At 42.4% G+C, this 144,179-nt stretch overlaps 3 protein-coding genes and 2 long non-coding RNA genes across 5 annotated transcripts; all 5 read left to right on the forward strand.

Annotated features, from left to right (window-relative positions):
• Positions 1-8,383: 8,383 nt before the first annotated feature.
• On the forward strand, positions 8,384-12,871 carry LOC121577397 (zinc finger protein 135-like). Its single transcript, XM_045215608.1, has 4 exons — positions 8,384-8,390; positions 11,646-11,746; positions 11,831-12,162; positions 12,250-12,871. Exons 1-4 carry the CDS (start codon positions 8,384-8,386, stop codon positions 12,869-12,871), a joined length of 1,062 nt encoding a protein of 353 aa, XP_045071543.1.
• A 23,297-nt stretch (positions 12,872-36,168) lies between these two features.
• Positions 36,169-39,487, forward strand: LOC123484874. The gene is made up of 3 exons (XR_006658755.1): positions 36,169-36,410; positions 36,881-37,038; positions 39,380-39,487. It is a non-coding gene; the product is annotated as an uncharacterized LOC123484874 (long non-coding RNA).
• A 338-nt stretch (positions 39,488-39,825) lies between these two features.
• Positions 39,826-42,571, forward strand: LOC123484879 (zinc finger protein 271-like). The gene is made up of 2 exons (XM_045215609.1): positions 39,826-39,841; positions 39,989-42,571. The coding sequence occupies exons 1-2, from the start codon at positions 39,826-39,828 to the stop codon at positions 41,377-41,379; spliced, it is 1,407 nt and encodes a 468-aa protein (XP_045071544.1). The 3' UTR covers positions 41,380-42,571.
• A 1,647-nt stretch (positions 42,572-44,218) lies between these two features.
• Positions 44,219-65,642, forward strand: LOC121577398. The gene is made up of 6 exons (XM_045215610.1): positions 44,219-44,228; positions 44,476-44,805; positions 56,961-57,297; positions 57,414-57,477; positions 57,597-57,869; positions 65,580-65,642. The coding sequence occupies exons 1-6, from the start codon at positions 44,219-44,221 to the stop codon at positions 65,640-65,642; spliced, it is 1,077 nt and encodes a 358-aa protein (XP_045071545.1).
• A 51,767-nt stretch (positions 65,643-117,409) lies between these two features.
• LOC123484880 lies at positions 117,410-123,163 on the forward strand. The gene is made up of 3 exons (XR_006658762.1): positions 117,410-117,540; positions 118,217-118,358; positions 122,821-123,163. It is a non-coding gene; the product is annotated as an uncharacterized LOC123484880 (long non-coding RNA).
• The last annotated feature ends 21,016 nt before the right edge of the window (positions 123,164-144,179 follow it).

The following is a 144,179-nucleotide window of genomic DNA, read 5'->3' on the forward strand; positions in this document are numbered from 1 at the left end:
CAGATTTCTCTCAATTTACACAGACCCACAAAGAATTTGAAAACAAATCAAATTTTGATAAACTCCCATATCTATTTGGGGGAAAACAACAGTGTGCAATCACAGCAGCAAGATTTGTGACCTGTTGCCACAAGAAAAGGGCAACCAGTGAAGAACAAACACCATTGTAAATACAACCCATATTTATGTTTATTTATTTTCCCTTTTTTACTTTAACCATTTGCTCATCGTTACAACTCTGTATATAGACATAATATGACATTTGGAAATGTCTTTGTTCTTTTGGAACTTTTGTGAGTGTAATGTTTACTGTTAATTTTTCACTGTTTATTTCATTTTTGTTTATTATCTATTTCACTTGCTTTGACAAAGTAAACATATGTTTCCCATGCCAAAAAAAAGACCCATGAATTGAATTGGTAATACATTACGTAAATTCCAAAATGGTGACAAATACTGACATTTAATCAATTACAAATTACATTACCCTCCCCTGGAATAAATAAATAAAATACAAAACTCTCCCACTTACTGAAATTGAAAAAGCATGACCTCCCCCTGGAAATACAGTAATTGCATACATTTCTGCTTGTCCCTAAAGTATAATGGATTGATACTATAGTCCAGTTGGTGGCGGTATGCAAGATATTGGATGCCAACCACCATTAACGCCCACTGAAGAAGAAGAATTTCGTCATTACAATCTAAACGCAATTGTTCGACAGTCTGCTGGGTGAGGTGTTATACGTTCCTCCATTCATTGCCGAAATGGGATTCCTAGATCCTCCTTTCTCTAATATCTCTGCCATGAGCTCTTAATCGAGATAGCTGTGTATTTTCCTACTGCATGGCCAGTGTGAGTCAGAATGCTAACTAGTCAGCTACATTTCAGTCAGTAGTTGTACTTCCAAATGCGGTGGTCACTGGATAAACTAGCTATGAGTTGAACATGTCATAAAACGAACTAGTAGCCAGTTGTTGCCGCCCATGGTGGAATCATATCTAACCCACTAGCTCTTGAAGCATATGTTATGTTCCTACACGAGCTCTCATCTAGCTAATGTCGCGATTGAGCATTTCGCTACGTAGCTAAGCTGTTTTATAACAAAACGATGATATGAATCAAACACTAGCTAATTTTCCCCCAACATCGGACACTCTCTAGCGGTTGGGGGACTAAATCACCTCGAGCTCAACATTTAAATGGACTGGAAAATAACGGTAAGTTTTGCGACTAGAGACACCCATCTAGCTAGCTGGCCACCGATTTTCAGTGCAATTTATGTAAGTTAAGTTAGGTTTTAGAGTTTTCAAAAAAGTTATATATGTACACATTTTGTGGGACACGCTGCATATTGTAAAATTCGACTGCGGGACAGACCACACCATTTCATATCCAACTTTTTACCTCTGAAATATAGCTAACGGATTTTCTAATGTTGCTAGCTTAGTTGCTAAATGTTGATAGAACTGCTAAGACAGCAAAAAGGAAAGAAATTGTAAGCGTTAGATAATACATATCACGAAAACAGCTGAATGTTGTCAAGCTTTACTGTATCAAAATTGGAGTCCTCTGACGGAGGAGTTTTGCACAATCTGCAAAAATGTATTTGGAACTTTGAACCATGAACTTTTTGACACATATCACTGTTGGCTATGTTTCATCTTACAACAGCTACATAGAGGCAGTATTTAGTCAAATGTTACAATGTATGCATCAATATTCCCTATTCCCCCCTCAGGAGACTGAAAAGATTTGGCATGGGTCCTCAGATCCTCAAAAAAATTCTACAGCTGCACCGTCGAGAGCATCCTGACTGGTTGCATCACCGCCTGGTATGGCAACTGCTTGGCCTCCAACCGCAAGGCACTACAGAGGGTAGTGTGTACGGCCCAATACATCACTGGGGCCAAGCTTCCTGCCATCCAGGACCTCTATACCAGGCGGTGTCAGAGGAAGGCCCTCAAAATTGTCAAAGACTTTTATAAAGCGACACAGTCACGTGCATACATTTTTGTGTATGGGTGGTCCCGGGATCGAACCCACTACCTTGGCGACAAGCGCCGTGTACCAGCTGAGCTACATAGACTGTCATAGACTGTTCTCTCTGCTACCACACGGCAAGCGGTACCGGAGTGCCAAGTCTAGGTCCAAAAGACTTCTCAACAGCTTATACCTCCAAGCCATAAGACTCCTGAACAGCTAATCATGGCTACCCGGACTATTTGCACTGCCCCCCACCCCATCTTTTTACGCTGCTGCTACTCTGTTAATTATTTATGCATAGTCACTTTAACTCTACCCACATGTACATATTACTTCAACTACCTCAACTACCCGGTGCCCCCGCACATTGACTCTGCACCGGTACCCCCCTGTATATATAGCCTCCCTACTGTTATTTTATTTTACTTCTGCTCTTTTTTTCTCTCAACACTTTTTTGTTGTTTTATTTTACTTTTTTATTAAAAAGTTAAGGGCTGTAAGTTAGCATTTCACTGTAATGTCTGCACCTGTTGTATTCGGCGCATGTGGCCAATAAAATTTGATTTGATTTGATTGAGTATTAAACTAATTGGGACACTAATTTTCATTACAGATAACATCAAACAAAAAACGTGGGTACACTTCCAGTTATTGTGAAAACTTTCATCACCTTTCAATACCTTAGCTTTGAAATGTAAATGTTTATACATATTCAGATTGAGTTATCTTTCAAAAATGTGTATAGTATGTCACCACCACAGCATGGAGAAAGTCAAGAGGAAGCAGTGGAGTGAGGTGGACATGTTCCATGCCATGGAGGACTGCGGGGCAGGGATGGCTATCCGCCAGGCTGCCAAGGTTAGGCATCTTTTGTTTTTAGGAGATTACCATGTGTATGTGAATTTTATCTGCTAGTAACAGTTTTATTTTCTTATCTACCAAGGTGCATGGTGTACCTCGGCAGACCCTGGCGGACAGGCTGAGCGGCCGGGTGACCCATGGTTGTCGCAGTGAACCACCCTCATTGCTTGCACCAGAGGATGAAAATGCTCTGCTGCAGTACTGTATCTACTGCGCCAGCCATGGGTTCCCCCTTCACCAGACAGAAGCTGATGAAATACGCCGACAAAATACGCAGGTATTTGGTGTTCTATGTGTTTATGTATGTAGATTGGTGGACTGACTGTTCTCAATGTGTGTGATGTAAATGTGGATGTGTATGGTGATGCCAAAACAAACATTTTCATCCTGGATGGACAATTATATATTCTATTCTATTGTAGGTTTCGCACCCAGGGGGAAACAATCCCATCACTGGGGAAGAGGTGGTGGGAAATGTTCAGGAGGAGGCACAAGAACCTGAGCATGAGGAGGCCGGACACCCTGGACAGGGGGGAGAGCTGAGTGTGCCACACGTCCGACGATGGACACCTTCACTTCTTATGAGAAGCACTTGGAGGAGAGTGGGTTGAGGGAGAAACCCAGACAAATCTATAACTGCGATGAGTCTGGGTTTCGTAGCGACTCAGAGCAGGCACAAAGTGCTGGCTCCCCAGAGAGCAAAACACGTGTACCAGCAGGCTCCTGGGACCAAGGAGCACATCACAGTGCTGGCCTGCTTCAACGCAGCTGGTGAGGATGTCCCTCCGTTTATCATCTACCCCCAAGTGTTTCCCGGTGGCCACTACACACTGGGAGGCCCCCCAAGCCTTGTATGGACGGTCAAGCAGTGGCTACATTGACGGGGACCTGTTCAGGAAGTGGTTTCAGCACTTCATTAAGCATGCAGTGAAAGAGCGCCCTCTCCTTCTCCTCTTCGATGGGCACAAGAGCCACATGGACCCGGAGGTGGTCGCGGCGGCAATAAGGGAAGGGGTTATACTTCTTTGTCTTCCACCACACTGCACCCATGTCCTGCAGCCGCTGGATGTGGCATACTTTGGCCCTTTAAAGGCTGAGTTCTCCAAGGTAGCTGGAGACCTTAGCCATTTTGACCACTCCTACATGGTAAACAAATCAGAATTTGCCAGAGTATTCCGCCTCCCGTACCAGCGATGCAAGGACATGCGCTATGTGGTGGAAGAGTTTTAAGAACTGTGGCCTCTTCCCTTTTGACCCTTCAGCCATTGAAGGGTCCCGTTTAATGCCGTCTCAGTCCCTACCAGGTCCCACCACCTACTCTCCTGGAACCAGCAGCACTGTGCCGTCCATCAGCACCTCCTCCCCAGCGACCACAGGAGGACCCTCAGCCCCTGCTCCAGTCCCAGCCCCTGCTCTCCAGCCCAAGCTCTAGAAGAGCACCCCCTAATAGAGGGGAGGCTGATAGCGAAGGACCTGGGGCACATCCTTACTGTCCTGAAGTATCGGCTGGACTGATACAGAAGACTCCCTGTGGTCGCCACATGCCTCACCAGGGAGGAATACACGCGCCAGTGGCAGGAGAGGGGTGAGAAGGAGAGGGCCGAGGCAGAGGAGAAAGAGCGTCGGGCAGCCCTCAGAACACAGAGGGCACAGGAGAGCGCTGCCATGGATGAGACCATTGACGCCATCGCTTCTGCTGGACCCCCTGCTGGAACCACTCCTGACAGCTGCATCACCACTGCCAGTGCCTCCCAGTGTGCAACACCTGTGGGAGCCGCCGGAGTCCCCAGCTGCAGAAGAAGGCCACGTGCCTACTCTCCCGGCCACACCATTGTCGGCACCTCAACCCCACCATTCCAAACACCAGCTCCTCCAAGCCATCGTCGGCGGTTTTGTCCACCACCACCACGATGCACACCACCCCCCCTGTCTGACACCACCAACACGGCCTCCTCTGGACCAACTGCCTCCTCAGTCTCCCCTGGTCACACCACCATAGCAGCCTCGTCTGGTGTTCCTGCCCCCTGCAATTTGAATAGCGCCTCCTCCACAGGTAAACACATGTTAAATTACGAACAAATTACTGTTTGTTATCTGTTTTATAAAACAGCAATGTACAAAAATAATAATCTCTCTTTACATATCTACAGTACATAGCACCAGCCCTCAAGTCATCTCCACCTCCTCCAAAACCTCTGCAGCTTCCTCCAGAGGTATTAATGTAAAAAAAGTTGAAAAGGGTTTTCATGAAACATGCTCTGTCTATCACTACTTTTTCTCAAACTGCAGCACAGAAAAGGAAGAGAAAAGCTCCACCGGTCACATCTGTCACGCCACCCATGACACCACTCTCAGGTACTTCATCATCTGTTTTTCTCTCTCTCTCAGTTGTATCAATTACTATTGTTGTTGAAGAACTTATACATTTTGCAAAACCATATTAATCAATTTGTATTATTATTTTATTTTTTATAAAAGACACCACCTGCTGTGCTCGCGGAAGGGAGCATGATCCACCTGCAAGCTCCCCTCAGGAGTGTAGATCCGAGGTGCCATGGGAGTGCTGTGACTTCTGCCAGCACTGGTTCCTCTGCAGGTGTGTGCAGTGGGATCCAGAGGTAGCGTGGAGCTGTATCTTTATTGTGATATTTGTGACAATATAGAGATGGAGGTCGAGATTTAATTTTTTGTTTTGTTTGTGTTCATATGAAATTATTTATTTGTACAAAAAAATGTCTAAAATATAATATATATATTTATTGAACCCATCTTGTGTATTTCTTCCTTTACTTTCCAAGTGCACCTCTGCAACACAAACTCCAACAGTGTTTTCATTGTTTGTCAATGCACATAACTGAAATAAAAGTTTTATTTGATGTAAATTATTAATACTCATATTTTAGTATTCAACTGTTATCTACTTTCTCAAAACATAAGACGAATCTGTAAAACAAATTATGAGACATTATTTGGTTACAACACTGAATATGTTGGTGAACAATTTTTTAAGAGTCCACAGGAGGGCGCACCGGGCTACGCAATGAAAAGTTGACAGGCAAGTCATTATTTTTTACCGGAAGGCTAGCCAACTATCTAGTAAACAATTCGGGTACGTGGTTGGTGTCTCTTAACAAAATTAAACGGATATATCTTGTAATTGAACAAAATAGTAAGGTGGCCAATACCTGGGGATAATACGGGACGTATTTTTTTGCTAAACCGCTTATCAAAAAGCTGATAATAGAAGTATTTCCACTGAAATGTCAAACATGCTAATTGCTAACCCGTTAGCTAATATTTTTACGACACCAATAGTCACATAACATTGATGGCTTTCACAAGGTAACACTGTTGAAGGGAATATTTCTTAAACGCTGTTGAATATGCCGATAATTCGGTTCCACGCTAGCTAGCTAGCAAGCCATCCTCGGCGACAATGTTATTGTGGCGCAGGAATGTCAGATTCATGTTTTAATTGTGTTAACTGTCATTGAAGTTGATGGTTACTACTGGTTTCAGATCCGAAGTAAGATACTTTTATCAGTACACTCGTAACAACCTAATCATTACGAAACATATATTCGATCAAATAAGCCTCTTCCTCTGTTTTGAAAGGAAATGACTTGTATAATAAATATGGTGGAAACTCTTGACTAGCCCATGCCTCCACCAACCCAATGCTATTAGATTTGTGTGAAGTAGTGAATGATTGAACATTTTAGGAAAAATTAGATATTCGAGGGATGCACCCAAATCAATCAGAGGTGTAGACTAAATTAATCAAATGTTTGGTTTAATTATAAACTGTTTAATATTTATTGTGGCCAACAGGACAAAGCTAGCCCGTTCCCCTCCACCCTCCCAGAGTCCCCAGGTCAAACGCCTCCCGGTACCGCTTTACTGCTGGGTCTGGTCGACTGCAGGAAAACACCGGGGCAGAGTGGAGCTGAGAGAGGAGGAGGAGAAGAGAAGGAAGATGGAGATTTGATTTCATTAAGTAAGAACCATGGTGTGTAGATTACACTACAGTCTGCTTCTGTAACAATAGTGGAGGTGCATAAAGATGGCGGCCCGCATGTACTTACCACAAATTCCTTGTTTTGCTAAATTCACTGTATTGTACATTGCTCTCCTTTACAGTTTTTTGGTATGGTCATTAGCAAGTAAACCTGATCCCAATTTTAGCTTCAAGACACTGGCAATTAGAAAAAACGACAAAGTTGATTTATTGGAACATTGAACAATGTCGCGCACCTTCCTTTCAAAAATTCAGTGGATCGTGCTAAAACAATGACGTGATACCAGAATTCTGCCATCTTTATTCACTTTGGTCATTTATTGATTAATTATAAATTGATGAAAATATATGGGTCATTCCACCCATTTTTAAAAAGTTTAACTTGGTCCCAAAAAAATTTTCACGTAATTTTTACATTCTGGTCATCTTCATAAAAAACATGTTTTCCCATCTCAAGACATTTAATAAAAATATTACTACACTAAGTGCCTATGTGCCAAATTAAGTAACAGTGTTGACTGTAAACAACAAAACCACCAGATTACATGGGTAAAATAGTCCTTTAAATCAGCCATAAAACCCCTCGTGACAGGAGTAATGGAAGGTTGTTTTGTGAAACAGGGAGTGGCAATTGAATGCAATCTAAACAAAAAAATGTAATTGTAAAATCTTTCTAGCATGTCTATGTATGGGTAAAAGGGTTGACTTGCTCAGTTTTCCACCACAAAACAGCAGTAAATTAACAAAAAGAGTAGAACAAACTCACCTGCTTTTACTGTAGGATTTGAGTATTAGATGTTAAATATTTCTTTTGAAAACATATTTTTAAAGGAATAGTTTCACCATATTAAAATGAGTTCAGTTCATGTAACAGGATTTACCTTAAAATGAGGGACAGATGTAAATAAATTACTAATCATTCATAATAATCTTCAGAAATGACTGTCAAAGCAAACAAATAACTAGTGCTTTACAATGAGTATGTTTACATGTGTTAGGTTCTGAACAAACAGAGTAAAAACTAGAAAAAGCTAAAACCAAGTTTATTCACCCAATGGGTCATACAGCTGCAAAGACAAAGACATGCACATATATTTATACCCTCCTACTAGGCGGCGTCAACTCCTTGCACATCTAGACAGCCAATACATCTCTGTTGCTAGGCAGGAACTGAATTGGTTCCTCTCACTGGTGTAGTCATGCCCCTGCCTGATGCTAGAACCTTCGTGGGCGTGGAAGTATATGTGTTTGAAATAGGACTGTTTCTTCTCACTTCATCTGACATGACCTTGGACCGAATTCCCTCACTCCTCCCTAATTCACGGCTGTCCTACCTTATCAGTGACTGAAACCAGACAGTTGCCCTTTGCCTCCCTCCTTAGGAGCCATGATATGAACAATAACATGTTTTGACAGAATGTAAACTTTCTGCACTCCCCCTTGTCTCACTCAGTAACTCTCCATACACTTAGTTCCTATCCACCCTCCATTGACCCCAACATATACATTCCTTATACATGGAAAGTAATCAATAAGTTATAGTGTGGTAACATGAATAGGTATATTTCAAACTAGAATCCAACACATGCACACTCATAATTTGAAATTAAACTAGTTATGGCAGTAGGCCGAGAATGGCATTAGTCATGTAAACACCTTATTCTGCATATCTTAATTGGCTTAAGGTGGCAATCAAGTAACGCTGTTAAAAACGTGGTTTTCTGAGCAATCTTTTGGATGATTAGTACACGTAAATGCCTTAATTAGATTCATAGAGGTATATTTAATCTGCACATGTCCTAGCATGAGCAGCGCAAGCTTCCTTTTTTTGCATGAGTTCGTGAAAAACGTAACGTCTGCATCTTGGAAATAACTTTCATATACAAACTGTAAAGTCCATGGAGAATAAGAGCACTTCCTCCCAGCTGCCCACTGCACTGAGGCTAGGAAACACTATCACCACCGATAAATCTACAATAATCGAGAATTTCAACAAGCATTTTGCTACAGCTGGCCATGCTTTCCATCTGGCTACCACTAACCTGGCCACCAACCCTGCACCCTCTGCTGCAACTTGCCCATGCCCCCCCCGCTTCTCCTTCACACAAATTTAGACAGCTGATGTTTTGAAAGCGCTGCAAAATCTGGACCCCCTACAAATCAGCTGGGCTAGACAATCTGGACCCTTTCTTTCTAAAACTAGCGCCGAAATTGTCGCAACCCCTATTACTAGTCTGTTCAACCTCTCTTTCATAACGCCTGAGATCCCCAGAGATTGGAAAGCTGCCACGTCATCCCCCTCTTCAAAGAGGGTGACACTCTAGATCCAAACTGCTACAGACCTATATCCATCCTGCCCTGCCTTTCGAAAGTATTCGAAAGCCAAGTTAATAAACAGATCATCGACCATTTCGAATACCACCGTACCTTCTCCGCTATGCAATCCGGTTTCCGAGCTGGTCACGGGTGCACTTCAGCCACGCTCAAGGTCCTAAACGATATTATAACCGCGATTGATAATAGACAGTACTGTGCAGCCGTCTTCATCGACCTGGCCAAGGCTTTCGACTCTGTCAACCACCGCATTCTTATTGGCAGACTAAATAGCCTTGGTTTCTCAAATGACTGCCTCGCCTGGTTCACCAACTACTTCTCAGATAGAGTTCAGTGTGTCAAATCGGAGGGCCTGTTGTCTGGACCTATGGCAGTCTCTATGGGGGTGCCACAGGGTTCAATTCTTGGGCCGACACTTTTCTCTGTGTATATCAATGATGTCGCTCTTGCTGCTGGTGACTCTCAGATCCACCTCTACGCAGACGACACCATTTTGTATACATCTGGCCCTTCATTGGACACTGTGTTAACAAACCTCCAAACGAGCTTCAATGCCATACAACAATCCTTCAGTAGCCTTCAACTGCTCTTAAACACTAGTAAAACTAAATGCATGCTTTTCAATCGAACGCTGCTAGCACCGCCCACCCGACTAGAATCACCACTCTCGACAGGTCTGACCTAGAGTATGTGGACAACTACAAATATCTAGGTGTCTGGTTAGACTGTAAACTCAACTTCCAGACTCACATAAAGAATCTCCAATCCAAAGTTAAATCTAGAATCGGCTTCCTATTTCGCAACAAAGCCTCCTTCACACATGCTGCCAAACATGCCCTCGTAAAACTGACTATCCTACCGATCCTTGACTTCGGTGATGTCATTTACAAAATAGCCTCCAACACTCTACTCAGCAAATTGGATGTAGTCTATCACAGTGCCATCCGTTTTGTCTCCAAAGCCCCATACACTACCCACCACTGTGACCTGTACGCTCTTGTTGGCTGGTCCTCACTACATGTTCGCTCGTCAAACCCACTGGCTCCAGGCCATCTATAAATCACTGCTAGGCAAATCCCCGCCTTATCTTAGCTCATTGGTCACCATAGCAGCACCCACCCGTAGTCTGCGCTCCAGCAGGTATATCTCACTGGTCATTCCCAAAGCCAACACCTCCTTTTGTCGCCATTCCTTCCAGTTCTCTGCTGCCAATGACTGGAACGAATTGCAAAATCTCTGAAGCTGGAGACTCTTATCTCCCTCAATAACTTTAAGCATCAGTTGTCAGAGCACCTTACCGATCACTGCACCTGTACACAGCCCATCTGAAATTAGCCCACCCAACTACCTCATCCCTATATTGTTATTTATTTTCCTCTTTTTGCACCCCAGTATCTCTATTTTGCACATAATCTCTTGCACATCTAGCATTCCAGTGTTAATACTATTGTAATTATTCTGCACTATAGCCTATTTATTGCCTTACCTCCATAACTTGCTACATTTGCACACACTGTATATATATTTTCTGTTGTATTTCTGACTTTATGTTTTTTTTTTACCCCATATGTAACTCTGTGTTGTTTTTATTGCACTACTTTGTTTTATCTTGGCCAGGTCGCAGTTGTAAATGAGAACCTGTTCTCAACTGGCTTACCTGGTTAAATAAAGGTGAAATAAATAAAAAAATATATGTCTGAAATTGGAATCAAATATGCTTATCAAAAATAACATGGTCTCTGTGGTATTACGCTTATTTTGATTGCCAATTTTATCAAAGTCCCATCAGGTAGCCTGATTTCAGATGTCCATGCTATTCAATATCTTTGTTTCACAGGAGACGGCACTAACCGTTTCTCTCAGTGGGAGGGGCTTATCATCTGGGGAGCCTCAACAACATCATGATGCTGACAAGACAGAGAAGAGTCTCTCCAGATCAGAACACCTCAAGAAACACCAGCAGAAATGTATAGGGAAGAAACCTCACCACTGCTGCTTTGACTGTGGGAAGAGTTTTGCTAAACAGAGGGAATTGATCATTTACCAGCGGATTCACAATAGAGAGAAACCGTACAGCTGCTCTCGGTGTGGGGAAGAGTTTCGCCACATCTAAAACCTTAAAATCTCATTGATTTCATACAGGGGAGAGGCCTGACCTCTGCTTTGATTGTGGGAAGATCTTCAGTCAATCAGGAGCCCTGACTGCACACCAACGCATACACACAGGAGAGAAGCCTTATAGCTGTAATCAGTGTGGGAAGAGCTTTAACCATTCAGGATTAATGACTAGACACCATCGCATTCACACAGGAGAGAAGCATTATAGCTGTGATCAGTGTGGGAAGATCTTCAATCAATCAGGATGCCTGACTAGACACCAGCGCATACACACAGGAGTGAAGCCTTATAGCTGTGATCTGTGTGGGAAGAGCTTCAATCATTCAGGACACCTGACTAGACACCAGCGCATACACACAGGAGAGAAGCCTTATAGCTGTGATCAGTGTGGGAAGAGCTTTGCTCAAGATTTCACCCTGACTGAACACCAACGCATACACACAGGAGAGAAGCCTTATAGCTGTGATCAGTGTGGGAAGAGCTTTGCTTCGAGATTCCCCCTGACTGCACACCAACGCATACACACAGGAGAGAAGCCTTATAGCTGTGATCAGTGTGGGAAGAGCTTCAATAATTCAGGACAACTGACTTCACACCAACGAATACACACAGGAGAGAAGCCTTTTAGCTGTGATCAGTGTGAGAAGAGCTTCAGTCATTCAGGATCCCTGACTAGACACCAGCACATACACACAGGAGAGAAACCTTTTAGCTGTGATCAGTGTGGGAAGAGCTTCAATAATTCAGGACACCTGACTAGACACCAGCGCATACACACAGGAGAGAAGCCTTATAGCTGTGATCAGTGTGGGAAGAGCTTTACTCAAGATTCCACCCTGACTGAACACCAACGCATACACACACAGGAGAGAAGCCTTATAGCTGTGATCAGTGTGGGAAGAGCTTTGCTCGAGATTTTACTCCTGACTGCACACCAACGCATACACACAGGAGAGAAGCCTTATAGCTGTGATCTTTGTGGGAAGAGCTTTAATCTAGATTCCACCCTGACTAGACACCAACGCATACACACAGGAGAGAAGTCTTATAGCTGTGATCAGTGTGGGAAGAGCTTCAATCAGTCAGGACACCTGACTACACACCAACGCATACACACAGGAGAGAAGCCTTATAGCTGTGATCAGTGTGGGAAGAGCTTCAATCGTTCAGGACACCTGACTACACACCAACGCATACACACAGGAGAAAAGCCTTATAGCTGTGATCAGTGTGGGAAGAGCTTCAATCATTCAGGATCCCTGATTACACACCAACGTATACACACAGGAGAGAAGCCTTATAGCTGTGATCAGTGTGGGAAGAGCTTCAATCATTCAGGATCCCTGATTACACACCAACGCATACACACAGGAGAGAAGCCTTATAGCTGTGATCAGTGTGGGAAGAGCTTCAATCATTCAGGATCCCTGATTACACACCAGCGCATACACAGAGGAGAGAAACCGTATAGATGTGATCTGTGTGGGAAGAGCTTCAATCAATCAGGAGCCCTGATTAAACACCAGCTCACACACACTGTAGAGAAACCTTAAAGCTTTGCTCAAACCTGTATTATTTTATCTCCCTCCTCTCCGGCACCGGGTCCATATCCCTAAATAAAGTTTAAATACATTACTCTTTACAATATTTTTTAAATCTCCCATTCTCAAACTGTTTACTAGGTCTGATTACCATGGTACCTTGTTTAGCATAATATGCAGCTCTGGCTCCAAATGTATCAACTGTGTTGGAGTAGGAGTGCTGATCTAGGACCAGGTCCATTGTCCAGTTTTTGTCATGCATTTTGATCTAAATGGCTAAAAGTCATCATAGAAAATGTCGTAGTGAACCATTTGTGTGTAGAGGGGGATGTTGAGGTGGGTGGGGGTGTTCAGGGCTGTATCATAGTTAATTAACTCCTATTATCCATTAAATAATTGTATAATGTAGGATATTGTTTCAACAATACTAGGTATGTATTGTGGGGTGGAAATCAGAATTAGCTAAGTAATATTGACATAATTAAGGTTGTCTCATTTGCAGAATATGCTTACATGTTGGTGTTGGTGGCTGCACTTCCTCCCTCATATGGGCCTGTGGTTAGGCGGGGGTGAAAGCATCTGCTTTCACATTCTCCTCAGACGCCACTCACAGTCTATTTGACCTCAGTCACCTGGGGCCCAGAGAGGGGGAGAAGTCTGGCTTGTCTATCACATGTCCCTGTTGCTATGGAGAATATCAGAAAGACAATAGGCCAAAGGTCAGAAGGAGACATTGTTTCCATATGTGAATATGTGTCTTTACCTATTGCAAACCATGTGAAGGGATGGTGTGAGTAATGGGAATCAATCACTTGTCTCCACAATGTCTGTGCGTCAGTCACTCCCCTCCTTGGGCCTTGGGGGGAGATTGTTCTTTCCCCTGGTTCCCTTTTTAGCAAGGTGGAGACTAAGTAACAACAAATGTCCTTTTAAGTTCTCAGTACTGAACAAAATAACAAGTTCTTTGTATTTGGGGCCAAGGTCTGGCACAGGATGTGTGGGGTTAGTGTTTGGTCCATTGTACGTCATCTCTGAGGTTGCACCTATCCTGAGCTATTATATAACCCAGAGGCTCACTCCACTCAGTGGGCTCTCACTCTATTCACTTTGTGTGTGTATTGTGACTTGCTCCTTTATTGATACGTTTTTAATAAAGTAATAATCCTGATTGGTGATTGACCTTGTCTCTCCTCATTATTGATTAAAATATCCACCACAGTATTCAATTATCAATACATTTGCTCAACAACATCTGCTTATCACATTGTTTTTTAAAATCTTTAATAATAATCTATTTTTTTATAAGGATCATAGGCCTCTTGTATAATTAGTTTGGTCCTAAAAGATGTTCACATATTTATTGTAAATCCCTTCACCAGGTTTTAGTGCAACTCTGGCCATCAGTACTTATAGGTCATGTCAACCACAGACCTCACACTCTTCTGTTTTCTCACAGCCAGTAAGTTCTCCTACCAAACTTTTTCTTTTATTTAACTAGGCAAGTCAGTTAAGAACAAATTCTTATTTACAATGACAGCCTACAAAGGCCAAACCCGGACGACGCTGGGCCAATTGTGCACCGCCCTATGGGACTCCCGTAAGCAGTATATAAGAGAACTAACGGGACTGCCCCGAAAGAGCTCCCGACCGATGTGTACTGTGGTGCATTAAGTTTGTTGGAACCTCTCCAGCTTGCTGATAATAAATAATTATTCATTTAAGTTTGACTTCAATATATCAATAAATTAAATCCGATATCTTATGTGAAGGAAATGTCGCACTGCATGAGGCAAATGGTGGTCACACCAGATACTGACTACCTTTAAAAAAAAAGTTACAGTGGGGAAAAAAAGTATTTAGTCAGCCACCAATTGTGCAAGTTCTCCCACTTAAAAAGATGTGAGAGGCCTGTAATTTTCTTCATAGGTACACATCAACTATGACAGACAAATAAATAAAAAAATATCCAGAAAATCACATTGTAGGATTTTTAATGAATTTATTTGCAAATTATGGTGGAAAATAAGTATTTGGTCACCTACAAACAAGCAAGATTTCTGGCTCTCACAGACCTGTAACTTCTTCTTTAAGAGGCTCCTTTGTCCTCCACTCGTTACCTGTATTAATGGCACCTGTTTGAACTTGTTATCAGTATAAAAGACACCTGTCCACAACCTCAAACAGTCACACTCCAAACTCCACTATGGCCAAGACTAAAGAGCTGTCAAAGGACACCAGAAACAAAATTGTAGACCTGCACCAGGCTGGGAATACTGAATCTGCAATAGGTAAGCAGCTTGGTTTGAAGAAATCAACTGTGGGAGCAATTATTAGGAAATGGAAGACATACAAGACCACTGATAATCTCCCTCGATCTGGGGCTCACGCAAGATCTCACCCCGTGGGGTCAAAATGATCACAAGAACAGTGAGCAAAAATCCCAGAACCACACGGGGGACCTAGTGAATGACCTGCAGAGAGCTGGGACCAAAGTAACAAAGCCTACCATCAGTAACACACTACGCCGCCAGGGACTCAAATCCTGCAGCCAGACGTGTCCCCCTGCTTAAACCAGTACATATCCAGGCCCGTCTGAAGTTTGCTAGAGTGCATTTGGATGATCCAGAAAAGGATTGGGAGAATGTCATATGGTCAGATGAAACCAAAATATAACTTTTTGGTAAAAACTCAACTCAGTCGTGTTTGGAGGACAAAGAATGCTGAGTTGCATCCAAAGAACACCATACCTACTGTGAAACATGGGCGTGGAAACATCATGCTTTGGCGGTGTTTTTCTGCAAAGGGACCAGGACGACTTATCCGTGTAAAGGAAAGAATGAATGGGGCCATGTATCGTGAGATTTTGAGTGAAAACCTCCTTCCATCAGCAAGGGCATTGAAGATGAAATGTGGCTGGGTCTTTCAGCATGACAATGATCCCAAACACACCGCCGAGCAACGAATGAGTGGCTTCGTAAGAAGCATTTCAAGGTCCTGGAGTGGCCTAGCCAGTCTCCAGAACTCAACCCATAGAAAATCTTTGGAGGGAGTTGAAAGTCCGTGTTGCCCAGCAACAGCCCCAAAACATCACTGCTCTAGAGGAGATCTGCATGGAGGAATGGGCCAAATACCAGCAACTGTGTGTGAAAACCTTGTGAAGACTTACAGAAAACGTTTGACCTGTGTCATTGCCAACAAAGGGTATATAACAAAGTATTGAGAAACTTTTGTTATTGACCAAATACTTATTTTCCACCATAATTTGCAAATAAATTCATAAAAAAACCTACAATGTGATTTTCTGGATTTTCTTTTCTCATTTTGTCTGTCATAGTTGACGTGTACCTTTGATGAAAATTACAGGCCTCTCTCATCTTTTTAAGTGGGAGAACTTGCACAATTGGTGGCTGACTAAATACTTATTTTCCCCACTGTATCTGTGACCAACAGATGCATATCTGTATTCCCAGTCATGTCAAATCCATAGATTAGGGCCTAATTCATTTATTTCTATTGACTGATTTCTTTATTTGAACTGTAACTCAGCAAAATCTTAGAAATTGTTGCATGTTGCGTTTATATTTTTGTTGAGTGCAATAATAACTGAAGAAACTAATTGAATAAATGAATGGGCCTACTAATGTTTTAGGTGTTCTGAGTCAGAACTGTTTCAACGTGACTTACACCCATCAGAGTATCTGTGCTATGAAGGGCTCAACAGTGGATCTGCCCTGCACATATCAACATCCAAGTCTCAGAACCAAACTGGTATATCCAAGAGAAATGTAATGTAAAATCCTGAGCTCAGTGCCAGAGTATGCAGGTCGTGCTGAGTACCCTGGGACTAAAGAGAAAGACTGCACCCTGACAATCACAGACCTGAGAGAGAGCGATTCAGCTGAGTACAAGTTCAGATTTAAAACATAGTATTCAGAATGGTGTTACAGCTTCCTGGAACAACTCTGACTGTCACAGGTAATATATAATATATAATATATAATTATAATACTTCATTAGAATCATTCAGACCTGCAGGTGAAGGTGTCTTCAGCCACAGAGGAAAATAAGAGAACACTGACCTGTAGCACCACCTGTCTTCTGACCGACAACCCCAACCCCACCTACATCTGGTACAAGAACGGACAACATCTCCATGACCGTACTTCCCAACAATACTCCTGTAATACTCTAGTGGTCTGACGTTACTCTGCAGACAGTTTCTCCTGTACTGTAAAAGACCATGAGGATTTTCTCGCTCCTACAGTGTAGTCTGGACTCACCTATAATAATCATCTTAAGTATCAACCATTAAGGCCTGTGGACCAATAGTAGAACATGTGGGGAAAAACAGACAAATATGTGAACTCTTGGATAGTAACACTAGTAGAAATTATACAGTATAATATAAAAGGTAGAAAATGGCTGATGGTATGTTATCTTGTTATTACATTTAAAAAAAACATTTTTTAAAATCAATTTTAGAATAAGGCTGTAACATAACAAAATTTGGAAAAAGTCAAGGGTTCTGAATACTTTCCGAATGCACTGTATGTGTCCTATATATTTAATTTAATTTTAAATAGCCCAGTCCAATACATCTAAAACACTTGAAAATAGTCTCATTATCGTTTGAGGATTTGATCAGATACATTTTGTTTCAGGTGTTCATGGTCAGAGCTGTTTGAATGTGACTTACACCAAGAGGAGTATCTGTGCCTTGAAGGGGTCAACAGTGGACGTTACCTGCACTTATAGACATCCCAGCTGGCATAACGTCACAGAAGTATCCTGGTTCAACAAATGGGAGTCTGGAGTACTGCAGATCTAAGCCAGGACCCAAAGTATGTAGGTCGTTTGAAGTACCATCCAACTACAGACAAAGACTCCACCCTGAGAATCACAGACCTGAGAGAGAGAGTGACTCTGCTAAATACAAGTTTAGATTTACAACAACTGAGGTAAAATGGGGATACAGCTTCCTGGAATAACTCTGAATGTCACAGGTAATACTGCCCTTACAGTATTATATAATCTAGTCCGACTATTCCCAAACTGGGGCACGCGTACGCCCAGGGGTACAAGCAATAAAAATGTGATGCACATTTTCAAACAGTCCATTTACATTTTCCAACAGGGTTATACATTTGGGTATTGTTTTTTTCTCGCCTGAGTAGCCTCGTTTCACTGCCAAAAATAAAATTAAACAATCTAATGTTCAGCGAAATAATAACACAATGTCAAATACAGGTAGCCTAGTCAAATAATTAACATCCAATCACATTAACCGTTACTCTCTAGTGGGAATTCCACTAACGGTCCATATGTAGCCAAACGTAGCTGCTGCTCATTCCGTTTGCTCGAAAATGGATAAATAGTTTTTTAAACAGTACGGCCCACGTCCATAGAGACATATACTGGCTCTACTGGTAGTACTGCTACTACCAGCAGTACTACACCTGCACCTGTCGACGACACAAGTGGTTCTGCTTCCCACGAGCACATCCAATGCTAGCATCAGTAATTTACATTTGTTGCTAGCACAGCTAGCATGGACACTGACAGTTGTGAATCGGATGCAGCCGAAGAGCTACTGCCCCCTTACCTGGGAAAGCACCGAACAACAGACAGGGACATTGGACCATCGAAGAGGCACAAATATGATTGATTTGGGGTTCACTTATATTGGGAGTAGTGCCTCAGCCACAGTGTGTTATATGTGCAAAGTACTATCTCACAACTCGATGAAACCTTCACTCTTTCGCATATATTTAGAAACGAAACATGCCAATTTGAAAAATAAGCCAAAGGAGTTTTTTGAGCGAGAATTAAGACGACTTTCGAGTAGTAAGACATGTATAAAAGCAACAGATACCATTAATAAGAAGGGGCTAGAAGCGTCTTATATGGTGAGCTACCGAGTGGCTAGGACAGGCAAGCTCCATACTATTGTGGAGGACTTAATTCTTCCTGCTGCCGCGGATATGGCTGGGACAATGCTGGGGGAAAAGGCAAAAAAATACGATACAGACAATGCCTTCATCAAACAACACTGTTTCACGACGCATCAGTGACGTGGCATAAGATGTTTTGAAACAATTACTGCTTTGCATACAAGCCAGTGAATTCTATGCTTAGAGCTGGATGAGTCAACAGACGTGGCGGGCCTGGCACAGCTCCTGGTAATGTCCGTTACGTTTATGGGGGATCAATTAAGGAAGACATCCTCTTCTGCAAATCACTGGAAACCAGGACAACAGGAGAGGATATGTTTTAAAGTACTGGAGAGCTTTGTGACATCAAATGAACTTTGGTGGTCTAGATGTGTTGGTATCTGTACTGATGGCGCAATAAACATGACAGGGAGACATAGTGGAGTGGTAACGCGTGCAAAGTAGTTGCTCCCGACGCCACTTGGGTACACTGCAGCATCCACAGAGAGGCTCTTGCTGCCAAGGGAATGCCTGACAGCTTGAAAGACGTTTTGGACACTACAGTGACATGGTTAACTTTGTTAAAGCAAGGCCCCTGAACTCTTGTGAATTTTCTGCATTATGCAATGATATGGGCAGCGACCATGTAACGCTTTTACAACATACAGAAGTGCGCTGGTGATCAACGGGCATAGTATTGATACGTTTTTTTAAATTGAGAGAATAGCTTAAAGTTTTCTTTACTGACCATAATTTTCACTTGTCTGACCACTTGCATGATAACGAGTTTCTCACACGACTGGCTGTCACGCCCTGGCTCTGGGGACACTGTTATGTTGAGCCAGGGTGTGTAGATCTATGTGTTGTGTTTCTATGTCGGGGTTCTAGGTATTGTATTTCTGTGTTTGCCAGAGTGGTTCCCAATCAGAGGCAACGAGTGTCAGCTGTGGCTGGTTGTCTCTGATTGGGAGCCATACTTATAGAGGCTGTTTTCCCACATTAGTTGTGAGATCTTGTTTCTAGTTGGTTTGTGTTAGACCGTGAACTGTCACGTTATCGTTTTGTTTATTTTGTCGTTACATCGCTAATAAAGAGTATGTTCGTCTGCAACGCTGCGCCTTGGTCCTCATGTGTTCCCAACGATCGTGACACTGGCCTATCTGGGTGATGTTTTTTCCCGCCTGAATTATCTGAATCTAGGATTACAGGGACTCTCCGCAACTATATTCAATGTGCGGGACAAAATTGAGGCTATGATTAAAAAGTTGGCGCTCTTCTCTGTCTGCATTAACAAGGACAACACACAGGTATTTCCATCATTGTATGATTTTTTGTGTGCAAATTAACTCAAGCTTACAGACAATGTCAAATGTGATATAGCCGAAGCACCTGAGTGAGCTGGGTGCGCAATTACGCAAAGTACTTTCCTGAAACGGACGACACAAACAACTGGATTCGTTATCCCTTTCATGCCCTGCCTCCAGTCCACTTACCGATATCTGAACAAGAGAGCCTTATCGAAATTGCAGAAGCGGTTCTGTGAAAATTGAATTTAATCAGAAGCCACTGCCAGATTTCTGGATAGGGCTGCCCTCAGGGTATCCTGCCTTGACTGATGCCCCTTTGTAATCACGTACCGATGTGAGAGTGGATTCTCGGCCCTCAGTTACATGAAAACTAAATACAGGCACAGACTGTGTGTGGAAAATGATTTAAGACTGAGACTCTCCAATACAACCCACCATTGCAGAGTTATGTGCATCCTTTCAAGCACACCCTTCTCATGATTGTGCTCTTTTGTCTTCATTTACCCCTTTTCAGACTTGCAGGTGAAGGAGACTCCTGCCACAGAGGAAGGGAAGGTGACACTGACCTGTAGCACCACCTGTACGCTAACTGACAACTCCAACCCCTCCTACATCTGGTACAAGAACATACAACGTCTCACCAACACAAACACCCAAGATAACTACCTCTCCCTAGACCAAATCAACAGTGAGGATACAGGCAGATACTCCTGTACTGTAGAAGGCTACAAGAATCTCCACTCTCCTGTATTGTCTGTGGGGGAACAATCGTCTTTGAAGGAAGCAGCTGTAGGAATCATAATGGTTGTTCTGATTCTCATCCTCTGTCTCTCTGGCTTCATGTGGTTCAGGTGAGTGAGAGGAATTTACCCTTTTTCACATTCTGTTTTATAATCAATCAAAATATGTATATTCCTTGATTGATTGATGATTGATTTATTACTTCATTTATTCATTAACAAAACAGGAAGAAGGCCTCAAAATCCACGTTTGACACACAAGACAGGAGAGACACAGTAGAGAATGGACAGGTGAGTCTGTTGGAATCAGCTGACTGAGAACTACAGTGATCTGTGTATAGATGGACTCAATGACTGTGGTAATATTTAATGTTTCACCCCTCATGTTGTCTGTCCTTTCTCCCCATCAGAGAGACTCTAATCCAGTGTATGACAACATCTCAGGCATGGCCATGGCCCCTACTGGAGCACAGAGATAGATAACAGACGAGCAGGATGATGTTTCCTACGCCAGCATCCAAAACAGAAACCAGGAAGTGCCTCTGTACTCCACCGTCCCACCCCCAGAAACAGGACCAGGATTTCCAATACGCTACTGTGAAATTCAACAGCCCCAGTGCTGCTCAATACACATTGGGTTGGATTTAATCCAATTATGGGTTATAGGCATTGCAGCTTTTAATGTAATGTAATTAAAAAAAATGTTTTTTTATGCTTTTTGAAAATGCTATAGAATTACTCAATTAGAATTACATAGATTTTGGCTTGAACTTTCCCTTTAAATACAATTATTTTTTACAGGAACATCTTTAATTGTTGTAATATCCCAAACGGACAGTTTCAGCATTAAGGATTCCAGCTTTAAATAACACAATATAACCAACTTTATTCATGAGGTCTAACAGTAAATGTACATTACACAGTGATTTAAACATCCCATCCATACACCACACTAAACCTACACATAGTCTGTGTCTGAAATGACATCCTACTCCCTATATACTGCCAGGTGACATTTTGGACACAGATATCCTCTTTAACTGTTAAGGGCCAAACAAATGATGCCTGTGTAACAGATTGAAGGTTGTAGCTGCTACACCACCTTGTTTAATGAGGTGAGGTCCTTGAATAAATGACTAAATACAACTAAACATTAACAAAACACAGGTTCTTTACATCAGATGTGGAGCATGGAAATGACAGAGTGATATGTTGCAATAGAAAGCTTCTGTTTATGTTCTGTATCTAGGCAACAATACATAGCAGCTTAAATCAATCATCAATGGAACGCTCCACACAAACATAACATAATCTTTGGCGCTGTCGCTCCATACAACAAGCTGTCCAATTATACAATTAAATGTAAGTGTTCCAATAAATGGTAATAATTACAGAAGTGCATAGTTGAGGAAGGTGTGCTCAGGAAGACAGAGAGGATCTGGAGATGGGAACACTTACAAAGTTCCACTGAATTTAGATTAGGCCACACGGTCCCCGCTCTCATCCTTCCAGAGCAAGCCAACCTGTCCATGGATAAAAGGGATCTTTGGACACAAAGAGACAATGGACATTAAAACACAAAACCCGCCCCACACACAGGCAGCACCTGGAACTAATCAAAATTCATTGATGCATGTCACACCAGGAACTCCAAATGTCATTTAAAAAATGTTGTGGATTGCCGCTGCGATGTCATCACACATAAACCGTCATCGCCACAGTGATGAGCCATGATTTAATTTCCTTTGACAGTTAAATTGTTATTGTGTTGTGTCTTGGGCGTGGCCACACTACCCTGCAGCGGTAACAGGTGTAACCGGGGACCTATAATTAGTGACCTCATCATAGATAACCTCATCATCGCCTCCTCCATGGCGACTAGGCGGTCGTTCCTGGAAACGGCTCACAGTTCTGAGCACGGTTGCTAAGTGACGGTCAAGGATGGAGAGGAGAGAGGCCATGGAGAAGCAAGGATCATGGGAAAGAGAGTCCCTCATGACATCAATAAGGCGGTACTGAGAGGAGCCAGAGAGAGGAGACACAGACGCAGGAGGGTGGAGCGACGGATCATAGAGAGAGAGAGAGAGAGAGAGAGAGAGAGAGAGAGAGAGAGAGAGAGAGAGAGAGAGAGTAAAAGGAGGATCATTGTTTTACCTGCAGCACTGATCCAGAGGTGTCAGGATAGAGGGCTCTCTATAGAGTGGTGTCCAATCCTGTACTCAGCACAGACACAGTACACAAGGTTCAAGATAACAAAGAATAAGCCAACGCAATAATTCAATGCAATAATTAAAATGATCTACAGCCACGTTATTACTAGATTTCAAAACCGCTGGTCACATTTTCAATGCTAATCCTGTAGAATCAGAAACAACACTGGTCCAATTAATGTTTTTATTTTCAAACACTCAGCATATAATTATTATGTTTTCTTAACCTGTATTTTTAATCCTAACTCAACCCCAGAAACAGGAAGAGGATTTCCAGTACGCTGCTGTGGAATTCAACCTCCCCAGTGCTGCTCCATAGACTGTGTTTGAGTCAAATTAATGGCTGCTGTTGTTGTTAAGATGCCTGTAGAGAGCGCTGTAGTACAGTACACTGGAAATACCTGGTTTTAGTGTAGCTGGTGGGACATACAGAACTACAGAGATACCATAAGTCTATTAGTATGGTCACATTATGTTGTTGCATTTGTTTTAAAGGATTTTAATATGGATCTTTACCAACTTTCCTTCTAGTATAATACTTGTGCTCCAAAAGTTCACACATTTATTGTGAAGCCCTTTGGTTGTTAGAAGAGGCATCATGAGGACAGGAAGCCAGCTCTGCATTACCCTTCAGTCCCTCAGTACATCTAGTTAGTGTCAACCACAGACCTCACACTCTTCTGTTTCACACAGCCAGTAAGGTCCCCTACCAAACCTCTCTCTCTTCACCAGGTAAGTACACTTGATAAGACATTATACCTCACCATTCTAGTTTTTATTGGGAATTTCTTCTGCAGAACACATGCTTGTATGTGAATGGCATTGTAAAATGTACTGGAGTGTGGTTTCATATATTTTGTTTTGTTTAGCATTGTTTTTTTAAACACTTTATTTTTTGTAATATTTAGTTTTATTATGTAGAAGAGACCAGGATATGTTGTTGCCCTGTGTCCCAACACTCAATGTTATAGTCATGGTCCTGAGAATAAAACCGGTTTAATACCATCAATAGAGAAACACGTGTCTTACAGTGCTAAAGGTCTGTTTTAATATGTGATTTTTCCTGCTTAATTGGAGTATAAGGTTTAGTTATTCACCAGTTATAAAGTATATTTTAGTTGTTTACCTTCATGTTTCTAAGACTGCAGGGAGGGACATGCAACAATGGGCTTGAGAACAGCAGGAATGGATACATAGGCCTGTGGTTTACACACATCTCTCAGCAACTGTGTAACAAACTGCATCAGAGTTAGCCTAACCATTTCCGGTACGCTACCCTATAATAACCACAATATAGTTAGCCTATCCATTCCCAATACGCTAGCCTATAATAACCACGATACAGGCCCCATACACCGGTACAGGACTAATGATGATACTAGTCTATAATAACCACGTTACAGGCCCTATACACCGGTACAGGACTAATGATGATACTAGTCTATAATAACCACGATACAGGCCCTATACACTGGTACAGGACTAATGATGATACTAGTCTATAATAACCACGATACAGGCCCTATACACCGGTACAGGACTAATGATGATACTAGTCTATAATAACCACGATACAGGCCCTATACACCGGTACAGGACTAATGATGATACTAGTCTATAATAACCACGATACAGGCCCTATACACCGGTACAGGACTAATGATGATACTAGTCTATAATAACCACGATACAGGCCCTATACACGGTACAGGACTAATGATGATACTAGTCTATAATAACCACGATACAGGCTCTATACACCGGTACAGGACTAACGATGATACTAGTCTATAATAACCACGATACAGGCCCTATAGACAGGTAGAAATATAAAAAGGCTGTATAAAAGCAATCTCAGAGGTCAGCTTCAGGTGCTCCTCTAACGAATTGGATGGTCTCACTTCCCTTCGGCAGGGCCTCATCCCTCTTTTGCACAGCCTCAGGATCGGCACTTGGCAGTTGCAAGTTGGTCGCGAGTGGGATGACAGGGATTGAAGCCCTCAACGTCACCAGCCACTCCATTGTCAGCCGTCTCCTAACTGCATCTAAAGCCTGTTTCCTCTGTGCTCTGTTGAGCTCTATGTGTGAGTCCATGTGCCGGTCCAGCCTGCTGAAATGGGTGGAGCATCCCGTCCCTGCACACAGCTCCTGCCTGATATTGACATGTCCCAACTGCCAATGACAAAGGAGCACCCTCTCCTCTGTGTTCCTCACATTGTGGCCAGACATGTATCCATGAATCCATTGTGGTTGGAGTCCTGGGTCTCTTCAAGGGTTGCCTGGGTCTCCTCAATGGAGGCCCGAGTCCTCTGGAGGGTGGCCCCATGTGGGCAAAATGAACCATACGCTACAGGTTAGCTATACTCACACCCCTGAGAACGTGTGCCAAATTCCATCACTCAGAGTCAAACGGATCAAGAGATATAAATATGTGCTTGTTGTAGCGCCACCGTGTGGTCGATCTGAATGTGCTTAGATATGTTGAGTCTTGACAGTATTTGGAACATGTGTATCAATATCCATGTCTGATTTATAAGCGTATATCTGCCACACCACGCCCAAATGAATGCTGATTGGTCAGTAGCGGCCATTTTGTTATATCCACAATAATGGCATTATTTAGTGCATGTAGCTGTACTCAGTCTCTCCTTTACTTTTAGCCAAGAGAGACTGGCATGCATAGTATTGATATTAGCTCTCTGATTACGGTAAAGAGAAAGACAATAACTGCTTAAGCATCCTGTTTTGAATTCATGATGAAATAACTGAAATTTTATTAATCACATGCACCAAATACAACTGGTGTAGACGTTACCGTGAAATGCTTGCTTATGAGCCCAGAGTTAAAAAACGTAATAGTAACACAAAAGGAATAAAATACACAAGATGGAGCTATATACAGGTTGGTTGCCAACCACCATATAAAATCCACAGAAGATAAAGAGTGAGAGACAGAGACAGAAACAGACACAGAGTGAGAGAGAATACACTCACCAACCGAGAAGAGACTCTGCATGCTGAATTCTGCAAAATTATCCTCTGTGTACAACGTAAAACACCAAATTATGCAGGCAGAGCAGAATTAGGACAGAATTAGGACAATACCCACTAATGATCAAAATCCAGAAAAGAGCCGTTAAATTCTACAACCACCTAAAAGGAAGCAATTCCCAAACCTTCCATAACAAAGCCATCACCTACAGAGAGATTAACCTGGAGAAGAGTCCCCTAAGCAAGCTGGTCCTGGGGCTCTGTTCACTATCACAAACAGACCCCACAGAGACCCAGGACAGCAACACAATTAGACCCAACCAAATCATGAGAAAACAAAAAGATAATTACTTGACACATTGGAAAGAATTTACAAAAAAACTGAGCAATTTAGAATGCTAATTGGCCCTAAACAGAGAGTACACAGTGGCAGAATACCTGACCACTGTGACTGACCCAAACTTAAGGAAAGCTTTGATTATGTACAGACTCAGTGAGCATAGCCTTGCTATTGAGAAAGGTCACCATAAGCAGACCTGGCTCTCAAGAGAAGACAGGCTATGTGCACACTGCCCACAAATTAAGGTGGAAACTGAGCTGCATTTCCTAACCTCCCTGCCAATTGTATGACCATATTAGAGACACAGATTTCTCTCAATTTACACAGACCCACAAAGAATTTGAAAACAAATCAAATTTTGATAAACTCCCATATCTATTTGGGGGAAAGCAACAGTGTGCAATCAGCAGCAATATTTGTGACCTGTTGCCACAAGAAAAGGGCAACCAGTGAAGAACAAACACCATTGTAAATACAACCCATATTTATGTTTATTTATTTTCCCTTTTTTACTTTAACCATTTGCTCATCGTTACAACTCTGTATATGTCACGATTGTCGGGAACAGAGGACCAAGGCTAGTTGGTGATTACACGAACAAAACAACGATAACGTGACGTCCACGGTCTAACACAAACCACACTGGAACAAGATCCCACAACCACTGTGGGAAAACAGCCTGTCTAAATGTGGTTCCCAATCAGAGACAACCAGCAACAGCTGACACTCGTTGCCTCTGATTAAGAACCACTCTGGCCAACATAGAAATACTTAAACTAGAATGTAAAACACATGAAAACTCACACCCTGGCTCAACAAACTAGAGTCCCCAGAGCCAGGGCATGACAGTACCCCCCCCCCAAAGGCGCGGACTCCGACCGCGCCAACCAAACACCACAGGGGAGGGACCGGGTGGGCACTCCGCCTTGGCGGCGGATCGGCTTCGGGCATGATCCCCACTCCCTCTCTAACCCCACAAAGTACCCCTGGTCCGGTCTGGCCCTGCTGACCGGAGCTGGACTGAACACTGGTGGAGCGGATTGCTCTAGCTCCGGCGTGGAGCAGCTGACCGGTACCGGACCAGGCACCGGTGGAACAGGCACGGGCTGTGCCGGACTGACGACGCACACCACTGGCTTGGTGTGGGGAGCAGGAACAGGCCGAGCCGGGCTGGCGACGTACACCATAGGCTTGGTGCGGGGAGCAGGAGCAGGCCGGACCGGGCTGACGAAGCGCACCACAGACTTGGTGCAGAGAGCAGGAATGGACCGGGCCGGGCTGGCAACGCGCACCACTGACTTGGTGCGGGGAGCAGGAACAGGCCGGGACGGGTTGGCGACGCGCACCATAGGCTTGGTGCGGAGGGCAGGAACAGGCCGGACCGGGCTGACGAAGCGCACCATAGGCTTGGTGCGGGGAGCAGGAACAGGCCGGACCGGGCTGACGAGCGCACCATAGGCTTGGTGCGGGAGCAGGAACGGGCCGGACCGGGCTGACGGGCGCACCACTGACTTGGTGCGGGGAGCAGGAACGGGCCGGGCCGGCTGACGGCGCACCACTGACTTGGTGCGGGGAGCAGGAGCGGGCCGGGCCGGGCTGGCGACGCGCACCATAGGCTTGGTGCGGGGAGCAGGAACAGGCCGGGCCGCGCTTGGCGACGCGGCACCATAGGCTTGGTGCGGGAGCAGGAACAGGCCGGGCCGGGCTGACGACACGCACCACAGGCTCGATGCGAGGAACAGGCCGGACCGTACTGGGGACACACACCACTGGCCCTACGCAGGGATCAGGAATGGGCCTATGGTGCGGGCCGGACCGGACTGGTAACACACCCCAGTACCTCTCGCCGTGCCTCTACACTTTCCCTCTCCTCTGTGATCAGTGGCCCCCTTAACCTGGCGGCCTCCTCTGCAAACCCGCTGGACCGCTCCATCGCGGCCTCCTGCTGCCCGTCGTCCACGGCGTGAGCCCCCCCCCCTAAAACATTTCTGGGTGTCTCTCCTCCCCGTGGACCAAGCCTCCCTATCTCTCGCCAGACTCTTCCTCCACTGCTCCAAAGTCCAACCACTCTGCTCTTCATTTGGCTTGACCCAGTCGAGACTCTTCCTCCACTGCTCCCAAGTCCACCCTCTCTGCTCTTCACTAGGCTTGACCCAGTCGAGGTTGCCACGAAGATCCGCTAGCGATTCCCCTGGCGATGGCTCCTGAACACGCTGCTTGGTCCAGTTTTGGTGGGATCTTCTGTCACGATCGTCGGGAACAGAGGACCAAGGCGCAGCGTTGAATGCGAACATACTTTTTACTTGGTGATTACACGAACAAAACAACAAACGATAACGTGACGTCCACGGTCTAACACAAACCACACTGGAACAAGATCCCACAACCACTGTGGGAAAACAGCCTGTCTAAATGTGGTTCCCAATCAGAGACAACCAGCAACAGCTGACACTCGTTGCCTCTGATTAAGAACCACTCTGGCCAACATAGAAATACTTAAACTAGAATGTAAAACACATGAAAACTCACACCCTGGCTCAACATACTAGAGTCCCCAGAGCCAGGGCGTGACAGTATATAGACATAATATGACATTTGAAATGTCTTTGTTCTTTTGGAACTTTTGTGAGTGTAATGTTTACTGTTAATTTTTCACTGTTTATTTCATTTTTGTTTATTATCCATTTCACTTGCTTTGACAAAGTAAACATATGTTTCCCATGCCAAAAAAAGACCCATGAATTGAATTGGTAATACATTACGTAAATTCCAAAATGGTGACAAATACTGACATTTAATCAATTACAAATTACATTACCCTCCCTGGAATAAATAAATAAAATACTAAACTCTCCCACTTACTGAAATTGAAAAAGCATGACACTCGCCCGGGAAATACAGTAATTGCATACATTTCTGCTTGTCCCTAAAGTATAATGGATTTATACTATAGTCCAGTTGGTGGCGGTAATGCAAGATATTGGATGCCAACCACCATTAACGCCCACTGAAGAAGAAGAAGAATTTCGTCATTACAATGTAAACGCGACTGTTCGACAGTCTGCTGGGTGAGGCGTTATACGTTCCTCCATTCATTGCCAAATGGGATTCCTAGATCCTCCTTTCTCTAATATCTCTGCCATGAGCTCTTAAATCGAGATAGCTGTGTATTTTCCTACTGCATGGCCAGTGTGAGTCAGAATGCTAACTAGTCAGCTACATTTCAGTCAGTAGTTGTACTTCCAAATGCAGTGGTCACTGGATAAACTAGCTATGAGTTGAACATGTCATAAAACGAACTAGTAGCCAGTTGTTGCCGCCCATGGTGGAATCATATCTAACCCACTAGCTCTTGAAGCATATGTTATGTTCCTACACGAGCTCTCATCTAGCTAATGTCGCGATTGAGCATTTCGCTACGTAGCTAAGCTGTTTTATAACAAAACGATGATATGAATCAAACACAAGCTAATTTCCCCCCAACATCGGATACTCTCTAGCGGTTGGGGGACTAAATCACCTCGAGCTCAACATTTAAATGGACTGGAAAATAACGGTAAGTTTTGCGACTAGAGACACCCTTCTAGCTAGCTGACCACCGATTTTCAGTGCAATTTATGTGTTAAGTTAGGTTTTAGAGTTTTCAAAAAAGTTATATATGTACACATTTTGTGGGACACGCTGCACATGGTAAAAATTCGACTTCGCGACAGACCACACCATTTCATATCCAACTTTTACCTCTGGAAATATAGCTAACGGATTTTCTAATGTTGCTAGTTTAGTTGCTAAATGTTGATAGAACTGCTAAGACAGCAAAAAGGAAAGAAATTGTAAGCGTTAGATAATACATATCACAAAAACAGCTGAATGTTGTCAAGCTTTACCGTATCAAAATTGGAGTCCTCTGACGGAGGCGTTTTGCACAATCTGCAAAAATGTATTTGGAACTTTGAACCATGAACTTTTTGACACCTATCACTGTTGGCTATGTTTCATCTTACAACAGCTACATAGAGGCAGTATTTAGTCAAATGTTACAATGTATGCATCAATATTCCTATTCCCCCTCAGGAGACTGAAAAAGATTTGGCATGGGTCCTCAGATCCTCAAAAAAATTCTACAGCTGCACCGTCGAGAGCATCCTGACTGGTTGCATCACCGCCTGGTATGGCAACTGCTTGGCCTCCAACCGCAAGGCACTACAGAGGGTAGTGTGTACGGCCCAGTACATCACTGTGGCCAAGCTTCCTGCCATCCAGGACCTCTATACCAGGCGGTGTCAGAGGAAGGCCCTCAAAATTGTCAAAGACTCCAGCCACCCTAGTCATAGACTGTTCTCTCTGCTACCGACGGCAAGCGGTACCGGAGTGCCAAGTCTAGGTCCAAAAGACTTCTCAACAGCTTCTACCCCCAAGCCATAAGACTCCTGAACAGCTAATCATGGCTACCCGGACTATTTGCACGGCCCCCCCACCCCATCTTTTACGCTGCTGCTACTCTGTTAATTATTTATGCATAGTCACTTTAACTCTACCCACATGTACAGTGGGGAAAAAAAAGTATTTAGTCAGCCACCAATTGTGCAAGTTCTCCCACTTAAAAAGATGAGAGAGGCCTGTAATTTTCATCATAGGTACACGTCAACTATGACAGACAAATTGAGAAAAAAAATCCAGAAAATCACATTGTAGGATTTTTTATTTAATTTATTTGCAAATTATGGATGAAAATAAGTATTTGGTCACCTACAAACAAGCAAGATTTCTGGCTCTCACAGACCTGTAACTTCTTCTTTAAGAGGCTCCTCTGTCCTCCACTCGTTACCTGTATTAATGGCACCTGTTTGAACTTGTTATCAGTATGAAAGACACCTGTCCACAACCTCAAACAGTCACACTCCAAACTCCACTATGGCCAAGACCAAAGAGCTATCAAAGGACACCAGAAACAAAATTGTAGACCTGCACCAGGCTGGGAAGACTGAATCTGCAATAGGTAAGCAGCTTGGTTTGAAGAAATCAACTGTGGGAGCAATTATTAGGAAATGGAAGACATACAAGACCACTGATAATCTCCCTCGATCTGGGGCTCCACGCAAGATCACACCCCGTGGGGTCAAAATGATCACAAGAACGGTGAGCAAAAATCCCAGAACCACACAGGGGGACCTAGTGAATGACCTGCAGAGAGCTGGGACCAAAGTAACAAAGCCTACCATCAGTAACACACTACGCTGCCAGGGACTCAAATCCTGCAGTGCTAGACGTGTCCCCCTGCTTAAGCCAGTACATGTCCAGGCCCGTCTGAAGTTTGCTAGAGTGCATTTGGATAGATCCAGAAGAGGATTGGGAGAATGTCATATGGTCAGATGAAACCAAAATATAACTTTTTGGTAAAAACTCAACCTCGTCGTGTTTGGAGGACAAAAGAATGCTGAGTTGCATCCAAAGAACAGCATACCTACTGTGAAGCATGGGGGTGGAAACATCATGCTTTGGGGCTGTTTTTCTGCAAAGGGACCAGGACGACTGATCCGTGTAAAGGAAAGAATGAATGGGGCCATGTATCATGAGATTTTGAGTGAAAACCTCCTTCCATCAGCAAGGGCATTGAAGATGAAACGTGGCTGGGTCTTTCAGCATGACAATGATCCCAAACACACCGCCGGGCAACGAAGGAGTGGCTTTGTAAGAAGCATTTCAAGGTCCTGGAGTGGCCTAGCCAGTCTCCAGATCTCAACCCCATAGAAAATCTTTGGAGGGAGTTGAAACTCCGTGTTGCCCAGCGACAGCCCCAAAACATCACTGCTCTAGAGGAGATCTGCATGGAGGAATGGGCCAAAATACCAGCAACAGTGTGTGAAAACCTTGTGAAGACTTACAGAAAACGTTTGACCTGTGTCATTGCCAACAAAGGGTATATAACAAAGTATTGAGAAACTTTTGTTATTGACCAAATACTTATTTTCCACCATAATTTGCAAATAAATTCATTAAAAATCCTACAATGTGATTTTCTGGAAATGTTTTTCTCATTTTGTCTGTCATAGTTGACGTGTACCTATGATGAAAATTACAGGCCTCTCTCATCTTTTTAAGTGGGAGAACTTGCACAATTGGTGGCTGACTAAATACTTTTTTTCCCCACTGTACATATTACTTCAACTACCTCAACTACCCGGTGCCCCCGCACATTGACTCTGCACCGGTACCCCCCTGTATATATAGCCTCCCTACTGTTATTTTATTTTACTTCTGCTCTTTTTTTCTCAACACTTTTTTGTTGTTTTATTTTACTTTTTTATTAAAAAGTTAAGGGCTGTAAGTAAGCATTTCACTGTAATGTCTGCACCTGTTGTATTCGGCGCATGTGGCCAATAAAATTTGATTTGATTTGATTGAGTATTAAACTAATTGGGACACTAATTTTCATTACAGATAACATCAAACAAAAAACGGGGTACACTTCCAGTTATTGTGAAAACTTTCATCACCTTTCAATGCCTTAGCTTTGAAATGTAAATGTTTATACATATTCAGATTGAGTTATCTTTCAAAAATGTGTATAGTATGCCACCACCACAGCATGGAGAAAGTCAAGAGGAAGCAGTGGAGTGAGGTGGACATGTTCCATGCCATGGAGGACTGCGGGGCAGGGATGGCTATCCGCCAGGCTGCCAAGGTTAGGCATCTTTTGTTTTTAGGAGATTACCATGTGTATGTGAATTTTATCTGCTAGTAACAGTTTTATTTTCTTATCTACCAAGGTGCATGGTGTACCTCGGCAGACCCTGGCGGACAGGCTGAGCGGCCGGGTGACCCATGGTTGTCGCAGTGGACCACCCACATTGCTTGCACCAGAGGATGAAAATTCTCTGCTGCAGTACTGTATCTACTGCGCGAGCCATGGGTTCCCCTTCACCAGACAGAGGCTGATGAAATACGCCGACAAAATACACAGGTATTTGGTGTTCTATGTGTTTATGTATGTAGATTGGTGGACTGACTGTTCTCAATGTGTGTGATGTAAATGTGGATGTGTATGGTGATGCCAAAACAAACATTTTCATCCTGGATGGACAATTATATATTATATTCTATTGTAGGTTTCGGCACCCAGGGGAAACAATCCCACCACTGGGGAAGAGGTGGTGGGAAATGTTCAGGAGGAGGCACAAGAACCTGAGCATGAGGAGGCCGGACACCCTGGACAGGGGGAGAGCTGAGTGTGCCACACGTCCGACGATGGACACCTTCACTTCTTATGAGAAGCACTTGGAGGAGAGTGGGTTGAGGGAGAAACCCAGACAAATCTATAACTGCGATGAGTCTGGGTTTCGTAGCGACCAGAGCAGGCACAAAGTGCTGGCTCCCCAGGGCGCAAAACACGTGTACCAGCAGGCTCCTGGGACCAAGGAGCACATCACAGTGCTGGCCTGCTTCAACGCAGCTGGTGAGGATGTCCCTCCGTTTATCATCTACCCCAAGTGTTTCCCCAGTGGCCACTACACACTGGGAGGCCCCCCCCCAAGCCTTGTATGGATGGTCAAGCAGTGGCTACATTGACGGGGACCTGTTCAGGAAGTTGTTTCAGCACGTTATTAAGCATGCAGTGAAAGAGTGCCCTCTCCTTCTCCTCTTCGATGGGCACAAGAGCCACATGGACCCGGAGGTGCTCGCGGCGGCAATAAGGGAAGGGGTTATACTTCTTTGTCTTCCACCACACTGCACCCATGTCCTGCAGCTGCTGGATGTGGCATACTTTGGCCCTTTAAAGGCTGAGTTCTCCAAGGTAGCTGGAGACCTTAGCCATTTTGACCACTCCTACATGGTAAACAAATCAGAATTTGCCAGAGTATTCCGCCTCCCGTACCAGCGATGCAAGGACATGCGCTATGTGGTGGAAGGGTTTAAGAACTGTGGCCTCTTCCCTTTTGACCCTTCAGCCATTGAAGGGTCCCGTTTAATGCTGTCTCAGTCCCTACCGGGTCCCACCACCACCTCTCCTGGAACCAGCAGCACTGTGCCGTCCTTCAGCACCTCCTCCCCAGCGACCACAGGAGGACCCTCAGCCCCTGCTCCAGTCCCAGCCCCTGCTCCAGCCCAAGCTCTAGAAGAGCACCCCCTAATAGAGGGGAGGCTGATAGCGAAGGACCTGGGGCACATCCTTACTGTCCTGAAGTATCTGCTGGACTGATACAGAAGACTCCCTGTGGTCGCCACATGCCTCACCAGGGAGGAATACACGCGCCAGTGGCAGGAGAGGGGTGAGAAGGAGAGGGCCGAGGCAGAGGAGAAAGAGCGTCGGGCAGCCCTCAGAACACAGAGGGCACAGGAGAGCGCTGCCATGGATGAGACCATTGACGCCATCGCTTCTGCTGGACCCCCTGCTGGAACCACTCCTGACAGCTGCATCACCACTGCCAGTGCCTCCCAGTGTGCAACACCTGTGGGAGCTGCCGGAGTCCCCAGCTGCAGAAGAAGGCCACGTGCCTACTCTCCCGGCCACACCATTGTCGGCACCTCAACCCCACCATTCCAAACACCAGCTCCTCCAAGCCATCGTCGGCGGTTTTGTCCACCACCACCACGATGCACACCACCCCCCTGTCTGACACCACCAACACGGCCTCCTCTGGACCAACTGCCTCCTCCGTCTCCCCTGGTCACACCACCATAGCAGCCTCGTCTGGTGTTCCTGCCCCCTGCAATTTGAATAGCGCCTCCTCCACAGGTAAACACATGTTAAATTACTAACAAATTACTGTTTGTTATCTGTTTTATAAAACAGCAATGTACAAAAATAATAATCTCTCTTTAAATATCTACAGTCCATAGCATCAGCCCTCAAGTCATCTCCACCTCCTCCAAAACCTCTGCAGCTTCCTCCAGAGGTATTAATGTAAAAAAAAGTTGAAAAGGGTTTTCATGAAACATGCTCTGTCTATCACTACTTTTTCTCCAACTGCAGCACAGAAAAGGAAGAGAAAAGCTCCACCGGTCACGCCACCCATGACACCACTCTCAGGTACTTCATCATCTGTTTTTCTCTCTCTCTCAGTTGTATCAATTACTATTGTTGTTGAAGAACTTATACATTTTGCAAAACCATATTAATCAATTTGTATTATTATTTTATTTTTTATAAAAGACCACCTGCTGTGCTCGCGGAAGGGAGCATGATCCGCCTGCAAGCTCCCCTCAGGAGTGTAGATCCGAGGTGCCATGGGAGTGCTGTGACTTCTGCCAGCACTGGTTCCACTGCAGGTGTGTGCAGTGGGATCCAGAGGTAGCGTGGAGCTGTATTTTTATTGTGATATTTGTGACAATATAGAGATGGAGGTCGAGATTTAATTTTTTGTTTTGTTTGTGTTCATATGAAATTATTTATTTGTACAAAAAATAAATGTCTAAAATATAATATATATATTTATTGAACCCATCTTGTGTATTTCTTCCTTTACTTTCCAAGTGCACCTCTGCAACACAAACTCCAACAGTGTTTTCATTGTTTGTCAATGCACATAACTGAAATTAAAGTTTTATTTGATGTAAATTATTAATACTCATATTTTAGTATTCAACTGTTGTCTACTTTCTCAAAACATAAGACGAATCTGTAAAACAAATTATGAGACATTATTTGGTTACAACACTGAATATGTTGGTGAACAATTTTTTAAGAGTCCACAGGAGGGCGCACCGGGCTACGCAATGAAAGTTGACAGGCAAGTCATTATTTTTTACCGGAAGGCTAGCCAACTATCTAGTAAACAATTCGGGTACGTGGTTGGTGTCTCTTAACAAAATTAAACGGATATATCTTGTAATTGAACAAAATAGTAAGGTGGCCAATACCTGGGGATAATACGGGACGTATTTTTTTGCTAAACCGCTTATCAAAAAGCTGATAATAGAAGTATTTCCACTGAAATGTCAAACATGCTAATTGCTAACCCGTTAGCTAACATTTTTACGACACCAATAGTCACATAACATTGATGGCTTTCACAAGGTAACAGTGTTGAAGGTAATATTTCTTAAACGCTGTTGAATATGCCGATAATTCGGTTCCACGCTAGCTAGCTAGCAAGCCATCCTCGGCGACAATGTTATTGTGGCGCAGGAATGTCAGATTCATGTTGTGTTAACTGTCATTGAAGTTGATGGTTACTACTGGTTTCAGATCCGAAGTAAGATACTTTTATCAGTACACTCGTAACAACCTAATCATTACGAAACATATATTCGATCAAATAAGCCTCTTCCTCTGTTTTGAAAGGAAATGACTTGTTTAATAAATATGGTGGAAACTCTTGACCAGCCCATGCCTCCACCAACCCAATGCTATTAGATTTGTGTGAAGTAGTGAACGATTGAACATTTTAGGAAAAATTAGATATTCGAGGGATGCACCCAAATCAATCAGAGGTGTAGACTAAATTAATCAAATGTTTGGTTTAATGATAAACTGTGTTTAATATTTATTGTGGCCAACAGGACAAAGCTAGCCCATTCCCCTCCACCCTCCCAGAGTCCCCAGGTCAAAAGTCTCCCGGTACCGCTTTACTGCAGGTTCTGGTCGACTGCAGGAAAACACCGGGGCAGAGTGGAACTGAGAGAGGAAGAGAAGGAAGATGGAGATTTGATTTCATTAAGTAAGAACCATGGTGTGTAGATTAGACTACAGTTTGCCTCTGTAACAAAAGCGGAGGTGCATAAAGATGGCGGCCCGCATGTACTTACCACAAATTCCTCGTTTTGCTAAGTTCACTGTATTGTACATTGCTCTCCTTTACTGTTTTTTGGTATGGTCATTAGCAAGTAAACCTGATCCCAATTTTAGCTTCAAGACACTGGCAATTAGAAAAAACGAAAAAGTTGATTTATTGGAACATTGAACAATGTCGCGCACCTTCCTTTCAAAAATTCAGTGGATCGTGCTAAAACAATGACGTGATACCAGAATTCTGCCATCTTTATGCACTTTGGTCATTTATTGATTAATTATATATTGATGAAAATATATGGGTAATTCCACCCATTTTTAAAAAGTTTAACTTGGTCCAAAAATATTTCACGAATTTTTACATTCTGGTCATCTTCATAAAAAACATGTTTTCCCATCTCAAGACATTTAATAAAAATATTACTACACTAAGTGCCTATGTGCCAAATAAAGTAACAGTGTTGACTGTAAACAACAAAACCACCAGATTACATGGGTAAAATAGTCCTTTAAATCAGCCATAAAACCCCCTGTGACAGGAGTAATGGAAGGTTGTTTTGTGAAACAGGGAGTGGCAATTGAATGCAATCTAAACAAAAAAAATGTATTGTTAAAACCTTCATGTTTCTAAGACTGCAGGGAGGGAGATGCAACAATGGGCTTGAGAACAGCAGGAATGGATACCTAGGCCTGTGGTTTACACACATCTCTCAGCAACTGTGTATAATAACCGCAATATAGTTAGCCTAACCATTCCCAGTACGCTAGCCTATAATAACCAAAATAGTCCTTTAAATCAGCCATAAAACCCCTTGTGACAGGAGTAATGGAAGGTTGTTTTGTGAAACAGGGAGTGGCAATTGAATGCAACCTAAACAAAAAAATGTAATTGTAAAATCTTTCTAGCATGTCTATGTATGGGTAAAAGGGTTGACTTGCTCAGTTTTCCACCACAAAACAGCAGTAAATTAACAAAAAGAGTAGAACAAACTCACCTGCTTTTACTGTAGGATTTGAGTATTAGATGTTAAATGTTTCTTTTGAAAATATATTTTTAAAGGAATAGTTTCACCATATTAAAATGAGTTCAGTTCATGTAACAGGATTTACCTTAAAATGAGGGACAGATGTAAATACATTACTAATCACATTCATAATAATCTTCAGAAATGACTGTCAAAGCAAACAAATAACTAGTGCTTTACAATGAGTATGTTTACATGTGTTAGGTTCTGAACAAACAGAGTAAAAACTAGAAAAAGCTAAAACCAAGTTTATTCACCCAATGGGTCATACAGCTGCAAAGACAAAGACATGCACATATATTTATACCCTCCTACTAGGCGGAGTCAACTCCTTGCACATCTAGACAGCCAATACATCTCTGTTGCTAGGCAGGAACTGAATTGGTTCCTCTCACTGGTGTAGTCATGCCCCTGCCTGATGCTAGAACCTTCGTGGGCGTGGAAGTATATGTGTGTGAAATAGGACTGTTTCTTCTCACTTCATCTGACATGACCTTGGACCGAATTCCTCACTCCTCCCTAATTCACGGCTGTCCTACCTTATCAGTGACTGAAACCAGACAGTTGCCCTTTGCCTCCCTCCTTAGGAGCCATGATATGAACAATAACATGTTTTGACAGAATGTAAACTTTCTGCACTCCCCCTTGTCTCACTCAGTAACTTTCCATACACTTAGTTCCTATCCACCCTCCATTGACCCCAACAGATACATTCCTTATACATGGAAAGTAATCAATACGTTCTAGTTCGGTAACATGAATAGGTATATTTCAAACTAGAATCCAACACATGCACACTCATAATTTGAAATTAAACTAGTTATGGCAGTAGGCCGAGAATGGCATTAGTCATGTAAACACCTTACTCTGCATATCTTAATTGGCTTAAGGTGGCAATCAAGTAACGCTGTTAAAAACATGTGGTTTTCTGAGCAATCTTTTGAATGATTAGTACACGTACACGCCTTAATTAGATTCATAGAGGTATATTTAATCTGCACATGTGCTAGCATGAGCAGCGCAAGCTTCCTTTTTTTGCATGAGTTCGTGAAAAACGTAACGTCTGCATCTTGGAAATAACTTTCACATACAAACTTTATATGTCCGAAATCGGAATCAAATATGCTTATCAAAAATAACATGGTCTCTGTGGTATTACGTTTATTTTGATTGCCAATTTTATCAAAGTCCCATCAGGTAGCCTGATTTCAGATGTCCATGCTATTCAATATCTTTGTTTCACAGGAGACGGCACTAACCGTTGCTCTCTCAGTGGGAGGGGCTTATCATCTGGGGAGCCTCAACAACATCATGATGCTGACAAGACAGAGAAGAGTCTCTCCAGATCAGAACACCTCAAGAAACACCAGCAGAAATGTATAGGGAAGAAACCTCACCACTGCTGCTTTGACTGTGGGAAGAGTTTTGCTAAACAGAGGGAATTGATCATTTACCAGCGGATTCACAATAGAGAGAAACCGTACAGCTGCTCTCAGTGTGGGAAGAGTTTCGCCACATCTAAAACCTTAAAATCTCATTGATTTCATACAGGGGAGAGGCCTGACCTCTGCTTTGATTGTGGGAAGATCTTCAGTCAATCAGGAGCCCTGACTGCACACCAACGCATACACACAGGAGAGAAGCCTTATAGCTGTGATCAGTGTGGGAAGAGCTTCAATCATTCAGGATTAATGACTAGACACCATCGCATACACACAGGAGAGAAGCATTATAGCTGTGATCAGTGTGGGAAGAGCTTCAATCAATCAGGATGCCTGACTAGACACCAGCGCATACACACAGGAGTGAAGCCTTATAGCTGTGATCAGTGTGGGAAGAGCTTCAATCATTCAGGACACCTGACTAGACACCAGCGCATACATACAGGAGAGAAGCCTTATAGCTGTGATCAGTGTGGGAAGAGCTTTGCTCAAGATTTCACCCTGACTGAACACCAACGCATACACACAGGAGAGAAGCCTTATAGCTGTGATCAGTGTGGGAAGAGCTTTGCTCGAGATTCCACCCTGACTGCACACCAACGCATACACACAGGAGAGAAGCCTTATAGCTGTGATCAGTGTGGGAAGAGCTTCAATAATTCAGGACAACTGACTGCACACCAACGAATACACACAGGAGAGAAGCCTTTTAGCTGTGATCAGTGTGAGAAGAGCTTCAGTCATTCAGGATCCCTGACTAGACACCAGCACATACACACAGGAGAGAAACCTTTTAGCTGTGATCAGTGTGGGAAGAGCTTCAATAATTCAGGACACCTGACTAGACACCAGCGCATACACACAGGAGAGAAGCCTTATAGCTGTGATCAGTGTGGGAAGAGCTTTACTCAAGATTCCACCCTGACTGAACACCAACGCATACACACAGGAGAGAAGCCTTATAGCTGTGATCAGTGTGGGAAGAGCTTTGCTCGAGATTTTACCCTGACTGCACACCAACGCATACACACAGGAGAGAAGCCTTATAGCTGTGATCTTTGTGGGAAGAGCTTTGCTCTAGATTCCACCCTGACTAGACACCAACGCATACACACAGGAGAGAAGTCTTATAGCTGTGATCAGTGTGGGAAGAGCTTCAATCAGTCAGGACACCTGACTACACACCAACGCATACACACAGGAGAGAAGCCTTATAGCTGTGATCAGTGTGGGAAGAGCTTCAATCGTTCAGGACACCTGACTACACACCAACGCATACACACAGGAGAGAAGCCTTATAGCTGTGATCAGTGTGGGAAGAGCTTCAATCATTCAGGATCCCTGATTACACACCAACGTATACACACAGGAGAGAAGCCTTATAGCTGTGATCAGTGTGGGAAGAGCTTCAATCATTCAGGATCCCTGATTACACACCAGCGCATACACACAGGAGAGAAGCCTTATAGCTGTGATCAGTGTGGGAAGAGCTTCAATCATTCAGGATCCCTGATTACACACCAGCGCATACACACAGGAGAGAAGCCTTATAGCTGTGATCAGTGTGGGAAGAGCTTCAATCAATCAGGAGCCCTGATTACACACCAGCGCATACACACAGGAGAGAAGCCTTATAGCTGTGATCAGTGTGGGAAGAGCTTCAATCATTCAGGATCCCTGATTACACACCAGCGCATACACACAGGAGAGAAACCGTATAGATGTGATCTGTGTGGGAAGAGCTTCAATCAATCAGGAGCCCTGATTAAACACCAGCTCACACACACTGTAGAGAAACCTTAGAGCTTTGCTCATTCAGGGTCTCTGAAAAAACACCAGAAAGCTCAAACCTGTATTATTTTTTCTCCCTCCTCTCCGGCACCGAGTCCATATCCCTAAATAAAGTTGAAATACATTACTCTTTACAATATTTTTTTTATCTCCCATTCTCAAACTGTTTACTAGGTCTGATTACCATGGTACCCTGTTTAGCATAATATGCAGTTCTGGATCCATATGTATCAACTGTGTTGGAGTAGGAGTGCTGATCTAGGACCAGGTCCATTGTCCAGTTTTTGTCATGCATTTTGATCTAAATGGCTAAAAGTCATCATAGAAAATGTCATAGTGAACCATTTGTGTGTAGAGGGAGATGTTGAGGTGGGTGGGGGTGTTCAGGGCTGTATCTTATTTAATTAACTCCTATTATCCATTAAATAATTGTATAATGTAGGATAATGTTTCAACAATACTAGGTATGTATTGTGGGGTGGAAATCAGAATTAGCTAAGTAATATTGACATAATTAAGGTTGTCTCCTTTGCAGAATATGCTTACATGTTGGTGTTGGTGGCTGCTCTTCCTCCCTCATATGGGCCTGTGGTTAGGCGGGGGTGAAAGTATCTGCTTTCACATCCTCCTCAGACGCCACTCACAGTCTATTTGACCTCAGTCAACTGGGGCCCAGAGAGGGGAGAAGTCTGGCTTGTCTATCACATGTCCCTGTTGCTATGCAGAATATCAGAAAGACAATAGGCCAAAGGTCAGAAGGAGACATTGTTTCCATATGTGAATATGTGTCTTTACCTATTGCAAACCATGTAAAGGGATGGTGTGAGTAATGGGAATCAATCACTTGTCTCCACAATGTCTGTGCGTCAGTCACTCCCTCCTTGGGCCTTGGGGAGATTGTTCTTTCCCCTGGTTCCCTTTTAGCAAGGTGGAGACTAAGTAACAACAAATGTCCTTTTAAGTTCTCAGTACTGAACAAAATAACAAGTTCTTTGTATTTGGGGCCAAGGTCTGGCACAGGATGTGTGGGGTTAGTGTTTGGAACCATTGTACGTCATCTCTGAGGTTGCACCTATCCTGAGCTAGTATATAACCCAGAGGCTCACTCCACTCAGTGGGCTCTCACTCTGTTCACTTTGTGTGTGTATTGTGACTTGCTCCTTTATTGATACGTTTTTAATAAAGTAATAATCCTGACTGGTGATTGACCTTGTCTCTCCTCATTATTGATTAAAATATCCACCACAGTATTCAATTATCAATACATTTGCTCAACAACATCTGCTTATCACATTGTTTTTTAAAATCTTTAATAATAATATATTTTTTTATAAGGTTCATAGGCCTCTTGTATAATTAGTTTGGTCCTAAAAGATGTTCACATATTTATTGTAAATCCCTTCACCAGGTTTTAGTGCAACTCTGGCCATCAGTACTTATAGGTCATGTCAACCACAGACCTCACACTCTTCTGTTTTCTCACAGCCAGTCAGTTCTCCTACCAAACTTTTTCTTTTATTTAACTAGGCAAGTCAGTTAAGAACAAATTCTTATTTACAATGACAGCCTACACCGGCCAAAACCCGGACGACGCTGGACCAATTGTGCACCGCCCTATGGGACTCCCGTAAGCAGTATATAAGAGAACTAACGGGACTGCCCCGAAAGAGCTCCCGACCGATGTGTACTGTGGTGCATTAAGTTTGTTGGAACCTCTCCAGCTTGCTGATAATAAATAATTATTCATTTAAGTTTGACTTCAATACATCAATAAATTAAATCCGATATCTTATGTGAAGGAAATGTCGCACTGCATGAGGCAAATGGTGGTCACACCAGATACTGACTACCTTTAAAAAAAAAGTTATCTGTGACCAACAGATGCATATCTGTATTCCCAGCCATGTCAAATCCACAGATTAGGGCCTAATTCATTTATGTCTATTGACTGATTTCTTTATTTGAACTGTAACTCAGTAAAATCTTAGAAATTGTTGCATGTTGCGTTTATATTTTTGTTGAGTGCAATAATAACTGAAGAAACTAATTGAATAAATGAATGGGCCTACTAATGTTTTAGGTGTTCTGAGTCAGAACTGTTTCAACGTGACTTACACCCATCAGAGTATCTGTGCTATGAAGGGCTCAACAGTGGATCTGCCCTGCACATATCAACATCCAAGTCTCAGAACCAAACTGGTATATATCCAAGAGAAATGTAATGAGGTGCCTAAAATCCTGGGCTCAGTGCCAGAGTATGCAGGTCGTGCTGAGTACCCTGGGACTAAAGAGAAAGACTGCACCCTGAGAATCACAGACCTGAGAGAGAGCGATTCAGCTGACTACAAGTTCAGATTTAAAACACAGTATTCAGAATGGTGTTACAGCTTCCTGGAACAACTCTGACTGTCACAGGTAATATATAATATCTAATTCTAATAATTCATTAGAATCATTTAGACCTGCAGGTGAAGGTGTCTTCAGCCACGGAGGAAAATAAGAGAACACTGACCTGTAGCACCACCTGTCTTCTGACCGACAACCCCAACCCCACCTACATCTGGTACAAGAACGGACAACATCTCCATGACCGTACTTCCCAACAATACTCCTGTAATACTCTAGTGGTCTGGCGTTACTCTGCAGACAGTTTCTCCTGTACTGTAAAAGACCATGAGGATTTTCTCGCTCCTACAGTGTAGTCTGGACTCACCTATAATAATCATCTTAAGTATCAACCATTAAGGCCTGTGGACCAATAGTAGAACATGTGGGGAAAAACAGACAAATCTGTGAACTCTTGGATAGTAACACTAGTAGAAATTATACAGTATAATATAAAAGGTAGAAAATGGCTGATGGTATGTTATCTTGTTATTACATTTTTTTAAAACATTTTTTAAAATCAATTTTAGAATAAGGCTGTAACATAACAAAATGTGGAAAAAGTCAAGGGTTCTGATTACTTTCCGAATGCACTGTATGTGTCCTATATATTTAATTTAATTTTAAATAGCCCAGTCCAATACATCTAAAACACTTGAAAATAGTCTCATTATCGTTTGAGGATTTGATCAGATACATTTTGTTTCAGGTGTTCATGGTCAGAGCTGTTTGAATGTGACTTACACCAAGAGGAGTATCTGTGCCTTGAAGGGGGCCAACAGTGGACGTTACCTGCACTTATAGACATCCCAGCTGGCATAACGTCACAGAAGTATCCTGGTTCAACAAATGGGAGTCTGGAGTACTGCAGATCTAAGCCAGGACCCAGAGTATGCAGGTCGTGTGAAGTACCATCCAACTACAGACAAAGACTCCACCCTGAGAATCACAGACCTGAGAGAGAGAGTGACTCTGCTGAATACAAGTTTAGATTTACAACAACTGAGGTAAAATGGGGATACAGCTTCCCTGGAATAACTCTGAATGTCACAGGTAATACTGCCCTTACAGTATTATATAATCTAGTCCGACTATTCCCAAACTGGGGCACGCGTACGCCCAGGGGTACAAGCAATAAAAATGTGATGCACATTTTCAAACAGTCCATTTAAATTTTCCAACGGGGTTATACATTTGGGTATAGTTTTTTTCTCGCCTGAGTAGCCTCGTTTCACTGCCAAAAATAAAATTAAACAATCTAGTGTTCAGCGAAATAATAACACAATGTCAAATACAGGTAGCCTAGTCAAATAATTAACATCTGTCGTATATGATGAATGGTGGCAATTATCGCTGTCAACAAAGAGTTCGCCATACTGCATCGTGTTAGAGGCTTTTATTAAAATCACGAATTTACAGCATAGATACAGACTCGCGATGTCCGGAGAACGGCTCCCAGATTGCTATGGCCGTTCTGCCGTCTCATCGTTTACCCCCTATTTATAAACAATGCAAAGGGAGGGGCTACTCCCTCTTCTGGCCAATCACCAGTCTCCCCTCGGGCGTCACCCTCCAAGCGGCACATTTCAAATAACATCATAAAACATCCCCCTTTGGCCTGAACAAACCAACATTCCATTTCGTCATGAAAAACATTTAACAAAGGCATAATCTTCAGATACGATATTCCCCCCTTTCGAGACGAAATAAACGTCTCGAAAACAAACAGAATAAGATTATGACTATTAACCATTTATCTCCCTGAATATTTAAACCCAAAAACATTCTCCTCTAGAGTGTAAATACCTTTCTATGAAATACCTGTTTATGAAGTGTGAATCCATTACTATGACATATGAAGAAATCTCTATGAAGTATGAACACATTACTATGAATTATGAATAAATCTCTATGGAGTGTGAGAGCGAAAAACTGTCCAGCAGCCATCCATCCATATCAATCAAGACAGTAAAATTCTCTCACGGTCCCTCTGCCCCAGGCAACCACCGTCGGTACTCCAGATAACCTCATTAACCATGTAAATGCATTTGAAACTATGATGTAATTAAATACCCATGTAAACAAAATCCTATCCATAAATATCCATTGTACAACTGGTCAACCCATCGAATCGTACAATGAATCTCTCCCTTCCTAGACCTTCTGTCCCTAACCCCATCGAAATAAACAAAAGCATCTAAGCTAAAATCAATACCTAAGAATATGACACAATTATGTATTACACATGTCTATATTTCATTGCAGACACTGGAATGTAGTCCACTACACTTCATCTCCCTGAAGTGTCCTCTTCCAATGGACTTGTTGATGATGGAATCAGCCACACCCTCCTTGTTTCATCTCCTCCAGTCATATTGTCCCTTCATATTGTCTTTGTTTGAGTATTCCAATCTCCACCTGTTCTCCCAAATGCTTCTGGAATGACAAGAAAATAAACGACCAAACAGTATCTTTTGCAAAACAACATTTTCAAATTAAACATCAATATCCACTAACAATCTAAAAATGATATATAAATGATGCATGAATCACATTATCCATCCCCCCTTTGATTCATAAATCATACTAAAAATCATACTAATATTGAAAAAAACAATTTGACAAATCATCAAATAATCCAAAATGATATTTATCCATCAGTAGGCCACTTGTCCTCTTCGTCCAGATCCGGAACAGTCAACAATGGCATCTGAGTGTTGCCTCCAGGCACCACTTCTCCAACCTATCTCAATCTCATAACTTTCTCAAAAGTCAGTAACATATTACACAGTGCCTTAAAATGTACCCCATCACTGCCCCTACTGGCCTAACTGATTTTGCATCCAAATGCATCCCTGATATTTTCCAAATGTTACACCATACCATGAATGAAGTCCCCCTTCTCCCTTAAACCTACCCTTCAATGATAGGCTTGAAGACTATAACATGTAGCCATGGCACCCTTTTAACCCTAGATTTAGCTGTGTCCGGTGCTAGCTCTCTTTTAATAGTAAAAGCCTCATATGGAAGCTTCAACGTTGACACATACCCAAATCCTATCCCTCCATAGAGTAAAAATATATATACTTTATCATCACAAACCCACCAAATATCTCTAAAATTCCCCATAGTCACCCTGTCAGTCAAAAGCTAATCTTTTAACCATCAAAGTCCTGCTCTTCTTACTACCTGGTATATAAAAAATAACCTATTATTTCCATAAACATACCCCTACCTCATATGTTTTATTAGAACAACAATAACTTTTAGCCCTCACTGTTTCACCTGAATACTTCAGGTTTCCACTGTTACCTGACTTTACATCTAACAATTCCCATAGGGTAATCCATTTACCCAAGAACACTTAAACCCTACTGTTCTGACAACGACATTATTTTATCTGTCAATGACTGTTGCCAATTCCACAGTCATGACAAAGCTCAAGACTGACCCACACCTGACAGAGGCTGCGCAACCGTCTAACAGGTTCGGGATGGAATTCTCAACAGACATGGACCCTCAATTCCTCACTGACCTTACAGAATGAGTTAATCTATCTCTAATTTTCACAACAGAGGAACGAGCAGCACTGATCAGATGCCCCCCCCCTCTGTCATCAAAATCAAAAGACCTCATCCTGCAACTTCCATGATGAATCTCTCTTCTCCATTTCAGATTAATCTATATTGCTCTCTACTACTATCTGCTCTACTTTTTTAACCCTATTCGTAGTAACCTGAACCCCTGAGTCTCTCTTGCTGCCTCCTTTAATTTCAGAAAAGTTGTTATCATCCTTCCTACATTTGCTATTACCATCGTATCATTAATCCCTTCCCAAAGTTACCATTAACGTTGTTGATTTAGTTGATGAATTAAAACCCTTAATTCCCTCTAGTGGGAAACTACCAACATCCTATTCGATTATTCCCTGTTGGAGTGACTACTGTAATAAACTTATCCTTAACTCCCTCTGTGACTGTGGAAAGTTTTACAGACTTCAAATCTTCCATTATAAGCATCACCTTACAAATTACATAGCCCTTTAACCAATCATTCTTAACCGGAACAACTTCTAATGCTTGCACTAGATAAGTACACATATATTCTCCCTAACCTTTCTCTGTAACATTACGCAAAATAATCCCTTATTTGAGTAGGTGCAACAGCTCCTACTTCTGATCCTGCTAACAATACTTATCCTCCCTAATTATCTCTCTCTCTCTCTCTCTCTCTGTGAAAGAAACGTCATCATCCTAAATGGCATATTATAATTATTATTCTCCTACCCCTCATAACAGTATTTTCCCCCTATAATTGATGCTGGACCCTTAATCAAATGCGCTATATTTATGGCTTTAATAACTATCAATGTTGAAAGAGTTAAATTACTTCTACCTGTTATTTTAATAGACTCACGTGTTGATGTCATTATTGTTACTACCTCATCCCTAGTTTTCCCCTAAGCCCCGAACTCTTTCCTTGTACTTCCATCCATCACCCCTAGTGTCACTTTTTCCCCTTTCAGTTCTACCTCTAAACTTTAAACTTTTGATTACACAAAATACACCTATAATGACATTGATCTCCCTGCTGGAAACTGTAAATATAGATACTCAATCACCCCTCAAATCATTCAGCAACACATACTTTCTCAATGCATCTGCTCCTAACCGATTTAAACTCCTACCATATCTTCCCACTAAACTTTAAAATGTCCTTCCTCACTGTTCTCTCTCTGTCTTACTACTAACTTTGAAACTTAGCTTACTGTCTCAGAGTCCCTTCAACCTAGCCTACCCCTAACTTATTTTAATCTAATCTTTTCTCTCCTAACATTTAAAACCTTTTCCCCTGATCTATTGACAAAATCTCTTACCACCACATTTTTGGAATATGTGATTGGGAAAGTTCCCCACCTGCTTCTGACTCATTACACACAGACTTGGCAAAACCGACTAAACACCTTTTAGCCTAACCTCAAATCTCTTAGTGTAAGAATGTAACCCAAAATAACAGTCACCCCTATTAAGTTTTTTCCCAGACAGATTGTCTAACAGGCAATCTAATACATTATCATCCTTCCTATGATATTTATCTTTTAAGCAAATGATTCCCCAAAAACCCTACTTCTTAAAATAGTCTACCAGACAGTCAGTCGTCTAGTGTGCATCTTATTGTACGCTTCAATTCTCTTCCCAACACTACAATAACAGTATCTTCTAATATTAGTACTTGAAGAGTAAGTACTACCTCAAATCCCTATCCTAATTAGTTATCAATTAATGAGATGTTTAACCTCTTTAGGCTGAACACAGATAAGTTTTCCCCTATTCACTATCACTTCTAATGGTCGGTTGTTTTTACTGTTAGCTATTGTTGGATATCTTTGTTCTTCTCTAATCGATGCTCTCAGCAATGCACCCCTTCCGGATATTCTCGGCACTCTAGAATATTTAGTGTTCACCTGAAGCACAGGTGATCTTCACTTGCTCCTTAATCTTCCCCTGTTTCTTCTTCTCCAATTCTGTGTCTGTCCAGAAACTGACAGTCGATATGGAACATCTGGTCCCCCCTTGGCGGGTACAATTGCCTTTGATATTGTTCAGTTAAAGCTGTATCAGTGATTGTTGATTTGATTCACTCTGATTCTTCATAACCAACACTTCTTTTCTTCTTCTCCACCACCAGTTATAAGTTGTATTTGATAGAGTTTTCTTCGTCCGGTTCTTCTCGTTGTGGACCTATCAGTATTCTTCAAAAGGTTATCTTCTAAGTTCTGTCCTTGAAATATCATCTTCTTACCAGTGGCCTTTCCTTTGGCCTCACTGTATTATTCTTCTCCTTCAATTCTTGAGGTCTTCATCCAGTCGTGTTACTTCTTCCATTTCTCCATTTCTTCTTTCCTCTCTTGTACCTTCAACTTTCATCAGAGATCAAATCTCTAGTATCCATTTCTTCTTTCCTCTCTTGCCACTTCCTTCTGATCACAGAGTCATATCCACCCCTGACCTCTCTCAATCACTCATCTTCATCCTCCTCATCTCCTTAAGTTCCCAGACATCCCGGTTTTCCTTCCTTCTGGAGTTTTGAATTCATCTTCATCGTCGTTTCTGCTCGTATTCGTCGTCATCTCTGATGCCATAATCACCCTGCTGGATGATGTCTTTCTGCTGAATCCGTATGTGAGAAAGGTGTACTAACTTCTGCCATTAATCTCTCCTAACACTACCTTAGTTAAATAATTACTATTTTAGTCAATTTTCCCCTATATCAACCCTTTTAAATTCCTTTATTGTGAACTATGTTATTCTAGACTGTATAGCCTAAAGCTTACCCCCTTAAATTATTAATATAACCCTAACAACTCCAAATAAATCCTGAATAATTAAACCCAATTTTTATTCCTATATCCTATGTCACCAACTTATCAATTAGTGTTGAGTATATTACCACAACCCATCAAATGCAAGTAAATTAGTCAACTTCAAAGCAATCCCCAAAAACAAAGCCTCTAACCCTTCAATATTACAATCCCCATAAACCCCCAGTGATACACAGAGCATCCAAAATGCAATTTTTAATGAAATAGTATTTGCCAAGCCCATGTAAACTCGTCATAACATCACATATTCTGTTAGGATGATTTTGTGTACTAGCCTGATCCAATCCTCTCGTCTGCCTCGTCACACCTTGTTCGTGACGCACACAGTCAGCCCCTTCTCTCTCTCTCGTCTCGCCGTTCCATGTTCCTCTCATATTTCACAAAAACATAGAAACACACACGATTTCAGCAGTTAATGCAATCACTGAGTATTTCCAACCATTCAATATTCATTCGTTCTACATTATTCACTCTAAGACTAAACTCAGAATGAAATAGATCGCTCAAAAACCTTTTGCTTTTAATCCGTCATTTAATTATTTAATTCAATCTATTATAATCCGTTATCCTATATTTAATTTATAAATTCAATAGGCTACAAAACAATTTTCATCTTTAACCAATCGCAGTTTAAACTAGAATCCTCGTGTTAAAATCTCTTTATGCGTATTTGTTCCGTCGTCTGTGTTCCTCTGTCTCCCCCTGCAGTTTAACCAATGTGTTGTTTTGCAGAATCCCACGCATGCGCAAATATCATTTTAAAATTAAACGCATCCCCATACATTTACTAAATAGATCGCTCCAAACCATTTCATTTAATTTTAATCGTCTTATTTTAATTAATTATACTCCGTCAACATATATTTGATCTATAAATGTACTACATCTCGCCAAATAGTTTAACGTTCACATAACAGTTACTTTAACGATTTTAAAAGAGTCGTGTTCACCTCTCTCTTCCGGTAGCCCTTAAACCCCTGAAAAGGAAACCCCAAACAAACATATGACCTTACGCCACCATTTTGTTTCGTCGACCGCATGTCGTAGATTTAGTGCCGTAAACCAAAACGTGTCCTAATCTCGTGTCATAAACTCCCCCTTTCTGTAGTGTAGTGTCGCAAAATTAAACGCATGCGCACAACCATTCAAAAACCCCTTTTCACCGTGGAAGAAAGATTCTCTCTTCTCTCTCCCCAAACAGAATAATACCAGTCCAGCTGTAATTCCCATTTCCCCCTTATAGTCAAACAACATTTAACAGCGCTCACAAAACATACAACCTGACTTACAGACAGTGACAAGTTTAAGAGACTTTAATCCATCGCAATGGAATCTCTAAGGATATCCGTTAGCATGTAGCACGCAACACAATTAGCCTGTAGCATTAGCCTTTAGCTTAGCCTAAGGTACACCGTGACACAAAACACAATTAGCACTAGCATCCACCTCAGCCACCATGATGTAGCATGATTCACACTTTAGCCTTACAAAAATTAGCCTGAGCCTTAAGCATTAGCATTTAGCATTTAGCCACGATGTACCACGTGACCCGAAACAATCCAGCATTAACACCAACCTCCAGCTAACTGCAGCCTACTAGCTATACAAATGAACACCCCGCACCGCGGCCCAATCATTGTCCATGATTATCAATAATATCTCCTTCTAACTTTGTGTTGCCGTAAGTTCTGGATAATCATAGAGAGGTTACCCCAAGCATTATAGTTCGTCAACCACACGATGAGTATATAACATACATATAATCCGTCCAGCTTAATAATTCCCTGAATTAACCATACACCACATAACGCGTTGCAAGGATTTTATGGCCCATTCCTATGAATCGCCTCGATTCGAGGGCTTTTCCAGATCCCCCGGTGCCCTAATTATGCAGACGTCTTCCAACCTTTATTCTCTACTAACCCATTGTCACCCGTTACCAATGAATTATACACGTTCAATACTTAAATCCTACCGTTTCATGCTCTAAAAACTCCCAATTATCTGCCGTTTCCCCTGGGATAAATTTTAGCCGACTCTAGTTGACCAGCAACAACGCCACCTGAGGCCAGGTTATAATGGAACATCTCTTCAATGTACACAAGTCATATCCAATCTAACAAACTCCGAAGCGGTAAGAACACTCACCCTTTTTTTCCCCTCAGAGAGAGTTAGCCCGGCGATTGACTGAAACACAGAAGAGACGCAAACCAGCCCCACGTTGGGCGCCATTATGTCGTATATGATGAATGGTGGCAATTATCGCTGTCAACAAAGAGTTCGCCATACTGCATCGTGTTAGAGGCTTTTATTAAAATCACGAATTTACAGCATAGATACAGACTCGCGATGTCCGGAGAACGGCTCCCAGATTGCTATGGCCGTTCTGCCGTCTCATCGTTTACCCCCTATTTATAAACAATGCAAAGGGAGGGGCTACTCCCTCTTCTGGCCAATCACCAGTCTCCCCTCGGGCGTCACCCTCCAAGCGGCACATTTCAAATAACATCATAAAACATCCCCCCTTTGGCCTGAACAACCAACATTCCATTTCGTCATGAAAAACATTTAACAAAGGCATAATCTTCAGATACGATACATCCAATCACATTAACCGTTACTCTCTAGTGGGAATTCCACTAACGGTCCATATGTAGCCAAACGTAGCTGCTGCTCATTCCGTTTGCTCGAAAATGGATAAATAGTTTTTTAAACAGAACGGCCCACGTCCATAGAGACATATACCAGCTCTACTGGTAGTACTGCTACTACCAGCAGTACTACACCTGCACCTGTCGACGACACAAGTGGTTCTGCTTCCACGAGCACATCCAATGCTAGCATCAGTAATTCTACATTTGTTGCTAGCACAGCTAGCATGGACACTGACAGTTGTGAATCTGATGCAGCTGAAGAGCAACTGCCCCCTTACCCGGGAAAGCACCGAACAACAGACAGGGACATTGGACCATTGAAGAGGCACAAATATGATTGATTTGGGGTTCACTTATATTGGGAGTAGTGCCTCAGCCACAGTGTGTTATATGTGCAAATGTACTATCTCACAACTCGATGAAACCTTCACTCTTTCGCATATATTTAGAAACGAAACATGCCAATCTGAAAAATAAACCACGGGAGTTTTTTGAGCGAGAATTAAGACGACTTATGAGTAGTAAGACATGTATAAATGCAACAGATACCATTAATAACAAAAGGCTAGAAGCGTCTTATATGGCGAGCTACCGAGTGGCTAGGACAGGCAAGCCCCATACTATTGTGGAGGACTTAATTATTCCTGCTGCCGCGGATATGGCTGGGACAATGCTGGGGGGAAAAGGCAAAAAAAAACGATACAGACAATGCCTTCATCAAACAACACTGTTTCACGATGCATCAGTGACGTGGCATAAGATGTTTTGAAACAATTACTGCTTTGCATACAAGCCAGTGAATTCTATGCTTACAGCTGGATGAGTCAACAGACGTGGCGGGCCTGGCACAGCTCCTGGTAATGTCCGTTACGTTTATGGGGGATCAATTAGGAAGACATCCTCTTCTGCAAATCACTGGAAACCAGGACAACAGGAGAGGATATTTTTTAAAGTACTGGACAGCTTTGTGACATCAAATGAACTTTGGTGGTCTAGATGTGTTGGTATCTGTACTGATGGCGCAATAAACATGACAGGGAGACATAGTGGAGTGGTAACGCGCATGCAAGTAGTTGCTTCCGACGCCACTTGGGTACACTGCAGCATCCACAGAGAGGCTCTTGCTGCCAAGGGAATGCCTGACAGCTTGAAAGACGTTTTGGACACTACAGTGACATGGTTAACTTTGTTAAAGCAAGGCCCCTGAACTCTTGTGAATTTTCTGCATTATGCAATGATATGGGCAGCGACCATGTAAGGCTTTTACAACATACAGAAGTGCGCTGGTGATCAAGGGGCATAGTATTGATACGTTTTTTTAAATTGAGAGAATAGCTTAAAGTTTTCTTTACTGACCATAATTTTCACTTGTCTGACCACTTGCATGATGACGAGTTTCTCACACGACTGGCTGTCACGCCCTGGCTCTGGGGACACTGTTATGTTGAGCCAGGGTGTGTAGATCTATGTGTTGTGTTTCTATGTCGGGGTTCTAGGTATTGTATTTCTGTGTTTGCCAGAGTGGTTCCCAATCAGAGGCAACGTGTCAGCTGTGGAGTGTCAGCTGTGGCTGGTTGTCTCTGATTGGGAGCCATACTTATAGAGGCTGTTTTCCCACATTAGTTGTGGGATCTTGTTTCTAGTTGGTTTGTGTTAGACCGTGAACTGTCACGTTATCGTTTTGTTTATTTTGTCGTTATATCGCTAATAAAGAGTATGTTCGTCTGCAACGCTGCGCCTTGGTCCTCATCTGTTCCCGACGATCGTGACAGAAGATCCCACCAAAACTGGACCAAGCAGCGTGTCCAGGAGCCATCGCCAGGGGAGTCGCTAGCAGATCTCGGTGGCAACCTCGACTGGGTCAAGCCTAATGAAGAGCAGAGAGGGTGGACTTGGGAACAGTGGAGGAAGATCAAATGAGGAGCAGAATGGCTGGAGTTGGAAGCAGAAGAGCGAGAGTTGGGCGAGAACTATAGAGGCCTGGCCCACGGGGAAGAGAGACCCCCAGAAATTATTTAGGGGGGGGGGCTCACGACGTGGGCGTCGGGGCAGCAGGAGGCCGCGATAGAGCGGTCCAGCGGGTTGGCAGAGGAGGCCGCCAGGTTACGGGGGCCACTGGTCAAAGAAGGGAAGGAAGGTGTAGAGGCACGGCGAGAGGTACTGGGGTGTGTTACCAGTCCGGTCCGGCCCGTTCCAGATCCCGGTGTAGGGCCAGTGGTGTGTGTCCCCAGTACGGTCCGGTCTGTTCCTGCCCCTCGCACCAAGCCTACGGTGTGCGTCGCCAGCCCAGCCTGGCCTGTTCTTGCTCCCCGCACCAAGCCTATGGTGCGCGTCGCCAGCCCGGCCCGGCCTGTTCCTGCCCCTCGCACCAAGCCTACGGTGCGCGTCGCCAGCCCAGCCCGGCCTGTTCCTGCTCCCCGCACCAAGCCTATGGTGCGCGTCGCCAGCCCGGTCCGGCCTGTTCCTGCCACTCGCACCAAGCCAGGGGGTGCGAGTCAGTCCCGGTCCAGGCCGTTCCTGCTCCACGCACCAAACCAGGGGTGCGACGACGTCCCAGCCGGTCGGTCGTTCCTGCTCCACGCACTAAGCCAGGGTGCGTATCGTCAGCCCGGTCCGGCCGTTGCTGCCCACGCACTTAAGCCAGGGGGTGCGCACGTCAGCCCGGTCCGTCCGTTCTGCTCCACGCACCAAGGCAGGGTGCGCATCAGCCGTCGCCGGTCGGCCCGCTCCTGCTCCCGCACAAGCCAATGGTGCGCGTCGCCAGCCCGGTCCGGTCCGCTCCTGCTCCCCACACCAAGCCAGTGGTGTGCGTCATCAGTCCAGCACGGCCCGTGCCTGTTCCCCACATCAAGCCAGTGGTGTGCGTCGTCAGTCCGGCACTGCCCGTGCCTGTTCCACTGGTGCCTGGTCCAGCACCGGTCAGATGCTTTACGCCGGAGCTAGAGCAATCCACTCCACCAGTGTGCAGTCCAGCTCCGGCCAGCGGGGCCAGACCGGACCAGGGTCTGGGGGGTTGGAGAGGGAGTGGGGATCAGGTCCGGAGCCGGATCCTCCGCCTAGGCGGAGTGCCCACCCGGTCCCTCCCCTGTGGAATTTAGTTGGCGCGGTCGGAGTCCGCGCCTTTAGGGGGGGAGTACTGTCACGCCCTGGCTCTGGGGACACTGTTATGATGAGCCAGGGTGTGTAGATCTATGTGTTGTGTTTCTATTTCGGGGTTCTAGGTATTGTATTTCTGTGTTTGCCAGAGTGGTTCCCAATCAGAGGCAACGAGTGTCAGCTGTGGCTGGTTGTCTCTGATTGGGAGCCATACTTATAGAGGCTGTTTTCCCACATTAGTTGTGGGATCTTGTTTCTAGTTGGTTTGTGTTAGACCGTGAACTGTCACGTTATCGTTTTGTTTATTTTGTCGTTATATCGCTAATAAAGAGTATGTTCGTCTGCAACGCTGCGCCTTGGTCCTCATCTGTTCCCGACGATCGTGACACTGGCCTATCTGGGTGATGTTTTTTCCCGCCTGAATTATCTGAATCTAGGATTACAGGGACTCTCCGCAACTATATTCAATGTGCGGGACAAAATTGAGGCTATGATTAAAAAGTTGGCGCTCTTCTCTGTCTGCATTAACAAGGACAGCACACAGTTCTTTCCATCATTGTATGATTTTTTGTGTGCAAATTAACTCAAGCTTACAGACAATGTCAAATGTGATATAGCGAAGCACCTGAGTGAGCTGGGTGCGCAATTACGCAAGTACTTTCCTGAAACGGACGACACAAACAACTGGATTCGTTATCCCTTTCATGCCCTGCCTCCAGTCCACTTACCGATATCTGAACAAGAGAGCCTTATCAAAATTGCAAGAAGCGGTTCTGTGAAAATTGAATTTAATCAGAAGCCACTGCCAGATTTCTGGATAGGGCTGCGCTCAGGGTATCCTGCCTTGGCAAATCGCGCTGTTAAGACACTGATGCCCTTTGTAATCACGTACCTATGTGAGAGTGGATTCTCGGCCCTCACTAGCATGAACACTAAATACAGGCACAGACTGTGTGTGGAAAATGATTTAAGACTGAGACTCTCCAATACAACCCACCATTGCAGAGTTATGTGCATCCTTTCAAGCACACCCTTCTCATGATTGTGCTCTTTTGTCTTCATTTACCCCTTTTCAGACTTGCAGGTGAAGGAGACTCCTGCCACAGAGGAAGGGAAGGTGACACTGACCTGTAGCACCACCTGTACGCTAACTGACAACTCCAACCCCTCCTATATCTGGTACAAGAACAGACAACGTCTCACCAACACAAACACCCAAGATAACTACCTCTCCCTAGACCCAGTCAGCAGTGAGGATACAGGCAGATACTCCTGTACTGTAGAAGGCTACAATAATCTCCACTCTCCTGTATTGTCTGTGGGGGAACAATCGTCTTTGAAGGAAGCAGCTGTAGGAATCATAGTGGTTGTTCTGATTCTCATCCTCTGTCTCTCTGGCTTCATGTGGTTCAGGTGAGTGAGAGGAATTTACCCTTTTTCACATTCTGTTTTATAATCAATCAAAATATGTATATTCCTTGATTGATTGATGATTGATTTATTACTTCATTTATTCATTAACAAAACAGGAAGAAGGCCTCCAAATCCACGTTTGACACACAAGACAGGAGAGACACAGTAGAGAATGGACAGGTGAGTCTGTTGGAATCAGCTGACTGAGAACTACAGTGATCTGTGTATAGATGGACTCAATGACTGTGGTAATATGTAAGTTTTCACCCCTCATGTTGTCTGTCCTCTCTCCCCATCAGAGAGATTATAATCCAGTGAATGACAACGTCTCAGGCATGGCCATGGCCCCTACTGCAGCACAGAGACCGATCACAGATGATCAGGATGATGTTACCCACGCCAGCATCCAACACAGAAACCAGGAAGTGCCTCTGTACTCCACCGTCCCACCCCCAGAAACAGGACCAGGATTTCCAATACGCTACTGTGAAATTCAACAGCCCCAGTGCTGCTCAATAGACATTGGGTTGGATTTAATCCAATTATGGGTTATAGGCATTGCAGCTTTTAATGTAATGTGTCATGAGCCCTCTCACTCCACCGGGTTACCACCTTAATTTGTTTCCACTATCTTCCACTCTGCTCACCTCCCTCTCTCTACTCAGCCTAACTAGCTCCACCTGTCCCTGCTCTGCTCGGCTCTAATTACTCTGCCAGCTGCGCTGCATTACCCACTAACCTCTCCCAGTATTTAAAGTCCTGTCTTTCAGCTCTCCTTTGTCAGATCGTCTGCAAAGCTCACACCCGGGAACCTGTTTGCTTCGCTTCTGGCTCACCCTTGTTTTGTGACCCCGGACCTGCCTGATTCTTGGATACTCTTCTGCCCCAGGAAAACCAGACCTGCTTTCTGCCATTACGACTCCTGACTACTCTTCGACCCCGGTAACTCTGACCAGCCTTCTGCCTTGCTACAACGTATTTGGATTTCCCTTGAACTGTATTTCTGCCTTGTTTCATCCGCCCCGTTGTGTCTGTGTTTCCTCCCCCCCAGGACTTCTGGACCACCAACCACCGGCGTCATCGGACGCATCGCTGCCACTGGGGGGGGGCACAGACCCAGCACATTGGACGGAATAACCCCTGGAGCCTTCACTCACTCCCTACTTCCCTTCTCCCTTAAGTGTTAATAAACTTTCTGGTGTGACGCAATTGTGGTCCTCTTGTCGTCTGTCTGAACCGTGACAGTACGATCTGACCATCATGGACTCAGCGCACACTTCCCCCGACATGGAAACCGAAGAACCTGAGCAACCCACCGCCATGCTACGCCTGGAACACACTGGAGAGAGCTAGGCCGCATGAGCGGCGACATCACCTCTCTGCTTCAGGTCGGCCACCAACAGCATCAGCAGTTCCAGCAGCACCAGCAGCAGTCCCAGCAGCAGCAACAACAACTCGCCATGATCATCCAACTCCTCACCAACCTTACCCCAGCCAGTCTGCCCACCAGCCCTGCCGCCGAAGTTACCTGCCCCGGTCATTGCAGCCGCTGCCCCGGAACCCAAGATTGGAAACCCCGAGCGGTTCAACGGCGATTCTACCCAGGTCCGGCCATTCCTGACTAGCTGCCGACTTCAGTTCTCCTTGCAGCCAAGGACCTTCGCCACGGAGGGGGCTAAGGTCGGGTATGCCATCACTCACCTGACGGGCCGAGGCTCGACTCTGGGGAACAGCAGAGTTCGAACGTCAAACCCCGCATGTGCAACCTTCGACCTGTTTGCTGAGGAGATGCTGAAGGTGTTTGACCTGGATTCACCAACCGCAGAGGCGTCTCGTGAACTGTTCAGTATTCGACAAGGCAGACGTACAGTCGCAGACCATTCCATCGACTTCCGAACCCTGGCAAGACGAAGTTCTTGGAACACACCATCGTTGGTGGACGCGTTCTTCCATAGCTTGGCTGACTATATCAAGGGACCGAGTTGGTCTCCCCATGAACTGCCTTCCACTCTTGATGAAGCCATCGCACTGACTGTCCGGATCGACAGAAGGATACAGACCCGTCGTCGTGAGAGGGGGGGCGCCAAGGTCCACCAACTACCGGCATTCGGAGAGATCCGACTGGGCTCCTGTCAGCTACTGCCACTCACCCAAGTCAGCTTGATCAGTCTGAGCCTATGGAGATTGGGCGAGCCTCTCTCACTCCTGCAGAGCGCCAGCGCCGCTTCCACCTCAAACCTCTGCCTCTATTGTGGAGGTGATGGACATCGATGTGGTAACCTGCCCTTGTAAGCCGAAGCTCACCGGGCATAGGGGAGTCCGGTTGAGCTCAATGACCATCCAGTCCTCCGACCGCAAACCCCTGCTGCAAGTTCACCTCCGCCTCTCTGACTCAACTCACACCCTGGCTGCTCTGGTGGATTCTGGCGCCGAAGCCAACATAATGGACATCAAGCTGGCACGCCAACTGGGACTGGAGAACCTCCGTTTGACACCTCCTATTCCTGCCCGGGCACTGGACGGACACTTACTCGGATCGGTCACTCATGTCACGGCCCCGGTCTTGATGGGTCTGTCCGGAAACCATCAAGAAACTATCCAGTTTCACCTGCTTCCCTCTCCAGGCCAACCCCTCATCCTGGGTTACCCATGGCTCCGCCGGCACAACCCTCAGCTCGACTGGGTGACCGGGGGTGATCAGGGAGTGGGGGAGAGGACTGCCACCGAACCTGCCTGCTTGCTGCCGCACTACCCCCTCGGCCAGTACCTACTAACTCCGCTCCTGACCTCTCCCATGTCCCAGGAATGCTACCATGGTCTCAGAGAAGTGTTTAACAAAGCAAGAGCCACATCTCTGCCCCCTCACCGACCGTACGACTGTGCCATCGACCTCCTCCCTGGGAACAGCCCCTCCAAGGGGCCGTCTTTGTTCGTTGTCTGCTCCTGAAAGAAAGTCCATGGAGGACTACATCAATGACTCTCTGTCCACAGGATTGATCCGTTCATCTTCATCTCCGGCTGGTGCTGGCTTCTTCTTTGTGGGGAAGAGGGACGGATCTCTTCGCCCCTGCATCGACTACAGGGGACTCAACGACATCACAGTGAAAAACCGTTACCCTCTCCCTCTGCTCACCTCTGCTTTTGAGTTGCTCCAGGGAGCCACTGTTTTTACCAAGTTGGATCTCAGAAACGCTTACCACCTAGTGCGGATCCGGGAGGGAGATGAATGGAAGACCGCATTCAATACACCAACAGGCCACTACGAGTATCTGGTTATGCCTTTTGGCCTCACCAATGCTCCTGCTGTGTTCCAGGCTCTAGTGAATGATGTACTGCGGGACATGTTAAACAAGTTTGTCTTCGTTTACCTGGATGACATCTTAATCTACTCCAGAAACCTGTCTGAACACACCCGCCATGTCCAGCAAGTCCTTCATCGTCTTCTGGAGAATTCCCTCTACGCCAAGGCAGAGAAATGTGAGTTTCACGTCAAGACAGTGGCCTTCCTGGGGTACATAGTGGCAGAGGGAAGTATCCAAATGGATCCTGCCAAAGTATCAGCAGTCACTTCATGGCCAGTTCCGGAGAACAGAAAGAAGCTGCAACAGTTTCTGGGGTTTGCTAACTTCTATAGAAAGTTTATCCGGAACTACAGTACCGTTGCTGCCCCTCTCACTGCTCTAACCAGCACCAAGCAACCCTTCACCTGGACCCCAGCAGCCGACAAGGCCTTCAGTACCCTCAAGGTAAGGTTCACCTCCGCTCCCATCCTCCAGATGCCTGATGTGGACCGGCAATTCATTGTGGAGGTGGACGCCTCGGATGTGGGAGTTGGTGCTGTGATTTCTCAGTGGGCTGCGGAGGATAGGAAGCTCCATCCCTGTGCCTTTTTCTCACGTCGGTTGTCCCCCTCTGAGTGCAATTACGACATAGGGAACCGAGAGCTGCTGGCTGTGAAGCTTGCCTTGGAGGAGTGGCGTCACTGGCTGGAGGGGTCCACCATTCCATTTCTCGTTTGGACCGATCATAAGAACTTGGAGTACATCCGCACGGCCAAACGGTTGAACTCCAGGCAGTCCCGCTGGGCCCTGTTCTTCACCAGGTTTAATTTCACTCTGTCATACCGGCCTGGATCACGCAACACCAAGCCAGACGCCCTCTCCCGTCAATTCCAGAAGGATGACAACCCCTCCAAGGATCCGGTGTCGATTCTGCCAAGCCCCTGCATCGTAGCAGCTCTGACCTGGGCTGTTGAGGAACAGGTGCTGGAAGCTCTCCGTAACCAGCCCGGTCCCAGCACTTGCCCAGCTGACCGCCTTTTTGTCCCCGAAAACCTGAGGTCCCAGGTCGTTCAGTGGGGACATGACTCCCGCCTAGCTTGTCACCCTGGCTCCACCACGCACTTACAACCTGCTCGCCCAGAGGTTCTGGTGGCCCTCTCTGAGAAAGGATGTACGGGAATTCGTCCAAGCCTGCCCCATCTGCAACCAACACAAGTCGTCCTGCCAGCCCCCAGCCGGATTGCTGCAGCCCCTGCCTGTGCCCAGACGTCCCTGGTCTCACATCGCCCTTGACTTTGTCACGGGGCTGCCCCCTTCGAGTGGCATGACCGTCATTCTCACCATAGTTGACCGATTCAGCAAGATGGCACACTTCATTCCCCTCCCCAAGCTCCCAACCGCCAAGGAGACCGCCCAGGTGGTCCTGGAACACGTCTTCCGGATCCACGGACTGCCAAAGGATGTAGTTTCTGACCGTGGTCCACAATTCTCCTCCGCTTTTTGGAAGGAGTTCTGTCACCTGCTGGGAGCCACAGTCAGTCTGACTTCCGGATTCCATCCCCAATCCAATGGGCAGTCAGAGCGGGCAAATCAGGAGCTCGAGAAGGCACTGCGATGCATGACTTCACGCAACCCCCACTCCTGGTCGCAGCAATTGACATGGGTGGAGTACGCACACAATTCTCTGACCTGCTCTGCCATCGGGATGTCCCCTTTCCAATGCGTTTATGGATACCAGCCTCCTCTATTTGCCAGCCAGGAAGGGGAGGTTACTTGCCCATCTGCACTTGCTTTTGCCCGTCGATGTCGCCGCACCTGGTCACAAGCCCGAGCCACACTCCTCAGATCCGTTGCCAGCTACACTACCGGGGCCAACCGTCGGAGAATCCCTGCTCCCACCTACCATGTTGGTCAAAGGGTGTGGTTGTCGTCAAAGAACCTGCCACTCAGGGTGGAGTCGCAAAAGCTGGCACCTCGGTTCATTGGCCCATTCCCTATCATAAGAGTGATTAGCCCAACTGCTGTCCGGCTCCAACTGCCTAATTCCATGAGGGTGCACCCCACTTTCCATGTGTCTAAGATTAAGCCCATTCATGAGAGTCCGCTGGTCCCTGCTGCGCCTTGTCCTCCTCCTCCACAGCTCGTCAATGGTGGTCTGGTTTACACCGTCCGCCGCCTGCTTCGGTCCAGACGGAGGGGTAGGGGTCTCCAGTACCTCATTGACTGGGAGGGCTATGGACCTGAGGAAAGGACCTGGGTGCCAGCTAGTCGGATTGTGGATAGGACTCTCATCACCGCCTTCCACCAACGGCATCCTGATCAACCTGCAATCCGTAGGGCCGCCCCAGAGGGATCCCTAACCGTCCTGCCCGCTCGGCTTCCTGTCCTGTGCCTGATCCTGTCTCGGGACCTGTCCCATCTCCCCGACCACGGCCCTCCGGCTTCCTCCGAGGATGAGGACGTTCGCTCGGACCGTTCGGAGGAGTTCTAGCCCTCCTCCGGCTCCCCTCCTCCCGCCCGGCGTGGTGTTGCTCTTGGGACTTCTGGGGCCGTCCCTTGGGGGTTCTGTCATGAGCCCTCTCACTCCACCGGGTTACCACCTTAATTTGTTTCCACTATCTTCCACTCTGCTCACCTCCCTCTCTCTACTCAGCCTAACTAGCTCCACCTGTCCCTGCTCTGCTCGGCTCTAATTACTCTGCCAGCTGCGCTGCATTACCCACTAACCTCTCCCAGTATTTAAAGTCCTGTCTTTCAGCTCTCCTTTGTCAGATCGTCTGCAAAGCTCACACCCGGAACCTGTTTGCTCGCGCTTCTGGCTCACCCTTGTTTTGTGACCCCGGACCTGCCTGATTCTTGGATACTCTTCTGCCCCAGGAAAACCAGACCTGCTTTCTGCCATTACGACTCCTGACTACTCTTCGACCCCGGTAACTCTGACCAGCCTTCTGCCTTGCTACAACGTATTTGGATTTCCCTTGAACTGTATTTCTGCCTTGTTTCATCCAGCCCCGTTGTGTCTGTGTTTCCTCCCCCAGGACTTCTGGACCACCAACCACCGGCGTCATCGGACGCATCGCTGCCACTGGGGGGCACAGACCCAGCACATTGGACGGAATAACCCCTGGAGCCTTCACTCACTCCCTACTTCCCTTCTCCCTTAAGTGTTAATAAACTTTCTGGTGTGACGCAATTGTGGTCCTCTTGTCGTCTGTCTGAACCGTGACATAATGTAATTTAAAAAATGTTTTTTTATGCTTTTTGAAAATGCTGTATAATTACTCAATTAGAATTACTTAGATTTTGGCTTGAACTTTCCCTTTAAATACAATTATTTTTTACAGGAACATCTTTAATTGTTGTAATATCCCAAATGGACAGTTTCAGCATTAAGGATTCCAGCTTTAAATAACACAATATAACCAACTTTATTCATGAGGTCTAATAGTAAATGTCCATTACACTGTGATTTAAACATCCCATCCATACACCACACTAAACCTACACATAGTATGTGTCTGAAATGACATCCTACTCCCTATATACTGCCAGGTGACATTTTGGACACAGATATCCTCTTTAACTGTTAAGGGCCAAACAAATGATGCCAGTGTAACAGGTTTAAGGTTTTAGCTGCTACGCCACCTTGTTTAATGAGGTGAGGTCCTTGAATAAATGACTAAATACAACTAAACATTAACAAAACACAGGTTCTTTACATCAGATGTGGAGCATGGAAATGACAGAGTGATATGTTGCAATAGAAAGCTTCTGTTTATGTTCTGTATCTAGGCAACAATATATAGCAGCTTAAATCAATCATCAATGGAACGCTCCACACAAACATAACATAATCTTTGGCGCTGTCGCTCATACAATAAGCTGTCCAATTATACAATTAAATGTTAGTGTTCCAATAAATGGCAATAATTACAGAAGTGCATAGTTGAGGAAGGTGTGCTCAGGAAGACAGAGAGGATCTGGAGATGGGAACACTTACAAAGTTCCACTGAATTTAGATTAGGCCACACGGTCCCGCTCTCATCCTTCCAGAGCAAGCCAACCTGTCCATGGATAAAAGGGATCTTTGGACACAAAGAGACAATGGACATTAAAACACAAAACCCCGCCCCACACACAGGCAGCACCTGGAACTAATCAAAATTCATTGATGCATGTCACACCAGGAACTCCAAATGTCATTTAAAAAATGTTGTGGATTGCCGCTGCGATGTCATCACACATAAACCGTCATCGCCACAGTGATGAGCCATGATTTAATTTCCTTTGACAGTTAAATTGTTATTGTGTTGTGTCTTGGGCGTGGCCACACTACCCTGCAGCGGTAACAGGTGTAACCGAGGACCTATAATTAGTGACCTCATCATAGATAACCTCATCATCGCTCCTCCATGGCGACTAGGCGGTCGTTCCTGGAAACGGCTCACAGTTCTGAGCACGGTTGCTAAGTGACGGTCAAGGATGGAGAGGAGAGAGGCCATGGAGAAGCAAGGATCATGGGAAAGAGAGTCCCTCATGACATCAATAAGGCGGTACTGAGAGGAGCCAGAGAGAGGAGACACAGACGCAGGAGGGTGGAGCGATGGATCATAGAGAGAGAGAGAGAGAGAGAGAGAGAGAGAGAGAGAGAGAGAGAGAGAGAGAGTAAAAGGAGGATCATTGTTTTACCTGCAGCACTGATCCAGAGGTGTCAGGATAGAGGGCTCTCTATAGAGTGGTGTCCAATCCTGTACTCAGCACAGACACAGTACACAAGGTTCAAGATAACAAAGAATAAGCCAACGCAATAATTCAATGCAATAATTAAAATGATCTACAGCCACGTTATTACTAGATTTCAAAACCGCTGGTCACATTTTCAATGCTAATCCTGTAGAATCAGAAACGACACTGGTCCAATTAATGTTTTTATTTTCAAACACTCAGCATATAATTATTATGTTTTCTTAACCTGTATTTTTAATCCTAACTCAACCCCAGAAACAGGAAGAGAATTTCCAGTACGCTGCTGTGGAATTCAACCTCCCCAGTGCTGCTCCATAGACTGTGTTTGAGTCAAATTAATGGCTGTTGTTGTTGTTAAGATGCCAGTAGAGAGCGCTGTAGTACAGTACACTGGAAACACCAGGTTTTAGTGTAGCTGGTGGGACATACAGAACTACAGAGATACCATAAGTCTATTAGTATGGTCACATTATGTTGTTGCATTTGTTTTAAAGGATTTTAATAGGGATCTTTTCCAACTTTCCTTCTAGTATAATACTTGTGCTCCAAAAGTTCACACATTTATTGTGAAGCCCTTTGGTTGTTAGGAAGAGGCATCATGAGGACAGGAAGCCAGCTCTGCATTACCCTTCAGTCCCTCAGTACATCTAGTTAGTGTCAACCACAGACCTCACACTCTTCTGTTTCCACACAGCCAGTAAGGTCCCCTACCAAACCTCTCTCTCTTCACCAGGTAAGTACACTTGATAAGACATTATACCTCACCATTCTAGTTTTTATTGGGGATTTCTTCTGCAGAACACACGCTTGTATGTGAAAGGTATTGTAAAATGTACTGGAGTGTGGATTCATACATTTTGTTTTGTTTAGCATTGTTTTTTAAATACTTAATTTGTTTAATGTTTAGTTGTATTATGTAGAAGAGACCAGGATATTTTATTTTTTATTTTACCTTTATTTAACTAGGCAAGTCAGTTAAGAACAAATTCTTATTTACAATGATGGCCTACACCAGCCAAATCCGGACGACTGGGCCAATTGTGCACCGCCCTATGGGACTCCCAATCACGGCCGGTTGTGATACAGCCTGGAATCGAACCAGGGGGTCTGTAGTGATGCCTCAAGCACTGAGATGCAGTGCCTTAGACCGCTGAGCCAATCGGGAGCAGCGGTCGTCCGGGTTTGGCGGTGTAGGCCGTCATTGTAAATAAGAATTTATTCTTAACTGACTTGCCTAGTTAAATAAAGGTAAAATTAAAAATTAAATAAAATATTGGATATGTTGTTGCCCTGTGTCCCAATACTCAATGTTATAGTCTTGGTCCTGAGAATAAAACAGGTTTAAAACAATCAACAGAGAAACACGTGTCTTACAGTGCTACAGGTCTGTTCTAAGTTATTTTTCCTGCTTAATTGGAGTATCAGGTTTAGTAATTCACCAGTTATAAAGTGTATTTTAGTTGTTTACCTTCATGTTTCTAAGACTGCAGGGGAGGGAGATGCAACAATGGTCTTGAGAACAGCAGGAATGGATACATAGGCCTGTGGTTTACGCACATATCTCAGCAACTGTGTAACAAACTGCATCAGAGTTAGCCTAACCATTCCCGGTACGCTGGCCTTTAATAACCGCGCTATAGTTAGCCTAACCATTCCCGGTACACTAGCCTATAATAACCACGATATAGTTATCCTCACCATTCCTAATGATGATACTAGCCTACAATAACCACGATACAGGCCCTATACTGAAGCATGCATGAGAGCACCAGCTTTTCCGGATGACTATGTGATCACGCTCTCCATGGCCGATGTGAGTAAGACTTTTAAGCAGGTCAACATTCACAAGGCCGCAGGGCCAGACAGATTACCAGGACGTGTACTCCAAGCATGTGCTGACCAACTGGCAAGTATCTTCACTGACATTTTCAACATGTCCCTGACTGAGTCTGTAATACCAACATGTTTCAAGCAGACCACCATAGTCCCTGTGCCCAAGGACACTAAGATAACCTACCTAAATGACTACCGACCAGTAGCACTCACGTCTGTAGCCATGATGTGCTTTGAAAGGCTGGTCATGGCTCACATCAACACCATTATCCCAGAAACCCTAGACCCACTCCAATTTGCATACCGCCCCAACAGTTCCACATATGATGCAGTCTCTATTGCACTCACACTGCCCTTTCCCACCTGGACAAGAGGAACACCTACGTGAGAATGCTATTCATTGACTACACCTCAGTGTTCAACACCATAGCGCCCTCAAAGCTCATCACTAAGCTAAGGATCATGGGACTAAACACCTCCCTCTGCAACTGGATCCTGTACTTCCTGACGGGCCGCCCCCAGGTGGTAAGGGTAGGTAACAACACATCTGCCACGCTGATCCTCAACACGGGGGCCCCTCAGGGGTGTGTGCTCAGTCCCCTCCTGTACTCCCTGTTCACCCATGACTGCATGGCCAGGCACGACTCCAACACCATCATTACGTTTGCCCAGCGACACAACAGTGGTATGCCTGATCACCGACAACGATGAGACAGCCTATAGGGAGGAGGTCAGAGACCTGGCCGTGTGGTGCCTGGATAACAACCTCTCCCTCAACGTGATCAAGACAAAGGAGATGATTTACGGGGCTGTAGTGGAACAGGTTGAGAGCTTCAAGTTCCTTGGTGTCCACATCACCAACAAACTATCATGGTCCAAATACACCAAGACAGTCGTGAAGAGGGCACGACAAAGCCTATTCCCCTCAGGAGACTGAAATGTTTTTGGCATGGGTACTCAGATCCTCAAAGAGTTCTACAGCTGCACCATCGAGAGCATCCTGACTGGTTGCATCACCGCCTGGTACGGCAACTGCTCGGCCTCCGACCGCAAGGCACTACAGAGGGTAGTGCGTACGGCCCAGTACATCACTGGGGCCAAGCTTCCTGCCATCCAGGACCTCTATACCAGGCGGTGTCAGAGGAAGACCCTCAATATTGTCAAAGACTCCAGCCACCCTAGTCATAGACTGTTCTTTCTGCAACCGCACGGCAAGCGGTACCAGAGTGCCAAGTCTAGGTCCAAAAGGCTTCTCAACAGCTTCTACCCCCAAGCCATAAGACTCCTGAACAGCTAATCATGGCTACCCGGACTATTTTTTCCACATTGAGGAACCATCTCCTTTCGACTGCAAAATTCCATTTAACTTTTCTAGAGGCTCTTCAGCGGACAGAGACTGCAAAGAAACCCTTAAAATATTGTGAAGATAGATTTTTTAATGAGCTGTGGTCCTGGCATAATTGTGTGACGCCATCAGGGCCGGATTAATGCAGAGGCTTTCCGGGGCTGAAGCCCCTGGGCCCAGGCCCGTGGGTGGCCAAAGAGGCAACAAAAAATGTACAATAATAAAACAATTAACACATATACACAGTACCAGTCAAAAGTTTAGACACACCTACTCAGTCCAGGGTTTTTCTTTATTTGTACTATTTTCTACATTGTAGAATAATAGTGAAGACATCATAACTATCAAATAACACATATGGAATCATGTAGCAACCAAAAAGGTGTTAAACAAATCCAAATATATTTTTTATTTCAGATTCTTCAAAGTAGCCACCCTGTGCCTTGATGACAGCTTTGCACTCAGGAGCTCGCTCTCAATGTAAACAGCCTGCTGCTGCTTGCTGCCGCTTTGATAATCGTTGTAACGTATACACCGGGAGTCAGAAAGCAGGTGCAGAAGGTGAGTTTCAATACTTAACAAATACAAAATAACAAACATGCAATGTTATACATTCCCTAATTAATGACATAATTACAATCTGGGTTTATTTTGGAAATGATCTTTTATGATTCTATACTCCACCTTCGCCGTCCGGACCGGCCCGCACCTCACCCTCGGGGCCATCCTTCTGGCCGGCGACATCGAGCGTCGGTGTAAGGTTCTGTATTTATTTTCTTAGTTCACCTTGTGTTCTTGAACGTAGCCCTGTTTCTTTGTGTTCTTGAACGTAGCCCTGTCTTTCATTTTTGTTCATTGATTTCACCTGTGTTAGTTACTCACCTGGTCTCAATTCGACATACCAATTAGGATCTGGCAAAAAATACTTGAATCAATTATAGAACCCATTGCCCTTTATGGTTGTGAGGTCTGGGGTCCGCTCACCAAACAATAATTCACAAAATGGAACAAACACCAAATTGAGACTCTGCATGCAGAATTCTGCAAAAATATCCTCTGTTTACGATGTAAAACACCAAATAATGCATGCAGAGCAGAATTAGGCCGATACCCGCTAATTATCAAAATCCAGAAAAGCGCAGTTAAATTCTACAACCACCTAAAAGGAAGTGATTCCGAGACCTTCCATAACAAACCCAACACCTACAGAGAGATGAACCTGGAGAAAAGTCCCCTAAGCAAGCTGGTCCTGGGGCTCTGTTCACAAACACAAACAGACCCCACAGAGCCCCAGGACAGCAACACAATTAGACCCAACCAAATCATGAGAAAACAAAAAGATAATTACTTGACACATTGGAAAGAATTAACAAAAACACAGAGCAAACTAGAATGGTATTTGGCCCTAAACAGTGAATACACAGCGGCAGAATACCTGACCACTGTGACTGACCCAAACTTAAGGAAAGCTTTGACTATGTACACATTCAGTGAGCATAGCCTTGCTATTGAGAAAGGCCACCGTAGGCAGACCTGGCTCTCAAGAGAAGACAGGCTATGTGCACACTGCCCACAAAATTTGGAAAAAGTGGAGCCTTGCCTTTTGGTTGATCCATTTGTGGTTTCAGGATGGGTGAAAACAGAGTTGGGTACAGTGGAATCGGTGCGGGTAACCAGAAGTGGTCTAGTGATAATTGTTTGTGTTTCGTTGGTCAGAGGGAGAAGGCGCTCAGATTTACACAAATGGGGGAAAGAATTGTGAATTGTTTTGCTCTCAAGATAAGGGAGCCATTGAAAGGAGTGATTACTGGGGTACAGTGGCGGCTCCTGAAAAAATTCTCAGGAGGGGCAATTTTTCTGATGATTTAGGTGACCTACACACATTTTTAAAAAGATATGTCCAGCAACAACATGAAGACAGGGGCAGCATATAAGTCAATACCAGAAGCATTTATTGACTGATCTCAAAAGTGTTGGCTTACAAAAGCAAAATAAGTTATCACAGTAAAAATAATCAAGGGTGTTCTTTCACATTCCTCAACACTGCATAAACAATATGTATGGCTTTGTAAAAATGAACAACCATATTCTGGCCAATTGTATAGATTTGTAAATATGAACAACCATATTCTGGCCAATTGTATAGATTTGTAAAAATGAACATGAACAGATTTTTTTTTTTTTTGAATGGCAGTACCTTTCAAACATGTCTGCTTGCAGTAAGGTAGCACTCACAAGGTGGCCAGAGAAAGAGAACCTTTCTTTGGTGTGATCCAGGATGGTGTTGCAGACCTCTTCAGACAGCCTCTGCTTCTCCTCTTCTCTCAAAGCTGTTCTGGGTCTTTTGGCTCCTGTTGCTTCTTGCAGCTGCTGTTGAGAGGAGTCCCTGAAGGCAAACAGACCAATGTGTTTGTTGGCTTTGTACAGTATTGTTGTCTATGTGATGCACAGGTATATGCAATGTATCCATGTATAGTACAAATACTTCAGTTCCACTTAAAATGGGCAGGGATGCATAAAGTCTTTAGTGTTTAAGTTAGCCTTTGTGTCTCACATAGCCTGGATGTTCAGCACAGTATACAGTGGTGCTCATAAGCTTATGATCCCATGCTAAAGTTGACTAAAAAAGAGGAATAAAAAAGAAAAGAAAATTGGTGTCCTTAAAGGTTGGATTTTCCAACTTTTTTAATTAAGTCATTAAGATCAATTTCCAAAAGATGATTTTTTTATTTTTTTATTCCTCTTTTAGTCAGCTTTAGAATGTGTTCATACACTTATGAGCACCACTGTACAGTACACATAGTATATAAAATAAGATAGATTACACCACTGGCCATATATAATGACAATAATGTAATTTCAAACACAAATGCAGTCTCCTTTCATGCATACATTTTCAAATAAAGCTCTGCTTTGAGAAAGATCGAATGATATTGTTTAATCTTTATCTTACCTTATGGCCTGCACACTGCTTGCGAAGCTGTCGAGGGCACGTTTGATAAAGACAGCATCGATGTCCTTATTCTGTAGCTTCTGGTACGGTGGGCTGGTCAAATGAACCCAATGAACCCGTCCGGATGGCTTCAAAACATTCTATGAGGTCGTCTCGATTCTCGTAGACAGTGTTCACGACTCTGCTGTTGCTAACCTCATCGTTGTGGCGGCGGACAGCTAGCCTGTATCCCTCATCCAGTTGAGTGGCAATATTCACTCTCACCAAAGCAGACAATCTCAAACAGCTATCAATGTGGGTCTTTGACAGCTCATTTTTCTTAATCTTTTCTGAAAGATGGTGCATGTCGGTTACACCAGTCGCTGTCCAAGCGTTGCTGTCTGCCGTTCATGGTTACGTTACGTTACGTATGACGAAAGCGCGTAAGTGCAAGCCCTCAGACACCCATAGAGAATGTATTGAAAGCTCAGAAATTTGAAAAAAAATATTTTACATTAGAGGCTATGAGAGACTTCTGGGCGATTTTCAACCTGACTGAAATCGCCCCCAAAACGGGCGGGGACATTTGAAGCACGACTTTAGCCTGATTGGACATTTAGTGGCTGGCAGATCAGACGTGAACACTGAACTACTGTTGCCATGATATAATTGATTAGAAAAAAAATCCCTTCCTTTTCCCGTTTGGCAGTGCGTCGCCCATATCGCCCTATTGAACACACCGCCCATGCTGGGGTATCAGTAAATGTAAAAGTTGACCAACTGAAGGGGAAGATTCCCGGTGTTTGTGATGCTCGTTGTTTGGTTCGATGCAAACAGGGTGGCCTGACAAAGTGAATTTAGGATATGTTATCCTGTACGAGCTTATGTGCCAAATACATTACGATGTTACAGGTGTCAAACTTATGGGCATGTGGCCGCAGTGTGTAGGAGGGAGGTTCCAAAGTGTTAGAAGTGTGCAGACGGGCATAAGACAAAGGAATGTGTAGCATTGGGGAAAGTAGTGGTATGTGCTAATTGTAGGGGTGCCCATGGGGCTGGGGATCAGAAATGTCCCGTGCGAGAAAGGCAGGTTGAGGTTTCCAGGGTAAGAGTAGTGAAGAAGTTGTCATATGCTAAGGCAGTGAAGAAAGTAGAGGAAGATGGGTCAAGGGGGAGGAGTGGTGAGTAGTAGATGGGTCATTCTACAGATTCGGTGCCTTTTGTGATTGAGGAGGATGAAACAATGAACATTAAAATCTTAAGCTTTTTTTTATTTGATGTGACAAAGTAATGTGTGTACTTGATAGAAAATACCTTTTCCCATCTCAATGTAGAGTATTAAGTTATTATTCTGTATTATTTTCTCAAACAAGTCCCAATTTAATTCAACCCCGTCCACAGTCATTTTGTTATTCAACTATTCATTTTTCCAATAAGCTTGAGATCAGCTTCTGGCATAATATCACAGTTTAGATGTCCCTTGTAAATAATGGCATATTGTAATTAAAGAGAAAATCAAGAAAAACTGACCAGCACCATCCTTTCCAGTTTACGATGAAGACATTTCTAATCTAACTCCACATTTTCGCAAGAAATGTGCAAGAATGCTGCGTAATTCCTGACAAAATTGAAATAGCCTTATTTACCCTGATTTAATACACACAATAAAAACACTATTGATGTTATATTTTGTGTATTTAATACAAAAATGTAAAAAAATAATCTCGTAACAGGGATGAATGCACCGCAACAGGGTTGAAAATCATGTAACAGGGTTGAGTGAAAAGCATCACGTGTCATATGTTTTATCTTTTGAGATCACTAACATGTTGCCATTTTTTAAACATTTTAAACAGTTTTAAACCTACTGTCAACATAGCTTTTAAAATCTAAAGAATCTAGATGAAAGCTAGACAGAGTAAAACACATTAATGAACTAATAACAGTAACAACATTTAATTGATTTCATAAAAATATCCATCTGATAATGGCAGGAGTCTGTTTGAACATTGAGCAAACATCTTAACATTGATAACCTATATAGGTCACATGTTGCCATTTTTTTACATTTTTAAACTACTGTCAACATAGCTTTTAAAGTTTAAACAATCAAGATGAAATCTAGACAGATTAAAACACATTAATAAACTAACAACAGTTACAACATTTCATTGATTTCATAGAAATATCCAGAGTAATGGCAGGAATGTCTGTGTTGTTTGAATGTTTGAACATTAAACAAACATCTTAACATTAATAACCTATAGGTAAGCCTACAGTTTGTTCACCATTTTTACTGAGAGAGCCTAGCCCACACTTCCTTCTGTATTTCCATGTGCCTAGAAGTCACCGGTTTAGGGGGATCAATGTGTTCCAAGATGTCCTCAAATGGATACCACAGGATATCATCAAGAAGTGGCCAGAAGTACCTATTTGGTCCAGCACAGCACATGCATTTGACCTGCACATGGGATTCATCTGTGGCTAGAATTATTCCGGGATAGAAATCGTCATCATATTTGGCCACGCACCATTTCCCGCATATGTCTGGATTTGCCCAATCAACCTCCCTCTGTGACACGACTGATGTAACTTTAGGGGTAAATGTGAAATGTTGTGTATTGAAACACTGGCATTCCAGTTTCTTGTTGTGGACTGTGCACATACAGCTTACATCACGGTAGGCAATTTGCCTTGCAGCCACACAAACAAGTTGGTGGATCCGCATTGTGGATGGAACTACTGGCAAATTGGCTGGCATACCTTGGACGGCTTTCTCGATGGCCTCGTCTTCAATGAAGTAAAGCTTGATGGCAGTGTTGTTCTCCTCTAAGACCCTGTACAGAGTATGAGCATTTGGGATGTCACATCCTTGACTTATCAGCCTGTCTGCGGTTCTTTTTAGGGTTGCACCAACACCATCTGGTGCTCCCCTTCCCATGCCCTGCTTCAAAGAAATTCCAAGACCCTGCCCTCAAGCCCCTCTTGGCCAGTTCTGTGCTGAACAGAAAGAAATTGCCTTTTGCCTGTACTGGGTACAAGGGCCATCGCTGAAGAAGTGTACTGTTGATATGTTGGGGTGGGTATGTTGCAGGTCATCAAGCACAGGACTGAGGTGTGCCCAGATAGCAGGAGGAGCCTTATTCCTTGATGGAGAAATGGTGGTGAAGCAAGTTGGTTGCTGATTCTGTCCAACGTAGAGGACACCTGTGTGGAGGACGGCCTGTTCATGAGATGAACCAAAGTGAACAGACTGTATCTCTGTCCCATATCTGCAGGTGAAGTTTTCTGAAAAATCAATATGGATAAGGCACTCATCTGCAGACATGTTTTTCTTGAGTTCGCGACAGTAAGCATACTGCTGTTTAATGTTGAAAAGATGTTTCCGAAACCTGAAGAGGAGCGTATGAAACAACTGTACTAGTTGTTCCTGCGTCATGTTTACCTCATCCTTCACAGTGACTTTTACTGTTTGACCTTCCTCATTTTTTCTTTGCTTTTCTTTGACCGCCAAGGCAGTATACTGTATGTCTTTTTAGACTAGTCTTCATTTACATTCTCTAGTCTTTTTATGCATTACCAAATTATGCTTTAAAGCAACAAAACTTTATTTTCTGTTGATTGTGTGTCCATGACCACCACCACCTCGTGTCTTAAAGATCTTACATTTCCAGGAGAATTACCTGACCACCCGCGCCGGATGTCCCTCACCTTCCTCTCTATGTGTGTTTCCTTTCTGCTGCTGTTTTTTCCATTGTTGAATCTGAAATTGTAGGTCAAGGTCAAGTCAATGACCTGCTTACTCTTCAAGACTAAATATTGTATCCTTTTAATCACTATGTAGTAAAATGAACATGAACTTGCAGATAATACTCCTAAATATGTCAATGTATATAGGAGAGAGAACAAATTAATTGTCACTTTTTTTAAGTTATTATTTTCAAAAATTCCTCGTACTTTTAGTTGATACTGTAAAACCGTAAACAACAAACATTCAACAAGAAAATATGATTGGTATTAAGCAATATACATTAAATATTGCTAAGATTTAACAGCTATTCAACCCTGTAACAGCCATTCAACCCCGTAACATTGAAAAATGTGATGGGGTTGAATGTGACAGGGTTGAAGATTTTGTGCTAATCTGTTGCTAATTCGGGATGCTAGCAGCTAGCAGTGTGCCACATGGCCTTATTCAACAAAAGACATTGTTATACTTCATAGCTATAAAAACAATTCTTGGTAAAATCTTAACTATGAATTCCCCCCCCCCCCAACAGAGTTGAATACCTGAGATTGACAAAGCCCATATGTGCTTAAAAAACATGAAATATTTATAAAAAGTGAGAGAGCAGCTTACCACTTGTCACACCAGGCTTCTCTGAAGACTTGTATGATGTCACTTCCTCATAAATGATGTCCACAGGATCAAACCATTATTTAATTGTGAGTGGGGGTATTGTTGCGTTACGGGGTTGAAAGAAATACAAGGACAGGGGTAAAAGCCTGAATTTCTCAGAAAATAAAATGTCTTATGCTGAGAAAATGGATTATGCATAATAAGGGGGCGTATACAATTAATTTAACAAAAAAAAAACATTATTATTTAACACTGTGTACTCAAAATGAGTCACGCCATTTGCATGATGGTCAATAGGGACAGGCGAAATTCTTAATACTCCTAAGAAAAGCAAACATATAAGTATTGAAATTCATCTCTGTTTAAAATCATATTCTCTACTCCATATTAAAAACATGTAAAACTTTGAAATGTTGTAATTTAAGTGTAGTTTGATAAATGTTCTGACAAGTTATAACACTAGTACATCTTGGGACACTGACAATACTGAAATGTCACCGAATCTGTAGAATGACCCAGATATGTACCAATACAGAGGGATAGGCCAACAAGCACCAGTCTCAACGTCAACAGTGAAGAGGCGACTCCGGGATGCTGACCTTCTAGGCAGACTTGCAAAGAAAAAGTCCAGTGTCTGTGTTCTTTTTCCCATCTTCATCTTTCATTTTTATTGGCCAGTCTGAGATATGGCTATTTCTTTGCAACTCTGCCTAGAAGGTCAGCATCCCGGAGTCGCCTCTTCACTGTTGACGTTGAGACTGGTGTTTTGCGGGTACTATTTAATGAAGCTGCCAGTTGAGGACCTGTGAGGCGTCTGTTTCTCAAACTAGACACTCTAATGTATTTGTCCTCTTGCTCAGTTGTGCACCGGGGCCTCCCACTCCTCTTTCTAGTCTGGATAGAGCCAGTTTGTGCCGTTCTGTGAAGGGAGTAGTACACAGCGTTGTACGAGGTCTTCAGTTTCTTGGCAATTTCTCGCATAGAATTGCCTTCATTTCTCAGAACAAGAATAGACTGACGAGTTTCAGAAGAACGTTTTTCGTTTCTGGCCATTTTGAGCCTGTAATCGAACCCACAATTGCTGATGCTCCAGAAACTCAACTAGTCTCAAGAAGGCCAGTTTTATTGCTTCATTAATCAGCACAAGAGTTTTCAGCTGTGCTAACATAATTGCAAAAGGGTTTTTTAATGATCAATTAGCCTTTTAAAATGATAAACTTGGATTAGAAAACACAACGTGCCATTGGAACACAGGACTGATGGTTGCTGATAATGGGCCTCTGTACGCCTATGTAGATATTCCATAGAAAATCAGCCGTTTCCAGCTACAATAGCCATTTACAACATTAACAATGTCTACACTGTATTTCTGAGCAATTTGCTGTTATTTTAATGGACAATTATTTTTATTTTCTTTCGAAAACAAGGACATTTCTAAGTGACCCCAAACTTTTGAACGGAAGTGTATGTTTCCAGTAAGATTAGATTTTTTGCATTTATAACAATGGTTATTCATTGTACTGCAGGGATGGAACGTAAGTCACAGAAATTTAGATTGTGGTGGCAGCTGCAGAGAGGGATTTGGGTGTGTGAGACTTGACATCAGAAGAGTTAACATGGAGTGTTAAGTGGTGATGTCCTATCATTTCAGGTTGAGGGCATGAGGTAGGAATGAATATATGTAACTAGTGGAGTAGGGTGGTGTTAATTATTAATAATATTTTTGAATTTGTGAGTGTAGTGTTAGATGGTTGGGTATTTCTTTACTTTATTTTAATTTTCAAACAAAATATAAGGGGAGTTGTACTCCAGTCTACTAGGTGGCGGTAATGCAACAAATTGGATGCCAACCGCCGTTAAACCTCATCGAAGAAGGAGACGAATTTCTTCATTGCAAATCATTTCCTATATGTGAGATAATTTACTTGTTCTCTGTAATATCGTATAGCTTTGGAATCGTGACATGACCTACTGTGGAGGAAAATATGCAGGTTTCTGGACTCATACCCTGACTCTGAGAAGGGATTGCGTTACGATTAGTTTGGCAACCGCGTGACCCAGAGTGACAACCTGAACGCGATTGTTCTACAGTCTGCTGGGTGAGGCGTTATACGTTCCTCCATTCATTGACGAATGAGATTCCTAGATCCTCCTTTCTCTAATATCTCTGCAATGAGCTCTTAAATCGAGATCGCTGTGTATTTTGCTATTGCATGGCCAGTGTGAGCCAGAATGTCTGAAGAAACAATAGCTTCCCCAACGGATCCGGTAAGTCTGGGTCCCTTTTAACAGTATAGGCCTGCTGTATAAAATGTCTAGGCCTAGTTGTTATCATATTTGATCCTCCACATTCCTCTGTTCCGTGTTAATGGCTGGACAACAAAAAAAGAATACAACTTGTTGGATTTTTTTTTTCCTTCAGCAAGATAACCTACTACTATATCATGCGTAGGAATCTGTTTCTAGTACTTAATGATCTCTCCTTCCTCCCAAAGTGTGCACTTGTTCACCTCCACTGATTTGAAAATCTGATTATCCATTATATGACCAGATACTCGGAAGTGGCCACTCAAAATTAAAATACATCTTATTCTGTGGGGTTTATCAGCGGTTGTCATCTAACTTTATGGTACTTTACACCACCTACTGTACTGGAGTGTGGGCCAGCGACAGGGATCGAGGAACTAAATCCTATATGCCAGCCCCGTTTCTCTTAAAAAATATAAATATTTGAGACTGTATCTAACGATGTTCTACTCAGTATTCTCATCAAACTCAATTCCTCTACCCCATTGTCCCTCATACAATTTGTGGGGGTGAATAGTTATGCACGCTCAAGTTTTCAGTTTTTTTGTCTTATTTCTTGCATCTTCAAGGGTGGTAGGCAAACAAACCCCCAGAAAATACATTTTAAATCCAGGTTGTAAGGCAACAAAATAGGAAAAATGCCAAGGGGGGTGAATACTCTTCGCAAGCCACTGTATGACCATATACTCAAGTGGCAACTCACAATGAAAATACATCTTATTCTGTGGGGTTTATCGGCAGTAACCCTAATTGCTCCTGTAAGTCGCTCTAGATCAGAGTTTCTGCTAAATGACTAAAATGTCAACAATGAATAGATGCCTGCCCTTAGTGTCACTGTTTCACTGTTCCTGCCATCTCTGCACCACCACTGCCCATATCATTCCCTTAGTCTCTGCTTTGCTCATTGGCACCTTAACCTCCTGTCTCCTAAGGGCCTGTTTAGCTAGCATATCTACTTCCTCATTCCCTTCCACCCCCACATGGGCCGGGACCTAAGCAAAGCTTATATGGACACCCATCTGTCTTTCCCGGGCATGAATTTGTATTCCCTCATATAGCAGGCCTTGTCTGCTATGTGAGCTAACTGATTGCAGACTCAACAACAGCACATGAGTCAGAACATTTAACTACTCTGTCTGGCTTGACTTCCTCAACCCACAGCAAGGCCAACCGTATGCCCATCAGCTCTTCCTTGTTCACAGCCAGGTGGAATGTAATATAATATGTCTCCTGACAGCCACCCCACTTTCCTGTTCAACGAAGGCTGATCCAGTCTTACCTGTCCTTGGGTCTTTTGGTCCATCTGTATATATGGGCAAAAATTAAGATTTACAGTTTCCTATTAAATAACAACAGATGGATCAACCCCCTCTCTGTCTTTCTGTACTCTCTCCAACACTTGTAAATCAACTACTGGAGGTGGGAGTAGCCATGGTGGACTCACAGGGATAGGTACCGTGGGGCTAAAGTCCCTACCATACAATCCCATCTGCCTCGCCTGCTTATCACCCACCCATCCAAAGCTTTTATTCTGTCCATGTTCATGCTCCCAACTTTTCTGTAGAACCCCTTTTGTGGGGTGAGACAACCCATGTTCCAATAATTAATTGCCTTCTAATATGTAATGGCAATAAAATAAAATAATTTAAAAATGAAAGGCAGTCGGGAGGAGGCAAGATCAGATGGGACCACAATGCTATTAGATTTGTGGGAAGTTGTGAATGATTGAACATTTGAGGAAAAATTAGATATTCTAGGGATGCACCGAAATCAATCAGAGGTGTAGACTAAATTAATAAAATATTTTGTTTAATGATAAACTGTTTAATATTTATTGTGGCCAACAGGACAAAGCTAGCCCGTTCCCCTCCACCCTCCCAGAGTCCCCAGGTCAAAAGTCTCCCGGTACCGCTTTACTGCTGGGTCTGGTCGACTGCAGGAAAACACCGGGGCAGAGTGGAACTGAGAGAGGAGGAGGAGAAGAGAAGGAAGATGGAGATTTGATTTCATTAAGTAAGAACCATGGTGTGTAGATTACACTACAGTCTGCTTCTGTAACAATAGTGGAGGTGCATAAAGATGGCGGCCCGCATGTACTTACCACAAATTCCTTGTTTTGCTAAATTCACTGTATTGTACATTGCTCTCCTTTACTGTTTTTTTGGTATGGTCATTAGCACAGTAAACATGATCCCAATTTTCAATGACATCATATCAGAAGTCTGCCATCTTTATGCACTTTAGTCATTAATTGATGAATTATACATTGATGAGAAAATCTGGGTAGTTCGACCCATTTTTAAAAGTGTAACATAGTAAAAAAATAAAATAATTTTCCACCTAATTATCATTTGGTCATAAAGAGCACATGTTCAACTTCATAAACATGTTTTCCAATCTCAAGACATTGAATAAAACTATTACTATTCTAAGTGCTATGTGCCAAATAAAGTGACATGGTTGAACGTAACAGGGGACTGCTGAAAACAACAAAGCCAGTGCATTACATGGGTGAAATAGTCCTTTAAATCAGCCATAAAACTGCTTGTGACAGAGGGAATGGAAGGTTGTTTTGAATGCAATCTTCACAAAAAATGTACTTGTTAAAACATTTCTAGATTGTCTATGTATGGGTGAAGGGGTTTACTTGCACAGTTTTCCACCACAAAACAGAATAAAATTGACAAAGATTAGGACTAGCTCACCTGCTTTTACTCTATGATTTGACTATTAGATTTTCAATGTTTCTTTTGCAAACATATTTTTTAAGGAATAGTTTCAACATATTAATACTGAGAGTTCAGTTCATGTAACAGGGTTGACTTTAAAATGAGGGACGGACGTAAATGAATTACTAATCACATTCATAATAATCTTCAGAAATGACTTTGTCAAAGTAACAAAATAACTAGGGCTTTACAATGAGTATGTTTACATGCACACTCATAATTTGACATTAAACTAGTTATGGCAGTAGGCTGAGTATGGCATTAGTCATGTAAACACCTTACTCTGTTTATCTTAATTGGCTTAAGGTGACAATACAAGCAACGCTGTTAAAAACACCTGGTTTTCTGAGCAATCTTTTGAATGATTAGGACACGTAAACGCCTTAATTAGATTCATGTAGGCATATTCAATCTGTTCATGTGCTAGCACGAGCAGCGCAAAAACTTCCTTCTTTTGCACGAGTGCAGTGAGTTTGGAAAAAGTGAAAGTATGCATCTTATAAATAGTATACTTGTCCGAATTCGGAAACAAATATGCTTCTAAAAAAATAACGTGGTCGCTGTGATAGTATGTTTATTTTGATTGGCAATTTTCAGCATTTATCAAAGTCCCATCAAGTAGATTTCAGATGTCCATGCTATTCAATATCTTTGTTTCACAGGGGACAGCCCTAACCATTGCTCTCTCAGTGGGAAGGGCTTATCATCTGGGGAGGCTCAACAACAACATGATTCTGACAAGACGTCTCTCCAGAAGAGTCACTCCAGATCAGAACCTCTCACTAAACACAAGCAGAGACGTATAGGGAAGAAACCTCCCCACCGCTGCTCTGGCTGTGGGAAGAGTTTTTCTAAACAGACGGAGTTGATGATTCACGAGCGGATTCACACTGCAGAGAAGCCTTATAGCTGTGATCAGTGTGGGAAGAGCTTCAATCATTCAGGAAACCTGATTACACACCAACACATACACACAGGAGAGAAGCCTTATAGCTGTGATGAGTGTGGGAAGAGCTTCAATCATTCAGGTGCCCTGACTAGACACCAACGCATACACACAGGAGAGAAGCCTTATAGCTGTGATCAGTGTGGGAAGAGCTTCAATCATTCAGGTGCCCTGACTATACACCAACGCACACACACAGGAGAGAAGCCTTATAACTGTGATCAGTGTGGGAAGAGCTTCAGTGAATCAGTACACCTGACTAGATACCAACGCATACACACAGGAGAGAAGCCTTATAGCTGTGATCAGTGTGGGAAGAGCTTCAATCAATCAGGAGCCCTGACTACACACCAACACATACACACAGGAGAGAAGCCTTATAGCTGTGATCAGTATGGGAAGAGCTTCAATCATTCAGGATCCCTGATTACACACCAACGTAAACACACAGGAGAGAAGCCTTATAGCTGTGATCAGTGTGGGAAGAGCTTCAATCATTCAGGATCCCTGAATACACACCAACACATACACACAGGAGAGAAGCCTTATAGCTGTGATCAGTGTGGGAAGAGCTTCAATCGTTCAGGATCCCTGACTACACACCAACACATACACACAGGAGAGAAGCCTTATAGCTGTGATCAGTGTGGGAAGAGCTTCAATCATTCAGGTGCCCTGACTAGACACCAACGCATACACACAGGAGAGAAGCCTTATAGCTGTGATCAGTGTGGGAAGATCTTCAATCATTCAGGATCCCTGACTACACACCAACGCATACACACAGGAGAGAAGCCTTATAGCTGTGATCAGTGTGGGAAGAGCTTCAATGAATCAGTACAGCTGACTGGACACCAACGCATACACACAGGAGAGAAGCCTTATAGCTGTGATCAGTGTGGGAAAAGCTTCAATCAATCAGGAGCCCTGACTATACACAAACGCACACACACAGGAGAGAAGCCTTATAGCTGTGATCAGTGTGGGAAGAGCTTCAATCGTTCAGGATCCCTGACTACACACCAACGCATACACACAGGAGAGAAGCCTTATAGCTGTGATCAGTGTGGGAAGAGCTTCAATCATTCAGGATCCCTGATTGCACACCAACGCATACACACAGGAGTGAAGCCTTATAGCTGTGATCAGTGTGGGAAGAGCTTCAATCAATCAGTACACCTGACTAAACACCAACGCATACACACAGGGAGAGAAGCCTTATAGCTGTAATCAGTGTGGGAAGAGCTTCAATCATTCAGGATCCCTGACTACACACCAACGCATACACACAGGAGAGAAGCCTTATAGCTGTGATCAGTGTGGGAAGAGCTTCAATCATTCAGGATCCCTGACTACACACCAACGCATACACACAGGAGAGAAGCCTTATAGCTGTGATCAGTGTGGGAAGATCTTCAATCATTCAGGATCCCTGACTACACACCAACGCATACACACAGGAGAGAAGCCTTATGGATGTGATCAGTGTGGGAAGAGTTTCAGGAATTCAGGACACCTGACTATACACCAACGCATACACACAGGAGAGAAGCCTTATAGCTGTGATCAGTGTGGGAAGAGTTTCAGGAATTCAGGACACCTGACTATACACCAACGCATACACACAGGGGGAGAAGCCTTATAGCTGTGATCAGTGTGGGAAGAGTTTCAGGAATTCAGGACACCTGACAACACACCAGCTAACACACACTGGAGAGAAACCTTACTCCTGTCTATGTGGAAAGATCTTTGCTCATTCAGGGTCTCTGAAAAAACACCAGAAAGAACAAACATGTATTTTATCTCCCTCCTCCTGCACCGGTTCCAGATCCCTAAATAAAGTTTCAATAGAAAATGTAAAGAGTAATCTATCTCCTATTCTCTAACAGTTTTCTAAGTCTGATTACCATGGTAACCTGTGTAGCATAATATGCAGCTCTGGATCCATTTGTATCAAGAGTCTCTTAGTAGGAGTGCTGTGTGTGTGTGTGTTGGTGGGGTGGGGGTGTTCAGAGCTGTATCTTTTTAATTAACTCCTATTATCCATTAAATAATTGTATAATGTAGAATAATGTTTCAGCAATACTAGGTGTGTATTCAATAAATTAAATCCATTATCTGCTCAACAACGTGTGCTAATCACATTGTTTTTAAAAACTTTAATAATAATCTATTTTTGATAAAGCGCATAGGCCTCATATTTATTGTAAATCCCTTCACCAGGTTTTAGTGTAGCTGATGGGACATACAGAAGTACAGAAGCCATAGGCCTATTAGCATGGTCAAATTAGGTTGTTGCATTTATTTTAACGTATTTTAATAGGGATATCTTTCAACTTTCGTTATTGTATATTAACTGTGCTCCATCAAGATGTTCACACATTTTTATTGTGAATCGAATTATGTGTTGGTTGTTAGGAAGAGGCATCATGGGGGCAGGAAGCCAGCTCTGCCCATCAGTACTTATAGGTCATGTCAACCACAGACATCACATTCTTCTGTTTTCTCACAGCCAGTAAGGTCTCCTACCAAACTTCTCTCTCTTCACTCTGGAAATACACTTGATAATATCTTATACCTTACCATTCTACTTTTTATTGGTGATTTGTTACTCAGAACGAATGCTTGCATGTAAATGTCATTGTAAAACATACATCTGCAATGTGGTTTCATGTTTTCTTGTTTTGCATTGCTGATTGCATATTCATTTTTTAAAATATGTATTTTTTTAAATGTTTAGTTGTATTATGTAGAAGAGACCAGGATATGTTGTTGCCCTGTGTCCCAACACTCAATGTTATAGTCATGGTCCTGAGAATAAAACAGGTTTAAAACAATCAACAGAGAAACACGTGTCTTACATTGCTACACATCTGCTTACTTGAAGTATCAGGTGTAGTTTTCACCAGTTATAAAGTGTGTTTGTTGTCTATCTTTATGTTTCTAAGGCTGCAGGGTGGGAGATGCAACAATAGCCTTGAGAACATCTGGACTAATATAGAACTCTGTTCCAAGTTGCTGTCAGGTAAAAGTAGACGATAGCAGACAATAGTATTCTTAGTGAAAGGGGTTTTGTTGACTTTACTCGACTTTTATATATCAGGTAAAATCTTATCCAGGAACTTTCTGAAGTAAGATTTGCCTACATGAGATGTGAGACGTTATGTTATCATGACGTAATTGAGTTTTGATATTTAAATAGATGTTTGATTGCTCTGGTCTAAGGGTGCATCAGTTGCAGCCTTGAGACTGGAATTCTCTCCCGGCAACCCTGTGAAAACAAAGTAAACGTACTGTAGCCTACACATTTATTGTCTTAGTAAGAAACAATAGCTTCCATGATGGACCCGGTAAGTCTGGTTTCCTTTTAACAGTATGCTGTGCTGTATAAAATGTCTAGGCCTAGTCTTCATAATTTTTGCTCCTCCACATTCCTGTGTTTGGTTTAAATGGCTGGACAAAAAAACATCTGACGGTAAAACTGGTTTGGATTTTATAATCAGGAATCTGTGATATTACCTAATTATCTCTCCTTCCTCCCAAAGTTTGCACTTGTTCACATCCACTGATTTGAAAGTCAGATTATTCATCATATGACTAGATACTCAAGTGGCCACCCTAACAATGAAAATAGATCATCTTCTGTGGGGTTTATCGGCGGTTGGCATCCAACGTTATGGTGCATGAGGCCACCTACTGTACTGGAGTATTGGGCAGCAACCGGGATCGAGGAACTAAAGTCTATCAGCCAGCCCCGTTTCTCTTTAGAAATATAATTATTTGCGACTGTGTCTAACGATGTTCTACTCAGTATGCTTATTAAACTCAATTCCTTCTCACACGCTGGAGATAAACCTTACTCCTGTCTTTGTTGAAAGAGCGTTGCTCATTCAGTGTCGCTGAAAAAATACCAGAAAGCACAAACGTGTCGTCCAAATGGCCAAATGTCCTCATGGAAAATGTCATAGTGAAGCCTTTGTGTGTAGAGGAGGATGTTGATGTGGGTGGGGGTATTCAGGGATGTATCTTATTTAATTAATTAACTCCTATTATCCATTCAATAATTGTATAATGTATAATGTTTCAACAATACTAGGTGTGTATTCATGTATTAAATTGATCAATTAATTAAATAAATTATCTGCTCAACAACATCTGCTTCTAATTTTATTTATATGTTGTTTTTTTGTATGGACCAGAGGCCTCTTCTAGAATACATTTGTTCCAAAAAGATCTAGACATATTTATTGTAAAACCCTTTACCAGGTTTTAGTGCAGCTGATGGGACAGACAGAAGTACAGAATAATGCATCTATAGGAATTGTAGTTGTGGTTCTCATCCTCTGTCTCTCTGGCTTCATGTGGTTCAGGTGAGCATCTTTCTAAGACTTATCTTTCACTTTAGCATTTTGATTTGTTACTAACTTGATTGTTATTCAATGATACATTAATTAATTATTATTTTTTTAAACATGAAGAAAGCCTCCAAATCTGACACAAGGGACACAGCAGGGAATGGACAGGTGAGTTCAGGTCAGAAAGTATTTGTTTTCTTTCAGATATTTTTATCAGTGTTCGATTAATCTTGCCTCGCACAATGGAACCAATGGAATAGTCCCAATGTATGCTTCTATTGTCTGTCGTTTCTCCTCTCCAGGGAGACTCAGTCCAGTGTATGACGTCTCAGGCATGGCCATGGCCCCTACTGCAGCACAGACGAGCAGGGTGACGTTCACTAGCCAATGTCCACCTCTATTGCTCCAATAACCAGGAAGTGCCTCTGTACTCCACTGTCCAACTATCTCAACCCCACAAAGAGGATGAGGATGTCCAGTATGATGTTGTGAAATTCAACCCCCCTAGTGCTGCCATCCGGTGAGCAAGTCCAGCCATTACAACATCTCAATAAAAATATTTTATTAGATGGTACTTGTGCTTGACAGTTAGGAATGCATCAATTACTTGTTATGCAGACCAGCAGTTGTTTGTTTTAAACGTATTAACATCTACATGATTACTTAAAATGAGACCCCAGAAGTGAAGATTGATAATGACATGTTGCATCTCCTTTCATAACAGACCTCCGGCACAAGAAGCTGAGGAGGAGCCCTCTGTGCTCTATAGCACAGTCAACAAACCCAGAACCAAGAAGACTACAACCAGACCTGAATAGAAGATGATCTTGCTTGGGTCCCAAATGGTACCTTGTTCGCTCTAGTGCACTATGTAGGGAATAGGGTTCCATTATGGATGCACCCTGAACACCAGAAGACCTGAACATAAGATGACTCTGCCTGGGATTCAATCAAAGTTGCATTATTTTTAAGGTAATAACACTTAAGCCAAGCTCCACAGCATTTACCTTGATGTGATTATAAAATTGTCTTTAAAAGCTGCGCTGTCGGCAGCACAGAAGAAATAAGTATTTATATTTATATTATTTTTATTATTACTACTAATATAATATATTTAATATAATATGAATATAGTATACTGAAGTATATAGGTTTTAATATAGTTTACTATAGGGTTTAATATGGTATATTATAGGGTCTACTATAGGGTTTAATGTAGTATACTATAGGGTCTATTATAGGTTTTAATATAGTATACTATAGGGTCTACTATAGCGTTTAATATAGTATACTATAGGGTTTAATATAGTATACTATAGGGTCCACTCCTGAGTGGCGCAGTGATCCTGGTTCGAATCCAGGCTCTGTCGCAGCCAGCCGCGACCGGGAGACTCATGGGCGGCGCACAATTTGTCCAGGGTAGGGGAGGGAATGGCCGGCAGGGATGTAGCTCAGTTGATAGAGCATGGCGTTTGCAACGCCAGGGTTGTGGGTTCGATTCCCACGGGGGGCCAGTATAAAAAAATATGTATTCACTAACTGTAAGTCGCTTTGGATAAGAGCGTCTGCTAAATGACTAAAATGTAAATGTAAAATGTCTACTATAGGGTTTAATATAGTATACTATAGGGTCTACTATATGGTTTAATATAGTATACTATAGGGTTTATTGTAGGGTTTAATATTGTATACTATAGGGTTTAATATAGTATACTATAGGGTCTACTATAGGGTTTAATATTGTATACTATAGGGTGTACTATAGAGCTTAATATAGTATACTATAGGGTTTAATATAGTATACTATAGGGTTTAATATATGGTTTAATATAGTATACTATAGGGTTTAATATATGGTTTAATATAGTATACTATAGGGTCTACTATAGGGTTTAATATAGTTTAATATAGGGTATACTATACGGTTTAATATAGTATACTATAGGGTTTAATATAGTATACTATAGGGTCTACTATAGGGTTTAATATAGTATAATATAGGGTATACTATAGGGTTTAATATACTATACTATAGGGTTTAATATAGTATACTATAGGTTCTACTATAGGGTTTAATATTGTATACTATAGGGTGTACTATAGAGCTTAATGTAGTATACTATAGGGTCTACTATAGGGTTTGATATAGTATACTATAAGGTTTACTATAGGGTTTGATATAGTATAGTATACTATAGGGTCTACTATAGGGTTTAATATAGTATACTATAAGGTTTACTATAGGGTTTAATATAGTATACTATAAGGTTTACTATAGGGTCTATTATGGGGATTAATATAGTATAGTATAGGGTTTAATATAGTATATTATAGGGTTTAATATAGTGTACTATAGGGTTTAATATAGTATACTATAGGGTGTACTATAGGGTTTAATATAGTATACTATAGGGTATACTATAGGGTTTAATATAGTATACTATATGGTCTACTATAGGGTTTAATATAGTCTACTATAGGGTTTAATATAGTATACTATAGGGTCTATTATGGGGATTAATATAGTATAGTATAGGGTTTAATATTGTATATTATAGGGTTTAATATAGTGTACTATAGGGTTTAATATAGTATACTATAGGGTGTACTATAGGGTTTAATATAGTATACTATAGGGTTTAATATAGTATACTATAGGGTCTACTATAGGGTTTAATTTAGTATACTATAGGGTCTACTATAGGGTTTGATATAATATACTATAGGGTTTAATATAGTATACTATAGGATTTAATATAGTTTAATATAGGGTATACTATAGGGTTTAATATAGTATACTATAGGGTTTAATATAGTATACTATAGGGTTTAATATATGGTTTAATATTGTTTAATATAGGGTATACTATAGGGTTTAATATAGTATACTATAGGGTCTACTATAGGGTTTAATATAGTTTAATATAGGGTATACTATATGGTTTAATATAGTATACTATATGGTCTACTATAGGGTTTAATATAGTTTAATATAGGGTCTACTATAGGGTTTAATATAGTATACTATAGGTTCTACTATAGGGTTTAATAGTGTATACTATAGGGTGTACTATAGAGCTTAATATAGTATACTATAGGGTCTACTATAGGGTTTAATATAGTATACTATAAGGTTTACTATAGGGTTTAATATAGTATAGTATAGGGTCTATTATGGGGATTAATATAGTATAGTATATGGTTTAATATTGTATACTATAGGGTTTAATATAGTGTACTATAGGGTTTAATATAGTATACTATAGGGTCTACTATAGGTATTAATTTAGTATACTATAGGGTCTACTATAGGGTTTGATATAATATACTATAGGGTCTACTATAGGGTTTAATATAGTATACTAAAGGGTTTAATATAGTTTAATATAGGGTATACTATAGGGTTTAATATAGTATACTATAGGGTTTAATATATGGTTTAATATTGTTTAATATATGGTATACTATAGGGTTTAATATAGTATACTATAGGGTTTAATATATGGTTTAATATTGTTTAATATAGGGTATACTATAGGGTTTAATATAGTATACTATAGGGTCTACTATAGGGTTTAATATAGTTTAATATAGGGTATACTATAGGGTTTAATATATGCTATACTATAGGGTTTAATATAGTATACTATAGGGTTTAATATAGTATACTATAGGGTTTAATATATGGTTTAATATTGTTTAATATAGGGTATACTATAGGGTTTAATATAGTATACTATAGGGTCTACTATAGGGTTTCATGTAGTTTAATATAGGGTATACTATAGGGTTTAATATAGGGTATACTATAGGGTTTAATATAGTGTACTATAGGGTGTACTATAGTGTTTAATATTGTATACTATAGGGTTTACTATAGAGCTTAATATAGTATACTATAGGGTTTAATATAGTATATTATAGGGTCTACTATAGGGTTTGATATAGTATACTATAAGGTCTACAATAGGGTTTAATATAGTATACTATAGGGTCTACTATAGGGTTTAATTTAGTATACTATAGGGTCTACTATAGGGTTTGATATAGTATACTATAAGGTTTACTATAGGGTTTAATATAATATACTATAGGGTCTACTATAGGGTTTAATATAGTATACTATAGGGTATATTATAGGGATTAGTATAGTATTGGGTTTAATATTGTATACTATAGGGTTTAATATAGTGTACTATAGGGTCAATTATAGGGTTTAATATAGTATAGGGTTTAATATTGTATACTATAGGGTTTAATATAGTATACTATAGGGTCTACTATAGGGTTTAATATAGTTTAATATAGGGTATACTATAGGGTTTAATATAGTATACTATATGGTATACTATAGGGTTTAATATAGTATACTATAGGGTCTACTATAGGGTTTAATATAGTTTAATATATGGTATACTATAGGGTTTGATATAGTATACTATAAGGTCTACAATAGGGTTTAATATAGTATACTATAGGGTCTACTATAGGGTTTAATTTAGTACAGTGGGGAAAAAAGTATTTAGTCAGCCACCAATTGTGCAAGTTCTCCCACTTAAAAAGATGAGAGAGGCCTGTAATTTTCATCATAGGTACACGTCAACTATGACAGACAAATTAAGAAAAGAAAAATCAAGAAAATCACATTGTAGGATTTTTTATGAATTATTTGCAAATTATGGTGGAAAATAAGTATTTGGTCACCTACAAACAAGCAAGATTTCTGGCTCTCACAGACCTGTAACTTCTTCTTTAAGAGGCTCCTCTGTCCTCCACTCGTTACCTATATTAATGGCACCTGTTTGAACTTGTTATCAGTATAAAAGACACCTGTCCACAACCTCAAACAGTCACACTCCAAACTCCACTATGGCCAAGACCAAAGAGCTGTCAAAGGACACCAGAAACAAAATTGTAGACCTGCACCAGGCTGGGAAGACTGAATCTGCAATAGGTAAGCAGCTTGGTTTGAAGAAATCAACTGTGGGAGCAATTATTAGGAAATGGAAAACATTAAAGACCACTGATAATCTCCCTCGATCTGGGGCTCCACGCAAGATCTCACCCCGTGGGGTCAAAATGATCACAAGAACGGTGAGCAAAAATCCCAGAACCACACGGGGGGACCTAGTGAATGACCTGCAGAGAGCTGGGACCAAAGTAACAATGCCTACCATCAGTAACACACTACGCCGCCAGGGACTCAAATCCTGCAGTGCCAGACGTGTCCCCCTGCTTAAGCCAGTACATGTCCAGGCCCGTCTGTAAGTCGCTCTGGATAAGAGCGTCTGCTAAATGACCAATTTATTTATTTTTATTTTATTTAAGTTTGCTAGAGTGCATTTGGATGATCCAGAAGAGGATTGGGAGAATGTCATATGGTCAGATGAAACCAAAATATAACTTTTTGGTAAAAACTCAACTCGTCGTGTTTGGAGGACAACGAATGCTGCGTTGCATCCAAAGAACACCATACCTACTGTGAAGCATGGGGGTGGAAACATTATGCTTTGGGGCTGTTTTTCTGCAAAGGGACCAGGACGACTGATCCGTGTAAAGGAAAGAATGAATGGGGCCATGTATTGTGAGATTTTGAGTGAAAACCTCCTTCCATCAGCAAGGGCATTGAAGATGAAATGTGGCTGGGTCTTTCAGCATGATAATGATCCCAAACACACCGCCCGGGCAACGAAGGAGTGGCTTCGTAAGAAGCATTTCAAGGTCCTGGAGTGGCCTAGCCAGTCTCCAGATCTCAACCCCATAGAACATCTTTGGAGGGAGTTGAAAGTCTGTGTTGCCCAGCGACAGCCCCAAAACATCACTGCTCTAGAGGAGATCTGCATGGAGGAATGGGCCAAAATACCAGCAACAGTGTGTGAAGACCTTATGAAGACTTACAGAAAACGTTTGAGCTGTGTCATTGCCAACAAAGGGTATATAACAAAGTATTGAGAAACTTTTGTTATTGACCAAATACTTATTTTCCACCATTATTTGCAAATAAATTCATTAAAAATCCCACAATGTGATTTTTGGAGAAAAAAAATCTCATTTTGTTTGTCATAGTTGACGTGTACCTATGATGAAAATTACAGGCCTCTCTCATCTTTTTAAGTGGGAGAACTTGCACAATTGGTGGCTGACTAAATAATTTTTTCCCCCACTGTATACTATAGGGTCTACTATAGGGTTTGATATAGTATACTATTAGCTTTACTATAGGGTTTAATATAGTATACTATAGGGTATATTATAGGGATTAATATAGTATTGGGTTTAATATTGTATACTATAGGTTTTAATATAGTATACTATAGGGTATACTATAGGGTTTAATATACTATACTATAAGGTTTACTATAGGGTTTAATATAGTATACTATAGGGTCTACTATAGGGTTTAATATAGTATAGGGTTTAATATTGTATACTATAGGGTTTAATATAGTATACAGTCGTGGTCAAAGGTTTTGAGAATGACACAAATACTAATTTTCACAAAGTCTGCTGCCTCAGTGTTGATGATGGCAATTTGCATATACTCTAGAATGTCATGAAGAGTGATCAGATGAATTGCAATTAATTGCAAAGTCCCTCTTTGCCATGAAAATGAACTTAATCCCCAAAAAACATTTCAGCCCTGCCACAAAAGGACCAGCTGCCATCATGTCAGTGATTCTCTCGTTAACACAGGTGAGAGTGTTGACGAGGACAATGCTGGAGATCACTCTGCCTTGCTAATTGAGTTAGAATAACAGACTGGAAGCTTTAAAAGGAGGGTGGTGCTTGAAATCATTGTTCTTCCTCTGTTAACCATGGTTACCTGCAAGGAATTGGTGCACAACCAGTTTAGAGCTTGCTCAGGAATGGCAGCAGGCAGGTGTGAGTGCATCTTCACGCACAGTGAGGTGAAGACTTTTGGAGGATGGCCTGGTGGGCAGCGAAGAAGTCACTTCTCTCCAGGAAAAACATCAGGGACAGACTGATATTCTGCAAAAGGTACAGGGATTGGACTGCTGAGGACTGGGGTAAAGTCATTTTCTCTGATGAATCCACTTTCCGATTGTTTGGTGCATCCGGAAAACACCTTGTCCGAAGAAGACAAGGTGAGCGCTAACATCAGTCCTGTGTCATGCCAACAGTAAAGCATCCTGAGACCATTCATGTGTGGGGTTGTTTCTCAGCCAAGGGAGTGGGCTCACTCACAATTTTGCCTAAGAACACAGCCATGAATAAAGAATGGTACCAACACATCCTCCGAGAGCAACTTCTCCCAACCATCCAAGAACAGTTTGGTGACGACCAATGCCTTTTCCAGCATGATGGAGCACCTTGCCATAAGGCAAAAGTGATAACTAAGTGGCTCGGGGAACAAAACATCAACATTTTGGGTCCATGGCCAGGAAACTCCCCAGCCCTTAATCCCATTGAGAACTCAAGAGGCGGGTGGACAAACAAAAACCCACAAATTCTGACAAACTCCAAGCATTGATTATGCAAGAATGAGCTGCCATCAGTCAGGATGTGGCCCAGAAGTTAATTGACAGCATGCCAGGGCGGATTGCAGAGGTCTTGAAAAAGAAGGGTCAACACTGCAAATATTTACTCTTTGCATAAACTTAATGTAATTGTCAATAAAAGCCTTTGACACTCATGGAATGCTTGTAATTATACTTCAGTATACCATAGTAGCATCTGACAAAAATAGCTCATAACACTGAAGCAGCGAACTTTGTGAAGACCAATACTTGTGTCATTCTCAAATATTTTGACCACGACTGTACTATAGGGTCTACTATAGGGTTTAATATAGTATACTATAGGGTTTAATATAGTAACTATAGGGTCTACTATAGGGTTTAATATAATATACTATAGGGTGTACTATAGGGTTTAATATAGTATACTATAGGGTCTACTATAGGGTTTAATATAGTATACTATAGGGTCTACTATAGGGTTTAATATAGTATACTATAGGGTCTACTATAGGGTTTAATATAGTATACTATAGGGTTTAATATAGTATACTATAGGGTGTACTATAGGGTTTAATATAATATACTGTAGGGTGTACTATAGGGTTTAATATAGTATACTATAGGATTTAATATAGTATACTATAGGGTTTAATATAGTATACTATAGGGTCTACTATAGGGTTTAATATAGTATACTATAGGATTTAATATAGTATACTATAGGATTTAATATAGTATACTATAGGGTCTACTATAGGGTTTAATATAGTATACTATAGGATTTAATATAGTATACTATAGGGTCTACTATAGGGTTTAATATAGTATACTATAGGGTCTACTATAGGGTTTAATGTAGTCTACTATAGGGTGTACTATAGGGTTTAATCTAGTATACTATAGGATTTAATATAGTATACTATAGGGTTAAATATAGTATACTATAGGGTCTACTATAGGGTTTAATATAGTATACTATAGGGTTTAATATAGTATACTATAGGGTCTACTATAAGGTTTAATATAGTATACTATAGGGTATACTATAGGGTTTAATATAGTATACTATAGGGTTTAATATAGTATACTATAGGGTGTACTATAGGGTTTAATATAGTATACTATAGGGTCTTGGTTAAGTTCTACATGGGTTGCGGTCTCATGGCTTGACACTGAGCTGTGGCTAAAAGCTTTGCTTTGTTTATCTGAAAGGGAACAAGATAATATACCAAACTGGTCATTGCGCTGGTTGTTTTTACCTTTTTGAGTGTGTTTTAGCAAGAAGAAACTGTTGCCCATAATGTTGTAGTGTCATGGCACAACAAACTGGGAAATAATTTCTGTAACTTCATTAATGTACAAGACTATACACCCACACTGTTGTTCATGTAGGACCCTATTGAGACTTGAGAACTTAACATTGACTTAAGTCCCAAAATATTGTCTAATGTCCATGTTTTATTGACTTGTCCATGTTAAGTCTACAAATATCAAGTCTGAATCTGGCCTCCATACACATCTAGCAATTAACATTGTAATTGTTAGGATTTTTTGTCAAATGCTTTTGTAAAATACCATCTAATTTATAATGAGATTGATTTTGGGTTAAACTATCCCTTTTTAAACCAAAGTATATACTGGGCTCTATTTCACTAAGTACGCTCCATGTATTAAATAACACAATATAATCAGCTTTATTTAATGAGGCCTAACAATAAATGTACACAGTGATTTAAACATCACATCCATTCACCAGACTAGAATAGACCTACAAATAGTCTGTCTAAGATAACATCCTATTCCCTATACGGTACCTGTCAAAAGTTTGGATACACCTACTCATTCAAGTGTTTTTCTTTATTTTTACTTTTTTCTACATTGTAGAATAATAGTGAAGACATCAAAGCTATGAAATAACACATGGAATCATGAAGTAACTAAAAAAGTGTTAAACAAATCTAAATATATTTTAGATTCTTCAAAGTAGCCACCCTTTGCCTTGAAGACCTTGCCTCTTGGCATTCTCTCAACCAGCTTCATGAGAAATGGTTTTTCAACAGTCTTGAAGGAGTTCCCACATATGCTTCACTCTGCCGTCCGACTCATCCCAAACCATCTCAATTGGGTTGAGGTCGGGTGATTGTGGAGGCCAGGTCATCTGATGCAGCACTCCATCACTCTTCTTCTTGGTCAAATAGCCCTTATACATCCTGGAGGTGTGTTTTAGGTCATTGACCTGTTGAAAAACAAATTATAGTCCCACTAAGAGCAAACCAGATGGGATGGCGTATCGCTGCAGAATGCTGTGGTAGCCATGCTGGTTAAGTGTGCCTTGAATTCTAAATAAATCACAGACAGTGTCACCAGCAAAGCACCCCCACACCTCCTCCTCCATGCTTCATGGTGGCTACCACACATGGGGAGATCATCCGTTCACCAACTCTGCATCTCACAAAGACACGGCGGTTGGAACCAAAAATCTTGGCTCATCAGACCAAAGGACAGATTTCCACCCGTCTAATGTCCATTGCTCATGTTTCTTGGCCCAAGCAAGTCTCTTCTTAATATTAGTGTCCTTTAGTAGTGGTTTCTTTGCAGCAATTCGACCATGAAGGCCTGATTCACACAGTCTCCTCTGAACAGTTGATGTTGAGATCTGTCTGTGAAGCATGTATTTGGGCTGCAATCTGAGGTGCAGTTAACTCTAATGAATTTACCCTTTGCAGCAGAGGTAACTCTGGGTCTTCCTTTCCTGTGGGGGTCCTCATGAGAGCCAGTTTCATCATAGCGCTTGATGGTTTTTGCGACTGCACTTGAAGAAATTTAAAAGTTCTTGACATTTTCCGGATTGACTGACCTTCACTTCTTAAAGTAATGATGGACTGTCGTTTCTCTTTGCTTATTTGAGCTGTTCTTGCCAAAATATGGACTTGGTCTTTTACCAAATAGAGCTATTTTCTGTATACCACCCCTACCTTGTCACAAAACAACTGATTGGCTCAAACATATTAAGGAGGAAAGAAATTCCACAAATTAACTTTTACCAAGGCACACCTGTTAATTGAAATGCATTCCAGGTGACTACCTCATGAAGCTGGTTGAGAGAATGCCAAGAGTGTGCAAAGCTGTCATCAAGGCAAAGGGTGGCTACTTTGAAGAATCTAAAATATAACACTTTTTTGGTTACTACATGATTTCATAGTTTTGATGCCTTCACTATTATTATACCATGTACAAAATAGTTTTAAAAAAACTGGAATGAGTAGGTGTGTCCAAACTTTTGACTGGTACTGTATGTCGGTTGACATTTGGGATGCAGCTATCCGCTCTAACAGTTAGAAGCCAAACAAATAATGCCAGGAACTCCAAATGTCCTTATGTCAGTCTTGTGGATTGCTGACGCAATGACGTCACACAATTCATCAACGCCATGGTGATGCGCCTTGACAATTTCTTTTAACGGTTGAAGTGTTGACGTTGAGAAAATAAAGGTGCTACCTAGAACCTTAAAGGGTTCTTCGGCTTTTCCATAAGATAACCCTTTTCGGTTCCAGATAGAACCTTTTCGGTTTCAGATAGAACCTCTTTGGTTCCAGATAGAACCACATGGAACCCAAAAGGGTTCTCCTATGGGGACAGCTGAAGAACCCATTTGGAATCATTTTTTCTAAGAGTGTACCCTGCATGTGTCACAGGTGTAACCAAGGTCTTATAAGAGTGACATCATCCTCGCCTCCTCCATAGTGGCTACACTGTCACTCCTGGCAACGGCTCACGGTTCTGAGCACGGTCGCTAGGCGGCGGTCCAGGGCGGAGAGGGTCCACGGAGAATAGAGGATCATGGAAAAGAGAACCTCTCATGACATCACAGACTGTACTGGAGCAGGGAGAGAAGACGCAGACAGACGCAGGAGGGTGGAGTGACGAATCCTAGAGGGAGGAAGAGAGCGAGAGAGTAATGGAGTGAAAGTTGAGAAAGAATAGGAATAAATTATACTTTTCATTTATCATGTTCTCTCCTCTAGCTGCTATATATATGAGTATACAGTGAGGGGAAAAAGTATTTGATCCCCTGCTGATTTTGTACGTTTGCCCACTGACAAAGAAATAATCAGTCTTTAATTTTAATGGTAGGTTTATTTGAACAGTGAGAGACAGAAAAACGCATGTCAAAAATGTTATTAAAGTGAAGTTGTCCTGTCCCCTTAGCAGAAAAACACCCCCAAAGCATAATGTTTCCACCTCCATGTTTGATGGTGGGGATGGTGTTCTTGGGGTCATAGGCAGCATTCCTCCTCCCCCAAACACGGCGAGTTGAGTTGATGCCAAAGAGCTCGATTTTGGTCTCATCTGACATTTACATTTTTTTACATTTTAGTCATTTAGCAGACGCTCTTATCCAGAGCGACTTACAGTTTGTGAATACATATTTTTTTTATGCTGGCCCCCCGTGGGAATCGAACTACATCCCTGCCGGCCATTCCCTCCCCTACCCTGGACGACGCTGGGCCAATTGTGCGCCGCCCATGAGTCTCCCGGTCGCGGCCGGCTGCGACAGAGCCTGGATTCGAACCAGGATCTCTAGTGGCACAGTTAGCACTGCGATGTAGTGCCTTAGACCACTGCGCCACTCAGGAGACTGTGGTCAGGAGACTGACCACAACACTTTCATCCAGTTCTCCTCTGAATCATTCAGATGTTCATTGGCAAACTTCAGACGGGCCTGTATATGTGCTTTGTTGAGCAGGGGGACCTTGCGGGCGCTTTCAGTCCTTCACGGCGTAGTGTGTTACCAATTGTTTTCTTGGTGACTATGGTCCCAGCTGCCTTGAGAACATTGACAAGATCCTCCTGTGTAGTTCTGGGCTGATTCCTCACCGTTCTCTTGATTATTGCAACTCCACGAGGTGAGATCTTGCATGGAGCCCCAGGTCGAGGGAGATTGACAGTTATTTTGTGTTTCTTCCATTTGCGAATAATCGCACCAACTGTTGTCACCTTCTCACCAAGGTGCTTGGCGATGGTCTTGTAGCCCATTCCAGCCTTGTGTAGGTCTACAATCTTGTCCCTGACATCCTTGGAGAGCTCTTTGGTCTTGGCCATGGTGGAGAGTTTGGAATCTGATTGATTGATTGCTTCTGTGGACAGGTGTCTTTTATACAGGTAACAAACTGAGATTAGGATTACTCCCTTTAAGAGTGTGCTCCTAATCTCAGCTCGTTACCTGTATAAAAGACACCAGGGAGCCAGAAATCTTTCTGATTGAGAGGGGGTCAAATACTTATTTCCCTCATTAAAATGCTAATCAATTTATAACATTTTTGACATGCATTTTTTTGTTGTTAGTCTGTCTCTCACTGTTCAAATAAACCTACCATTAAAATTATAGACTGATCATTTCTTTGTCAGTGGGCAAACGTACAAAATCAGCAGGGGATCAAATACTTTTTTCCCCTCACTGTATATATTCATAATAACACTACTTTTTGCGCCTTAATGCTTAATCATGCACCCATGTTTTACCTGCAGCACCGCTCCAGAGGTGTCAGGATAGAGGGTTCATCTTTAGAGTGGGCTCCAAACCTGTAGTCCGCACACAGACAGTGTCAATGTTACAATAAACAAACATTCGTTAGCTAGCAATTGAGGGCTGACTGTTCTCAAATATTTGTGCAGTGTAAAAATAAAATGTTGGTAATTGGTGTAGTCTGACTACTGCAGTAGGCTACTGCTTGTCTATGTGCTAGCTAACAGCAATAAACACAGACGAGAGAAACGTGAAAGCATCCAGGCAGCAGAGATGAGCTGTCATTAGTTAGCTAACGTTAGCTATATTGTAGCTATAAAGCATTATGTTTATTGTTATTTTGAAATGACAACTTTATTTTATTGTATACAAGTTACAGTTGAAGTCAGAAGTTTACATACACCTTAGCCAAATACATTTAAACTCCGTTTTTCACAATTCCTGACATTTAATCCTAGTAAAAAGTCCCTGTTTTAGGTCAGTTAGGATCACCACTTTATTTTAAGAATGTGAAATGTCAGAATAATAGTAGAGAGAAGGATTTATTTAAGCTTTTATTTATTTCATCACATTCCCAGTGGGTCAGAAGATTACATACACTCAATTAGTATTTGGTAGCATTGCCTTTAAATTGTTTAACTTGGGTCAAACATTTTGGGTAGCCTTCCACAAGCTTCTCACAATAAGTTGGGTGAATTTTGGCCCATTCCTCCTGACAGAGCTGGTGTAACTGAGTCAGGTTTGTAGGCCTCCTTGCTCGCACAAACTTTTTCAGTTCTGCCCACAAATTATCTATAAGATTGAGGTCAGGGCTTTGTGATGGCCACTCCAATACCTTGACTTTGTTGTCCTTAAGCCATTTTGCCACAACTTTGGAAGTATGCTTGGGGTCATTGTCCATTTGGAAGACCCATTTGCGACCAAGCTTTAACTTCCTGACTGATGGCTTGAGATGTTGCTTCAATATATCCACAATTTTCCTTCCTCATGATGCCATCTATTTTGTGAAGTGCACCAGTCCCCCCTGCAGCAAAGCACCAGCATGATGCTGCCACCCCCGTGCTTCACGGTTTGGATGGTGTTCTTCGGCTTTCAAGCAGTCCCCTTTTTCCTCCAAACATAACGATGGTCATTATGGCCAAACAGCTATTTTTGTTTCATCAGACCAGATTACATTTCTCCAAAAAGTATGATATTTGTCCCCATGTGCAGTTGCAAACCGTAGTCTGGCTTTTTTATGGCGGTTTTGGAGCAGTGGCTTCTTCCTTGCTGAGCGGCCTTTCAGGTTATGTCGATATAGGACTCGTTTTACTGTGGATATAGATACCTTTGTACCTGTTTCCTCCAGCATCTTCACAAGGTCCTTTGCTGTTGTTCTGGGATTGATTTGCACTTTTCGCACCAAAGTAAGTTAATCTCTAGGAGACAGAACGCGTCTCCTTCCTGAGCGGTATGATGGCTGCGTGGTCCCATGGTGTTTATACATGCGTACTAGTGTTTGTACAGATGAACGTGGTACCTTCAGGCGTTTGGAAAATGCTCCATGACATCATTTTCTGGAATATTCCAAGCTGTTTAAAGGCACAGTCAACTAAGTGTATGCAAACTTCTGACCCACTGGAATTGTGATACAGTGAATTATAAGTGAAATAATCTGTCTGTAAACAATTGTTGGAAAAATTACTTGTGTCATGCACAAAGTAGATGTCCTAACCGACTTGCCAAAACTATAGTTTGTTAACAAGAAATGTGTGTGGTTGAAAAACAAGTTTTAATGACTCTAACATAAGTGTATGTAAACTTCCGACTTCAACTGTATTTCATAACAAAAATAAGACCAGCATGCACTTTAAGAATGCATCATTATACCCTGATCAAAACATCAACACATAAGGTAGTACAAACCCTGAGGCTCTCCGGAAGCGGTATTGATTGTGATTCCCATCCACTGATATAGCATCTCCTGTGAGCAGGCAGGACAATGGAGGAGATTGCTTCCACAAAGCTTGTCTATTTCAAAACTGCCCGTACGTCCACTCACGGAATGCCTTCTGGAATGTGTCGCCACATATCTTTCCACTCTAATAACATGCAAAACATACAGAGGTATAAGTAAGGGACAATTTTTATATTAGAGGCAAATATTAACCACTAATTATATACACACTTACCCTGCCAACAAGGCTTGACGGGAGCATCCTGGGGCCAACACCTTCATGTCTTCAAAGGACTAGAAGAGGTCCACTGTGAAGATGGTCTAGTGAGTCACAGTGGCTGACCAGTAGCCACTCTTTACAAGTTTGTCATCCAGCCCCACTGTCCAATGTCTCAGACACCCGGAGCAGTTCAGGGCAGGAAGGGTCAGGTTGTAGCGCCCTGAGTCAGGAGTAATTATTAGGAAATAATTCATTACATTCTTTAAAAACATGTGAATAGAAGTAAAGTCCTTAAAAACCACATACTTACCATTTATTCCAATCAGGATGACCTGCTTGCCACTCGTCACTGTCAGGGCGCAACTGCAGAGCCGTGGCGCAACCACACAGCCGTGGCACAACCACACAGCCGTGGCACAACCACACAGCCGTGGCACAACCACACAGCCGTGGCAAAACACAAACTAGAAACCAACATGTGACACCCCAAAAAAAATCACTAATAAATGGTTGTATGTATTTGGACTGTAAATACTGATGCATTGTGTAGCATGACTAAAACGTTGGTATTGCAGGAGGTGCTATCAGATTGAATTTGAATCACCTAAACAATAAACACACATACCTTGCTCCTGGAAGGTAACACAGTACCTTCAACAACAGCATCCTCACTGTTGTAATACTGACACTGGCCCAACACAGTACCTTCAACAACAGCATCCTCACTGTTGCAATACTGACACTGGCCCAACACAGTACCTTCAACAACAGCATCCTCACTGTTGCAATACTGACACTGGCCCAACACAGTACCTTCAACAACAGCATCCTCACTGTTGCAATACTGACACTGGCCCAACACAGTACCTTCAACAACAGCATCCTCACTGTTGCAATACTGACACTGGCCCAACACAGTACCTTCAACAACAGTATCCTCACTGTTGCAATACTGACACTGGCCCAACACAGTACCTTCAACAACAGCATCCTCACTGTTGCAATACTGACACTGGCCCAACACAGTACCTTCAACAACAGCATCCTCACTGTTGCAATACTGACACTGGCCCAACACAGTACCTTCAACAACAGCATCCTCACTGTTGCAATACTGACACTGGCCCAACACAGTACCTTCAACAACAGCATCCTCACTGTTGCAATACTGACACTGGCCCAACACAGTACCTTCAACAACAGCATCCTCACTGTTGCAATACTGACACTGGCCCAACACAGTACCTTCAACAACAGTATCCTCACTGTTGCAATACTGACACTGGCCCAACACAGTACCTTCAACAACAGCATCCTCACTGTTGCAATACTGACACTGGCCCAACACAGTACCTTCAACAACAGCATCCTCACTGTTGCAATACTGACACTGGCCCAACACAGTACCTTCAACAACAGCATCCTCACTGTTGCAATACTGACACTGGCCCAACACAGTACCTTCAGCTGAGAGCATGCTGTCCACCATTGCTTCTCTCTTTTCCCCTCACTTTTGTGCACACAAGGCCTGCCTCTCTGCCCAAGTCACCTTTGGGGTTACATGACAATCTGTCCCCGTGAAACTCCCCATCAGCTCCTGTAGGTCCTGCATCAGGGAGTCTTGTGGAGATGTAAAAAAAAACAAAAAAACATGATAGTCTCTCATGAAAAGAATAGCTTGGCTGTATTAAAAAATGTTAAGGTTGGCATCGCATTTGTTTGGCATTCTAGCATACTGTGCCTGTATCTTGTGGGGATAGGTGCAGGAACATGGGTACTGCAGGAGGATGGGTACTGGTACTAGAAACTATTCAATAAAAATTGTGTTATTTCTTCATCAACGCAACTTAAGTTTAACTGTGTTTATTGGGTGAAGAGATGATAATCCACTCTGACAGATATATTTCCTAATATGATGATATACTGTACGTCATTATATTAGATATATGTCATTAAATGACATGTGCATAACTATGTGGTTTTAATGTACATTAGCAGTGGTTCTTCTTATTTTGAGCGTTTATTTTCAATACCTGCAACCTAAGAGTTCATGCCTGCAAGACAGAGGCTTAGGTTACAGTCAATCGGTCTGAGGATTTGAACATTTTATAGCACTACATTGTATTTAATCCCACATTGAAATGAAAGCCAGTGAGCCAGCTAAAATTGGACAGTATATTGCAACAGCATTTAGTACTAGTTAGAAATGTCCTAACAAGGTAGTCATGCTGCCTGACAAGTTGAATGACGCTAGCCTTGATGAGGCCCTTACTCTCTTGGGGTTGTTGTGTGTAGCGTGATTTCCTTAGGGTCAAGTGACCTGGCTTCAAGCCTACCTCAGGCCAATACCCCCTCCTACCATTTGCTACTCTGATGAGCAGAAGTAGGATAGTGTATGAGGCTCAAAAGCATGTCCTGTTAAGGCGTGAGGGATTTGTGATAGAGAAGCACAGGTTGTGTTTTCTGAACAGAGGGAGTAGTGTAACGATCCTAGCCTTGATAAGTCTATTAAGAAATCCCCCAAGGGAGATCTCACTCTTGGCATCTCCCTTGGGGTTCCTTTAGGGCAGAGTTTCCCAAACCTCTCCTCTGTCCCTCCAGATGTTTCACATTTTTGTTTTAACTCTTAACTGGCACATGGTTCAATTAGTCAACTAATCATCAAGCCTTTGACTAATTAAATCGGTGGTGGCAATTTAGGGGTTAAAACAAAAATATGAAACTTCTGGGGGACCAGTGGAGAGGATTGGGAAACCCTTTTAAGGTCAGATGCCCCTGGGGTCAAGCTCTAATTATGGCGGTACTCACCCCCGCTATTAGCTGCAATATGGTTACCTGTTCCGGTAAGGTTCATGTCCTCCACTGTGACTTTTGATGACAATAATATACAATTAACATGAGGCAGCCAGGACTGGCATATGTTATCTATTTAGAAATGTTTTTCACACTTTACATGCGTAAACAAACACACAACCAAATAGGTACATAACACTTACCATGTGTTGAGGTCTTCTTAGACCTTGTTTGTCCAGGTCTTTGGTGAATTATGTTCCCTCTGCTGTCCCTCTCTATCCATTGGAAAGGGGCAAGGCTAGTGGCAGGAGCAGGTGACTGTCGCTCTGCAGCTCGCTCCTTCTGATCCTAAAGTATTTATTCAAATCAAACAAGTTAATATCAGTAGTGGGTAGGTGCTCAATATATATAATCAGTATCCTATAACGATGTTTATCACCAGAGCCGATTGCCGCGATGGTAACACATTTACCTTTTGATTAGACGACCGGAGTTCGAATAGCAGACACCATCATGATTCATGAAATCTCATTCTAACCAATAATGGGGCGTGCTCATTTTAAATACATTGTGATTTAGTTTCGGTATCAGACTAACTTTTCTTATGATTTTGTTTGCAGAGCAAGGCTGGCAGTTTATCGCCAGTTCACCCTATGGGCACAAGGGAGAATTGGACGAGGTGTACGACGTCTAATCCCTGCGTGTCGTTTCTTCCATAAGCAGCGCATAAACCAGAAGCAAAGGCATTTACGTAGGGTTTGAGTTTGAATAAAACCAGTTCATTTAGTAAATCTAGCCTGCTGTCATTTTTTTCCAAGACATAGACCTAATGCCTGCGCCTTATGTAAAAAATAGTATTAGTTAGCTTGTCCACTATAACAACAGGTTCAAGCGTAACCAGATACATTTGCTTTGAAGATAAAACTACTTTCAACACGCACTAACACATTGTCCCTGTCGCTAGAGTAGTGACTTCAACTAGCTTTGGCTGCATTCTATTGGAAAGGAACAGTAACTACACTGGACAGCTAGTTGGTAGAGTCAAAGTAGACTTTAATAATACATGCCATTTAGCAGACGCCTTTATCCAAAGCGAACTGGGTACATGGTAGTGGAAACAGATCATAGAAACAGGAATACAATTTTGATATCATGGATGGTCAGTCCTTGCATCTACAGCTCTATGAATTTGAGAGTGGTTAAATTTCTCCATCCCCATCCCTCAGCTTTTTACCGAAAGAGGAGCAGGGAACCACTTTGTTATTGTTTCTACTGCTGATTGCCACTTTAAGAAGTTAAGATGCAGATTAAATACACACCAAAATATGTTACAGATACTATAAAAATGTCCCATCACTCAGAGTTAGTGAATACACAGCATCCAACACAGCAAACAATCAATCCGTCAAATGTATTTTACAAAAGCCCTTTTTACAACAACATAATAACCACAGTGGTTATAGAGGGTGCAACAGTTCAACAACTCAGGAGCAAATATCAGTTGGCTTTTCATAGCTGAGCATTCATAACTTGAGAGAGAGAGAGAGTCGAAACAGCAGGACCGGGACAAGGTAGCACATCTGTTGAAACGGGTAAAACAATCAGTGGAAAAACAATTCCACTCCGATTCCCTTTATGGATGGGTGTATCTTTGAATTCGCTGTTGAATGGCCTGCTCCTTCTCCATTTTCGGAACACCAGCCCGCTCCCCCAAAGTGATCGATAGTATATCTTGGCTTGCAATGTGATGATTGTATTTCTGAGCTCTCAGGTTCAAACAGCGAGTTATGGTCTTCACTGATCTCACTCTCTGTCAGCTCCATCTGTGGCGTATAGAGGCAGGACTCGGTTGTATACTGATGTTCGTGAGCGCTAGCTGGGCCCCGAGCTCTTTAGTGATGGACCTGCTTTCACAGACAATTTGATGATTCCTTCCAGTGACGCACTTGCGTCAGTCGTTACTATGGCAATTAAACATGGTGCTGACCATAGCTCAAATAAACCTTGTCGACTATCAAAATAAAAAATATAGAGATGTTTTTATGTTAAATGCACGTGTTTAGTGGATTGAATACATCTCTTTGCTTAGATTTACTTCCTAAAGTGTTTCCATTTCCCTTTAAATAGTATATTGAGTAGAACGTCATTAGATATAGTCTCAAATATTTGTTATATTTTTAAGATTAACGGGGGGCTGGCATGTTGGATTTAGTTTCTCCCTGTCTCTGGTCCACTCTCCAGTACAGTAGGTGGCGGTAATTCACCATAACGTTGGCTGCCAACCGCCGATAAACCCCATTGAAGAAGAATACATTTTCCTCTAGGAAATACAGTAATTCCATACATGTCTGCCTGTCCCTAAAGTATAATGGATTTAAAATATAAGGGAGTTGTACACCAGTCTAGTAGGTAGCGGTAATGCAACAAATTGGATGCCAACCGCCGTTAAACCTCATCGAAGAAGAATAATAGATTTAAACTATAGTCCAGTTGGAGGCGGTAATGAGAGATATTGGATGCCAACCACCATTAAAGTCCACTGAAGAAGAAGAAGAATTTCGTCATTGAAAATCTTTTCCGGTATGTGAGATAATTTACTTGTTCTCTGTAATATCGTATAGCTTTGTAATCGTGACATTATCTAGTGTGGAGGAAAATATGCAGGTTTCTGGACTCATCCTGACACTGAGCAGGATTGCGTGACGATTACCTTAGCAACCGCGTGACTCAGCATGACAACGTGAACGCGATTGTTCGACAGTCTGCTGGGTGAGGCGTTATACGTTCCTCCATTCATTGCCGAATGAGATTTCTAGATCCTCCTTTCTCTAATATCTCTGCCACGAACTAGTAGCCAGTTGTTGTTGCCCAAAGTGGAATCATATCCAACCCACAGACGTGTACCTATGATGAAAATTACAGGCCCAAAATGGAATCATATCCAACCCACAGACGTGTACCTATGATGAAAATTACAGGCCTCTCATCTTTTTAAGTGGGAGAACTTGCACAATTGGTGGCTGACTAAATACTTTTTTCCCCCACTGTATGTATGTGGACAACTACAAATACCTTGGTGTCTGGTTAGACTGTAAACTCTCCTTCCAGATTCACATGAAGCATCTCCGATCCAAAGTTAAATCTAGAATCGGCTTCCTATTTCGCAACAAAGCCTCCTTCACTCATGCTGCCAAACATGCCCTCGTAAAACGGACTATCCTACCGATCCTTGACTTCGGCGATGTCATTTACAAAATATCCTTCAACATTCTACTCAGCAAATTGGATGTAGTCTATCACAGTGCCATCCGTTTTGTCACCAAAGCCCCATATACTACCCACCATTGTGACCTGTACGCTCTTGTTGGCTGGTCCTCACTACATATTCGTCAGCCAAATCACTGGCTCCAGGTCATCTATAAATCACTGCTAGGCAAATCCCCGCCTTATCTTAGCTCATTGGTCACCATAGCAACACCCATCCGTAGTATGCGCTCCAGCAGGTATATCTCACTGGTCATCCCCAAAGCCAACACCTCCTTTGGCCGCCATTCCTTCCAGTTCTCTGCTGCCAATGACTGGAACGAACTGCAAAAATCTCTGAAGCTGGAGACTCCCTCACTAACTTTAAGCATCAGTTGTCAGAGCAGCTTACCGATCACTGCACCTGTACACAGCCCATCTGAAATTAGCCCACCCAACTACCTCATCCCCATATAGTTATTTATTTTGCTCTTTGCACCCCAGTATCTCTCTTTGCACATCATCTCTTGTACATCTATCATTCCAGTGTTAATACTAAATTGTAATTATTTTGCACTATGGCCTATTTATTGCCTTACCTCCATAACTTGCTACATTTGCACACACTGTATATATATTTTCTGTTGTATTTTTGACTTTGTTTTGTTTACCCCATATGTAACTCTGTGTTGTTGTTTTTATCGCACTGCTTTGCTTTATCTTGGCCAGGTCGCAGTTGTAAATGAGAACTTGTTCTCAACTGGCTTACCTGGTTAAATAAAGGTTAAATAAATAAAATAAAATAAATAAATAAAAAACATGTTTCCCATCTCAAGACATTTAATAAAAATATTACTATACTAAGTGCCAAATAAAGTAACATGGTTGAACATATCAGGGGACTACTGAAAACACAACCACCAGATTACATGGGTAAAATAGTTTTTTAAATCAGCCATAAAACCCCCTGTGACAGGAGTAATGGAAGGTTGTTTTGTGAAACAGGGAGTGGCAATTGAATGCAATCTTCACCCAAAAATGTAATTGTTAAAAAAATTCTAGCATGTCTATGTATGGGTAAAAGGGTAGACATGCTCAGTTTTCCACCACAAAACAGCAGTAAATTAACAAAAATAGTGGAACCAGCTCACCTGCTTTTACTTTTGAAAACATATTTTTTTAAGTGTTCAGTTCATGTAACAGGGTTGACCTTAAAATGAGGGACAGACGTAAATGAATTACTAATCACATTCATAATACTCTTCAGAAATGACTTTGTCAAAGCAACAAAATAACTAGTGCTTTACAAAGAGTATGTTTACATGTCTTAGGTTCTGAACAATAATATGCCTATTTGTAAGTCGCTCTGGATAAGAGCGTCTGCTAAATGACGTAAATGTAAATGTATAATAATATAATATGCCATTTAGCAGACACTTTTATCCAAAGCGACTTACAGTCATGCGTGCATACATTTTTGTGTATGGGTGGTCCCAAACAGAGTAAAAACTCAGACATACTAGAAAAAAGCTCAAACCAAGGTTATTCACCCACTGGGTCATACAGCTACAAAGACATAATTACACAAGCACATATATTTATACCCTCCTACTAGGCGGAGTCAACTCCTTGCACATCTAGACAGCCAATACATCTCTGTTGCTAGGCAGGAACTGAATTGGTTCCTCTCACTGTTGTAGTCATGCCCCTGCCTGATGCTAGAACCTTTGTGGGCGTGGAAGTATATGTGTGTGAAATAGGACTGTTTCTTCTCACTTCATCTGACCTGACCTTGGGATGAATTCCTCAGTCCTCCCTAATCCACAGCTGTCTTACCTTATCAGTGACTGAAACCAGACTGTTGCCCTTTGCCTCCCTCCTTAGGAGCCATGATATGAACAATAACATGTTTTGACAGAGTGTAAACATTCTGCAACCCCCTTGTCTCACTCAGTAACTTTCCATACACTTAGTTCCTATCCACCCTCCATTGACCCCAACATTCCTTATACATGGAAAGTAATCAATAAGTTCTAGTATGGTAACATGAATGGGTATATTTCAAGCCAGAATCCAACACATTCACGCTCATAATTTGAAATTAAAGTAGTTATGGCAGTAGGCCGAGTATGGCATTAGTCATGTAAACACCTTACTCTGCTTATCTTAATTGGCTTAAGGTGACAATTGAAGTAACGCTGTTAAAAACACCTGGTTTTCTGAGCAATCTTTCAAATTATTAGGACACGTAAACGCCTTAATCAGATTCATAGAGGCATATGTAATCTACACATGTGCTAGCACGAAGCAACGCAAGCTTCCTTTTGCAGTGAGTTCGGGAAAAACTGAAAGTATGAATGTGAAAACTATTTCAAAGATGCAAACTTATTCGGAATCAAATATGCTACTCAAAAATAACATGGTCGCTGTGGTAGTACGTTTATTTTGATTAGCAATTTTCAGCATTTGTCAAAGTCCCATCAGGTAGCCTGATTTCAGATGTCCATGCTATTCAATATCTTTGTTTCACAGGGGGACAGCCCCTAACCTTTGCTCTCTCAGTGGGAGGGGCTTATCATCTGGGGAGCCTCAACAACATCATGATGCTGACAAGACAGAGAAAAGTCTCAATAAACACCAGCAGAGATGTATAGGGAAGAAACCTCACCACTGCTGCTTTGACTGTGGGAAGAGTTTTGCTAAACAGAGGGAATTGATCATTTACCAGCGGATTCACACTGGAGAGAAACTGTACCGCTGCTCTCAGTGTGGGAAGCGTTTCGCTGCATCTAAAACCTTAAAATCTCAGAGAATTCATACAGGGGAGAGGTCTTACCCTGCTTTGATTGTGGGAAGATCTTCAGTCAATCAGGAGCTCTGACTACACACCAACACATACACAAAGGAGAGAAGCCTTACAGCTGTGATCAGTGTGGGAAAAGCTTCCGGAAGTCAGGATACCTGACTATACACCAACGCATACACACAGTAGAGAAGCCTTATAGCTGTGATCAGTGTGGGAAGAGCTTCAATCATTCAGGATCAATGACTACACACCAGCACATACACACAGGAGAGAAGCCTTATAGCTGTAATGAGTGTGGGAAGAGCTTTGCTCTATCCGAAAACCTGACTACACACCAACGCATACACACAGGAGAGAAGCCTTATAGCTGTGATCAGTGTGGGAAGAGCTTCAGGAAGTCAAGACACCTGACTACACACCAACGCATACACACAGGAGAGAAGCCTTATAGCTGTGATCAGTGTGGGAAGAGCTTCAGTCAATCAGGAGACCTGACTATACACCAACGAATCACACACAGGAGAGAAGCCTTATAGCTGTGATCAGTGTGGGAAGAGCTTCAGGAAGTCAGGACACCTGACTACACACCAACGCATACACACAGGAAAGAAGCCTTATAGCTGTGATCAGTGTGGGAAGAGCTTCAATCATTCAGGACACCTGACTACACACCAACGAATACACACAGGAGAGAAGCCTTATAGCTGTGATCAATGTGGGAAGAGCTTCAATCAATCAGGAGACCTGACTACACACCAACGAATACATACAGGAGAGAAGCCTTATAGCTGTGATCAGTGTGGGAAGAGTTTTGCTCGAGATTTTACCCTGACTACACACCAGCTCACGCACACTGGAGAGAAACCTTACTCCTGTCTATGTGGAAAGAGCTTTGCTCATTCAGGGTCACTGAAAAAACACCAGAAAGAACAAACATGTCATATTTTATCTCCCTCTGCTCCGGCACCGGTTCCAGATCCCTAAATAATGTTTCAATACATTACTCTTTACAAGATGTTTTCTATCCCTCATTCTCTAACAGTATACTAAGTCTGATTACTATGGTAACCTGTGTAGCATAATATGCAGCTCTGGATCCATATGTATCAAGCATCTCGTAGTAGGAGTGCTGTGTGTGTGGTGTGGTGTGGTGGGGTGGGGGTGGGGGTGTTCAGAGCTGTATCTTATTTCATTAACTCCTATTATCCATTAAATAATTTTATAATGTAGAATGTTTCAACAATATTAGGTGTGTATTTTTGTATTCAGTAGATCAGGGTTCTTTAATTCCGGTCCTGGAGGGCGAAACACCTCTGTTTTTCATCCTCTCCTTCTAATCAGGGGCTAATTCAGACCTGGGACACCAGGTGAGTGCAATTAACTACCAGGTAGAAATAAAAACTGAAGTGTTTCGGCCCTCCAGGACCGGGAATTGAAGAACCCTGCAGTAGATCAATAAATTCAATCCATTATCTGCTCAACAATGTCTTCTTATCACATTAATTATGTTTTTAAAATCTATAATTATTATTATTTTTTATAAGGAGCATAGGCCTCTTGTATAATTAGTTTGGTCCTAAAGATGTTCACATATTTATTATAAATCCCTTCACCAGGTTTTAGTGTAGCTGATGGGACATACGGAAATACAGAAGCCATAGGCCTATTAGTGTGGTCAAATTATATTGTTGCATTTATTTTTAAATATATTAATAGGGATATCTTTCAACTTTCCTTATTGTATATTAAGTGTGCTCCCAAAAAGATGTTCACACATTTTTATTGTGAAGCGAATTATGTGTTGGTTGTTAGGAAGAGGTGTCATGGGGGCAGGAAGCCAGCTCTGCCCCATCAGTACTTATAGGTAATGTCAACCACAGACATCACACTCTTCTGTTTTCTCATGGCCAGTAAGGTCTCCTACCAAACTGCTCTCTCTTCACTCTGGAAATACACTTGATAATATCTTATACCTTACCATTCTACTTTTATTGGGGATTTATTATGCGGCACGAATGCTTGAATGTCATTGTAAAACATACATCTGGAATGTGGTTTCATGTTTTCTTGTTTTGTTTTACATTGCTGATTGCATATTCATTTTTTAAAATATGTATTTTTTTAATGTTTAGTTGAAGTGGTGTAAAGTAATTAAGTAAAAATACTTGAAAGTACTCACTTAAGTACTTTTTGGGGTGTCTGTACTATTCATATTTTTGACAACTTTTACTTTACTAAATTCCTAAACAAAATTATGTACTTTTTTACTCCATACATTTTCCCTGACACCCAAAAGTACTCATTACATTTTGAATGTTTAGCAGGACATGAAAATGGTCTAATTCACACACTATCAAGACAACATCTCTGGTCATCCCTACTGCCATTGATCTGGTGGACTCACTAAACACATGCTTCGTTTCTAAATTATGTCTGAGTGTTGAAGCTTGCCCCTGCCTATCCGTAAATAAATTAAAAACAAGAAAATGGTGCCGTCTGTTTTGCTTAATATAAGGAATTTGAAAATATTAATACTTTTGATACTTAAGTATATTGAAAACCAAATACTTTTAGACTGTTCGCTGCTCTGGCACCCCAATGGTGGAACAAGCTCCCTCACGACGCCAGGACAGCGGAGTCACTCACCACCTTCCGGAGACATTTGAAACCCCACCTCTTTAAGGAATACCTGGGATAGGATAAAGTAATCCTTCTACCCCCCCAAATTGTAAAGTGGTTATCCCACTGGCTATAGGGTGAACGCACCAATTTGTGAGTCGCTCTGGCTAAGAGCGTCTGCTAAATGACGTTAATGTGCCCTTGAGCAAGGCACTTAACCCTAATTGCTCCTGTAAGTCGCTCTGGATAAGAGCGTCTGCTAAATGACTAAAATGTAAATGTAAGTATGATTTTTTTACTGGGTGACTTTTACTTGAGTAATTTTCTATTAAGGAATCTTTACTTTTACTCAAGTATGACAATTGGGTACTTTTCCCACCACTGTATAGTTGTATTATGCAGAAGAGACCAGGATATGTTGTTGCCCTGTGTCCCAACACTCAATGTTATAGTCATGGTCCTGAGAATAAAACCGGTTTAAAACAATCAACAGAGAAACACGTGTCTTACATTGCTACACATCCGTTATAATAAGTGCTTTTTCCTGCTTCATTTCAGTATCAGGTGTAGTTTTTCACCAATTATAAAGTGTGTTTGTTGTCTATCTTTATGTTTCTATGTCTGCAGGTAGTGAGATGCAACAGTAGCCTTGAGAACATCTGGACTAATATAGAACTCTGTTCCAAATTGCTGTCAGGTAAAAGTAGACGATAGCAGACAACATGATCCTTAGTGAAAGGGGTGTTGTTGAACGTTTTTTGACTTTACTCAACTTTTATAGATTAGGTCAAATCTGATCCAATAACTTTCTGAAGTAAGATTAGCCTACATGTCATGTGCGACGTTATGTTGTCATAACGTAATTGAGCTTTGATATTTAAATAGATGTTTGATTAATCTGGTCTAGGTGCATCAGTTGCATCCTTGAGATTTGAATTCTCTCCCGCTAACCCCCTAATCCTTATCTGAACACTGTGACAACATAGTAACTACAGTAGCCTACACATTTCTTGTTTTATGAATAAACACTGAAGAAACAATAGCTCCCACGATGGATCCAGTAAGTCTTGTTTCCTTTTAACAGTATAGGTCTACTGTGCTGTATAAAATGTCTAGGCCTAATTTTCATTATCTTTGATCCTCCACATTCCTGTGTTCGGTTTAAATGGTTGGACAAAAAAACGATGATAAACGTTGTTGGGATTTTGTTCCCTTCAGGAAAGTAGCATACAACTATATCATGTTTAGAAATCTGTGATATTACCTAATTATCTCTTCTTCCTCCCAAAGTTTGCAATTGTTCACCTCCACTAATTTGAAAGTCAGATTATCCATGTATGACCAGATACTCAAATGGCCACTCTAACGATGAAAATACATATTCTGTGGGGTTTATCGGCGGTTGGCATCCAACGTTATGGTGCATTACCACACCTACTGTAATGGAGTGTGGGCCAGAGACAAGGATCGAGGAACTTAGTCCCACCTGCCAGTGTAGCCGGCGCGGTCTGTTCGTTGCCGACTACTGCGTTGTGTTCCGGTGCACTGAAGACAAGACACTGGCGTACTTGAAGGCACTTTATTGTGTACAACTCTCTCAATCTGTTCAACATCAAAGAGAGAAAATGTTCAAAACCCTACCCTCGACCAGAATCCGCCTCTCCCAGCCGAGTACAATGCAGACTCAGTATAATCACATTCAAAGATCCAAGGAATAAAATACAACATAATTGGAAAATAAACATAGCATCTGGTGTATATCTTATGTATGTGTCATATTGCATGTTATCTCTGCCAAAAACTCTGAACTTTTAGCCTTTACATTAATACTGTGCAACATGACATAAACCATCTTTCAAATAGGTAATACATACAGTAATATGCACGGAAGCAACATGTAATCCTTCACATTTGAGCTTTTCAGTGCCATTAAACACTAATCAATATATGAAAACATTTTTAAATGAACACATATTTTTAACCTGATATAGGGAATACATACCTGTTCAACATCAAAGAGAGAAAATGTTCAAAACTCTACCCTCGACCAGAATCCGCCTAACATAAAAAAGAACAACGTGGGCTTCATCACAAGGGATAGAATGACGATTGCTAACTTACAGCTAAACAAAACACGAGGTTAGCTAAGTTAGCAATTTCTCAAACTCTCAAAAATAGCTAAATTCACGACACAGCTTGATTAAATGTACGTACACTCATCATATAATATACATACAAGTTACTATGTGCACTGAAACGTTTTAGTTTTAACAGGTATATCAAGTTTATATCACGCCGAAGTGAACACATACCTCTCCCAGCCGAGTACAATGCAGACTGAGAAAAGCATGACACCCTCCGCATATAACCAAACCAACACTCTAGAGGGCGCACTTACACAACTAACTCTCCCAATATCTGAAGACTACACGAAATGCTGAACATTACAATATTTTGGTGAAATCAACTCACAAAATAAAATAAAAAATAGAAAATGAACGGTTGCAAAAATCTGTAATTCTTTGACCTGTTACACCAGCACCGTTTCTCTTTTAAAAAGATAACATATTTGCGACTGTATCTAACAATGTTCTACTCAGTATGCTTATCAAACTCAATCCTGTACCCCCTTCTCCTTCATACTGGATCAGTCTTTCTCTCCCTGTCATACTGCCCACACTGTATCAGTACATGCTCCACTGTCTCTGTTTCCTGGCATTAATCACACCTTCCTGGTGGATGCTTTCCTATCACATTTAATGACATATCCAGACATCCATTTAATGACATATCCAGCTGTGTCCCACCCTTAGCCTTGAAAGGATAGCCTCCTCTCTTCTGTCCATTCCTACCATCCTCCCCTCCCTTACTTTATTCTGTACCTGGAATAGGGATAGATGGCAGCATTCGCACAAAACTGAAAGCGTGAACCACCGCATTTAACCATGACAAGGTGACTGGGAATATGTTAGAATACAAACAGTGTAGTTATTCCCTCTGTAAGGCAATCAAACAGGCAAAATGTCAGTATAGAGACAAAGTGGAGTCGTAATTCAACGGCTCAGACAAGACGTATGTGGCAGGGTCTACAGACAATCAAGGACTATAAAGGGAAAACCAGCCACGTCGCAGACACCGACGTCTTTTTTCCGGACAAGCTAAACACCTTCTTCACCCGCTTTGAGGATAACACAGTGTCACTGACGCGGCCCGCTACCAAGGACTGTGGGCTCTCCTTCTCCGTGGCCGACGTGAGTAAGACATTCAAGCGTGTTAACCCACGCAAGGCTGCCGGCCAAGACTGCATCCCTAGCCACGTCCTCAGAGCATGCGCAGACCAGCTGGAAGGAGTGTTTACGGACATATTCAATCTCTCCTTATCCCAGTCTGCTGTCCCCACATGCTTCAAGATGTCCACCATTGTTCCCGCACTCCAAGAAAGCAAAGGTAACTGAACTAAATGACTATCGCCCCGTAGCACTCACTTCTGTCATCATGAAGTGCTTTGAGAGACTACCTTACCTGACACCCTAGACCCACTTCAATTTGCTTACTGCCCCAATAGATCCACAGACGATGCAATCACCATCACACTGCCCTATCCCATCTGGACAAGAGGAATACCTATGTAAGAATGCTGTTCATTGACTATAGATCAGCATTCAACATCATAGTACCCTCCAAGCTCATCATTAAGCTCGAGGCCCTGGGTCTGAATCCCGCCCTGTGCAACTGGGTCCTGCACTTCCTGACGGGCCGCCCCCAGGTGGTGAAGGTAGTAAACAACACCTCCACTTCGCTGATCCTCAACACTGGGGGCCCACAAGGGTGAGCAAGAGATAGCGAGAGAGAGAGAGAGAGAGAGAGACTACTGTGACGGACCCACATTTAAGGAAAGCTCTGACTATGTACAGACTCAGTGAGCATAGCCTTGCTATTGAGAAAGGCCACCGTAGGCAGACCTGGTTCTCAAGAGAAGACAGGCTATGTGCACAGTGCCCACAAAATGAGGTGAAAACTGAGCTGCACTTCCTAACCTCTTGCCAAATGTATGACCAGATTACACAGACCCACAAAGAATTTGAAAACAAACCCAATTTTGATAAACTCCCATATCGATTGGTTCAAATACCTCAGTGTGCCAACACAGCAGAAATATTTGTGACCTGTTGCCACAAGAAAAGGGCAACAAGTGAAGAACAAACACCATTGTAAATGCAACCCATATTTATGTTGATTTATTTTCCCTTTTGTACTTGAACTATTTGCACATAATATGACATTTGAAATGTCTTTATTCTTTTGGAACATTTGTGAGTGGAATGTTTACTGTAAAAAAAAAAAAAAGACGTTTATTTCACTTTTGTTTGTCTATTTCACTTGCTTTGGCAATGTTAACATATGTTTCCCATGCAAATAAAGCCCTTAAATTGAAATTGAATTGAGAGAGGGGAGCAGGGTTGTACACCGAAGTTAGATGGTAATTAAAATACGTAAATCCCAAAATGGTGACAAATACTGACATTTAATCAATTACAAATTACATGACCCTTCCTGTACCCAAAAAAATAATAAACCCTCCCCAGACTGAAATTGAAAAAACATAACCTTCCCCCATTTTCGTCCAGAAATACAGTAATTAGGTACATTTCTGCATGTCCCTAAAGTGTAATGGGTTTATACTATAGTCCAGTTGGAGGCGGTAATGCAAGAGATTGGATGCCAACCACCATTAAAGCCCACTGAAGAAGAAGAATTTCGTCATTGCAAATATTTTCCAATATGTGAGATCATTTACTTATTCTCAGTAATATCGTATTGCTTTGGAATCGTGACGTTATCTACTGTGGAGGAAATACCCTGACTCTGAGAAGGGATTGCGTGACCCAGCATAACAACTTGAACGCGTTATACGTTTTTCCATTAATTGCCGAATGAGATTCCTAGATCCTTTCTCTAATATCTCTGCCATGAGCTCATAAATCGAGATAGCTGTGTATTTTACTACTGCATGGCCAGTGTGAGCCAGAATGCTAACTAGCCAGCTACATGTCAGTCAGTAGTTGTCCTTCCAAATGCGGTGGTCACTGGATAAACTAGCTATAAATTGAACATTTGTCAGAAAACGAACTAGTAGCCAGTTGTTGTTGTCCATGGTGGAATCATATCTAACCCACAGGCTCTTGGAGGTTATGTACATACACGAGCTCCGGAATTTAGCTAACGTAGCGTCGCGAATTAGCATTAATCTAACTAGCTCAGCTGTATTATAACAAAACGGATGATATGAATCAAACACTAGCTAGCTAGCAAGCCATCCTCGGCGACAATGCTATTGTGGCGCTGGAATGTCAGATACATGTTTTAATTTTATGTTAACTGTCATTGAAGTTGATGGTTACCACTGATTTCAGATATGAAGAAAGATCAACTGTCCGCCATTTTTTATGTTTCGTTCAGAGTGAAAGTAAGATTCCCGGCAAACCCGTTGTGAACACTTAAAACAAAGTAACTGTACTGCTGTAGCCAACACATTTCTGGTCTAAGACAAGTTGTCTGATGAAGAAACGCTAAAGAAACAATAGATTCTGCAATGGATCCGGTAAGTCTGGTTTCCTTTTAACCCTTGTGTTGTCCTCCCAAATGCCTTACGCCTTTTGTCCTCTGGGGTCAAAAATGACCCCGCCTGGTTTGACTGTTTATAAAGCATACAGTATACATTTTCAATCAATTCTGTGTTACATCTTTATTCTTACTTCTGTTCAACCCATTACTATAATTTTTTTCATTTGTTTTGGAATTTAGAGCCAATAGACCTTGTTTACATAAAAGTATACCCTGTTTTTAAGTAAAAATACAATGAAACTATGAATTATTTTGACCTATTATTATTTTGACTATTTCACTTATCACTGAGTGGTATTTGTAAAAGTTTAGTGAGGATGCTGTTTTTGAATCATTTTATTTTTATTAATGACAGCCCATAATCACACCTTTTGTCCTCTGGGGTCAAAAATGACCCCGCCTGGTTTGACTGTTTATAAAGCATACAGTATACATTTTCAATCAATTCTGTGTTACATCTTTAGTCTTACTTCTGTTCAACCCATTACTAGAATTTTTTTTCATTTGTTTTGGAATTTAGAGCCAATAGACCTTGTTTACATAAAAGTATACCCTGTTTTTAAGTAAAAATACAATGAAACTATGAATTATTTTGACCTATTATTATTTTGACTATTTGACTTATCACTGAGTGGTATTTGTAAAAGTTTAGTGAGGATGCTGTTTTTGAATCATTTTATTTTTATTAATGACAGCCCATAATCACACCTTTTGTCCTGCCTGGTTTGACTGTTTATAAAGCATACAGTATACATTTTCAATCAATTCTGTGTTACATATTTAGTCTGAAAATAACGGTAGTTGTTTAATACTATGCTCTTTTATGATTCAAACAAATTTGAAGTAATTTGATTGAATTATGGGTGTTTTACTAAATGTAATAACTTCTGTTGTCCTCTGGGATCAAAAGACCCCGCAGCACAAAGTTTACATACTGCTTGGCAAAACATCTTTGATCATGTTTCTTTGATGTGTGGGGTCAAAACATCTTTGATCATGTTTCTTTGATTGTGGGGTCAAGCAATGGTTATGACAACAACAACAACAAAAAAGTATTTTCTCACAGGTGTTTGGGCATTTCACATTTTAGTCTGAGAGAGACAGGCAGCACAATGAGGAGGCAGAAGTTTTATAATGCACAGGAGGCTTGCAAGATAATTTTTGAAATAAAAGAAAATAATGACCAGGAGGACAATGCTGCACATAATGAGGATGAATCAACTGATGAAGAGGGTTCAGGGTCAGCTGGGTCCTCTTCCTCAGATTCTACCTCATCTGTTGATTCTTCGTCTTCATCATAATAGATGATGTCCTCCACTTCTGACACTTCTTCCATTTCAACTTCAGATTCTACCTCATCTGTTGATTCTTCATCATAATAGGTGCAGTGCTCCACTTCTGACACTTCTTCCATACCAGCTTCAGATTCTACGTCATCATCACGTTCATCCATTTCCTTATATTCATAATCATCTTCCATTTCTGCAGCAGGAGATGTGGGGGAATCTTCGGAGGAAGAAGTAGCATGCTGTCTGTATGTTGGATCTATCACCTCATCATTATGTTCCTCCTCTTCTGACCCTGAACCCTCTTCATCAGTTGATTCATCCTCATTATGTGCAGCATTGTCCTCCTGGTCATTATTTTCTTTTATTTCAAAAATTATCTTGCAAGCCTCCTGTGCATTATAAAACTTCTGCCTCCTCATTGTGCTGCCTGTCTCTCTCAGACTAAAATGTGAAATGCCCAAACACCTGTGAGAAAATACTTTTTTTTGTTGTTGTTGTTGTCATAACCATTGCTTGACCCCACACATCAAAGAAACATGATCAAAGATGTTTTGCCAAGCAGTATGTAAACTTTGTGCTGCGGGGTCTTTTTGACCCCAGAGGACAACAGAAGTTATTACATTTAGTAAAACACCCATAATTCAATCAAATTACTTCAAATTTGTTTGAATCATAAAGAGCATAGTATTAAACAACTACCGTTATTTTCAGACCAATTGATGAATAAAAAACATATTTTGTCGGCAAAAGATTTAATTTGGGGTCAGAATGACCCCAGGACAACAGGAGGGTTAACAGTATAGGCCTGCTATGCTGTTTAAAATGTATAGGCCTAGTTATCATCTTTGATCCACCACATTCCTGTGTTCTGTGTTAGTGGCTGGACCCAAAAAAAAAACATGACGGTAAAACTTGTTGGGATTTTTTTTTCTAAAGCTAAGTAACCTACTACTTTATCATGTGTAGGAATCTGTGTCTATTACTTAATTATCTCTCCTTCCTCCCAAAGTGTGCACTCGTTCACCTCCACGAATTTGAAAGTCAGATGATCCATTATATGACCAGATCCTCAAATGGCCACTCTAACATTGAAAATACTTGTGGGGGTTTATCAGTGGTTGGCATCGAACGTTATGGTGCATTATGCCACCTACTGTAATGGAGTGTGGGCCAGAGACAAGGATCGAGAAGTTAATCCCACCTGCCAGCCCCGTTTCTCTTTAAAAAGATAACATATTTGCGACTGTATCTAACAATGTTCTACTCAGTATGCTTATCAAACTCAATCCTGTACCCCCTTCTCCCTCATACTGGATCAGTCTCTCTCTTTCCCTATCATACTGCCCACACTGTATCAGTGCATGCTCCACTGTCTCTGTTTCCTGGCAGTAATCACACCTTCCTGTTGGATGCTTTCCTATCACATTTAATGACTTATTCAGCTGGCTGTGTCCCACCCTTAGCCTTGTAAGGATGGCCTCCTCTCTTCTGTCCATTCCTACCATCCTCCCCTACTTTACTCTGTACCTGGAATAGGGGCGGCAGGTAGCCTAGCGGTTTAGAGCGTTGGGCCAGTAACCCGAGCCAACAAGGTGAAAAATCTGTCAATGTTCCTTTGAGCATCTTAACCCTAATTGCGCCTGTAAATTGTTCAAGATAAGCACATCTGCTAAATGACTAAAATGTAAACAATGAATAGATGCCTGCCCTGAGTGTCACTGTTCCACTTTTCCTGCCATCTCTGCACCACCACTGCCCATATCATTCCCTTAGCCTCGCTTATTAGCACCTCCACCTCCTGTCTCCTAAGGGCCTGTTTAGCTAGCACATCTACTTCCTACATTCCCTTCCACCCACACATGGGCCGGGACCTAAGCAAAGCTTATATGGACACCCATCTGTCTCACCCAGGCATGAATTTGAATTCCCTCATATAGCAGGCCTTGTCTGCTATGTTAGCTAAATGATTACAGACTCATCAACACAGCACGAGTCAGAACATATAACTACTCTGTCTGGCTTGACTTCCTCCACCTATTGCAAGGCTAAACGTACGGCCATCAGCTCTGCCATGTACACAGCCAGGTGGTCTGTAATACGTCTCCTGACAGCCACCCCCACTTTCCTGTTCAACAAAGGCTGATCCAGTCTGACCTGTCTTTGGATCTTTTGATCCATCTGTATATATGGGCAAAAAAATACTGATTTACAGTTTCCAGTCGCCTTTTAAAGAACTCGCAAGGATCAACCCCCTCCCTGTCTTTCCGTACTCTCTCCAACACTTGTAAATCAACTACTGGAGGTGGGAGTAGCCATGGTGGACTCACAGGGATAGGTACCGTGGGGCTAAAGTCCCTACCATACAATCCCATCTGCCTCGCCTGGTTATCACCCACCCATCCAAAGCTTTTATTCTGTCCATGTTCATGCTCCCAACTTTTCTGTAGCACCCCTTTTGTGGGGTGAGACACCCCATGTTCCTGTAAGTTAACCCAATAATTAATTGGCAGTGATTGCCTTCTAATATGTAATGGCAATGAAAATAAATGTATTTTAAAGAATGTAAAGCTGTCGTTACCACAGCCACAATGCCTAAAATGTTTATCGTAGAAATTCATGGAAACAAAAATGTGCTTTTTTGATTTTAAGGTTAGGGTCAGGCACAAGGTTAGCAGTGTGGTTAGGTTTAGGATTACAATTTTAAGAAGAACAATTGTAGAAATAGGTGTGGTTTATGGCTTTGTGGCTGTGGTAACTAGTGAAGACCTGTCACTAGGTTTTTTCTCTCAAGTTGCTGGCATTACATTTTACATTTTAGTCATTTAGCAGACGCTCTTATCCAGAGCGACTTACAGTTAGTGAGTGCATACATTTTTCATACTGTCATGTATATTTGATCAAATAAGCCACATGTCGCCTCTTCCTGTTTTGAAAGGAAATGACTGGTATAAGAAATATGGTGGAAACTCTGACTAGCCCATGCCTCCACCAACCCAATGCTATTAGATTTGTGGGATGTAGTGAATGATTGAACATTTCAGGAAAAATGAGATATTCTAGGGATGCACCAAATCAATCAGAGGTGTAGACTAAATTAATCAAATGTTTGGTTTAATGATAAACTGTTTAATATTTCTTATGGCCAAACAGGACAAAGCTAGCCCGTTCCCCTCCACCCTCCCCGGGAGTCCCCAGGTCAAACGCCTCCCGGTACCGCTTTGGGTCTGGTCGACTGCAGGAAAACACCGGGGCAGAGTGGAACTGAGAGAGGAGGAGGAGAAGAGAAGGAAGATGGAGATTTGATTTCATTAAGTAAGAACCATGGTGTGTAGATTAGACTACAGTCTTCTTCTGTAACAATAGTGGAGGTGCATAAAGATGGCTGCCCGCATGTACTTACCACAAATTCCTTGTTTTGCTAAATTCACTGTATTGTACATTGCTCTCCTTTACTGTTTTTTTGGTATGGTCATTAGCATTGTAAACATGATCCCAATTTTTAGCTTCAAGACGCTGGCAATTTGAAAAAAACGAAAAATAGATTGTGTTGATTTATTGGAACATTGAACAATGTCGCACACCATAGTTTCATAACTCAGTGGATAGTGCTAAAACAATGACGTCATTTCAGAATTCTAACATCTTTATGCACTTTAGTCATTCATTGATTAATTATATACAGTGAGGGGGAAAAAGTATTTGATCCCCTGCTGATTTTGTACGTTTGCCCACTGACAAAGACATGATCAGTCTATAATTTTAATGGTAGGTTTATTTGAACAGTGAGAGACAGAATAACAACAAAAAAATCCAGAAAAAATGCATGTCAAAAATGTTATAAATTGATTTGCATTGTAATGAGGGAAATAAGTATTTGACCCCCTCTCAATCAGAAAGATTTCTGGCTCCCAGGTGTCTTTTTATACAGGTAACGAGCTGAGATTAAGAGCACACTCTTAAAGGGAGTGCTCCTAATCTCAGCTTGTTACCTGTATAAAAGACACCTGTCCACAGAAGCAATCAATCAATCAGATTCCAAACTCTCCACCATGGCGAGGACCAAAGAGCTCTCCAAGGATGTCAGGGACAAGATTGTAGACCTACACAAGGCTGGAATGGGCTACAAGACCATCGCCAAGCAGCTTGGTGAGAAGGTGACAACAGTTGGTGTGATTATTCGCAAATGGAAGAAACACAAAAGACCTGTCAATCTCCCTCTGCCTGGGGCTCCATGCAAGATCTCACCTCGTGGAGTTGCAATGAACATGAGAACAGTGAGGAATCAACCCAGAACTACAAGGGAGGATCTTGTCAATGATCTCAAGGCAGCTGGGACCATAGTCACCAAGAAAACATTAGGTAACACACTACGCCGTGAAGGACTGAAATCCTGCAGCGCCCGCAAGGTCCTCCTGCTTAAGAAAGCACATATACAGACCCGTCTGAAGTTTGCCAAAAAACATCTGAATGATTCAGAGGAGAACTGGGTGAAAGTGTTGTGGTCAGATGAGACCAAAATCGAGCTCTTTGGCATCAACTCAACTCGCCGTGTTTGGAGGAGGAGGAATGCTGCCTATGACCCCAAGAACACCATCCCCACCGTCAAACATGGAGGTGGAAACATTATGCTTTGGGGGTGTTTTTCTACTAAGGGGACAGGACAACTTCACCGCATCAAAGGGACAATGGACGGGGCCATGTACCGTATTTTCCGCACTATAAGGCGCACCGGAGTATAAGCCGCAGCAGCTAAATTGAATGATATTGAATGATGTGTACATATATAAGCCGCACTGGACTATAAGCCGCAGGTGTTTTAATGTTTAATTACCATATGTAAGGGTTCGTGCACAGAGGGGATTGTCGGGAAAGAGATGGCTGCTTGAGGAAGCTCCCATTTATTAACATTTCAACAAACAAGTTGCATATTTGCATAACGTATTCAAGTGTTACCATTTAGTGCAATAGTAGCTACAGAACATATACTGTGCTGTGTAAACTGTACTGTATCACATAGCGTTTCAGACACACAAACTTTTCAACTTTCAAACTTAAACGGTGCGCTCCCAGCGCACATACCGGCAGTGATCTACAGCAGTGGTTTTCAACCAGTGGTCCTTGAGGGAGTGCTAGGGGTTCCCCAGCAAAATTAGTTAATAGCGTCACAATCATTTAACCACTTAACTTTGGTTATTTTTGAAAAACCTTGAAAAAGTGTGGCACATCTTTGAATATTTATCTACATTATAGCCTACAGTAGTACCATAACAAAAAACAAAGCTTACAGCGCTTGACGAGGCAATATCAATGGCTAAATTAAATGTGTTTTTTTGAAAGTGCAAAATAAAGTGCCTGTAACACGACAGTAAGCGCGTAAGCCTAAAGTTGCAGCAACACGGCTGCTTAAAATATACGGTAATCAGCCTACCAGAAAAGTCATTAATCCTCGTCTTCATCTTTTAGGCTAAGGTGCAGTACACGGCTGTAACCAGAAAAGTCAAGTCATTAATCCTCATCTCCGTCTTCTTCCTGCGTACTAAAACCACCAAAGTCCTCATCTTCAGTGTTGGAAACGAACAGGCTCAGGGTGGCTTCGTCAGCCACTCTCCTCTCTCCTTCGTTGTCGCTCTCAAAACCAACAAACTCCTCTTCGTCACTGTCGGAATCGAACAGCCTCTGAAGGTCCTCAGCTGTGGCGGCGTTCTCCTCTTCATCACGCAGCAGTCCAGCCTTTGGAACCCGTTAATGATCGTGGATGTTTTGACAGCCATATTGACTGCCTTTAACTTAAAAGCTGCATCATATGCATTTCTACGTTTGTTTTCCATAATAAGGGTTTGTGCATGAAAACTTCCTTTGCACAAACTGTCTCGTTCTCGTAATGTCTGTCTGTCTTGCTCTCGTTCTGTCTCTCGTTCTGTCTCTCGTACCACTCTCGGTTCCACTTTTACTTTTGCGCGCTACCTGTCTCACTCTTTTCCGGCCTCCAGCTTTTTCCTGCTGGAGCCCGCCGCTTAAAGGTGGGGGGCGCGGATCGGTCATAGAGCCCATAGAGTTAGAGTTGGTGGACTGTAACCTGTAAAATCCATAGATTTAGGAGGTCTTCTAGTGGCCGTTAGCTGTAAAAATCCATAGATTAGCCGCACCGTTATATAAGCCGCAGGGTCGAAAAATGGGAAAAAAGGCGCGGCTTATAGTCCGAAAATTACGGTACTGTCAAATCTTGGGTGAGAACCTCCTTCCCTCAGCCAGGGCATTGAAAATGGGTCCTGGATGGGTATTCCAGCATGACAATGACCCAAAACACACGGCCAAGGCAACGAAGGAGTGGCTCAAGAAGAGGCCTAGCCAGTCTCCAGACCTTAATCCCATAGAAAATCTGTGGAGGGTGCTGAAGGTTCGAGTTGCCAAACGTCAGCCTCGAAACCTTAATGACTTGGAGAAGATCTGCAAAGAGGAGTGGGACAAAATCCCTCCTGAGATGTGTGCAAACCTGGTGGCCAACTTCTAGAAACATCTGACCTCTGTGATTGCCAACAAGGGTTTTGCCACCAAGTACTAAGTCATGTTTTGCAGAGGGGTCAAATACTTATTTCCCTCATTAAAAATCAAATCAATTTATAACATTTTTGACATCGGTTTTTCTGGATTTTGTTGTTGTTATTCTGTCTTTCACTGTTCAAATTTACCTACCATTAAAATTATAGACTGATCATGTCTTTGTCCGTGGGCAAACGTACAAAATCAGCAGGGGATCAAATACTTTTTTCCCTCACCCAGATGAAATGATCTTGGTCATTCCACCCATTTTTAAAAGTGTACAGTTGAAGTCAGAAGTTTACATACACCTTAGCCAAATACTCAGTTTCACAATTCCTGACATTTAATCCTAGTAAAAATTCCCTGTTTTAGGTCAGTTAGGATCACCACTTTATTTTAAGAATGTGAAATGTCAGAATAAGAGTAGAGTGAATTATTTCAGCTTTTATTTATTTCATCACATTCCCAGTGGGTCAGAAGTTTACATACACTCAATTAGTATTTGGTAGCATTGCCTTTAAATTGTTTTAACTTGGGTCAAACGTGTCGGGTAGCCTTCCACAAGCTTCCCACAATAAGTTGGGTGAATTTTGGCCCGTTCTTCCTGACAGAGCTGGTGTAACTGAGTCAGGTTTGTAGGCCTCCTTGCTCGCACACGCCTTTTCAGTTCTGCCCACAAATGTTCTATAGGATTGAGGTCAGGGCTTTGTGATGGCCACTCCAATACCTTGACTTTGTTGTCCTTAAGCCATTTTGCCACAACTTTGGAAGTATGCTTGGGGTCATTGTCCATTTGGAAGACCCATTTGCAAGCCAAGCTTTAACTTCCTGACTGATGTCTTGAGATGTTGCTTCAATATATCCACATAATTTTCCTTCCTCATGATGCCATCTATTTTGTGAAGTGCACCAGTCCCTCCTGCAGCAAAGCACCCCCACAGCATGATGCTGCCACCCCCGTGCTTCACGGTTTGGATGGTGTTCTTTGGCTTGCAAGCATCCCCCTTTTTCCTCCAAACATAACGATGGTCATTATGGCCAAACAGTTCTATTTTTGTTTCATCAGACCAGAGGACATTTATCCAAAAAGTACAGTCTTTGTCCCCATGTGCAGTTGCAAACCGTAGTCTGGCTTTTTTAATGACGGTTTTGGAGCAGTGGCTTCTTCCATGCTGAGCGGCCTTTCAGGTTATGTCGATATAGGACTCGTTTTACTGTGGATATAGATACCTTTGTACCTGTTTCCTCCAGCATCTTCACAAGGTCCTTTGCTGTTGTTCTGGGATTGATTTGCACTTTTCGCACCAAAGTACGTTCATCTCTAGGAGACAGAACGCGTCTCCTTCCTGAGCGGTATGATGGCTGCGTGGTCCCATGTTGTTTATACTTGCGTACTATTGTTTGTACAGATGAACGTGGTACCTTCAGGCATTTGGAAATTGCGCCAAGGATGAACCAGAATACAATTTTTTTTCTGAGGTCTTGGCTGATTTCTTTTCCATGATGTCAAGCAAAGAGGCACTGAGTTTGAAGGTAGGCCTTGAAATACATCCACAGGTACACCTCCAATTGACTCAAATGATGTAAATTAGCCTATCAGAAGCTTCTAAAGCCATGACATAATTTTCTGGAATGTTCCAAGCTGTTTAAAGGCACAGTCAACCACTGGAGTGATACAGGGTATTATAAGTGAAATAATCTGTCTGTAAACAATTGTTGGAAAAATTACTTGTCATGCACAAAGTAGATGTCCTAACCAACTTGCCAAAACTATAGTTTGTTAACAAGACATTTGTGGAGTGGTTGAAAAACGAGTTTTAATGACTGCAACCTAAGTGTATGTAAACTTCCGACTTCAACTGTAACTAATTAACATTCTGTAATAAAGAGCACATGTTTTCCCATCTCAAGACATTGAATAAAAATAGTACTACACTAAGTACCAAATAAAGTAAGTGTTGACCGTAACAGGGGACTACTGAAAACATCAAACCCACTGGATAACATGGGTAAAATAGTCCTTTAATTCAGCCATAAAACCGCTTGTGACCGGGGAAATAGAAGGTTGTTTTATGAAACGGAGTGGGAATTGAATGCAATCTTCACAAAAAAAGATAATTGTTAAAACATTTCTAGCATGTCTATGAATGGGTAAAAGGGTTGACTTGCTCAGTTTTCCACTACAAAACACCAGTAAATTGACAGAGTAGAACCAGCTGACCTGCTTTTACTCTGATTTGACTATTAGATGTTCAATGTTTGTTTTGAAAAAAATTTTTTTTAAAGGAATAGTTTCACCATATTAAAACGAGAGTTCAGTTCATGTAACAGGGTTGACCTTAAAATGAGGGACAGATGTAAATGACTTACTAATCACATTCATAATAATCTAGAGAAATGACTTTGTCAAGAAACGAAATAACTAGTGCTTTACAATGAGTATGTTTACATGTGTTTGGTTCTGAACAAACAGAATAAAAACTCAGACAACTAGAAAAAGCTTAAACAAAGTATATTCACCCACTGGGTCATACAGCTACAAAGACGTGATTACACAAGCGCATATATTTATACCCTCCTACAAGGGCGGAGTCAACTCCTTGCACATCTAGACAGCCAATACATCTCTGTTGCTAGGCAGGAACTTCAATGGTTCCTCTCACTGGTGTAGTCATGTTCCTGCCTAATGCTAAAACCTTTGTGGGCGTGGAAGTATATGTGTGTGAAATAGGACTGTTTCTTCTCACTTCATCTGACCTGACCTCGGGATGAATTCCTCAGTCCTCCCTAATCCACAGCTGTCTTACCTTATCAGTGACTGAAACCAGACTGTTGCCCTTTGCCTCCCTCCTTAGGAGCCATGATATGAACAATAACATGTTTTGACAGAATGTAAACACTTTGCACCCCCTTGTCTCACTCAGTAACTTTCCATACACTTAGTTCCTATCCACCCTCCATTGACCCCCACATATACATTCCTTATACATGGAAAGTAATCAATAAGTTCTAGTATGGTAACATGAATAGGTATATTTCAAGCTAGAATCCAACACACACACTCATCTGACATTAAACTGGTTATGGCAGTAGGCAGAGTATGGCATTAGTCATGTAAACACCTTACTCTGCTTTTTCTTAATTGGCTTTAGGTGACAATCGAAGTAATGATGTTAAAAACACCTGGTTTTCTGAGCAATCTTTCAAATGATTAGGACACGTAAACGCCTTACTCAGATTCATAGAGGCATATTTAATCTGCACATGTGCTAGCGCGAACAGCACAAGCTTTCTTCTTTGCACGAGTGCAGTGAGTTCGGGAAAAACTGAAAGTATGCATCTTAGAAATCGTTTTCACAAACTTTATATGTGCGAATTCGGAATCAAATATACTTAGTAGTACGGTAGTACGTTTATTTTGATGGCAATTTATCATTAATCAAAGTCCCATCAGGTAGCCTGATTTCAGATGTTCATGCTATTTAATATCTTTGTTTCACAGGGGACAGTTGCTCTCTCGGTGGGAGGGGCTTATCATCTGGGGAGCCTCGACAACATCATGATGCTGACAAGACAGAGAAGAGTCTCTCCAGATCAGATCGTTTCAATAAACACCAGCACACATGTATAGGGAAGAAACCTCACCACTGCTGCTTTGACTGTGGGAAGGGTTTTGCTAAACAGAGGGAATTGATAATTCACCAACTGATTCACACCGGAGAGAAACCGTACCGCTGCTCTCAGTGTGGGAAGGGTTTTGCTGCATCTAAAACCTTAAAATCTCACCAGAGAATTCATACAGGGGAGAGGCCCTACCCCTGCTTTGTTTGTGGGAAGACCTTCAGTCAATCAGGACACCTGACTACACACCAACGCATACACACAGGAGAGAAGCCTTATAGCTGTGATCAGTGTGGGATGAGCTTCCGGAAGTCAGGACACCTGACCAGACACCAACGCATACATACAGGAGCGAAGCCTTATAGCTGTGATCAATGTGAGAAGAGCTTCAGTCAATCAGGATCCCTGATTACACACCAACGGATACACACAGGAGAGAAGCCTTATAGCTGTGAGCAGTGTGGGAAGAGCTTCAATCATTCAGGACATCTGTCTACACACCAACGCATACACACAGGGAGAGAAGCCGTATAGTTGTGATCAGTGTGGGAAGAGCTTCAATCATTCAGGATCCCTGATTACACACCAACGCATACACACAGGAGAGAAGCCGTACAGCTGTGATCAGTGTGGGAAGAGCTTCAATCATTCAGGATCCCTGATTACACACCAACGCATACACACAGGAGAGAAGCCTTATAGCTGTGATCAGTGTGGGAAGAGCTTCAATCATTCAGGACTTCTGACTACACACCAACGCATACACACAGGAGAGAAGAGTTATAGCTGTGATCAGTGTGGGAAGAGCTTCAATCATTCAGCACTCCTGACTAGACACCAGCGCATACACACAGGAGAGAAGCCTTATAGCTGTGATCAATGTGGGAAGAGCTTTGCTCGAGATTCCACCCTGACTGCACACCAACGCATACACACAGGAGAGAAGCCTTATAGCTGTGATCAGTGTGGAAAGAGCTTCAGTCATTCAGGACACCTGACTACACACCAACGCATACACACAGGAGAAAAGCCTTATAGCTGTGATCAGTGTGGGAAGCGCTTCAATCAATCAGGAGCCCTGACTACACACCAACGCATACATACAGGAGATAAGCCTTATAGCTGTGATCAGTGTGGGAAGAGCTTCAATCATTCAGGATCCCTGACTACACACCAACGTATACACACAGGAGAGAAGCCGTACAGCTGTGATCAGTGTGGGAAGAGCTTCAATCATTCAGGATCCCTAATTACACACCAACGCATACACACAGGAGAGAAGCCTTATAGCTGTGATCAGTGTGGGAAGAGCTTCAATCAATCAGGAGAACTGACTTCACACCAACGCATACACACAGGAGAGAAGCCCTTATAGCTGTGATCAGTGTGGGAAGAGGTTTGCTCAAGATTCCGCCCTGACTGCACACCAACGCATACACACAGGAGAGAAGCCTTATAGCTGTGATCAGTGTGGGAAGAGCTTCAATCAATCAGGATACCTGACTACACACCAACGCATACACACAGGAGAGAAACCTTACTCCTGTCTATGTGGAAAGAGCTTTGCTCATTCAGGGTCACTGAAAAAAACACCAGAAAGAACAAACATGTCATTTTTTATCTCCCTCCTCTCCTGCACGGTTCCAGATCCCTAAATAAAGTTTCAATAGAAAACATATTGTGAAGAGTCATCCATCTCCCATTCTCTAACATTATACTAAGTCTGAATACCATGATAACCTATGTAGCATAATGTCAAGCTCTGGATCCATATCTATCATTCGTCTAGGAGTGCTGTGTGTTGTGGGGTGGGGATGTTGTAGTGGGTGGGGGGTTTTCATAGCTGTATCTTATTACATTAACTCCTATTAGCCATTAAATACTTGTATCATGTATAATAATGTTTCAACAATACGAGATGTGTATTCTTGTTTTTAATAGATCAATAAATTCAATCCATTATCTGCTTAACAACATCTGCTTATCACATTACAGTGGCTTGCTAAAGTATTCACCCCCCTTGGCATGCTTCCTATTTTGTTGCCTTACAACCTGGAATTAAAATGGATTTTTGGGGGGTTTGTATAATTTTATTTACACAAGATGCCTACCACTTTGAAGATGCAAAATATTTTTTGGGGTGAAACAAACAAGAAAAGTATTTAAAAAACGGAACTTGAGCGTGCATAACTTTTCTCTCCCCCAAAGTCAATACTTTATAGAGCCACCTTTTGCAGCAATTACAGCTGCAAGTCTCTTGGGGTATGTCTCTATAAGCTTGGCACATCTAGCCACTGGGATTTTTGCCCATTCTTCAAGACAAAACTGCTCCAGCTCCTTCAAGTTGGATGGGTTCCGCTGGTGTACAGAAATCTTTAAGTCATACCACAGATTCTCAATTGGATTGAGGTCTGGGCTTTGACTAGGCCATTCCAAGACATTTAAATGTTTCCCCTTAAACCACTCGAGTGTTGTTTTAGCTGTATGCTTAGGGACATTGTCCTGCTGGAAGGTGAACCTCCGTCCCAGTCTCAAATCTCTGGAAGACTGAAACAGGTTTCCCTCAAGAATTTCCCCTGTATTTAGCGCCATCCATCATTCCTTCAATTCTGACCAGTTTCCCAGTCCCTGCCGATGAAAAACATCCCCACAGCATGATGCTGCCACCATGCTTCACTGTGGGGATGGTGTTCTCAGGGTGATGATTTGTTGGGTTTGCGCCAGACACAGCGTCTTCCTTGATTGCCAAAAGCTAAATTTTAGTCTCATCTGACCAGAGTACCTTCTTCCATATGTTTGGGGAGTCTCCCACATGCCCTTTGGCGAACACCAAACGTGTTTGCTTATTTTTTTCTTTAAGCAATGGCTCTTTTCTGGCCACTCTTCTGTAAAGCCCAGCTCTGTGGCGTGTACGGCTTAAAGTGGTCCTATGGACAGATACTCCAATCTCCGCTATGGAGCTTTGCAGCTCCTTCAGGGTTACTTCTGAAGGTAATTGGTTGCACCAGATCTTATTTAGGGGCTTCATAGCAAAGTGGGTGAATACATATGCACGCACCACTTTTCCGTTATTTTTTTAAAATATATATATATTTTACTTCACCAATTTGGACTATTTTGTGTATGTCCATTACATGAAATCCAAATAAAAATCCATTTAGATTACAGGTTGTAATGCAACAAAATAGGAAAAACACCAAGGGGGATGAATACTTTTGCAAGTCACTGTAATTGTTTTTTAAATCTTTAATAATAATCTATTTTCATAAGAAGCATAGGCCTCTTGTATAATTAGTTCGCTCTAAAATATGTTCACATTTATTGTAAAACCCAGGTTTTAGTGTAGCTGAATGGACATACAGAAGTCATAGGGCTATTAGTGTGGTCAAATTATGTTGTTGTATTTATTTTAAAGGATTTTAATTGGGATATCTTTCAACTTTCCTTATTGTATATTCAGTGTGCTCCAAAAAGATGTACACACATTTTTATTGTGAAGCGAATTATGTGTTGGTTGTTAGGAAGAGGCATCATGGGGGACAGGAAGCTAGCTCTGCCCATCAGTACTTATAGGTCATGTCAACCACAGACCTCACACTCTTCTGTTTTCTCATGGCCAGTAAGGTCTCCTACCAAACTTCTCTCTCTTCACTCTGGAAATACACTTGATAATATCTTATACCTTACCATTCTACTTTTTATTGGTGAATTGTTACTCAGAACGAATGCTTGCATGTAAATGTCATTGTAAAAGATACATCTGGAATGTGGTTTCATGTTTTCTTGTTTTGTTTTACATTGCCGATTGCATATTCATTTATTAAAATGTATTTTTTTTAACGTTTAGTTGTATTATGTAGAAGAGACCAGGATATGTTGTTGCCCTGTGTCCCAACACTCAATATTATAGTCAATGTCCTGACAATAAAACGGGTTTAAAACAATCAACAGAGAAACACGTGTCTTACTGGACTCAAATAGGACTGTTCCAAGTTGCTGTCAGATGAAAATAGAGACAGCAGACAACAGGATTCTTAGTGAAAGGGGTGTTGTTGTCACAATTCCAGTGGGTCAGAAGTTTACATACACTAAGTTGACTGTGCCTTTAATCAGCTTGGAAAATTCCAGAAAATGATGTCATGGCTTTAGAAGCTTCTGATAGGCTAATTGACATCATTTGAGTCAATTGGAGGTGTACCTGTGGATGTATTTCAAGGCCTACCTTCAAACTCGGTGCCTCTTTGCTTAACATCATGGGGTAATCAAAATAAATCAGCCAAGACTTAATTGTAGACCTCCACAAGTCTGGTTCATCCTTGGGAGCAATTTGCAAACGCCTGAAGGTACCACGTTCATCTGTACAAACAATAGTACGCAAGTATTAACACCATGGGACCACGCAGCCATCATACTGCTCAGGAAGGAGACGCGTTCTGTCTTCTAGAGATTAACGTACTTTGGTGCAAAAAGTGCAAATCAATCCCAGAACAACAGCAAAGGACCTTGTGAAGATGCTGGAGGAAACAGGTAAAAGTATCTATATCCACAGTAAAACGAGTCCTATATCGACATAACCTAAAGGCCGCTCAGCAAGGAAGAAGCCACTGCTCTTCTCTGTGTCACGGAGGCTCTCCGCACTGCTAAAGCTAACTCTCTCTCCTCTGCTCTTATCCTTCTAGACCTATCCGCTGCCTTTGATACTGTGAACCATCAGATCCTCCTCTCCACCCTCTCCGAGTTGGGCATCTCCGGCGCTGCTCACTCTTGGATTGCGTCCTACCTGACAGGTCGCTCCTACCAGGTGGCGTGGCGAGAATCTGTCTCCCGCACCACGTGCTCTCACCACTGGTGTCCCCCAGGGCTCAGTTCTAGGCCCTCTCCTATTCTCTCTATACACCAAGTCACTTGGCTCTGTCATATCCTCACATGGTCTCTCCTATCATTGCTACGCAGACGACACACCATTTTCTGATAACCAGGTTGCGAATCGCATCTCTGCATGTCTGGCAGACATATCAGTGTGGATGTCGGATCACCACCTCAAGCTGAACCTCGGCAAGACGGAGCTACTCTTCCTCCCGTGGAAGGACTGCCTGCTCCATGATCTCGCCATCACGGTTGACAACTCCATTGTGTTCTCCTCCCAGAGTGCAAAGAACCTTGGCGTGACCCTGGACAACACCCTGTCGTTCTCCGCTAACATCAAAGCGGTGACTCGATCCTGCAGGTTCATGCTCTACAACATTCGCAGAGTACGACCCTACCTTACACAGAAAGCGGCACAGGTCCTAATCCAGGCACTTGTCATCTCCTGTCTGGATTACTGCAACTCTTTGTTGGCTAGGCTCCCTGCCTGTGCCATTAAACGCCCTACAACTTATCCAGAACGCTGCAGCCCGTCTGGTGTTCAACCTTCCCAAGTTCTCTCATGTCACCCCGCTCCTCCGCACACTCCACTGGCTTCCAGTTGAGGCTCGCATCTACTACAAGACCATGGTGCTTGCCTACGGAGCTGTGAGGGGAACGGCACCTCCTTACCTTCAGGCTCTGATCAGACCCTACACCCAAACGAGGGTACTACGTTCATCCACCTCTGGCCTGCTAGCCCCCCTACCTCTACGGAAGCACAGTTCCCGCTCAGCCCAGTCAAAGCTATTCGCTGCTCTGGCACCCCAATGGTGGAACAAGCTCCCCCACGACAGCGGAGTCACTGACCACCTTCCGGAGACACTTGAAACCCTACCTCTTTAAGGAATACCTGGAATAGTATAAAAGTAATCCTTCTGTAACAAGATTTGTTCAAGCCTAAAATGTTAGTCCGTAATCGTAACATGGTGTTTGTATGTTCACAGATGAAATTTCACGGTTACGTTTCACGCATGGCTTTTCTTACGATCCTAAAAATTTACGTATGGATTTTCGAACGATCCTAACAATATGTACGTTAAATCTTTTGGCAGCTATCTGGCTCCATAGTTTTGGATCAATCGAGATACCAAGGAGATCCGTTTGAAGTCTCGATGAAAGTCATAGATGTGTTAGATGAGGTGGCGTCAGTGAAAATATCAAGATGTATTATTTTTGTTTGTTTGTATGTCCAAGGAGCAGAAGGAGCGTGCTTTGCACCTGAAAAATATATATCGGATCGGAATGTGTCGTGTGGATCTGTGAAGCAGGGCACCTATCAAGGGGGTTATCTCTGGAGTGGCTCTAGAAGTGAGTGTAAAGGATGTAACTGAAGAAGTAGATGTAGTGGTTGATGCACGCTGACTGACCCGTATGGTGATGGAGTGAGGAAGACCATTCCATCCATTATTTTGTTCTTTGAAGAAGAGTCTCTCCCTTCATACGTATATTTGGGTTATGTGAGATATCACTGCAAAAAGTCTTCATGCCCAAACCCTTTGCAGTGGGATGAATGTAAACTATTTGGGGCGTGTCCAAGTGTGTAGGCGGGAGGCATATTGTATGCCAGTTAGGCGAAATGCTGCAGTTGTGGTGGCAGAGCATGAACCAGAATTCGCGAAGTGCCCTGTTAGGAGTGAAGGAGACCCAGGTGGCAAGAATATGGGCCTTGTCCAGCACTGTCTCTATCCGGAGGAGGTGAGAAGAGTGGAAGAAGGGAAGGTAAAGTTGAAGAAACCATGGTAGTTTGGATTAGAGACATCCAGTCAAATGCAACTCTCCAACAGATCCTGACAGGTTGCATGTTAAAAAGGTGGACTATTGTGTAGTCTGCCATAAACCTTAAAGAAGAAGACAACAGCAAAGCATTCTAACTGTACTGTTGTAGCCGACAACATTTCATGTCATACAAAGAAACAGTAGCTTCCACGATGGATCCGGTAAGTCTGGTTTCCTTTTAACAGTATAGGCCTGCTGTGCTGTATAAAATGTCTAGGCCTAGTTTTCATCATCTTTGATTTTCCACATTCCTGTGTTCTGTTTAAACGGCTGGACAAAAAAACATGTTTTTTTACTTCAAAGTAGCCTACTACTATTCATGTTTAGGAATCTGTGACAATGACCTAATTATCTCTCATTCCTTCACTGATTTCGAACACATTATCCATTATTTGACCAGCTACTCAAGTGGCCGCTCTAACAAATAACATAATTGTCTTCAAAAATGGACGGCTGTCGGGAAGAGGCAAGATCAGGTGGGACCATTATAGCCAATGAGAGGGCAGATATGCGTGTTTCCACTAGTTGCCACAAAGTCAAACGTCTATATCGCAGTGCTTAATTTGTATTTCGGGATGTCCAGTAACACATAGTGAGCGCTAGAGTGGTGGTTATCCGAGGGGCTCTGAGGTACCGGAACACATTGAGAAAAAAGTGTCAAACACAACGTAGCAGCGCAGCAGACAAGTAAACCGCTAAGTAGCCTACTATCTATTTGGTGGTGATACGGACAGCACTCTCCAAGGTGCCTGATTAATTCAAAGCAATTTAAGATGTGACTGCAGATATGCCCACATACTTGAGTATAGCTGCGGGGGCTTACACAAGTTCGAATTTCTTTATAGGCTAATTTTCTAGACATCCAATGTACAGCAACATTTTTAGAAGGCACTGCAGAAACCCGCCATATGCATATCCACACATACTCAGCTGTGGGGCCCTTACATATCCCACATTGCATATAATTTTTAAGACATCAATGTAGCAGTAGAACAAATATCACAATATAACTTCAAATAAAATAAATCAATGTAGGCTACATTAGAACACACATCAGAATATATAGGCCTCCTGCCTATTTGATATATATGAAGCAAATATTCCAGATTACCTTCACAGCACAGAACAAGTTTGTAAAGAAAAAAATAAACTCCTACCTTAGTTTTCAAAACCTCCCACAATGACTCTCCCCATGTCAAGTCCATTTAACTCCTGAGAGTACATTTCTTGCTCAAAGCCATGAGCGGGCCTGTGGCTGTGGCGTTTAGCCTCCTTCTAAGGCTGTTCTGAAGACTCTGGCTGTAGTGTCTATTTTTCATTTTGAGTGTTAACTATAACCTGGGTGTCCTCTTTAGCCTTGTCTACAAGGCTTGCTGCCCCTAAATGTGCCTTGGTTGGGAGCATGTTCAAAAACCTTTTTTTCTGGGTCTCTTTGTTGTTTTGTTGTTTTACATCTGAGGCAGAGGATTTTACTGTACATTCCACCCACTATTTTTGCTAGTTTAATCCACTCCAGTCGTTTCCCTAGACCCAAGCTCCCTACCTTTTTGCCTGTTGGACAGCCCAACTTTGAATTATAAATGACAAGCCAGGGTTATACGTTTGCTTGTTCTTGACCTGCAAATTGCACCTGCTCTTCCCCCCCCCCAGCTCCCCGTCTCCCTCTCCTGCTGAGTCTGACTCGCTTCTCTGCCTACTAGCTAGTGGAGGTGCCGGTCGGTGATGCTGAACTGGCAGAGTTAGCTTAGCGCTGCTCGCTAAGGCATAGCCACCAGGACAGTTTGCCCCTCACTCCTCTCCTCAGGCACGGACAGTTCTCTGGCTCGTTCTGGGTTCGATTCACAATCTTTCTCTAGATTTTTTGGACATGAGAAATTTCATCAAACTCAAATTAAGCACTGCTATATCGTATTTTTATTCATTTAGGGTTAAGCATAAAGTTAGAAGTTTGGTTGGGATAGAGTTAAGATCACATTTTAATAAGATGAATTCTAGAAATGGACGTGGTTTATGACTTTGTTTGTGGCAGCTAGTGGCGACCAGGATATCCCATATCCCTCAATGTTTTTTTTCCCCCAATGCTTGCCGGGATGTCACGTGTCCTACTTTTACATATACATTCCTAACAACCTAATTCGATCAAATAAGGCAGAAGCCAGATTTTGGGCCCAGTTGTCCCTCTCGCTTCCGCCTCTTCCCCGCTGTTTGATAGGAAATGACCGGTATAAGAAATATGGTGGAAACTAGCCCATGCCTCCACCAGTCCAATGCTCTTAGATTTGTGGGTTGTAGTAGGAGCGATTGAACATTTCAGGTAAAATGAGATATTAGAGGGATGCCACCCCAAATCAATCCGATTTAGACTAAATTAATAAAATATTTGGTTTAGTGTTAATCTATGTAGAATAATTATTGCCGCCAACAGGACAAATCTAGCCTGTCCCCCCTCCACCCTCCCGGAGTCCCCAGGTTGACGTCTACCGGTACTTTACTGCTGGGTCTAGTCGACTGCAGGAAAACACCGGGGCAGAGTGGACAGAGAGAGAAGGGAACATGGATATTTGATTTAATTAAGTATGAAGCATGGTGTGTGGATTAGACTAGAGTCTGCTTCTGTAACAATTCATTGATTCATTATACACGCCAAAAAAATAAAGAACACTATAATAACACATCCTAGATCTGAATGAATGAAATAATCTTATGAAATACTTTTTTCTTTACATAGTTGGATGTGCTGACAACAAAATCACAAAAAAGTATCAATGGAAATCAAATGTATCCAACCCATGGAGGTCTGGATTTAGATCACCCTCAAAATTAAAGTGGAAAACCACACTGATCCAACTTTGATGTAATGTCTTTAAAACAAGTCAAAATGAGGCTCAGTAGTGTGTGGTGGCCTCCACGTGCCGTGACCTCCCTACAACGCCTGGGCATGCTCCTGATGAGGTGGCGGATGGTCTCCTGAGGGATCTCCTCCCAGACCTGGACTAAAGCATCCGCCAACTCCTGGACAGTCTGTGGTGCAACGTGGCGTTGGTGGATGGGGCGAGACAGAGTCCCAGGTGTGCTCAATTGGATTCAGGTCTGGGGAAAGCCGGGCCAGTCCATAGCATCAATGCCTTCCTCTTGCAGAACTGCTGACACACTCCAGCCACATGAGGTCTAGCATTGTCTTGCATTAGGAACCCAGCCAACCGCACCAGCATATGTCTCACAAGGTCTGGGATCTCATCTCTCGGTACCTAATGGCAGTCAGGCTACCTCTGGCGAGCACATGGAGGGCTGTGCGGCCCCCCAAAGAAATACCACCCCACACCATGACTGACCCACCGCCAAACGGTCATGCTGGAAGATGTTGCCAGGCAGCAGGCGTTCTCCACGGCGTCTCCAGATCTCTGTCACGTCTGTCACATGTGCTCAGTGTGAACCTGACTTTCATCTGTAAGAGCACCCGGGCGCCAGTGGCCCGAAGGTGCCAATCTTGGTGTTCACTGGCAAATGCCAAGCGTCCTGCCCAGTGTTGGGCTGTGGCCCACAACCCCACCTGTGGGCGATCGGGCCCTCATCCACCACCCTCATGAGTCTGTTTCTGACCGTTTGAGCAGACACATGCACATTTGTAGCCTGGTGGAGGTCCATTTTGCAGGGCTCTGTTTGTGCTCCTCCTGCTCCTCCTTGCACAAAGGCGGAGGTAAGCGGTCCTGCTGCTGGGTTGTTGCCCTCCTTCGGCCTCCTCCCGTCTCCTGATGTACTGGCCTGTCTCCTGGTAGCCAGCCTCCATGCTCTGGACACTACGCTCAACACAGCAAACCTTCTTCTTGCCACAGCTCGCATTGATGTGCCATCCTGGATGAGCTGCACTACCTGAGCCACTTTGTGTGGGTTGTAACTCCGTCTCATGCTACCACTAGAGTGAAAGCACAGCCAGCATTCAAAAGTGACCAAAACATCAACCAGGAAGCATAGGAACTGAGAAGTGGTCTGTGGTCACCACCTGCAAAACCAGTCCTTTATTGGGGTGTCTTGCTAATTGCCTATAATTTCCACCTGTTGTCTATTCCATTTGCACAGCAGCATGTGAAATGTATTGTCAATCAGTGTTGCTTCCTAAGTGGACAGTTTGATTTCAAAGAAGTGTGATTGACTTGGAGTTACATTGTGTTGTTTAAGTGTTCCCTTTATTTTTTTGAGCAGTTTTGATGAAAATATCTGTCGTTCCACCCAATTTTGAGAAGTGTAACTTGGTCATCAACTTTGGATTTCACCTAATTTTAACATTCTGTCATAAAGAGCTCGTGTACAACTTCATTTAAAAAATGTTTTCCCATCTGAGGTTAAATAAAATAGAAATGATATAGTAAGTGCTCTATGTGCCAAATAAAGTAACAGGGTTGACATTAACAGCAGACGACTGAAAACAACAAAACCCAGTACATTACCATTGGAAAAATAGTCCTTTAAATCAGCCACAAATTTGCTTATAACCGGGGTAATGGAAGCTAGTTTTGTGCAACAAGGACTTGGCAATTGAATGCAAGCTTCACAAAAAAAATGTAATTGTTAAAAAATGTCTACCATATCAATTTAAGGATAAAAGGGTTTACTTGCTCAGTTTCCACCACAAAAACACCAGAAAATTGGCAAAAAAAGATTAGAACCAGCTCACCTGCTTTTACTCTATGGTTTAACTATTTGATGTTCAATGTTACTTTTGCAAAAAGAATGTAAGGAACAGTTTCACCATATTTAAACAAGGTTGACCTTAAAATGCCCTCCTGTAGCTCAGTTGGTAGAGCATGGTTGCTTGCAATGCCAGGGTTGTGGGTTGCGATTCCCACGGGGGGCCAGTATGAAAAATGTATGCACTCGCTAACTGTAAGTCGCTCTGGATAAGCGTCTGCTAAATATCAACTAAAATGTAATGTAAAATGAGGGACAGACGTAAATGAATCACATGAAATAAATAATCTTCAGAAATGACTGTCAAAGTAACCAAATAACTAGGCTTTACATGCACACACATAATTTAATATTAAACTGATTATGGCAGTTGGCAGAGTATGGCATTAGTCGTGTAAACACCTCACTCTGGTTATCTTAATTGGTGCGAAGCTCATAACCAAAGTAAGCATGCGCAGCCTTTAAAAACAACTGGTTTTCAGAGCAATGTTTCAATTATTAGGACATGTAAATGCTTCAATCAGATTACAGCGGTGTATTTAATCTGTACATGTGCTACACAAGCAGCCCATGCTAACTTATTTTGCGCTAAGTGCATGAATTCGGACAAACTGAAAGTATGCAGCTTAGAAATAGTTTTCACATACAAACTTTATTTGTACGAACTCAGAATTAAATATGCTTCTCAAAAATCTATACATGGTAGCTGTGGTAGAACATTTATTTTGATTGCCAATATTCGGCATTCATCAAAGTCCCATTAGGTAGCCTGATTTCAGATGTGTCCATGTAAACAGGATTATTAGAGAAATTGTTCCTCTTTCATAGTATGTCCAGCGTTTAAATCAAGCTCTCTTATATTAATTGACTCTTCATAATAATCATATTATTCTCGCGCATGTAGCCGTACTCAATGATGGTAAAACCTGGAGAAATTATTGTATTGGGTGGGTTAAAATCTTTCTAAAAGTTACACAGGGTTGTGGAGGGACTTGTCAAAATGCAGAATTATTTTTTAATTTTGCAAGTCTTTATTCATATAAAAATCGGATCAATCAAATTCTCCATGTGTTCTGTTTTAATGGGACTTTATTTAATATAACAGAGATTTTATAATAATAATAATAATAATATGCCATTTAGTAGGCGCTTTTATCCAGCGAATTACAGTCATGTGTGCATACATTTTTACGTATGGGTGGTCCCGGGGATCGAACCCACTACCCTAGCGTTACAAAGCGCCATGCTCTACCAATTGAGCTACAGAGGACCACATTTAAAATGTTATATTGGTGCACAATTTCTACTGAACAAATATAAAAAGGGGCGTAAAAGACATTCATTTCATGGAGCGACCCATCTGTTTATGGGCCCATGTTTGCAAAACCTAACAATTCAATGTCTTTGTTTCGCAGGGGACAGCCCTAATAGTTGCTCTCTCAGTGGGAGGAGCTTATCATCTGGGGAGCCTCAACAACATCATGATGCTCACAAGACAGAGAAAAGTCTATCCGGATCAGAACACCTCAAGAAACACCAGCAAGAGGTATAGGAAAGAAGCTTGATCATTGCTGCTCTCAGTGTGGGAATAGTTTCAATGCATCTAAAACCTTAAAATCTCATCAGAGAATTCATACGGGGAGAGGCCTTACCCCTTCTTTGATTGTGCCGAAATGCTTCAATCAATCAGGAACCCTGACTACACACCAGCACATACACACAGAAGAGAAGCCTTATAGCTGTGATCAGTGTGGGAAGAGCTTTAATAATTCCAGGAGCCTGATTGGACACAACGCATACACACAGGAGAGAAGCCTTATAGCTGTGATCAGTGTGGGAAGAGCTTCAGTCAATCAGGATCCTGATTGCTACACCATCCTGCTTACCACAGGAGAGAACTTACAGCTGTGATCCAGTGTGGGAAGAGTTAGTTTTGCTCAAGATTTCACCCTGACTACACACCAGCTCACACACACTGGAGAGAAACCTTACTCCTGTCTATGTGGAAAGAGCTTTGCTCATTCAGGGTCACTGGAAAATCACCAGAAAGAACAAACATGTCATCCTTTATCTCCCTCCTCTCGGCACCGGTTCCATATCCCTAAATAATGTTTCAATAGAAAACATTGTGAAGAGTCATCCATCTCCCATTCTCTAACAGTATACTAGTCTAATACCATGATAGCCTGTGTAGCATAATGTCCAGCTCTGGATCCATATCGATCATTCGTCTCGGAGTAGGAGTGCTGTGTTTGTTGTGGGGTGGGGGGTGTTCAGAGCTGTATCTTATTTCATTAACTCCTGTTATCCATTAATTACTTGTATCATGTATAATAATGTTTCAACAGTACGAGTTGTGTATTCTTGTATTCAATAGATCAATAAATTAGATCCATTATCTGCTTAACAACGTCTGCTTATCACATTACAGTGGCTTGCGAAAGTATTCACCCCCCTTGGCATGCTTCCTATTTTGTTGCCTTACAACCTGGTATTAAAATTGATTTTGGGGGTGTTTGTATCATTTGATTTACACAACATGCCTACCACTTTGAAGATGCAAAATATACGTTTTATTAGTGAAACAAACAAGACAAACTGAAAACTTGAAGAGTTTTCATAACTATTCCCCCCAATGTCAATACTTTGTATAGCCACCTTTTGCAGCAATTACAGCTGCAAGTATCTTTCGGGTATGTCTCTATAAGCTTGGCACATCTAGCCACTGGGATTTTTGCCCATTCTTCAGGCAAAACTGCTCCAGTCCTTCAAGTTGGATGGGTTCCGCTGGTGTACAGAAATCTTTAAGTCATACCACAGATTCTCAATTGGATTGAGGTCTAGGCCATTCCAAGACATTTAAATGTTTCCCCTTAAACCACTCACGTGTTGCTTTAACAGTATGCTTAGGGTCATTGTCCTGCTGGAAGGTGAACCTCTGTTCAGTCTCAAATCTCTGGAAGACCTGAAACATGCTT

Source organism: Coregonus clupeaformis, unplaced genomic scaffold (genome assembly GCF_020615455.1).
Source record: "Coregonus clupeaformis isolate EN_2021a unplaced genomic scaffold, ASM2061545v1 scaf0482, whole genome shotgun sequence".
Lineage (NCBI taxonomy): Eukaryota > Metazoa > Chordata > Actinopteri > Salmoniformes > Salmonidae > Coregonus > Coregonus clupeaformis.

Excerpts from the sequence above, each read along its gene's own strand:
- LOC121577398 (XM_045215610.1), top strand. Across the intron at positions 57,298-57,413 it reads TCTGGCTTCATGTGGTTCAG|GAAGAAGGCCTCCAAATCCA; the intron begins GTGAGTGAGAGG and ends TTAACAAAACAG. Across the intron at positions 57,478-57,596 it reads ACACAGTAGAGAATGGACAG|AGAGATTATAATCCAGTGAA; the intron begins GTGAGTCTGTTG and ends TCTCCCCATCAG.
- LOC121577397 (XM_045215608.1), top strand. Across the intron at positions 11,747-11,830 it reads ATTTCACCCTGACTGAACAC|CAACGCATACACACAGGAGA; the intron begins CAACGCATACAC and ends CTGACTGCACAC. Across the intron at positions 12,163-12,249 it reads CAAGATTCCACCCTGACTGA|ACACCAACGCATACACACAG; the intron begins ACACCAACGCAT and ends ACTCCTGACTGC.